This window comes from Copadichromis virginalis, linkage group LG10, assembly GCF_057382275.1.
Source record: "Copadichromis virginalis isolate Kocher_CV1m ecotype Utaka linkage group LG10, C_Virginalis_male_GT1.1, whole genome shotgun sequence".
NCBI classification, from domain to species: Eukaryota; Metazoa; Chordata; class Actinopteri; order Cichliformes; family Cichlidae; genus Copadichromis; species Copadichromis virginalis.
This window is the reverse complement of record NC_140627.1, coordinates 9,997,873-10,142,051: the sequence shown is the minus strand read 5'-3', so window position 1 is coordinate 10,142,051 and position 144,179 is coordinate 9,997,873. Positions and strand designations below refer to the sequence as shown.

General features: G+C 39.1%; 3 protein-coding genes across 7 annotated transcripts in view; 1 reads left to right on the top strand and 2 right to left on the bottom strand.

Annotated features, from left to right (window-relative positions):
• The window catches only part of LOC146699839 (LIM/homeobox protein Lhx1-like), a 5,212-nt gene extending 5,067 nt beyond the window's left edge, over nucleotides 1–145 (bottom strand). The window contains exon 1 of the mRNA XM_085469753.1: nucleotides 1–145. This exon is cut by the window's left edge and continues 502 nt beyond it. The gene's annotated coding sequence lies outside the window, so the exon portion shown is untranslated.
• Nucleotides 146–33,049: 32,904 nt separating this feature from the next.
• LOC146699837 (seizure protein 6 homolog) lies at nucleotides 33,050–142,217 on the bottom strand. 3 transcript variants are annotated; one of them, XR_014922481.1, is made up of 18 exons: nucleotides 141,878–142,217; nucleotides 89,361–90,119; nucleotides 88,830–88,951; nucleotides 70,526–70,718; nucleotides 51,557–51,742; nucleotides 50,449–50,617; nucleotides 49,806–49,972; nucleotides 49,521–49,715; nucleotides 48,588–48,726; nucleotides 40,086–40,282; nucleotides 39,094–39,288; nucleotides 38,411–38,602; nucleotides 38,029–38,223; nucleotides 37,797–37,835; nucleotides 37,584–37,692; nucleotides 37,403–37,499; nucleotides 35,523–36,264; nucleotides 33,050–35,439 (listed from the first exon to the last, which is right to left on the bottom strand). XR_014922481.1 is itself a non-coding variant. In XM_085469749.1 (17 exons), the coding sequence occupies exons 1-17, from the start codon at nucleotides 141,960–141,962 to the stop codon at nucleotides 36,238–36,240; spliced, it is 3,066 nt and encodes a 1,021-aa protein (XP_085325875.1). In that variant the 5' UTR covers nucleotides 141,963–142,217; the 3' UTR covers nucleotides 33,050–36,237. The 3 variants fall into 3 exon arrangements, 2 of the variants coding, with proteins under 2 accessions (XP_085325875.1, XP_085325873.1); XM_085469749.1 differs by having other exon boundaries at nucleotides 33,050–36,264; XM_085469747.1 differs by lacking the exons at nucleotides 33,050–35,439; nucleotides 35,523–36,264 and having other exon boundaries at nucleotides 36,273–37,499.
• Nucleotides 59,303–63,134, top strand: LOC146699838 (zinc finger CCHC domain-containing protein 18-like). Of its 3 annotated transcripts, none has more exons than XM_085469752.1 (3): nucleotides 59,303–59,651; nucleotides 59,752–59,815; nucleotides 60,623–63,134. In XM_085469752.1, exon 3 carries the CDS (start codon nucleotides 61,285–61,287, stop codon nucleotides 62,977–62,979), a length of 1,695 nt encoding a protein of 564 aa, XP_085325878.1. In that variant the 5' UTR covers nucleotides 59,303–59,651; nucleotides 59,752–59,815; nucleotides 60,623–61,284; the 3' UTR covers nucleotides 62,980–63,134. The 3 variants fall into 3 exon arrangements, with proteins under 3 accessions (XP_085325878.1, XP_085325877.1, XP_085325876.1); XM_085469751.1 differs by having other exon boundaries at nucleotides 59,747–59,815; XM_085469750.1 differs by having other exon boundaries at nucleotides 59,303–59,815.
• Nucleotides 142,218–144,179: the final 1,962 nt, after the last annotated feature.

Here is a 144,179-nt window from a genome sequence, read left to right as displayed (position 1 = left end):
GTGTGCGATTTCAGGACATAAAAAAAAAAGAAAGCTATTCATAAATATTAAAATCATTCACTGCGAAAAATCCGCAGTTGGCTAAAGTGGAGAAGAAGAACGAACAACAATAAAATGCTGTCTGTGCGCTTAGTGTGGTCATATGTGTCCCATTTTGCCTCTGACGAGCTCTCTCTGAGAGAGACGCTGTAATGAGCTCACCTAGCGGAGCTCAGCCTATTGCCTATTAACAAACCTGTGACGTCAGCTTCAGGGGTGGAGGATGAGGGGATTTCATTTCAGTCCGCCACAAATAACTATTTAAGTTACAGAGGTGAAGCATCATGGTTACAAAATAAAATAAAAGGAAATAGAAATGTGGCGGTAAAAACTACAGGAAACCTCAATATGTTTTAAAGCCTTTTTATTTCTTGGAAAATTGTTAAAAATAAATTTTCTAAAAGCAGATTTTAGTGACGGATGTCTAATGTTAACACCGCAAACTAAAAAGAAAAGCTCAAACTAATATTTAAAAGAAATTATAGTTACGAATAAATAATATAAAATAATAAGGAAAGTGGTTCACTTTACAATAACAGTCTTTTTTATGACTGATATACATTTCCTCTGTAGAATAGAGTGCTGAGAGGCCGTGATAATGTCACGTGAATAAATGATTTCCTTTGGAAAAGGCCGGAGAATAAGTCTGACTGAAGCAGTGGCAGGTGACAAATGATCAGCAGGTCTATCCCAGCAGAAGGCTGTGGGGAGAGGACGTGCTCAACACAGTCTTTTCACACAGACCGACGCTGTGGCCCTGCATTATTCTTCATTGCATTGAAATGACTGGGAACACTAATGGTTATAATCTGTGGCGATAGGCTGCCTCTTATAGATGCTATCTCACCATGTTGGTACACTGGGGACGAAGATAGCGCATTTTCTCATACAAGCTTCGGGTTCTGCTGGGCCCTGATATCCGATGTCCCGATATGTAGGTTGAGCTATATATATATATATATATATATATATATATATATATATATATATATATATATATATATATATATATTGTTTGAAGATTAAAAAAAACAACTTCTTCTTTTTAAAAAAAAACATTTCGTTTTTAAAGCCACACTTCGGATTTTCTCTTGACTTTTTTCTTCTTTTTGAGCAAGGTCACATCACGCCTGACGTTTTACAACTCGTAATTTTATCAGTCATTTTTATCAGAGTCCACTGTATTGATTTACAACGTTACCGTCTCCACAAGTCATTACTTTAAAATTCTGCTTTTAGAACAACTAATGTGGATCTCAGTTATTGACAACCAGTCAATCAAGCAGAATTGTGATGGGGAGTAGGGGGTTATTATTGATTCAGTGAACAAACTATGTACACATTTACTTAGTGTACGGAATTAAAATCAAGGGATTAAAGGGCCTATCTAATGCTAGAATTGTGTGCATAAAGCAGATTTGTAGCATATCGTGAATCGTTATCACTATTTTCAGGCTGTGGTCTTATTGATAAACTGTAAATGCTGATTAATTAAGAGGATGTGTTTTAAATTATGAATTTATCAGCTGATTCACTCATCAGGCCTTACACTTTACACAAAACCATATACGAAGATGGCCTCAAAACATTGCAAGTAAGACGTAGTCACAGTGCAGAAAGGACAGTCTCTCAGTGGCACTGTAAGTATGTGATTTATTATTATTACTTTTATTATTATTTTAAAAGCAAAAATAAGCACCCACTCAACAATAAATTAGTTTTCACAAGTTTTGAACTGTTAAACTAAATAAAGATTTCTCATAAGTTTATTCTGTTAGTAAGTTTGCTCCCAGAAGCTTTGGTGTAATAGTGGCTGACAACAAAAAGACCAGAGGGAAGCTGGAAGCTGGATACATGTTTCCTTAGTGAGTTTGGTTTCTCCAGGGAAGGTGTTGATTAGAGGCCTGGCCCATCATTTGGCCCCAGCACCACTTATACACACAAGAGGTCTCTGTGCAGTGTTGGAATCTGCCAGGGTGTGCACTGTTTGTTTTGGAATGAAAAAAGCAAGTCATTAGTGGTTGTTAATTGCAGCTAATTGGCCCTAACGAGATGAACAAGGCCACCCACTGGGACCACTCATACAAATAATTTGTAGAAAACAAAATTAATTACTAGATGCTAATTAAAGTCAATTAAAACTGACTAGGCAGTGGCAGAATGGGAAGTGACAGACATAAAGAAAATACTATGCAGCACACAATAAGGCATGACAAGCATATCTGCAGATTAGAGATTCCTAATGTGAAGCGGGATAACTTTACCATTTTGGTACCTATGCTGAATGGTGCTTAATGGTCTGCTTTGTTCAGTCAGAACAGCTCATAAGTGACATCATGATAACTGCCTGGCCTTAGCACTAGAACAGGGATTATATGTAGAGTTCAGTTAAGAAGAGATGGACTCTAGCCAACCGTCCATCTGTCAATGAATTCAATAAATCACAGCAAGAAGGTCCTGAGTTCCACTCCACCACCTTTCCAGGACCTATCTGTGTGGAGCGGGCATGTTCTCTTCGTGTCTGTGTGAGTTCTATGGGGGATATCGTCTCCTCCCACAGTCCAAAGACATGCAGTCAGTGGGATTAGGTTATTTGGTGGTTCTAAATTGCCCGTAGGTGTGAATGTGAGTGCGATTGTGCATCTGTCTATGTTAGCCATGCGTCAGGCTGGCGATCTGGACAGGCTATACCCTGCCACTTGCCCTATGGTAGCTGGGATAGGCTTCAGCCCCACCCCTGTGACCCTGACAAGGATAAGCAGAAGAGAATATGGATGGACAGGCTTAGTTTAAAAGAACAATTCCAAAGTTGTGAAACTTAGCTCAACAGCCTAACTGAACATTTACACTACTCAGCTGACATTTATTAGAACAACAAAGAGAAGCTGTCTCAGTCTACATAATTGTCAGTGTCAATGTCAGTTCTATTTTATATAGAACATTTCATTACATGTAGAGTCAATATACTTAATATAATAGATAGAAACATAAAAACCTATATAGGTCTGCAACGCTTTAAGGTAATAAAAACTACAAGCACACCACACACACACACACACACACACACACACACACACACACACACACACACACACACACACACACACACACACACACACACTAGTAGCAGATGAAATCCCTCTCCTAATGCCCTTCTTGTCTTCTGTGGACAATTTAAGTTTAATCCAATCACGATACTGCAGTCTGTTACTAAAAAGGCATCTCTATTTGTTAGTTCACCTTGATAGGTTAGGGTACTGCAGCAAAACACTTGGACTTAGAAAAAGTAAATAAGACATGTACAACACATATCAAGCACTATATAAGAACTTTTCCATCAGCCATGCGTGTATATTAGTAAACCACGTAAGAAATCCTGATCTGAGCCAACACTTCTTTGAATCATTTGCACCCAAACTGAACATTGTGTAGGAGGAGGTATTATTAGGTTTTTGTATCAGGCTCTATCCCTAACATGCCTAACAAGCCAGGTTTCATGAAGCACTGATCTTTAAACAGTTTAAAAAATGTTTATTATCAGTTTCTGTTAAAGTACCTTCTCTAGTTTTAACCAACTAACCTCAAATACTTAAAAGAAAAACAAAAACCCCCAAAACAAACCCAGAGAAGTGTGTTTTACCCTGGCACTGTCTTGATATATCATTTTCCACCATGGGGGTAATTTCGCAAGCCAAATCTTGAAGCCTTATAGAAAAAATAGTCTATATATATATTAATGTAATGTAAATATTCTCTTTTGTTTTGTTTTTTTTGGAAAAAGAGAAATTTGATAGATTTTCTTAAAGTAAAAACCAGTGAAAACTAACCAATGAAATCTCATGCTCAAGCCAGTGTCATTTGTATTTAGATTTTTTCCTCTCATGCACAACACTGGAGTATCAAAGGCTGGTCAAAATTTGAGTGATGTCGAGTGGAGCAAATGTTAGGGTTCAAACAGCATCACATTGTTTGCATGATTGTGAGGTAGTGCAAGCAATCGCACAGATTGGGAAACCTAGCCTGTATGAGGGAAGACAGAGTGATCTGCCTTGGGGGCCGTTCAGTGAGAGGGCCCAAGGGACGGAGTGCCTACGGCCCTGGTGATGATGGTGATTGATGCTGGCACAATTCAGACACCCCAGACGCTGCAGCAAATTAAAAGGCTATTTTGTAAAGTTGTAAAGGAGCACAATGGTGGAGGGGAAGCGATGAGCACGCCCTCCCCAGCTCTTCTGTCATACCATCAGCTTCTGTTTGGTTTCCTTGGTGTCATCAGTCCCCTAGGGAGGTGAGCTATTACAAGCCTTTCATGCTCACTCGTACTGGATACACTGCTGATGCTCCTTGTGCGCATATGGAAGTATGTATGAGTATATGGCAAGAAGTGTACATAACAACTCCTTGAAACTATGGTTTTATTCTTTTTTATTCAAAATCTTTGTTTATTTTCTCAATACTTCACCAGTTATGCAACTTTTGGTATTATATTTTATGTTCACCTGTGAAGCACAGTGTGACTTGGTTTTTCAAAGGCAGTAATGAAATAAAGATTGCTTGAGAATTACTTCCTTACTATGGGTCATTGGAAGAAACACCTACGGATGCTTGCTGTGAGTACTTTTTTACGTGAAAATGAAAGCAGCACTGCTGCTAACTCTATTGTCCATTAATTCCTTATCTGTACATGATTTACAAATCATTTATCCTTGGTTTGAATTTAACTGACCCAGCTAACCTCAGGATGCACCCGTTTCTGGGTGTGTGTCGTGCTTCTGTCTGTGTGAGTGTGGGTAAAGGAGATAGACAGACTGTGTCAGGCTATAGGAAGAGCATCTTTCGGGGAGGAAGACTCACATGCCAGAGGTCAAACCAGTGTCAAGTGGGGAGTGAGGCCAGCTGAGCTGCCTTGGCCCGTGCATTGTGCTCATCAATGCAGCTGCTGTCAGTTATCAAGAGCGTGCGCCGGGGGTGGGGGTGCAGCCTGCTTTGATAGAGAGAAGCATGCTTGTGTGTAAGTCTAAGGGGGAAGCGGACGGAGGATTGTTGGAGCTTGAGGGCATATGGACCTACAGGACCAAAAGCTCTCTTTTCCATGCAACACATGGCAAGTCTCTCACAAGCAGGTCACCTGCCTCACATCTCCAGGCTGCTCGGGAAAAATGGTTTGTGTGTGTGTTTTCCATTAATATTTTGCTCTTCTGTTTGTAAAGGTGGAAGGTTATCAAAAACTCTCTGTGCACTCATCATGTGAAATTGTACAATTATAAATAAAATAGTTAAATTAGCTTAAAAATAGGCCAAAGAAGCCGATTAAAGCTATGTTTAATCTAAAGTTTACAGAAACATTTCTAAATGTGACAGGAGTCTGGCTTAGCCATGAAGATGCAGGAATGTACAGTTTTAAATATAACTCATCAAAAGCACATTTTAAAGGATGAACAGAATTTTGAAAACAACGCTGTTGCCATTCCCACTGTTTGCTCACTGGCTATTATTATCTCGAACATGGCTGCTGTGATCTCAGTCTGGGGTGATATGTTTCAGGCTGTAGTGTAGGCTCGATTGCCAGACCTAGCAGCCCTGGGAAAGATATAATCAGTCCTGCTGAAGTAGGGTCACAACTCTTGCTGGAATGGTTTCACTGGCCTATAGCAGCTTATCACCTGCTCCCACCCTGCTCAGCCAAACTGCTGAATACTAACAACAAGGATGGGGGAGCCCACTGTATGAATCGATCTACTCTCACACACATACATGTCCTGCTAAGAGGTCACCAAGGCAGGGTAATATGTACACTGTCAAGTCAATAGGCAAATATTAGCTAAACAGCTTAACAGAGAGTGAGAGAACACAGACACCGCATGCATGAAAGGATGGACGCATGCATGCATCAGACATCCCAGTCTGCTTCCCATGGTGCATCTGTCAGTCTCTGATCTCTGAGTTGTATGCAAGCAGGGGACTCGTATACGCTGCATTAGAATAAGACAGAACTGCAGGAGTGCCTTAGACAGACTGTGCCCTGATGCAGCCGCCCACCCTTGTCTTTTCAGCTGGGCTTTCTCATACTCACCCCTTTCATTTCAGCAGCTCTGTGGGACTGGGCTTGTCCCAATACACTAAGCAGATGGGCATCTCACAAAGGCCCGTGCTTCTCAGCAAACTGGTGTCCTACATGGCTGATTACACCTAAATACCAAACCCAGAATTGATACAGTGGTTCATGGTCACATTATGCAATGGGTTTAGAGGGCAGCCAAAAAAAAAAAAAAAAAAAGGGTTGAAACCTGTGTCTGTTATTCAGATTTCATAAATACTGCTACTGGTACAAAAGAAGATGTAGAAGTGAAGAAATGAAAAGCTGGGGGATGCTAAGAGGCATAAAAGATGTTATGGGAAAAAATGAAAATAAAATAATAATAATGATGTTGGTTCAATTCAACAATTTAACAAACATTTTTCCTTTTATAACTGGACAGAATTTGAGAATTTGGGGATTTCACGATTCAGATTTCATCATGTTTCTATTTGGATGACAATTCTAAATCAGTATCAGTTGGACTGAGGCTCACTTGAAGTTGACAGTGAAGCTAAAACTCTACCAAGCTGCATTCTCTTGTCCCAAACTCATACAAGATGGATAGAGAAGTGATAACTGTATAAATGTAATAGTATGTATAAATAATAATATCTAAAATAAAATGATCAATACACAGCTGACAAGCATCTGTGGTAGTATGAATGGAAATGCATGACAAATTTTATCAGTAAAGGAGCCATTACTACCATTTTTCAATACATATAGATTTGAGCGATGATATCATTTTCACAGAAGACCTTACATATTTTAGCAAGACCATTATAAACCATATTCTGCACATATGAAAACAACAAGTCTTCATGAGAAATGATAGTGGCATGTTTGTTTGCATAAAAAATACAGGTTAAACAACAACAAACATGCCCCTGTTTAAAGTTTTTGAACCATGCTGCTGGCATAAACTGTAAGCTGGATTTATAAAACTATAAACCGAAGTGCAAAATAGACACACTGTAAGTGTCTGAGAGCATTTGTTTCCCAGATATCCAGCATTTCCACTTCTTTATTTTACCAGCATTCGCTATGATAGGTGCGTTGTCAGTCTGTGAGTGCTTGTGTACATCCAACTGTTCAGATTTTCATCTGATGTTGTATATGCGTATATATGATAGAGAGAAACACAAAGGGGAGAATGAGTCACTGCCTGTAGCCAGACCATCAACATAGAAAAAAGAAATCTGGGCTTCTTATCAGCAGCTGTGTCCTTTCCTTCCTCTCAGACTGCCCTCCCATCCATGTCTGGCCTCCCAGATATGCTAATCGCTACGCAAGAATATCCTGTTGGATAATTACCATACATTACCCTGTGCTCATCTCGGGATTAATTCTTCACGTGCATAATCGCATTTGGGCTTCTTTTGCAGCCCAGTGTTAAAGGTGAACTGTGGGTAAATACAATTTACACTTGTCGGACAGTATTGTTTGGAATGTGTTAGCAGTTCTTACCTTCAGGATAGTGTCTGCAGACCGAGATGGCTGAATGAAGAGGATTATCTCTTCAGTCATAAAATGTCTAGGCTGGTGCATCTTAGAGAGTCATAATACCACCACCCAAGGCTGTCTTCAGTGGTGGATTTCCCTGCATTATCTTTTGTGTTTTGATGGTTTTATATTCATTTGTATATTAATATCTTTGTATTGATCTCTTCTACCGCGACGGCACAAAATCTCCTAATTACAGCCCGACTTAAGCTTTCTTCGATAATTTCTGTTTCGGGAGTCGTCATTCAACTTCACAAGGTAGAGTTACAAAAAGCAGAAAGATCACAGACTACATGACTTACATAAAAATAGAGTTATAGGTTAAGACTAACAGATATTTCAGGAAACCTTTTAGAGATGGTATGTTATGCCAGTAAGTAAGTATTTTCATGGTATTGCCATTGAAAAGTTTTAATGACACACAAATGAAAACTTTTCAATTCTTTAAACTGTTATTGTTGAATAATATTTATATTTATATTTTAAAAAAAAAAAAGAACATGGTAATATAACAACTTACATCGCACTGATCAAGGTGAGTATCAGTGCATTCAGGGTAGAAATAAATGAGTAGCTCATAGTAAAATACTGTTTCTCGTGACTGGAATGGGATTGTGATGTTATGTACACTGTATACATACATCATGACATCAGTGTAATTGGAGAAATGCATTTGTTTATTATCATTAATGTTAAATTTTAATAATGTGTCAAGTCAATTGATTATCTCTCAGATTTGCTTTTCTCTGCTGTCTGCACTATTGGTTAACTTGTGTCAGTTTCACTCCTTTTAATCTGATAAACACCCCCATGAGGAGTCATGAGACATTAGTAAATCAAATTGGTAGGACAATGATGAAAACATTACATGTTTGACGACAAGTGTGTCTGTCATGTTGCCATAGCAATACTTTGCCTCTCCTCTACAGTGTAATAGAGGACAAAACTGAGTATTTTTACTGTTGTTACCCTATAGCTAATCCCAAAAACAAAGGAGATGAATGGAAAGTATTGGATTTAGTTCAGACATTAAATTGAAACAGACAGGGGATTTACAACTTCAATAACAAATATATTATCCATTATGTCGGTGTACATTTATGTTGTAACAGTTTACCGTTTTCTTATTAATGCATTACACTTTTATATCAAATAAAAATCCTGTTTATAGAGATATCTTAGTGTTGAGATTTTTATTTAGTAATTTCTGTTTGTTTAAAATACTTTTGATGACATCATTACAAACGTTTTTATGATATTTAAGGGCACTTATCAAATCATATAAACATTTGAATTATAGCAGTGAAAACGTGTCTGCTTGGTAGGCTAATCAATGTATTCCAGTCACCCCCTCCCCGATTTTTATATCTCATTTAAATATATTGAGTGGGCCATCTGTACGCCATTTATCTACATCAAAAAGCCGTTAGAATTGCTTTTCCCTCCTCCTGGTCCTGCCTCTAGTTGAGTTGACACTTACAAATCAATTCAGACGTACATATGTTGTAGCATGCATACATCCAAAATTAGACAGATGGATGGATGGATGGATGGATGGATAGATAGATAGATAGATAGATAGATAGATAGATAGATAGATAGATAGATAGATAGATAGATAGATAGATAGATAGATAGATAGATAGATAGATAGATAGATAGATAGATAGATAGATAGATAGATCTTTCAGTTCTGCAACAGGCTGTTTAGATGTCTGCTTTATAGTCATGGTGCTTCATACGTGGACACAGGAAGCTATTTTAATTTGAGCTTCTTGAGAAATGATGCCTTCGTCTCTGTCTGCAGACCTTACAGCAAAGCTCTGCTGAGGCGGTTGTGCACATGGCCCATGTGAACAAACCATAAAAGCACTATTACAAGAGTAATGACCAAATTTAACAGTTTGCCTGAGCACACCTGGGTTCCAGCCAAGGACTGTATATTTCCTCTGACAGACCCAACATCGGCGCAGAATGCAGCCAACCAGAACGTAACTGGCAAGGTCAATATCCCTAGAGAGAGAGAGGAGTAGTTTAAAGATTTTGTGCGTTTGTGGGTTCATGTTTGTGGCTGCATAAAGGCCACACGGCAGAGAAGGACAATTAACAGAGATTCTTACAAAATTGGAATGAGAGTACACAGCAGTGTGAGCGCATGTCTGATAAGGGACTTTTTATCAATTGATCACGCGTGGCGTGTGGTGCTTCTCTTTAGTACACTTGCACATTATCATGCAAATAAATCTGAGGAGAAAGAAGTAGAAGAGCTTACAAATCAAATCAATTGAGTGACGTATACCTTCAAGCGCTGCAATGTTAGTGTGCTGCTTTGATTTCCCCCAGCTCTTGGGTTTTCACTTAGCATCAAGGTCACAAAAAAGACCTCTCTTCATATTAGTTAACTAGTCACACATCATGAGGCGATAAGGAATATTCACTATAATACCAAACACCAGTGGTAGCACTAGTATAATATAATGGCTTAGATATATTACATATATATTATCTATATATTACGCAACTTATATCAGAGTTGTTCATGCTCTGGCCTGCCCGAGTGCCGGAGTGACAGTGGGCGGTTAGATTCGGGACAATGCATGGAGAAAAGTGTTAATGGACTGACCAAGTGGAACAGCTGATCACAGCTCAGAGTTCACAGCCCAGTGCATCATGCCGCTTGACTAATGCTGATAATAAAATACAGTACAGCTGAATGCAGGACTTGGATCTATTGCTCCCTCCCTGCCCGACCAGCCTGAAATAACACAGAGTTGGCATCTAATTTTGTCAATTCAAATTGCTGAGTGCCGGGCCTGACAGAAGACTGCCAATCCCCTTTTACACATAATTTAATCCTTTTGCAGACTGAATAATGTGTAATATGTATAATATTTGCATTATTAAAAATGTATTAATAAAACTGGAGAAGCTGTTAGCGTGTGTATTTAATAATTTCCTCACTGTTTTGGTCAATTTTTGAAACATTGTCCCAATCTACTCATTTGCTTAAGGTTCCACAGTTATTCATTAATATTTTACTACAGATTAGAGCTGAGTCTGAGACTACTTCACTTGCTTGAGTGTTATGTGACCATGCCAACTGTTTGTCCAAACAGCCTCATCAATGCAGATGTTACATATGCTGTGTCAATAAAGCTATTTGCAGGTGATTGATCAGTCAAAACCTTTCAGTTCCCGTGAGGAATGAGTGAGAATTAAAGAGAGTGACAGGAAGAAGGTGTGAGAATCACTGATTCTTCACATCTGACCTCAGTTAATAACACAGGACCTGTGGTGATCGGTGCCTTGGCGCAGTACGCCTATTGGTTCTACTCTCTGGAGAGAATGAGAGATAAAAGAAGCATGACACTGTACCCCAACCACAATCAGGAATTGTCAGAGATCACCATCAAATTCACCGCAAAGAAAAGGAAGGGGCACAGTAGGGAAACCTCTTTCTGAATTTTACAGACCTGATATGGTAGATTTAGTCTTTGGCATTTTTCCAAAGAGCAGCAGTACTTTGTGTTCCTGCTGAAACACTGAATGTAATCAAGCAGCCCACTGATTTCCTGCACCATAAAGCTTTGGGGTATCCTGACCATGAGAGAAAAGACAGATGTCAGCTAAACAAAGCGTTTTTTCTTTCTTTTTTAATTTTTTAAAAAAAAGAATAAGATCAATGACCATCTCCATGTTGTGGAGATACAATCAATTCTGTGTGGCTCTTAGCCCCTCAGTGAAGATGAAGCAACAATAACAGAACATGGTCATTTCAGGGTCAGGGGAAATTTTGAAAGAAAACCTTTAGTTAAGGTGTTAGTGTTGGATTCTGAGTGTTGTGTAGTGTATCGATTATTTTTCTTCCTTCATGTCTCCAAGAACTCTTTCACACAGAAATGAGGCATACGGACTAAGAAAGCCCCCCCTTTTTAAACATTGTTCTGATTGGTGTTCAAGAATAAACCCCATTAATTTAGGAACACTGTGTGGATGAAGCTCTACATCAAATTGATTGATGCTGCATAAAGAACTAAAGAGGAAAATACCTTAATACAAATGAGGCATAAGAAAAGAAAAGTAAGAAAAAGAAACAGTGCATTTCATGGTTATCTAAATTCGGTGGCTTTTATATGTTAGAAGATTTCCATTTTTATTAATCTCCTAAAATAATTATTAATTCTATTTCTCACCTAAAGGATTAGACTGCTTTATTCCACTACATCTGTTGTTTACCTCCTCCTTGATACACTTCTTCATGCATGCAACCAAAAACTAAGAAGCCTCTCTTTTTGAACCCTATAATCCGTGATTGGCATGAAATGATTCTCTAAAGTGTTAATGTAATCTGAACAGAGCTTCAAAAGTTTTTCTTGCAGTGTTCTTACAGATTCCAGCTTCCCCCCCATGCATACAGTAATACAAATTATGTGGCTGATTTTTGCTATACAGTCAGGTTTTGCTTTGTGATGTAAATATGACAGGCAGTGTAGATCATACAGGTTCTGTCTTTAACCTTTACCTCCAAATCAGAGCCCATGGACTTGTCCGGTCCAGTATCGGATACGACAAATGTGTGAACAGATGAAATGTTGTTGGAAGGAAAAATCAATTTTCCATCTGTGGCCAACACCCTGGAAAGTGCTAGCCGATATCATCCAGTAACTGCTTTTTTGTACCCCAGAAATAAAGATGTTTGACAGCATAGCATGCTGTGGTCAAACACGCAGACAAGCCTTTTACACCAAAGAGTGTTACAAAGTCAAACACCCTGCCTGCACCTCGTAGCCTTCACCATTACTTCCTGGAAGGTTTTTCCACCTATAATGTGCCTCTGTGCCAGCAACAGGTGGGTCAGGAAGCATTAGCATTTTCGGATGTCATTCTGTCCCATTCACAGGATACAGTATATAAAGGGTGGGGGGAGGGTATTGTTTTTTTTTCTGAAATATTCACATGGAAGTCTGCTGGATGTCTAGAGGTCACTGTGATCACATAAAACATGTCTTTGAACATAACTCAATTTTTTTAAAAATTACAGAGATATGATGGGATAAAATAAGTAAAAACCATTTTATATCAAAAAGGTTAAGTTGTTTTCTTTCCCTTCTGCCTAAGAGGAAATGTTCTGGGCACAAAATGTTCCATCTGAGGCAGAAGGCAAAGAAAAGGAACACAGACATGCAAAGAAAGCTCTTAAAACATGTGGTTATCCAAACCAGGCCTTCATGAAATCAGCAAAGATACACAGGAAAGAACGTCGGGCAACAACTAGGGAGAAACAGAATGACAAACTGAAAACCATTTCACATTTTAAGGGGAAATAAACAGGCTTTGCCATTGTGTAAGAATCTATTGCCAAGAACGATTGTTACAACAAAGAAATAATCACCTAAATACAAATTTCCCTCGTTTTTGTGCTGAGTTCATAAAATAAATCTGGACAGAGTTCGATATAAATTACAATTGGATGGTTTGCTCCAGTTCCCTTTAAATGACCCGGCGGGGCGGAAAATGAAGACTTGTGTTCTACAAATATTGATTGTTTGCATTATGTAGTATAGTGCTCTAATTCCAGTTGCATTTTAAAACCGCTCCGACACCTTTAAATGCACAGGTTGTTTTCTCAAGTGGTGGTAAGCACTGCATTCAAGTAGAGAATAAATCAACCTGTGGAGGATGTAGAACATTAATGAGCTGAGGGACTTGGAACAGAAAGATGGAAAATGAGAACTGGGACCATCTGTCAGTACTTGTGATGAATGGAAATGGACCTCTCTTCTCCATCCACAGTGCTCTAGTGTTCACCACTACCTCGGATGACATTTTTCTCATCAGTCGTGTTTTGTACATTTGTTGCAAATTACTCCATCAGACATCGCTAGCAGCTGTCTGTCAGACAAAGGCATTGCTTGATGTCTTACAGACAGGTGAGTGACAAGGAAGAGAAAACCAACTGAAGGCAGCAGAGAGAAAGAAAGGAGAAGAGAAAAAAGTAAAGGATGAGAGCATGAACTCTCTGGGGAGGAGCCATATGGGTTAGTCTGAGGCTAATTCTTGTCAGAATGTATACGCTATCTCCACGAAAGAGGCCAGCAGAAGGCTGATAAAATTCAAGTGGAACTGAAGTTGTACAAATGAACAGATATAACTCCAGGGAAGGAAGAAGGTAGGCTGATACTGTGACTTTCTTTAAAGGATGAAACAGATTCTGGCCATTTTTCACTTACACTTGTAGAAAGAAACATGTAGCAAGGCTGGATGTACACTGCGTTATTAAACAGTGGAAAAACGAAGCAGGTGTTTGCAATTTTCAAATAAGATCCCTTCTAGTTTTACCAACATATGCAATCAAAGAAAATGTATCAGTTAAGTGGATCTGTGGAGTTTTTAAATTAGCTAAGGGATAACATAGTGTCTGCGGTTTTGTAAAAGATGTTGAAGAAGCTCAGCAATATTTAATAAACAATATGTTTTTAAGTTAATCTTTTAATTTAACAGAACCGCAAGAGAAATATTCACTGAGAGTAAAAACATAAATAATGTGTTCAAGTGTTCATCAGATCAAGTGTGCCACATATTCTCATATCCTTTGAACATACTTGTAAACCTTTTTCTAAGATGGTTTAAATCCTTTGCCAGAGCCAGTGACTAAGTCATTTTCTCTTTTGATAGATAATATATCAAAAGAAATTCAACTTTTCACAAAAGTTTTTGATTAACTGGTAGGAGCAATCCGCAGAATCAAATATTTGTATAATTACGTCCTGATCATCAATCATGTCTCCACATTATCTAGTTTCCATTACTTATCAGAGTGTTACTGAAAAGAACTAAATCTAAAGGATTAAAGTCAGATGGAGGAAAAAGGCAAGAAGTTGAGTGGAGGAGCACTCGGTTGTCACTCAGTGGCAGGTGACAGAGTAGAGCAGATGGTGATACTGGGGGTCTGTGTCGAGTGAATAATGTGCTCTTGAGCCTGGGGAAGTAATGTCTAAATTAATATGATTTGTCCACCTTTGATATTTAAGAGGATTATACCTTATGTTCAAACACACAGTTGTGAAAGACCTCATATGAAAAGTGACACAGGGCAGAATAGAATTAGAGGCTCCTGAAAGACTTCTTCATTCATTGTTAACTTCTAGCCTAATCCTTATTAGGATGTACAGGTCTGAGGGAGCTGGCCGTGGCTGTGGGGGACATGTGCCCCTATTGTGTGTCTGATGGTTAATTGTGCCGTCATGGCAGGAGGAGGGGAGAGCAAATGGGAAGAGAATAAGGGATCAAGAAATGTATAAAGGCCCCCTGCCTGTTATGGGTGTTACTCAGGCTTACTGAGCTCTGATTCTCTGTGGCTTGCTGTATGAAGTGCAGAGCGCAGTCAGCGTGTCTCCCAGCAGGCTCACATATAAGGTATATCACATATGTGATCATGCAGAAAACAGCAAACGACATGAAGAAAAAGGAGAAAGTGCTGTTGGAACATTACATTCATCATCACAAAAACCTGATTTAAGTTTTATAAACTGGTATTATTTGGTTTCAGGCCTTTTCTCAATAGACCAGTTTGAACAACTGTCTTAATTTGCATAAACGAGATTCAGCTATTTTGAATATAGTAAATAAAGACTGCATTTCATGTTGTGCTTGTACAACCCTAATTACAAAAATGTAAACTGTAAATAAAAAAACGATGAAATGATTTGCAAATAGGAACAAAACAATATGTTACTCACATTACAACAGGGTAAACACATTTAATATCTAAATTGAAGAATTTGTATGATTTTAAGATTTTTTTTTAAATATTTGGGATGGGAACAAAAGGCTCAAAAAGTAAGTGGTATTTAAAAAGATACTGGTGTAGGGACATTTTGCAATTACTTTGTCACGGGCTTCTAGTACTAAGCCACAGAGACTGTGTGCTGAAAAATATGACAAGGTGTATATATATATATATATATATATATATATATATATATATATATATATATATATATATATATATATATATATATAATGGAATGCCCTTTAGGAAAATATTATATATATATATATTCCAACCAAAGTCTGAATATATAGTATGAAACTTGAATATATAGAATGAAACTTGAATATATAGAATGAAACTTGAATATATAGAATAATCTTTTGAATATATAGAATGATCTTTTGAATATATAGAATGAAACTTGAATATATAGAATGAAACTTGAACATATAGAATGATCTTTTGAATATATAGAATGATCTTTTGAATATATAGAATGAAACTTGAATATATAGAATGATCTTCTGAATATATAGAATGAAACTTGAATATATAGAATGAAACTTGAATATATAGAATAATCTTTTGAATATATAGAATGATCTTTTGAATATATAGAATGAAACTTGAATATATAGAATGATCTTTTGAATATATAGAATGAAACTTGAATATATAGAATGATCTTTTGAATATATAGAATGAAACTTGAATATATAGAATGATCTTTTGAAAATATAGAATGAAACTTGAATATATAGAATGAAACTTGAATATATAGAATGAAACTTGAATATATAGAATGATCTTTTGAAAATATAGAATGAAACTTGAATATATAGAATGAAACTTGAATATATAGAATGATCTTTTGAAAATATAGAATGAAACTTGAATATATAGAATGAAACTTGAATATATAGAATGATCTTTTGAAAATATAGAATGAAACTTGAATATATAGAATGAAACTTGAATATATAGAATGAAACTTGAATATATAGAATGATCTTTTGAATATATAGAATGAAACTTGAATATATAGAATGAAACTTGAATATATAGAATGATCTTTTGAAAATATAGAATGAAACTTGAATATATAGAATGATCTTTTGAATATATAGAATGAAACTTGAATATATAGAATGATCTTTTGAATATATAGAATGAAACTTGAATATATAGAATGATCTTTTGAAAATATAGAATGAAACTTGAATATATAGAATGATCTTTTGAATATATAGAATGATCTTTTGAATATATAGAATGAAGCTTGAATATATAGAATGAAACTTGAATATATAGAATGAAACTTGAATATATAGAATGAAACTTGAATATATAGAATGAAACTTGAATATATAGAATGAAACTTGAATATATAGAATGATCTTTTGAATATATAGAATGAAACTTGAATATATAGAATGATCTTTTGAAAATATAGAATGAAACTTGAATATATAGAATGATCTTTTGAATATATAGAATGATCTTTTGAATATATAGAATGAAGCTTGAATATATAGAATGAAACTTGAATATATAGAATGAAACTTGAACATATAGAATGATCTTCTGAATATATAGAATGAAACTTGAATATATAGAATGATCTTTTGAATATATAGAATGATCTTTTGAATATATAGAATGAAGCTTGAATATATAGAATGAAACTTGAATATATAGAATGTATGAACCTCTTTTTTAGAGATGATGTGTTTCTGAATTCTCTGCCTTTACAAAATGGCATCAGCTGAACTATTTCAGTACTTTTTAGAGCTTGACAACTGTTTTGCGACAGCTGTTCAAATTGCAAATTTCCATAGTCCACTAGTTGTATCCTGTGGTTGTACAGTGTTCCAACATTTACTGACAACATTTGAGATATGACCATCCAACTAAACCCAAAGTCTCGCATGTCAGTCAGCTGAGTAGCTGGTATGTTGTACCTAAAAGAGTTAGAAACAAAAGAAGAAATATGTTAACTTCTTTCTTATTTCTTGCATTCATTATCTTGTTTGCCATCTCTTCACTCTTTCAAGTGCCATACACATTATGAATGAATTTCTTTCCATTTTTATCACTTACCTTGACCTTCCTCTTTGAGATGTAGAATGATATAATGAGCCCATAACATGTGCTTCAGCTTCTGCTCGAAGTGTTAGCTCAGTTGACATCTCCATCAGTGATTGATAAATTCCCTCAAGAAGTGTGCATAATCTTCTCCCAGAAACATTTTGTTGAACATTATTCATGAGCACTAGAAATGTTGCAATAATGAAAACGTGTTCTTCAAGGTGACGTAGTATAAATTCAAATTATTTCTACCATTTGCAATTTGAACAGCTGTCGCAAAACAGTTGTCAAGCTCTAAAAAGTACTGAAATAGTTCAGCTGATGCCATTTTGTAAAGGCAGAGAATTCAGAAACACATCATCTCTAAAAATGAGGTTCATACATTCTATATATTCAAGTTTCATTCTATATATTCAAGTTTCATTCTATATTTTCAAAAGATCATTCTATATATTCAAGTTTCATTCTATATTTTCAAAAGATCATTCTATATATTCAAGTTTCATTCTATATATTCAAAAGATCATTCTATATATTCAAGTTTCATTCTATATATTCAAAAGATCATTCTATATATTCAAGTTTCATTCTATATTTTCAAAAGATCATTCTATATATTCAAGTTTCATTCTATATATTCAAGTTTCATTCTATATATTCAAAAGATCATTCTATATATTCAAGTTTCATTCTATATATTCAAGTTTCATTCTATATTTTCAAAAGATCATTCTATATATTCAAGTTTCATTCTATATATTCAAAAGATCATTCTATATATTCAAGTTTCATTCTATATATTCAAAAGATCATTCTATATATTCAAGTTTCATTCTATATATTCAAAAGATCATTCTATATATTCAAGTTTCATTCTATATATTCAAAAGATCATTCTATATATTCAAGCTTCATTCTATATATTCAAAAGATCATTCTATATATTCAGACTTTGGTTGGAATATATATATAATATTTTCCTAAAGGGCATTCCATAATATATATATATATATATATATATATATATATATATATATATATATATATATATATATATATATACATACAATAAACTACAAGCCCAATTTCAACATTAAAACAGACTACAATTTAAAAAAAATACTATATATATATATATGTATATATATATATAAAACTATATATACATATATAGTATTTTTTTTTAAATTGTAGTCTGTTTTAATGTTGAAATTGGGCTTGTAGTTTATTGTATGTATCCCTACATTTGCAAATGTAGTAAATTGTGTGTATGTGGGAAACTTCTTGAGAAAGTACTTTTCAGAGTTTTTGGTTATTTTATATGAACTGTTCAACAACTGGACTCATCCACAAAACTTTTTTAGCTGCTGAAAAGGTGAACCACCGTGATGAATTTCTCTCTCACTGTTCAATGCACGCATTTATCTTTTGGTCTAATATAATGCTGTCCAGACAAGAGCACTGCCTTTGTTCAGCACTCTCAGATAAAAAGTTTGGGTAACATGAATGTTTAATGTTATTTTGTATTCATCAGCTTTCCTCTACTAGCCCCACTCCCCCAAAACACCATCATCACCACCATGTCCCTCTGTCTCATGCCACAGTGTGCTGGTTTCACTTTGGTATACTCACAGAAACATTCAGACAATACTATCATGCAAATAAGGCGGGCTCATTTCAAGTGCCTTTGGGAGAGCAGTGGCTGATGAAAGATGTTCAGTAATCAGTTGTGAAGGCAATGTGGTTTCCATTCACATTAAAGCGTGTGGGAGTCATGTTTAGAACTCAAAGGTCAACATCAGCAATAATGCTACAATCACAGTGACAGTGGATGGACACTGTGGCACAAGAGAAATTATTGCAACTGTGTGCAATGAACTTGCAATCTTGTTGCCTTTGAAATGCTTCTTTGGTGTGTCAAGACAGCAATAAAATGTCAACAAGACAGAGAAAGTCAACTATCAGTCTGTAATTAGATGAGATCAAGTTGAGGTCAAATAGTGACGTGGTTGTTATAGGATCACAATTTTAGTGCAGAATGACATAGGTGCTTTTATATTGGAATATAAACAGTATACAACCAGTTGGATTAAGGAGTCCCCTACTGCAAAGAGGGCACCTGTGCTGTCTTCTTGCAATCAGAAATTGTTGCCCAGAAGTTGAGGATTTTGAGCAGTCAACCTCTGAATGACCAGTTTCATCCCGCAACTACTTCCATTTGATCCCAAATGTTTCCCTGCAAAATAAGTCCATGCATTTTACTCCTTAGACTTCCACATACACACAATATGTTTAATTTTGTTAATGTAATAGGGGGTTAAAACGGTAACAATTGTTGCCAGTGGGATTAAATGGGTTAAAATCATTCTTTAGTACCAAAAGAATTAAACACAACCACCTATTTTTCTAAGACAGAATGAGGGTGCTGTCATAGTTTTATTTATTTTTTAACAGATAGAGCCATGAGTCATCTACCAATCAAAAGGTCAGTAGTTTTCTGGTTCCCCTGCTTTACATGTCAAAGCGTCCTTTGCCAAGATGCTGAAACCTGAGTTACTACTCATGCATTCATTGGAGTGTGAATGTTAGGCAAGATGCTTCGGCATAGAAAAAGCACTAATGGGGTGACCGTGGCTCAGGGGGTTGGGAAGCGTATCTGTACCCGGAAGGTTGCCGGTTCGATCCCTGGGCTCTCTGTCCTGGTCGTTGTGTCCCTGGGCAAGACACTTTACCCTACTTGCCTACTGGTGTTGGCCAGAGGGGCCGATGGCGCGATATGGCAGCCTCGCTTCTGTCAGTCTGCCCCAGGGCAGCTGTGGCTACAACTGTAGCTTGCCTCCACCAGTGTGTGAATGAATAGTGGTATTGTAAAGCGCTTTGGGTGCCTTGAAAAGTGCTATATAAGTCCAATCCATTATTATTATTATTGGGTGAATGAGCCTTGTAGTAAGAAAGTACTTTAAGTGTTCAAATAGAGTAGAAAAGTGCTATATAAGTACCAGTCCATTTACCATTTACTCTAGTGTGTTGTGAGAACTGTGAGTTATACGCAGAGCTGTTGTAGAAGACCCACCCTGAAGGCTAATTTCATGTGTTAATGATTACCAGAGCACATCATATTTTATGAAATATTTTATATACTTTTTTCTGGTTAAAGGAACAATCATAAATTTTGTCTTAATACTCTTTTGCTCTTTTTTTTTTTGTCTTTAACAAGAGCAAAAAAATTTAGTGTTGATGGAAGACAATAGTTTATATGGGTAATGATACACAATCAGAATGATTTGGGAAAGAGTCTACAAATCCTATCCATCCATCCATCCATTCATCCATCCATCCATTTTCACTGAATACACCCTCTTGGTTATTTTTACAGTCAAACTATATTTATGAACTGATATATTTCATGCTTGTTGTCATCATGTTTATTTTTCCACTAAATGAAGCAAAGCCAGGATGGCTGACTAAGTGCTCTATAAGCCACACAAGAGGAGAAGAAATAATTTGCAAACTTGCTGTCTGAATTTTAACACCCAAATAATTGGAAAGGTGTGTAGTTTGCAGAGAGTACCTTATGTATCAGCCAGCCTGAGAATATGTGTACAAACATTAACACATCGTCCTTTAAGTGAAACAAAGGTTGATGATATAACTCTGATTTTCTTTCTTGGAAAATTAAAGAATCAAGAATATTTCCTCAAGGTAAATTAGATTAAAATAGCAACGTCTGACCTTTTTCAAAGAGCATTCAAGTGAGTCTTTAACCCTTAAATTGCTTTAAAAATGACCTTTTGTAAGACTGTAGACAACACACTTACAATGTTGCAGCTTTTGTTCCCTTGATTGTCTACAGCTTTTGTCAGAAGTGAAATATTTGTCCTTGTTTTCGTTTACACTCGCAAAATTGGAGGCATCTTATACTTTGAGGGTGAAATTTACTGTAGTTGAGCAACAATTCAAACACAGCTATTGTGCAACAACCATTACAAGTTATAATTAGAGATACTGTTGTTGTTCCCATTTAATATAGTTTATGTCTAAAAAAAAATAAATGGCATAATTATGGTGGTTAGAGCAAATTATGACACTTTTGGTTGTGGGCAAACATTCTGTAAACTGCCATTAGAGGTGAGGAGGCTTTCTGTGCACTATAAAAAAAAGCACAGAGAGCAGGTGGAGAGGCAACAAGGCTTAGGCCCCACAATCTGCCATAATAACCCTTCCATTTACTGCTCCAACACCTCCTGCCTCCAATTCCTTTGTGTGATTGAAGTACTTTGACAGTTACAGCATTTAGTTGGTCTTCTTATCTTCTTCTCAACACATTATTGTTATTTGAACTTTCCTGTATATTAATGCTTTTATAACTATTTACCCTAACTTGAGACATAAAATATAAATGCCAGCACCAGCTTTTAAAAATTTGTTCCCCTTTTATTCAGTAAAAGACAAAAAGTCCATAACATTTACAATGTAAAAGGAAGCATAAGTAAGAAAGTGAAAAAGGCAACTTGTTCAAAGTCTAAAGATGAATTGATTCTTAATTAATAAGAGCTTCAATTAAGAGCTTTTCAAAAAGTCTCATGGTTATTTTTTTGTGGTCACTCTGTTTAGGTATGTTCTAATTAAAAGACAATCAAAATGGTCGTGTTATCAGCCGATTAGCATTTTCACTAAACACTGTAGTCATTATGAGACTGCAGTACGGGGCTTGTTGAGGTTGTGAACTGTTGCTGGACCTCTGATGTAGTGCCCTTCATTACTCTGTTGATGTTTCTCTGGTTTGATAATGATCCACTTATGTCTGCCACAGAAGCCCTTCTTCTTAATCATCATATGAATAAATGAATGTACATGTAGTGCATTGACTAGTTCAAATGTAATAAAGATGTTTTAGTACTATAAGAGGAATAATCAGTCAATATATCAATCAATCATAATATATGTATACAGTATCTATCTATCTATCTATCTATCTATCTATCTATCTATCTATCTATCTATCTATCTATCTATCGATCGATCGATCGATCGATCGATAGATAGATAATTTTAGTATATGACAATTTTCATATATATTTTCATATATATTTTCATATACTAAAACATTATATACTAAAATTATATACAGTTATATATAGAAATTCTCTGTGATATCATTTGCAGTAAAATGCATCATATTTTTATTTATTTTGCTGAATGGATTGATTCAGCTATAATCCTGACTGAATAGCTTAATGTTAGTGTTCTCTGTCTAATGACTTGTGAACAGGTGAAAAACGCCCCCCCAGGTCTCAAAAACAAGACTGCACAATCAAAAAGAAAGAAAGAAAGAAAGAAAGAAAGAAAGAAAGAAAGAAAGAAAGAAAGAAAGAAAGAAAGAAAGAAAGAAAAATATCTCCCTTTTTTGTTGTTGTTTTTTGTTGCTTTTTCCACAGTAGATACAGTAGTCATGATGACTTTCTGTAGCACGGGAATAGTGCCACAGCGGGGTTTTTCAAAAGATTTGGATGCACTACCCCGTTACCATAATATTCATTGGAAGATATGTAATAACTATTAGTAGGCTAATTATCAAAAGAGTGAATTTTCTTCTTAATTAGGTTATCTTGGAAAGAGCTGTGACAGAGAAGCATGGAAATCTGGGATGCAAAAACCAAAAGCTTTGGAGCTCATGCTTTATCATTAGTTCAATACAGTCCATTACCCAAAGGCACAGAACAATGCAATTAACCCTGCAATCATTTATGTAGGCGCTATATGTATGGGCCTCATACTTAATCCCCTCTTAGACAGTTAAGCTCAGGCATCATCAAATGATCCAGCCAAGAATCTATTCTGGCTCATCTACACTCCCATTTCTCTAGTCTTTCTAGTTGAAGTTAATCACCACCTCACCAGCTACTGATATATTTTTAAACAAACTGCCTTAATAAATGCATCATTGTTAATGCTGTTTAAATTCACAATTTCAAATCATATGTTTGAGGTGTAAAATGGACACAAGACAAATCTGACTACACAAATATAAAAATTCTTTATTTTATTTTAGAATTTATAGTGCTTTATATTCCAGTATATTTTGTATATGCTGCATTTGTATATATTAGACAAAGATAACCTGAGTAAATACAAGGGTTATCAATGTTGAAGATAGTTTTTAAAGGTGGATATCATTTATTAAGAGAAAAAGTTAGCCAACCCTTTTTGGCCCTGTGTGAAACGTGTGAGAATATGATAGAAGTTATATAATTTTCTATACAGTGCAAGCTAGAGAAAAGTGTGAGACAGCTACACTCAACTGCTACTATGTCACATACACTTGTTCAAATGTTTGTTCATGTAAATATCTAATCAGCCAATCACATGACACCAATTCAGTGCATTTAGAAATGCAGACCTGGTCAGGTAACTACTTGATACAACCAAAATATGCAGAAAAGCATCTCTACATTCACAACATCAAACCTTGAAGCAGATGGGCTGTAGCAGCAGAAAACCCCACTCCTGTCAACTAAGAACGGGAAACTGGAGAGGGGAAGACCAGAAAATCATTGCCTGGTCTGATACGTCTTAGTTTCTGCAACATTTAGATGATGGAGTCAGAATTTGTTAAAAAAAAAGAAGGAAAAAAAAGATGAAAGCATGGATCTATCCTGCCTTGCGTCAATGGTTCAGGCCGCAGCTGGTGGTGTAATGCTATGGGGGATCATTTTGTGGCACACTTTGGGCTTTTTATTACCAACTGCACATCATTTTAAGGTATTGTTGCTAACCGTGTTCATTCCTTTAGAACCACAGTGTACCCATCTTCCGATCACTGCTTCCAGCAGGATAATGCAAAATTCCACAAAGTTCAGTTTCAAACTGGTTTCCTAAACATGACAACAAGTTCACTGTGTCCAAGTGCCCCTCACAGTCACCAGATCCAGCAGAGCATCTCTGGGAGGTAATGGAACTGAAAATTCACATCATGGATGTGCAGGTGACAAATTTGCAGCAACAGCATGATGCTGTCATGTCAGCATGACCAAAATGTTCTTAATAACAAAGTGGCCAATGAGTGTTTATTAAAAGGGGTAAAAAAGTGAATAGCTTGGAAATTACTTTACCTACTATGTAAGAAATAACACAGTTCATAAAGAAGTAAAGGAAAATCAATACCTAAAGTTAATTAATATTTAAACATTGCCTCCAAAATAGGCGCTTCAGCCTAACATGCTGGCACACTTTACTCTCTTACATGACTGGTCTTCAAATGACTCTGGATTGGCATACAAGGCGTGAAACTGCTGGAGGGTACGAATGAGTATTCACAAATCAAGCCTCTGTTAAGTTCTGCAGGCATTCTGAATGTTCTATTAACCAGATGTCTTGTAACACACATCAAGCATGAGATAACAACACTTGGCTGATTTGATAGCACAGAGAGTCAGTGTCTGTATAACAGAAACAAAGGAGCTCCGTCATCCTTTGTGAGTTATGTGCAGTATTTTTAATTAAAGACTTTTTGTTAATAAAATCACATTCCTTGAGTGGAAATTTCTTTCCACTCTTATTCATATATTTTCAGCCACAACTGAAACAAAATGACTAAATGATTAATTATAGTATAATTTGAAAATACATTTGCCCCTAAGTGATTAATCACCACTTGTAAAATATAGTCTTGTAGTCCCTCCTGGTTAACATATTAAAGAATGTATTAAATTTTAATGTTTAATTATAAAAACGATCTCAAATGAAATATTTATGACTTTTAATGATTTAAGTGCTGATTTTGATTCAGAGCTACCATTGAAAAACAAAGAGTATACTTCCTCCCTGCTAATATAAGCATCCCGAAATACTGAGTTAAAATGCAGCTCTGTCAAACAACTATATCTCTTAATACATGGACAGGTAATGGATATTAGCAAAGAAAAGGATAGCTGTACAAGTTTCCCAAACTAAGCACTGTTTACTCCCCTTAGTACCTCATTCATCCAAATTAGGTCATATACTGTAAAAGTAAACTTTACCTATCAAAACAAATGGCTGATAATGGATATGCATCATTATTGTGAGCTGATGTGTGGGAAGAAGGAGAAACAGAGGCTAAAATCGATGGGAACTGCACATTCTTCCCCACATGGCAGAAAGGAGACCTATTATGGAAAAATCATGATTTATGTCAACGGCAGGAGGGATATCAGGTTGGGCAAGGGATGGAGGTGTGAGCCAATAATGATAAATGCCTCAAAGCACACCCAACCCCCATACACTCTTCTCAAGTAGAAGGCTCCATACGCTATGACCAGTGGATGATGATCTTCAGCGGCTCTCGTTTTCCTCTTCTCTCCATTCCATCACTGCTCTAGCGCTTCTCAGTATTTGCAGCACAAAACTCTCCTGCAGTCTTCCATGCTTCCCCTTTATCTCCCTGTTTCTTGCCAACAAATTCTAGCCCCCCACCCCCTCCCCCCTGCCTTTTTTGTTGTTGTCTCTTTCATGTGCTCTGTCTATATAGAGACCAGAGCTGCTGCCCATGATGGATTCAAATGATCCATCGCTTTTGGGAACACAGAGCAAGGCAGTCACCTTTAAGCTGTGACTGAGTAATCTGTCTCTGTCAGACATCTCCTGTACATGCAACACGGCCAGACAGTGAGCAAGTAGAAGACAGGCAATGAATAAGAGGAATGTCCAGGATGGTGTATGGTAAGAGATCAAATATAAAGAAAGAAAGAAAGATTCAGTGGAGTTAGCTGAATTATTACTTGGTTTGGCATCAGCTACCAAAGACAGACTTGTTCATAACAGAAACACACTGAGCTGGTTATCAGTGAGAATTAGCAACAAACGAAAAAGTTGTTAACACACACCATTAATTATGATTGCGCATTGCATTGTAAATCTTTTACAGGAGTTATTTAACATTTATTAAGAAAATACTGCTCAGTTATTACCCAGCTCAGTTGACCCGTGTTTGCCTATTCTTTGTGTTTGTGCTTCCTCCAACAGTCCAAAGCTGGTCAGGAAAGCCAATAACTTGTTTGACTGACTGACTATAGTGTGAGTGAGCGATTGTCAATCTGTGTTTGCAGTGTGAGTGACCCAAACCCACACATACACATATACCATCCACCACCACCCACTAGAACCACTCCTATCAAAGTCAGCTCCACCTCCCTGCCCTTCTGCTCCCAGATCGTCATTACTAGAGGCACTCTATAGGAATAAGCAGGTAAAGTCAAATCAGCAAGAGTCTCTTGTAGCATTGTACGGCCTCTTTCACAGCACTGAAGCAGAAGAGCTTGAGGCGCCTAGTATGTAATTGATGGAGACAGATAGCAGTCAGATGTGATTAGTTCAGGGTTGGTCAGCAGTCTAAGAAGACAAGAAAACCGAGAAGTGCAAGTGCAGCAGCGAAAAGAGTCCAGCAGTTTGGACCTGAGGCACACAGTCTATTACATACAGGATAGTCTACCTACAGCACCAATCCAACTTTGCTATACACTCTACCTGACATTTATGCAATTCAGTAATTCAGACATAATGGAATATTGCTTCCAAATAGCTGTGACATTTGCTGTGCTTTACTTTACATTACTCAGCAACTGCAATGTGTTCTGAAAAAATGTCATCGCTATACTTTATATTGACTTTGGTAATATGACCTTTTGTACACTCCACTGGATACACAAAAAGCCAAATTACTATATACATGTTTTTTTCCTTTTCTCTGTGATGCAACGATATGTAAAGATGCCCCAGCTGACTGTCAAATAGATCAAATAAAATCTATTTTACATGTTGACGTACATAAATAAATGCTGCAAATTTACATGTAGGCTGGAAAAGCTATGATATGACAATGCACAGACATGCTGCTTTGAAAACATTCAAAGAAGTACATATGTGGTTAATAATTACATTTCTGATGGGTGAATGACAAGGCTAAAGAATGAAAGAAATAGAATTAAGTCTTCCTGGTTCCGTATTCAGCAACATGTTTAATACTTTTAATAGAAACTACTGAATTTATCTCTCCAAAAATCTCACTCTGAAAGCAAAAACATCCAAGACCATGTGAATAAAGAATAAAAAAAGATTTTCTTAAACAACAAACATCTATTCAAACCATGCTACATATCACTGAATCAAAAGGGATCACTAATAGTAACTACAAAACTGGAGGTACTTGTGCACAAACAGCTGACAAAATGCTTCTGCTGAACAGGAACATGATCTAAATACTAATCAAATATCATTTAGAGCTGGCTTTATTTGAGGCTCCTGAGAGACTGTCCCATCTTTTCTTCTTCTTCTTTTTTTTTTTTTGCCATGGTAACCAGGGATTCATTTCAGAGGTGTCATGCTGCATTATCATCTCACCGGCTCATCCACTCGCCTCCGCCCTCTGGCTCTCTCGCTTTTGTACCTTCTCTGTTCAGACCCCTCAATCTCAAGCCTGCCCAGCATCCTGGAAGACATGTCCTATCTTGCTCTACCTCAGATAATACATTGATGTGATTTCTCTGCCTTACACACATACACCTACACATTAACACTTTAAGGCTATCTGCTTGCACAAAAGTAACACACTTGGGAAGCTGCACACATAGTCAGCGATTGAAACTGACCAGCATGTACCATTGCTTGAATATACCGAGAAGGTGCTGACCCAATGGTTTCATAGTCTTTGGGAAATCAAATATCACTTCCTACGTTTACACCACAGTATCATTAAAAACTCTAATCATAAATTATTTTTCTCAGCTTGTATAAATACATTTTGATTTTACAAAATACGAAACATTTGCACCTCTAAAGGTAGCAGAGCTTACAAAGCTCACATTAACTAAAGTTAGCCACTCTTTGTTGTTTGCCTCAGCTTCTCAGCGTATCCCCACCATTGTTATCATCATCATCTATCCTTTTTACATAGTCTTCAAAACATCCACTCAACCATGCATCTTCTTATTCCTTTCAACATTAATTTCCATGCATAACTCTGCCTTGTCACCTTCATGGTTCGGGTACACCATATGGATTCACAAGACAACTAGTTTCAAAGGAGGCTCCCAGCATCCTTATATTCATTTTAGAAAATAATTAAAGTTCTCATTAAAACACCATATATATGTTTCATGTATATATATATATATATATATATATATATATATATATATATATATATATATATATATATATATATATATATATATATATATATATATATGTATGTATGTATGTATTTCACAAGATCATAATATGTGAAAGGTCAAGATATTTGGTTACAAGTGCTACAGAACTAGAAGTGCTAAAGGAAGAGGTGAAGACAAACTCTATAAGCAGCATGTAAGGCTACATCCTTGTACTGTACTGAAATGATGCAACAATAAAGCTGTGTGTTTTCTAATACTCAACATACAGAGTACAATCTTTTCTAAAGAGTACCGATGAATCCCACTTGCAAATAAGGTTTTAATTACTTAAAGAACCGTCCTGTTACTTGGTTGTAATCATCTGGTTCTATGATAAGAAGTATAAAAATACTGCATACTATTAAGCTCTTCCTTATAAGTCAAAATAAATCAAGATAATCACAGAAGAAGGTGTTTTTCCTGCACATTTTCACCTTTGACTTTACATTAGTTTATAGTTTCTGCTAGGAAAATCATTTGTGGCTCTGGAGATTGAAGATGATATCTAATTCAGGCAGTTCTTTGTTTACACGACTCTCAGTGATCAACGTGTGCTAGGGAAGCCCAGACCCCCTGCATATGCTGGAGAGTGAGATTTGGCATCTTGCCACATCAAGCAATACCAGAGGCTTGGAGGGTTTTACCCTTTGTTTTGCGCAAAATGGCTTCCTGAGGCTGCAGTTTGTAATAACAACCGTGAGTCCTGTCTGAGCGATATGACATGGCTGCCTGCCTCATCAGCTACTGGTCCCCAGGGACTGTAACAAATGCAGCACTGTAGCAGATTAAAGATAGTTTTACATGAAAACTAGAACTGAGGGGATAAAGAAAAAAGAGGAAGCCTCTTTGAGTATTCATTTTCATATTCCCTCCCTTTACGCTTAATGTCAGTGAAGTAAAACTGTACTTATGTTACTTAAGTCTGGTGGTTGCATTTGTTTCAAGTCGGATGCTTTCATTCAGAGAAAGAAAAAAAGATTTTAGTATTGTTACTGATAAACAAAGTGCTTCCCTACTTATTGTTTTGCTTAAAGGCTACATAAGATTAAGTAAGGTTTGTGAGGAGAAAAGCAAGAGATGTGAGACAGTGTGTAGTAGTTTTATTGCTTATTTGCTGTTTCTTCTCCACTGCAGTCACAAACATCAGATTAAAAGGGAGAGCTGCCTGTCTATCTCAGCTAAAACAGGTGGGGAAAGAAGTCTCAGAGACAAATGTCAAAGCTTTAAATACTCAATTAAATTTCAAATATTATGCAGTAGCTAATATAATTTGTTTTCCTAAGATAATATTACTGAAATACTAATCTCTTATAGTGTACATCTCCATATGATAGTGTTTGTACATCTGGAAACCTAATTATTTTAATTTGAATACATACAATTTAGGTAAAAGTGAAATTTGTCTTGAAATGCATTTCTACTGCGTAAATAACCAGCTGCAGCTTAACAAAGATGAGTGCACACTGTACCCTAGACTCTCAAACGGGTCATTACATTAAACTATCTTTTGTCATTTATACCCAGTCTGTTAGTAAGTGTACTGTATGCACTGGGACTGCTGACACAGAGAGGGAGGTCTAATGGTCTGCAGTATTAGTGGGTTAATTGCCATGTCCAGGTCTCCATTGGATTGTAGGCAGGGCATTTCAGTTTAATTGTGAGCCCACCACGAGTGCAGTGTAGAAGTAGTGAGTGTTGGTGACGGTCTTCATCATGTCGACCTTCTTTTCACAGCAGACTCAGTAGTAGATTGCCATCTGCTGGAGTTTTAGCAAAATAACTCCTCATTGATGATAACCAAGTCCAAACAAAGGACAGTCATGCTGCTGACTGATGCAAAAAAAAAAAAAGTATACAAAAGCACTTATACGTTTTACCACCACAATTGGTATTGGCTCATCGGATGCTAGAATATAAAATCCTCTGTACATTGAATGTATTCTGTGCGCAGTGAGGCTGACTGCTGTATACACTAGACGTGCCTGCAATGCTGACAACACACAGTCCCCCCCTTCCTTTATGGACTCCTCCTTTTGGATGCTAATAAGGCTTAAAGTTAGTTAGCTACTTAGACTGACAGCTGTGCTGACACAAGCAGCTGTAGCTGAAGCTGCCTTGTTGACCTCCCATGCTCTGGACCTCTCCACTGTGCAGGTTGTGGTGGCATCCCTTTGGCCATTTTAAATGGAAATATCTAATATGTTTATGTCTCTATTTTGTGTATGTGCTGCATGCAGCTTGCTAAAAGAACACCTTAGCATTAGCTAATATATTAGCATTCCTCTAAGATCTCCAAATATTGACTGCTTGTGGCGCCAAAAAATGCCAACATGGTGGCAAAAACATGCCAAGGTGGCCACCTCCATCGTATGTGCAATCTATGTGTTTTACTTCATTAGGAGAAGTTTACTATTTTGTCACTCCTTTTCTAAAATGAATACATGCAAAGCATTAAAACCCCAGCACTGCCATGTTTGCATATGTGCATTTTTATACTTTTCTCAGTACCTTCCTTCTTCTTTTTCTTCTTTTTCTTGTCCCTGACAGCAGACACTGCGTTGTTCTGTCAATGATTAACGTGTAAAGTAAAGACAACAACATAATGCATGAGTAGATCCCTGTTCTGGCCCTCTTCCTCAGACTGCACAGGCAATTTACATTTTAATGGCTCAAGCTGCTCCATGTCCCCAGCATCAGAGTGAAAGCTCAGCTGAAATCATGGGTGACTGCTTCCAAATGATTTACTGAGAACAGGAAAAAAAGAAAGAAAGAACAAAAAAACAACAGGTTCTTATGCACATAAGCACAAAAACACAAAATCTTGACATGGTTATAAATCTTCTGGATTGAAGCACATGTTTATTTTATTAGATACATTTAACCATCATTCAATCAAAATAGAGGATCATAGTCTAAGAATAATCTGACATGATAGAAAAACCACCAGGAATTGCGCAGATAAGATAAGATAAAAAAAGGTCAAACGTAGATTATATTGAGCAGAAATACTTTATGTCTTTACTGTGTGAGTGATCAAATATACACAGGGAATTGACGTTTTTAGCAGGCATTTCATTTGTTTAACTAGTATATCAAAAAGCCCCAAATATCAGGTAACCCCCTCATGTATTTTAAAAGAAATATAGTCTCATTCCCTCTGATAGTTTAGAATAAACAAAATGCTTGTATTTTAGATATAACTGCATTATATTGTTTACTCATTACTATTGTTGCTACTTATTTAAAGTGGGCTCTTCCTATTTTTTTGTTAAACAACATAACCGACTCTTCGTATTGCAGTGCAAGTCAGATCTTTTCATTTGAGGCTGTCAGATCTGCTACTACTGCTACTCTAGTTGTGGTCCTCACAAAAACCCTCTGAGTGCACAGCCATACTCAGCTATTTGAATGCTAATGAGTAAGACGTCATGATCAAAACTGTTCATCTTATTCATTGGTTCTGGGATCCTTTCTGGCATGTCCCATTTAAGAAGAAGTTCACAACCCTTACACATCCCATTGCTTTTCCAGTTAACAATAGAAATAGGATTGATGTTGAGCACGGTGGCAACAACAAAGTGCTTATGTTTATCTTATTGTGTCTATTTTATAAATCATATATATATATATAATTAGTTATTATACATATTTTTCCCTTGGTTGTCCATGCCTCACCTGTGGAGAAGGCCCATGGTCCACTGGTGTAACTGGCAATGTATATATGCATTTCTGCAGTGGTCCTGCGGCATTGGGAGCTGTAAAACCCAAACCTCAATGGAAGAGTGAAGCCCTAGGAACAGCTAATAACCTCAGGCCTCTAGTGGGGTTTGAGGAACACACACACCAGAGATGGGTTGTTTTAATATATACAAATGCTTCATAAGAAGATGTGAAGAGGAAACAAATACACTGTGAGTTATAATTCACTAATATAAGTTGGATGAGAACTACAGCATGCTCATCACAAAGGCTTGTGAGTACCTCATGTGCATGTCTTGTTATCATGCTGCCATCTAGAGGTGCACAAATGCATGGAGACATTTATATGGTGTTGCCTGCAATACAGTATTTTTGCATCGATTTCATTTGAACGCACATGCTTCAGTTGCACAGATAGCTGATAATCTCAGTTCTGGTAATTGCCGACACGTGGCAGCATAAATGCTTATGCTGCAGCTTCTAGTATATGGCCTTATCCCGCTGTAGCTGTGGTGAAAATCAGTGGTTCCACACAATATACATTTTCCATTTGGCCCTTTTTAAAGCTAACATTTTGACTTGTGACATATAATGTTACGTGTCTGCCCTGTTATTATATCAGGTAAGGACTTCTTTATGAGTTTAAAACACAAGTTTAGTCATTAATGAGTCAGTGACAATACTTATGTAACAATTTAATTTATTTTTTTGAGAGGGTTATAGATAGTTAAAGATGAAGCAGTTTCCTGTATGTGGTCACAGCAGCTGTGATACTGAAAGAAAGATTTGTTAGAACAGAAAGGATTTGCACAAAGGAGATGAGATCTATCTACAAAATTGAACACAGGCAGATGCACCACAACATGACCCCAAGTAAACAACCATCTGTTGCACAGGGATTTATTTTGCACACTGCAGGATTTCAATTGTTTTGTAAAGCAGTGACTCAGTGACATGGATCAGGATGTGAGCTGATTACTGTATGCACTCACTAGATTTTGAGGATTGTTGTCCTAGGATGCTAATGATGTGGTGCAACTACACTTTGTAACATACACAAATTAGCTAGCTGATGTTTATCCTTTAAGGCAGACTTTACAGTGTGATAGGAGAAGAGCGGTATGCATAGCTAATGGTTCCTGAATGAAAACATGTATTTGAGAAATCCTCTGAGGCCGTATGCAGTCAGAACTACACAAATGCTCATAGTAATATATCCAGGATCATTTCTTAAATCCCTTAATCATGAACATTAAGATAGAAATGAATCATAAGTGAAAGTAAATGAATCTTGAATGAATCTTTCATGTACCTGTTATTTTCACATGTGATGACTCAGGTTATAGTCAGTCGTGAGGCACTCATATTGGACAGGCAGTCTATTTACAGATAGCAGACTCATACAAAGTGAAGCAAGTAATAATGGCAATTATTTTTTTCAAAGTCTGTTGGGTGGATGGGGCCTTTGTATCCAACAGAGCTGAACAATCAAAGCCAGATTTCCTCCAATCTCTAATTGCCACTGACTCGAGGCGATAAAAAGGACTCGAAAACATTCAATCACTGACAGTCATCAACAATTTACTTTAGAAAAATATCACCATGATGTCCCACAGATTAACCGATTTGACTGTGGAGAGAAAGACATATTTACAGTAATACACAAAATAGGTAAAATGGGGAGGAAAAAAGAAAAAAAAAGAATATTGGAGTAAAAGATGACTAGTGCAGAGATGGTCCAAAGAAATTGAGTAATTCTTACTTGTGCTCTAAATGGAACACTCTTAACCTTTTTCATTCATCCTGTACAGATCAGACAAGGCAATCTGCTTAAAAATAATAATAATAATTTTAAAAAAACCCAGGAAATTATTGAGGGTGGTACAGCTTGTGAAGTGCATATATGCTCCTCCTTATAATACAGCTGTTAATTATTACAGCAAATCTCTTTTCTAATAGATGTTATTACCATTCTGATTCAATGTTGTCAAAATGAGCAGTGCGAGCTTAGATGAAAGCAAGTAGTTAGATGATGTATAAAGTGTTGGTGATCAGTCCTGGACATTTTATTAAACTGAACATAAGAAAATACAGGCTGCAATGGCAATGATACAGTAAAAAAAAAAAAAAGCCTATGAAATGTTTGTTAGGTGGGCAGCTATGGATTGCCACTACATGTTTTTTTTTTTCAAATACCACTGCTAAAGCTTTTACCAAAAAAAAAAAAAAAAGTCTATCATCAGCTTATGGTCATTTGAACTTTTCTTCTGATGAAAGTGAGTAAACAATTGTCACTTATAAACAGTAAAGCAGGGTGCTGATAAAGACAATACTAAAAAGAAGTTTGACAAGTCTGCATATGACATACATAGATGTTATAGCCACACATAAAATTGTTGTTCAATAACAGCACAACATTGTGAACTTCACTGAAATGCAGTGATAGACAAAGCATCTTCAAGGGGATATTTCTTTTTTATTAAGTAGCCTATAGGGATGGGTATTGATAAGATTTTAACGATTCCGATTCCATTTTCGATTCTGTTTAACGATTCGATTCCTTATCGATTCTCTTATCGATTCTTATTTTTAAAAAAGGAGAACACTAAGGTCGATTAGCTTAGAACTTTGTTTTATATCTTCTCTTTGAACAAGATAGAAATTTAGGAGTAACATGGCCTTACAAACCCAACAGTGGGATCTTAAGAGATCCACAGCCTACGGCTCTTCAATGGGGTGTCACAGGGTCCCCAGGAAAAAAAACGTATATGTAAAATAATAAAATAAATATTCTCCTGTAGCAATAACAAAGTTTAACATAAATTATTCTGTAGCAATTACACAAGAATATCCAGTAATGTCCCTGCCTACAATTAAACACATTCACTTACCAAAGTGAAATCGGGGGCATCTGCTGTGGCAAATGGGTGCAAGCCTTTGACCACAAACTTAGACACTGCTGGGTGACATTCGTCTATCCTGGCCTGAAAGGAGACGCTACCGGTAGACTGCAGCGAGAACTGCCAGCATCTGAGCCAGCCAGACTCTGTCTCTCTCATCATGGTTATCTAAATGCAACGCACAGTAATAGCAGGTTTTGTAATAAGGTAAATCGCGCTAACATAATATGCAATGCTAATTGATTAGTTACCTGCAGTATTAACGGGAGAGGACGTGGAAACGCTACCGCTGCTGCTGGGTTGAGCTTCGCTAGTCCGGAGCGGATCAAAAACACGACATTCGTTGAAAGCAATCGCGTGTTTTTTGAGCAAATGCTTTTGCATATTCGTAGTGTTTCCTCCCTTTGATGAAATCTCTACTTTGCAAGTATTGCACGTTGCCCTGTTGTCATCCTTTCTCATAAAGTGTAACCAAACTTTTGAGCGTTTGTGCCGCTCAGGCGCCGTGTTTCCTACTGGGTAAAAGACGCTACTCAACGTGATGACGTCATTCGGGGCGACTGGAATCGATAAGGGAATCGTTTTTAAAAGTGGCAAACGATTCCAAGGAATTGAAACAGTGGGAACCGGTTCTCAACAAGAACCGGTTTTCGATACCCATCCCTAGTAGCCTATCTGTTATCCATTATTTAGGTATAGACAAACATGATTTAGCATTTCATTCTCAATATGTTACATATTTCATGACAGACCGACAATGTCTTTCCAAATTCTCACCAACCAGTGGTTCTTAAGAGAAAAAAAAATCTTCAGACAAAAAGTGAGTAAGTGGCAGGATCGAGATAAAGTCAAAAACAGATCGTTGAACGGTCGGGGTACTGGAGTAAGATGAGATCTCAGAATCAGAAGGAGACCTCACCTCATAGTTGTTCTGCAGTACAGCCAAACTGGACATAATGACAGGATTTAGTATCTAGAATGAGTCTGCCAGTGCTGAAGGAGCAAAGAAGAGAGAATAGAGTCATAGAATTACTATTGTCACAACAGCCTATGCATATATTATGTACTTTGTGTACCTTTTGACTTATGAATCAGCTGGTAACTATACCCTCAAGAAGACTGAGAATATGTATAAAAACTAAATATCTATTTTAAATAAAAATAGCCATTTATGTAATTCTAGGTTCTTCTCACTACAAAGGTTAAAGTACACTTTATAGGTATATGCTAGTTTAAGGCTAATTAACGTCACAGCACAAGTTCATTTGCTAGATTTCATTTGCTAGATTTTACAGCAAACTGTACCTTTATACACACACGGGGACTGCAGCATATAGCATGATAAACATACAACTATATCATTTCCAAAAGAAATTGTGATGCTGTGTAAAATGTAAATCAAAACAAAACAGAGTGATTTCCAAATAATTTTAAAAGCCATATTTAAATGAAACCTGTACAGAGGCAACATGTAAAGTGTTGAAAATTAAAGGCCTCCTTTGTACTGTGGTGTTAGATTTGTAGATGCAGTAACAATAATGGCTTTTGAAAGTGTTCCTGAACGTGTGAATGGATTTCTGCTACAGAACCATTTTAAAGCAATGCTTTCTGGGTGGTTGACAATAGCATGATGTTATTATGCAGTATTGGAAATACATGTTGGTAAATTACATTTAAATGTTCTTTATCTATACTGTCTCTCACATTGAAGCATTTCTTAATCTCGCTAAAACACTCTTTTAAAAAAAAGAATTTAATTTGTTTTTGTATTTAGTCTACTGTTGCCCCCAAATCAGCGTTACACAGCACCACAACTTTTAGGGAAAAGTTGGGTAAAAGTTACCACTATGAGCTCTAACATAGCACTCTCACTTCTCTGAGAGGATAGAATGGAAATCCAGGATGCAAATGAGATGTGACATCAGAGTAAAGTGAGGAAAAATGTTCCTATCTCACAGCTCAGACCACTAGCTCTCAGTGATGAGTGACATGATGACGAAAGGTGTGAGGGCGCCCTCTGCTGGTGAGACATGAGATGACGATGGGATGACATCCGGATGGGAAAAGATCAGGACAGCACGCTGGTGTTCTGTGAATCCACGTCTTGCATGCTCATGACATCTGTACTTACTCCACTCTCATATATGGGGTTGTCGAAAGCAGACTCTTCTGTCATGTTGTCATACGGTGGCGAGGACATTGGCATTCTGATAGACTTTCCCTGGAGTCTGAGCAAAGAGTACAGAAACAGGAAACATCATGTAAAGCCTTTATTACAAGGGAAACGCATAAAATTTTGAGTCATTACTTACTTTGCAAAGTAGATGTAAATCCCAAGGACAATCACCAAGATGACTGCAGTTGGAATAAATACTGCAAGGGCAATGTTGGTTCCTTCTGTGCCATAATTTGTATTAACAACTTGAAGAAGAAAAAAAAAAGGACATAACATGTAATTACCCCTGTGAATGATTGTCAACAAATAAATATCAATCAATTCTGCAAGGTACTGAAATATGACTTACCATCTAGTCTGCGTTCATTTACATAATGTGTCGAGGACGCTACCAAGAAATAATTGCAGTTTAATGAGTATGTAGACCATATTTATGCAATGTGAATCACAGTGCATGCTTTATTTTTATGGCCAAAAGAATCAAAAGAACCTGCATTTGTAAACAGCACTTAAAACTGTTGAGATTCTGCTTTACTTTTTGTATATTTTGACTGTATTTAAAAGCTTGTTACGTGGTTTACCTCTGCAGGCAGGAGGAGTGCTATTCCACTGTGACGGGTGTCCAGGAACACAGTATATGGTGGCATAACCCTGCAGCTCATAGCCGGGGTGGCAGGAGAAAGTCAGCATCTCTCCTGCTTGATAAAAAGCCTTTTCAGAGCTCTGCATGCTGGTGGAAGCTGCACCGGGGTTCCTGCATGGCTCATACTTTTCAGCTGAGGAGCAGTACAATATATTTGATTAGGACTATTATTATTTTCATGCACCTTTGTACAGTAAAAACAGTGACACATTGTAATTTTTGCCTTTTACTCATAATTGCTTAGCTGCACATCGCTGACAGTGTGGGCGTGCATAATTGCATGTCTGCGAATCTATGCTATTCTGACTGAGGGAACTTACGGACACATTTGGGCAGTCTCTCGTTCCACTTGGGCATAGCTGAATCACGGTTGTAGCAGGTTAGAAGGCTGGAGCCTGACAGGATGTAGCCTTTGTTACAGATGAACTGTACAGTCGATCCAACAGCAAAGCGACTGCCTGTGATCACTTTACGACTGTGCTGCACATTCCCGGGGTCCTGGCATGTCATCACTGGTGCAACACCAAAAACAAGTGATGATAATTAGTTATTACTGCCACCAGTGCTGGTACAGGAGTGATAAAAAGTATAATTAACAAGGAAAAATATTCAATTTGATATTGTTTTGATTTTTTTTTTCTTGGGTAACTGGAAAAACCTTAAAAAAATTATGAGGGGCAATTACATATATGCACATTACATTGAATTTGTTGTGCAAAGGAAGTGCACCGGCTGCACTAAATATTGTTCCCTAAATGTCATATTGTTAACTATTTGCCACATGACAATGCATCCTCATGTTATGTATTAAAGTTGAAGTCACAGAATAACACAGTTACATCAAACTAACTAATTAACCAGGTATTATGGTAACAAGACTATAATTAGCCATGTTATCATAATATTTAAGCAAAAAGGTCTGAGACTTGGACCAATGATGGTGTATTCTAACTCCCAACGTGGACTAAAGAGAAACTACAAAGTTTTATATGCTTCCTCTCACCTTCCTCGCATTTTGGCACATCACCGCTCCAACTGAGATCCCACTGACACATGAGGATCTCAGAGCCAACCAGTGTGTATCCTGGGTAGCACTGGTAGGTGACCACAGTGCCGTGTATGAGATCAGGATGCGACATGCTCTTCCAGCCGTTGGTGATCTCCGGCAGCTCTGAGCAGGTGTCATTCCTTGGCACCTCTGTTGGCGTTGGCGCCATTGGTGTCATGCAGCGCAGATATGGGAGGGAAGAGACAGGTTGTTAAAAAAGGATTTGCAAAGATTGTGAGGACAATGTGTTACTGAGGATATATAAATATTCTCCTAATAATCCATTTTCTTGTATAACAAACATTTTTTTTATTGTTTAGAGCAGATCTAGATCTAAAAGGAATAATGAGGATCCTCAAGGAAAACGCCGAGCATTAATATGCAACCCCCACTGCAGGGAATAAATACGACTGCAGATTTTTTGCTTTCTTTGTGCTCTAAACAGAAACTGTTTGAGAAGAAAATTGTGATGTTTCCTAGGAGGAGCGCAGCATGTGGTTTGGCACCAGTCAATCTGTGCCTCCCTAACTGCAGCATACATGGCGGGGAACACAAAGAGTTAGGTAAAACCAGCTGATGTTGAAGTGAACACTTTTATTATGTTTCGTGTTTGTTGTTATTTAATCCTGTGCACCTGGGATAAGCCAGAAGACAGATAGACAAAGGCACAGCAAGAGTGGGGAACAAAGAGACAGGGGAACAAATACACCTTTCTTTTTTTTCCTGTTCCCTAAATGATGATGTGTTAGGTTCCAGATATGAGTAACATTTTACATTCCACATTTGTTTCCATTTGTGGTCCCTTGCTTGTGGTACTTTTACAGTAAAAAGTATACAATATATGTAATCCCAAGAAAATTAGAAGAATGTATGCCTTATATTAAAAGCATGTAATATTAGTGTTTTGGTTTTTTTTAAGAGGGAATGAAACTAAACCACCGTCTTACCAAAGAAGTGAACTACAAAGCCATTGTTGTAGCCGTAGATGTTAGTGGCAGGATCAGACTGAAACTGAATAGTGACATCAGCCATGGAGGTATAGAGCTTGAAATGTGGTCGCGTGCCACTGTATTGGCCCAGGATGTTGGCAGTCAGGTCATCACCATCATAGAAGGTCAGCAGGTCATTCTTCCCCAAATGGAGACTAGGATTGACATCACAAAAAAAAGGAGTTACTTTTTGTTTGTTTTCCCCTTAGTAACTTTGCAGATTCAGACAGAGTTCCCTGGCTCTGAGGTGTATTTGCTGAGTGATAGGTTTGTAGCATAAACCTATTCGCTGGAACGTTCAAGACAATTTACTACACAGCAAAAGCAAGACACAAGTAGGCAAAGTTCTTTGTGTTACTCATGCATGCGTGAGGCCTGCCTGGAGCCAAGTGTCGTTCCACCCACTTGACCTCTGTCAGACTCTCAGCCAGGTTCCCTGTAACACTCCTTTTATTGTGGTTATATGAATATGCATAGGTTCATACACACAAAGAGTACCTTGCCTGTGCGTTGTGTAAGTATGTGTGTGTGTGTGTGTGTGTGTGTGGGGGGGGGTCAGAGTGTGACCCCATAGACAACTTCCCTAAACCTGCTGGCCTGGAAGTCCAGCAGTTCATCTAAACAAAAGGCACTTAGACTAAAACTGACATAGCTATGTTTATCCTACCATAAAACAATAAAACAAGGTACGACCTCTCCCATGCTCCCAGGGTGTGGGTGTGAATGCCAGAGCACTCTGGAATGCACAGGAAGTCTTTGCAGACTCCTAAGGATCACACATCCTATCACTACACAATCGATTATACACCTCTAAGCATATATGGTTAAATATTTCTAAGCATAAATGACAATCAACAATATAAACCTGACACTGAGTGTTGTGCACAGAGCTTCAGTTGGTAAATGTGTTCTGTCTCCCTTTACGCTGATGAAAGCACAAGCTGATGATACTAGACAGTGTCAGCAGTACTTGGAAAATTGCAATTTTGTTTATATTAGATGCATCTGAAGCAATGTAAACATTAAATTATTCATGATTCATGTCTGTCTGACGCCCCCCAACACCCCACCCCGCATCCCATGAATATATACTGATGTGCATATATGGGTATTTGAGCATATCATCAAAATAATCCAAAGGAATTACTTTTTGAATAGTCCTACCGGCCTTTTACAAAAAGCTGCCATACTAGCAAAAACTGAATTATAGAAGAACTACAGAAACAGGTGTGTTTGTGATGTTAATGTGTGATTGAGTATACGGTAGTCAAGTCACAGTTTGGCGGATTTTTCGCTGTTACTGATTAACATAAAAATGCATTAACCTTTTTCCATTTGGAAAAATCATATGTCTTTGTAATCACATCAGCATCAATCAGACACAGAGTATGAAGAATACTGGGGGGAAGAAATGTAGTCATATAAGCTGTAGAGGACAAGAAAATGGTTGCTCTTACCCGTGACTAAATTTGGTGTCGAAATAGCAGTGCAGCTAGTTTTTACGACTTAACTTGTGTTATGATTGTGTTAATAATCACTGAACTGTACCATTTAAAAATTAAGAATAAAAATAGCACAATGCCTTCAATCACATGCTTCATGGGAGCCCAGCAGTGGTGTCTTTACAGCCGTCTCCAATGCAAACTGCACATCACTGTTTACTGTGCCAGATCAAGTGACAAAACAAGGGCACAAAGTGTGGTGAGAAAACAGTGCTCAGAGTACAAGTTTCAAATTACTATGCCTCAAAAATGTGCAGTTTCTGTAGCTGCTGTATGTAATTTCGACTTGTTCTTAAATGGTGTGTCTTTGTCTTTTCTACATGTATTTGTCTGAGCAATAGATTTACAGTAACACTGTAGAGATATCCATATTGTTAAGATATCCAATTCTGAGTCAAGCTCATCTATAAGAAAAGCGACTGTTGTGTAACAACTGTCCGAACACAAATGAGTAAGAATATGTTACAAATAAATAATAATAATAAGCTCTGAGATAATATGCTATTCTCAAATGTTTTAAAAAAATCTCATTAATGAGCTGATTATTAATGCTGACAAAAAAACTTTCAAGCAAACATATGCCAACACTCTAAAAAAATAAATAAAAAATATCTCAGCAGCACAATGCTGCGTATAAAGAGCACAGATGTGTAATAAATATTTAATGTTAAAAGATGAATGAAAACTAAAGTAATAAATTACAGCTTTTATAGCATTTTTGTGCTACTTTATGTTTGTGAATGTTTCAAGTATCTCATGCTCAACCAGATTTGATATATGTGACTGACGCACACATGAGCCATTGAAACGACATGACAGGATTTTTTTAAATCGCATGCTGAGGACAGACAAAATGCAACTACCAGCTGACTTGCTGTTATGATCCCCAAATTTGCTTACTGTATCTTTTAGCTTCTGGATTATGTTCTTGATTGAGTTTTTGGCTCCAGTTTTGCATTATTTTATATGATGACCTCAGTTTTATGATATTACTGAGTCATAGTTTTGTGGTCACTATAGTGGTCCTTAAGATTTGAAGCAAAAACATATACTGTGATTGTGCTCACCTTTGTTCAAATTCAAATTATATCACCCAAATTAAATACTGTTTTATCCAATAAATTACTTGAAATTGTCAAACATGCCAACACTGTCACTAAAACCTGCTGTAAATATTGCCACTGCCTGCTATTAGCCTGATATCAGTCTGTAACTGAATGCTATCTGTTTCTGATAATAAAGCAATTAAATGATGAATTGTCAAAAATCGCATACCTGTTGCTGTTTACATAAACAGAAATCCACATTTGCACCTATTCAACCATGTGTTGTTCTATAGGAATATAAACCAAATGTAACCGGCTGGCAGGCAGTTGAGTCGAGTCCTATCTTGTTGGTAACCAGTTTGCATTTATAAATTAGTTGCGAACTAATTTATAGTTGCAAACTGTTGACAATCTCTCTGAGAGTGATTGAAGTTAGTCCAAGTCAGACTATGATGTTTGCAGAAAGGTTGCCTCCTATCTGTGCAACTGCCTTGTGATCTTAAGTTGTCATGATGTGCAACACTCAAGTTCTGGGCAGACATTCAGTCACCACAAGCTGCAGTAGGTTGGAGAATGTTTAAAAAATTCAATGCAATCACCAAGGAGCCGAGGATTTTATGTAGATGGAATAAGGTTGGTGTTTAATTTTCATTCGTCTGACTGAGCTATTAGCTTTCTTACCTTGCTCTGTATTAGGAGCAAACTTTGTCAAGTATGTCCAGTGTTTGATGGTAATTTGGCTGAGCCGATTTAATGTAAGTTTGCTCAGCTAATGTTATCTCAAGATGGTGGTGCATTTGATGAGCCATGTTATCTGTGATTGACGGCGTTTCATAATAAAGGGAAACAAATGACCTCTCTTCTACTCTGTCTTTTACCCAGAACCTCCCCACAGAATTCCTCTGAGAGCAAACAAACTGCTGTTAAAATCAGACTAGGAATAAATCTTGAATATTTTATGTTGACTAACAGTATAAACAAAAAGCAGATCTAATTAGCCCCACAAGGTTTGCTTCTGTGAAAAATAATGCAAAATAAAATTTTAACACAATATGGCCAGAATGATGGGTAGATCTTTTTTTTTTTTTTTGAAGAAATCTGGACAGGGTTTTCCTCCTGGACACAAATAATGAATGTGGGCTGCATGAATTTGGGTGGCAATGTACTCCCTCTGGTTAGCTGGAACACTATGAGGGCAATTTACACCTCCGTGTTCTCTGACAATCGACCACTGTGGATTGAAGTGACAGGAATGACAAAGCCAATTTTCACTTCCAAATCTCCATGATAATACTCTATGGAAATACAGACCTGGTGCCTTCTATGAGGGCATCTACAGGATAGGCAAATAACTTTTTTGACCTTAAACTTTCTTCTTTCTCATAAATCTATTTGAGGAATACCATGAATTCTGCATACACTGCATGGAATCTTCATTTCTGTTTGAGCTCTTCTTCACCTTTGGGTCATAAAAGCTATCAGTCTTCTCTGCTCTCATGGATTTCCTCCCAGAGTGATGTAGATCTGTCATTTGGTATTAATACTGTGTGATTACATCCGGTTTCTGCATTCTCATCACAAATATATACCAACACCCACTGATCCCTTTTGCCACATACTATAAAATGTTGCCAATGTACTGGCTGTTCTTTGTCTCTTGTTTTTTTTTTAATGAAGCTAGTTTCTAATTTTACTACTTTCACTGTGATTGATTTTCCTGTTTTTTCCTACTACGGTGGTTTATCAGCACCACAGCCCATATTCTTTGACACTAATGATGTATAGTGAGCTCCATCTCAGCCGTGTTGATCTTTGCCCCCTTTGTGCAAACCAGTGCATCTGAGAAATCTTTCCTCACAGTTTTGGCAGTGATTTGGTCTTTAAAGTGTTTTAATCAAAATATATTTATCAGTGCCATAGCTGACGTTCTGATAAACAATTAGGTGCACAACTTTGCCTTTCAGCGTCATTAGGTCCCCTCGAGATCTTAGATATCATGTTCAACACTGTTGTAATATCCAAAAACAATCAGTATTGTAGTGGGCACCATCAGCGGATAACTTTTCCACTTGATGCACTGAAACCACTCACGTCTGGCTTCCTAAATAGCCCCCTCAGTCACGCTAGCTCGTCAAGAACCTTGCGGTCAACCTTGGTTTTAAATTGCCCTACTGACCTCATCTGTTCTCTAACCTTTCTACCTGAAGTTTATTAAAAAATCCCAGTGACACCACAGAAGACTGCCAAACGCAAGATGCCTCCAGTCCAAACATCCACAGCACAGTAAGTCACTGCAGGCTACTCGGCCACACACCGCACCAATCTGGCAGTCACTGCACCCAAATGTCATCCCACATGGCTCCTTTCTTAAAAGATGGCCCCCAAGTCATGAAAAGCCAGTCCTGTCCTGGTTTGAAAACTGGTAACTAATCTTAGAAATATGTTGTCCCTGAGTCATTTGCTCTGTATCCATGATTTCATAATTCTTTTCAATTTTCGAAAGATATTGTGTTTCTGGGAATACAGCAACAACATCTGAGATCTTTGTTGGTAAACAACAGTCACGAACTACTACTGGCCACAAACAAAGACGGGTGAGAATGCAAGACAGACTTAAAAAAAGATTATTTATTTGACTAAATTTAGTCAGATCTTACTTGACTGAACATTTCCCTCACCAACTTGGCACAGGCATTTGCAAAGTTCCAAGGTCTGCTTGAAAAACAATTTCTGAAAACTCCTCTGCATACCAATGCCACCGGCTCAGTTCTGCAGATGAGGGAATGACAGTTGTTTTCTACAAGCCTGTAGGCATTCTGTCACCTTCACTGACCAGTCAAGTTTAAAGAACACAGCAAATCTCTATTAACTCTAACAGAATGGAAATAGCTCACGGTACCATACTTTCAAAAGCAACCTTCTAACATCTTTTTCATACATATTTGACATTTAAATTGTTCTGCTCAGTTCAAATAACATAAAAAATAGGCACCTACATAATCACAGCATAAGCTGACGTCCAGGTTGCATGTCATGTATAGAGTCACCACAAGAGGACTCTAAAAACCAGTAAGTTCAAGCTGCAAAGTCTCCAGTCCTGCTCACTAAACTGAAACATTAGCACTGTTAAAGAGACTTTGTGATCATTTTGTCTGGTGAAACACACTTCCAGATACAATACGCTCAATGCTAAAGCACACGCGGACCACTTACCTAGCTATATTCCACAGGTGGGGATATCAGCTGTAACCCCTTGTGTCTGGCTCTTGCTGGAGCCATGCTCCATGCTAATTAGCAAGGAGTCGGCCCTCCTGTTTGGCCTAAATTAATTAATCAGTCCTCATTATGCACATTGCTCCTCTGTAATTGCCAGCACTGGCACAGTGATGAATGATAACACAGAAAACATTCTCATTACTGCAGAAAAGTGTGTGCCCACCCTTATAATGAGACGACTCTTATCCACAAGAGCCTTTTGTCACTTTAACATGCTAAACGCATGCACACAAACACACGTTGATGCAAATTACATGTTGGCCGAGCCTAAAGGAATGCTTTTTCTCAAGCAGAGTGGACCAGACTTGAAGGTAATGGTGGGGTCCGCAGGGATCAGACAAGCTGTGGGTTTCAAGTGCCAGGAAAGCTACACATGACCAACCCTGAGATAAACTAAAGCCGGCCACACCACCATTAATTTACAGTGAACAGTCTCATGTGGCCAGGATTAAAAGAAATTTGAGCATGGTGCAATTTAAAAAGAGGGCACTGAATGAAAATCTGTTTACCTCTAATCAAACTTGTTTACTTCTGCGTGATAAAAAAAATAAAAAATCCTCTCTGATCTTTATTTTATTACCCTAGGTGCACTGGTTGACTTTTAATAACAGAGATTAATCACTGGGTCTTAATCTCTATCTAAAGATCACAGTGGCATGCAGGGTCACATAAAGCTCAGTGCTGTGTTCAGACATTGTTTTGTATTGGTCTCCTCTAATGCTTTTATTCCCTTTTGATCTGCGGCTCATATTTGAGTGACGGCTCATATCTCAGTGCCGGACAGATATAGTTTGGGAAATGATGCGTATTTAGACCACGCAGCAGCATACAAAACTGGGCATGAGCAGAAATAATCCCCGCCCACACAAATGTTCAGTACGACACAGCTGGGCGATATTAATCTGTATCTTTATGCTTAGTTCAGCAACTTTTAAAAGATGAATGAGCATTGCAGTGGAACACAGTATTTGTTACTATATCTACTGTTGTTCTAGTGTACATTAAATATGAACAGGTTAGTTTATTTTTATCAGTATATTTTACACTCTCTAGTTTAGTCAAGTCCCAGTTTATAGCAACAGAACCACTCCTGAGTACAGTACTGGTTGTAGATTGTGACCACCTCACTCTGATAACAAAGTAGCACAATTCAGATACACAGATATAAGAATGCCATATGATGACTATGCCTAGACTTAATCATTTTCAGTGGTGGAGCTTTCTTCACCAGGAACTCAGAGCCACATTCTTGGCTTTATTATGTTTCACATTGTGTTACTGCCTGATTAAAAACATATGTAAAACAAATTCCACATAAGAAAAAATCTAAATTTAAATAGCTCAAATAATAAAATGCTGAGCAACTGACCAAACGTCAGTTATACCGCTACCGACTTAATGCACGGGATGTACAATAATGAATTGAAGATGGTGCATTAGTGCTGAATGTTAAACTAGCGAGCACTGTTCCCTATGCATCCACAAAAGTGACCATGAATGTCTTAACTGAAATGATGGAGTGATTTAAATCAGTGAAAAAGCTTCATGATTGCCGCCTCTGGCTGCTGTTCACTATGGTAGATTTGTAGTAATGATGGTGATTTGATTTGTTCTGGAGGTTGTCTATTAAGGACAGCTTGCAATCTGTCTGTACAGCCTCAGACTTCATTTCATAATTATGTCCTAATTTTATTACACTGTTCAGAAAGAATTATGAATATGGGAAATATGAAAAGTGAAGGGAACAAATTCATGCACGCATGCACAATTGACCACTCTGACCAACAGCTAGCAATTGCCACTGGTTGAGATTTGTCAGCGACTTTTTTTTTTTTTACAACCTCAGGCAGTATTCCCATTGGTTTATTTTTAACCTCTCTGTGCCCTCTTGTTTGCAAGTGCTTCAGGCAACAACAGGAATCACTTATGATGTAGTTTTGGTGCTTACGATAGGCTGCATGTGCAAGGCAATATTGTGGAAATCATTCAACCAAAGCAAAGGGATAAATCCATAAAAGATAACAAGACAGTGGCACAAGATATATAATTTTGCGGAGTTTTTTGTTTTTGAGAAAGGCTCCACGTACCATAAAGAAAAGGTTGTGCGATTATTTTCACTTCAGTTAAGATCAATTACTAGTGTAGACTGAAACAAAATGTGTGTGCATTCAGGGGACATTTGTGCATGAGTGACTGGTGAAGGTGAAACAGTGTGCCTGGATTTTGTGTGCGCATCTGTCTGTTTTGACATCTCTGTGCATTTGTGCTGAATTACAGTTGGGTAGGCTGAATAAGTGGCTCAGAGTAGTTGACTGCCAGAGCAGATTCATTTCAAAGCCAACTCTGAGGCAGACACCAGGGAAGTGAGAACAGGAAGGCTTACTGGCTAATCTGGTCAGAGAGCGAGCTGGAAGCAACACAGAATTCTTAATGTAGGGGATGTTGAAAAAAAAATCTAATTAGTGACTGCAACCACAGAAACACTTTCCTGTTCGCATTTTGTAGTGTGTCTGCGTAGATGAGACAAAGGATGGGAAAATAACCAAGAGGGGTGTGTGTGTTTATATCTGGAGCCTGACATCCTCTCTGACCTCCCTGAGTGATTTCTAGTCTTACACCTGGGTGCAGTCTCTTACACTTGGATGTCAAGCATGATCCGCTTGTCCTCTTCCACATGGATACCCCAGATGCAGTCCTGCCCCTTGTCGTAAGCCTCGGGCCAATTAGGAGACAACACAACACCAGCAGAGTCTGTGATCTCCCCGCTGCACACAGCTGCAACACACAAACAGTACAGGCTGAAAAAACCAATTGTAAAAGATTTGAAGATACAGGAAAGTAAGATGCAAATTAGAAATCAATTCACTCAAAATATATGTTGGTACATAGATAATTTTGTCTAGCTAGATTATGCCCGTGATCTTAGTGCTTAATAAAATACAGCTGAAATCAGGTGCTGTGCAAGCATCTTGGTGTGATCCTCGCAAAACTGCAAACTGACACTGAACCACTTGGTGACCATGACCCATACGAGCAGAAATTAAATTTTCTTATAGCTAGCTTTACTGGAGAGCTTTTCAATTTCACTCCGTTGCAGAATAACCATGAAGGCTTTAAAGACCAAGACTAAGGTCAGCATGTCATGTTTGTGTGTATGTGCATGTGGGAGGAGTGAAACAGAGAGGGGAAGGGAAGGGCTCGGGGTTGGGCCGCTATTAAATGTGATGCGTCGCCTGTGAACTGTGGCAGTTCTCATCTTAGGCCAGCTATTGTGCGCCTTTAATCTCGAGCACTTCGAAAATCTGCCCTGCGAGCGCACATTTCAAAGTAAATCGTTGTTACAGTTTTGAGAGAAAATTTATCACGGATCAGAGGAAAGCAGCTTAGGAAGATATAGTTAACTGTCACTGGTATTTAATATTAGAAAAACTAACTCCTGCAGTGATCAAGCAGACAATGAAAGCTTCGGGTCCTCGGGTCAATCTGATATTGCTCCAAGTTCTTCTCCAGTGGAAGCACTTTTATTTTATTTTTTTTATGCCCTGCAATCATGACATCTGTTAACTCACCCCTACAAGCTGGCTCGGTCTCATTCCACTGAGGGTTTTGTGCATCCACACACTCAATCACCACAGAGCCTTGCTCCAGTGTGTAGCCAGGGTCACATGAGAATTCGACCACTGCGCCCACACTGTAGGTGGAATCGCTGCTGCTGAAGTTCCCGTACTTCACAAAGGGCTCGTAGCACATCCCTTTCGCAAAAGCTGCAGACAGAGTGTATGACATTGAACATAAGTGACAAGGATGGTGCAAGATATTATTAGCAAACTCTGCATTCTGCCTCATCAGCTTGCCTTCGTATCTTATGGCTGCGCCGGTGGAGGTCATCGTCCCGTCTGTGGTGAACTCCACAAACAGATAACGTCCGGTACTGAGCACTCCCTCATTTGGCAAGTATTCAACTTCATAGGAGTCATACACAGGGGGAGAGTCTATGTTGTTGCCATTTTTTATTAGCAACCTAAAAAAAGAAAACAGGGAGAGAGCGCTGATGGGATTAAAATAGATGTTAAAGAAAGAAATTACAAGGTACCCGAGCCCTGCTCATTGTTCCAGCTGCAGCTGTAATAACTTTGTGATAACATTCTACACCTTGTAATGAGGTGAATGGGCATGCATGACAATTGCCATATGGATCAGTGGTTACAGAAGGATACATAATGCAATTGCAGTCTCCTACCTCTCACTACCTTCTGGTCCCCTCAATTCATTTGCCTGACAGAGCACACTTAAAGGATTATCATGATAAAAGGTCCTTTCAAATTCATCTGTCACTCCCTAAAGATTTTGGTCATTTATAGCCCTCGAGAATTTTAATCCTCCATCTGCAGGAATACTGTTATTCAGAGTTCAAAGCTCGACGCAACTCACATTTCCACACTATGCTCACATTTATTCTCAATGTGTGTTTTGATTTTAACAGCATACATAAACTACCTGTCATCATCTTCTGCCAAAGCCACCTTTTCAAAGTGAACGTGAAGCCGGTGGGCTTCAGGTGCCTCCAGAACCCAGTGGCAGGTCAGATTGTTGCTGTAGTTGCCAGGAAAACCAGGAGAGACGATGCGGCCATATGTGGCATTTTTTATCATTCCCCCACAGGATGCTGTATGAAAAGAAAAAGAAAAGAAAAGAAAAGAAAAAAGGACAAAGAGTAGGAAGTAAAAACTTGATGAAAAAAAAGTAATGATTCGAACTGTGGTAGGGGGATTTTGGAGAAAAGTCCCTGTCTGAGCACAGATTGCATCGATATGCAGTGGACTGTGGCTGAGCTACACCAGGCGGCTCTCCTGGGTCTAAGAGTGCCTGATTGTTTGTGAAGGTAAAAGCAAAACAGCGGCAGTAACACTATCAGTTTAGAACAGCTGCAGGCAGGCGCGGTGAAAGGCTGGAACTAGCAGATGAGTTTTTACCAGCAGGAGAAGGAGAGTCATGTGGCCCAGTTCTAATTAAGGCAGCCAGGTCCAATGGCCTTATTTTGCCCCGTCTCCAAAGAACAGCTCCCTGTGTTGCTAATCACATGCAAACACGCTCATTTGCCCTCCGAGTGTGACTCAGTAGGAGACAACACGGTGAAAGGCTCTGTTAATCAAAATTACCTGTTCTCTCAGAGAAAGCTGAAGAGAAACAGGCTTGTGTCTTTAAAATTGCGAGTTTCACTTTGCAAATTATTTTCCTTAACTCTTTTTTCTTTTAACTCTCAAATATAAGAATAATTAAATAATTATTAAAATTAATAGCAATACTTAGATGTTTGCTTTGAAAGCCTGGCAGTCAATGTTAACTACTTGAACATATTCACACTCACTGTCAGGCAACGAGCCTGAAGGTAATTTAGTTTACAAAGCAAAATTAAATATCAAACCAAATCACCCAACATTCCAATTAAGCTGAAGGGATAAGCCCATAACCCACTGTTATAGCGTTTAGATTTCATTTAGTTTAATTACATTCTTTGCAGTTTTATTGTTAGAGTATCAGTTGGGTGGGTGGGGGGATCTTGTTGCCCTGAAACTTGCCTATCCAGAAAACAAATTTGCCTTACCGACACATCGGGGTTCTTTTCCACTCCAGTAAGGCGTGGTTGCATTACGACAGGTGAGCATTTTTGGACCCTGCAACTTGTATCCAGTGAAACAATTGAAATAGGCTTCTCCGCCGGGATGCAGGTGCGTCACTGAAACCTCTCCACCAGCAGGCTCTTTGGGGAATGCACAACTCAGCACAAAGGCTGCAGAGGAAGGAGTCAAAAATAGAGGGAAAGGGAAATGAAAGTGCTCTTATGAATACATTATAATTTGATCATTTTTGTTGCAATGTATCGATTTATAAAGTTCAGTATGTTATACAGTAGTGATAGGAAAGAGAGACAGAGAGACAAAGCATGTTTATACTATAACACCAGTAATTGCATTTTAATGTAACTGATTTCACCATTAGCAGCTGTGAAATCACAGCACAAATAACTAAATGCATCATTTTGGGAAAGGACATGCTTGGTCTAAGTTATTTTTATTTATTTATTTTAATTCAGCATTTAGAAAAATCATTTTCCAGGGTTTTTCAGCCTTTTATTTGTCTGAGCACAATCCAGTCCTGGACCAAACTGCCAACAATGTTAACTGGCTGCACAACATAATCCTCTATGTTCTGCATTGTGTATTCATTGTTGACCAAGTTGTCTCTCCTCCAAACCACTGCTGAAGACCCATAAATATTTAAATCCAAAATGATTGTGAATTTGTGCAAATGAATCTGTCTCTGTCTTCCTGTTTCTCTTCAACATGCAATTAAAGAAGTTATTAGAACCAGCCTTCAGATTTGTTTATATACACTACATCTTTTAATTGTAGTTTACCAGTACAAACAGTATGCAAATGTACAGAGACATGTTCTTGGCACTAGAGTAATTATCATCACTGTGTGGTTTGGTGTATAGTTGCTGCAGATACTTTGACAAATGGATGCATGGTTGGTCGGATGAACATCATAGTGGGTCTGTAACGTTAGGCTGAGGAATAGCCTCTATAGTGGTTGTCAAAGAGTTGCGATTGCAGCGGGGTAAGATCAATGTTCCCAGACTTGCTATGCATTGTTGTCCTGTTCCCTTTTTAAATAAATGGTGTAGGACGGCATGGAGTTCACTTTGATAATGAAGTAAGCTAACCAAGTCTTTAATGGAAGCTATTAAACAACCTTCTCTTCCTGTCTAATAACCACACTGTTCTACCTCATTAGTGTAGGCACTTAATGGCCAGACTAAAACTTTTAAACTTCTGGAAATGTGTGAACAACAGAATATAATTGGACGCACTATGGCTTGTGCTACAATAACAGTGTGATTGTGAGACTGCAGAAGTACAGAAAGCTAGAAGCCTTGTATAACATGCTTTAGCTTAATGGAGCGGATGCAAAAGCTAAACAAATGCTAACAGGCAACGATAACAAAGTAAAGGGCAGCTGGTAGTCATGTGTTTGTTAAAACTGTCTTGCTGAAATCATATTTGCAGCCTTAAAGTCTTAAATTACAGCACAATGGCCAAAATTAATAATAATGATATATGGTAAAGGTAGCTTGCTCACAGTTAAGTGAATTGTATAACACTCATAATTTTAATATATATTTGCATGATTTCACAAATGGCTACGTAACATCAAAAAAGTACGTTTACATCAAGAAATGGGTTTATCTTCAATATATCGAGTCTAATTTGGTTCAAATACAAAAAAGCACAGATACAGGATCCTCAATAAAAGAGCTACAAGACTGGCATCTTAACATGGTGTGTTTAGTACTAGAGCAGTAGCCACATGTATAAAGCAATAGCACACACTTCATAGACAGGGTTGTTGGCCCACCTCCACAAAAGCAGGGCAAGTGGAGGTTAAACAGTGCAAACAGATTAGACAATATGCAGCAGGTTGGATTTGAAGCGCTTTCATTTCAACCAAGTCATTTGGACATGAAAAAACATCACTTTAGTGATGTTTTCTACCATTACCTTGAAGCTAAATTGTCTATTCAAAAAAAAAAAGTCATTCTATCAATCTTTGAACTTGAACTCGAGGGAAAACAGCCCTAAATGCATAACGGCCATAAAGGTTTGTGAAACTACTGACTTATGTGTTTCTTTTACACAAGCCACTGGTTTCTACCATAATGAAACCGGCCTTTGCGTTGCAGTAAATCAGTGAGCCACAGGGACGAGGTACACTGCCCCTGGGTCATCCATTCCATTCATAGTTTATCACTAGCTCCAATGAACCTAGTTATTGCCATTATCATAGCAGCATTTACATCCCTATTGAGCATGCAGTGGGAGAGCCAGAGGCAAAAATTGTGGAGCCAATTCCTGAAGTATTAAATTACGTGCTGCCTCCATTCCAGTAGATGTGGTGCTGGGCCATAAAGTCTGATTGTTTCACCATTAGAAATAATAGATCCACAGTGCAGACAGCCAGGAAGATTAGCTGATGGTGCTGTAGAGCCACAGGAAACAGATGTGAAGCGTATGTCTTTAGTTATTGTTTTCTTGTAGTGGGGAGGAAATAGTCATAGTAATACTCATGTAAACCCACAGTAGTACAGTACATGCATAAGCTAGTTGCAAAAGTATCATTAGAATATTCAAATTCTCTCATTAAAATATTGTTTATTACCTTTTAAATACCACAGATTTACTGTACGATTGTGGTAAAAAATAATGCAGACTCTCACCCAGGGAAAACTCAAACTCTGATGAACAAAAAGACATAAATATTACACTGGCTCAGTATTTTTTTTTTAACAAAAGTGATGCCAAAATGCAGAGGCAGTGTAGGTGACAAACTGAGTACACCCAACAACTGAATAGCTTGTAAAGTCATCTTTATCACCAACTACTTGATGTAACCATTTTCTGAATGACTTTATCAGTCTCTCACTTTGTTGTGGAGGAATTGGCCCACTGTCTTTTACAACATTGCTTCAGTACATCGAGGTTTGTGGGCATTTGTTGCGTTGCGTAGGATCATTGTCCTGTTACGTCACAGGATTTAAGCCAAGTTTTAAATGCTAGATAGATGACTCTAGAATATGTTGGTTTATAGCCAAACATCTCCACTTTGGTCTCGTTTGCCTGAAGGACATTATTCCAGAAATTTTGTGATTGTTCAGATGCAGCTTTGCAGTCCTATGCCATGTTACCATGGTCTTTTAGAGAAAAGAGGCTTTCTGCTGGCAAGCCTTCCAAACAAGTCATGTTCAGTCTTTTGTAATTATGCTTTCATGACCTTTGGCATTTAACTCCTGCTAACAGAGGCCTATTGAGTCTGAGATGTAGCTGAGCAGATCCTTAAAGTTGCGAGGTGGACCCTCTTGTTTGTCCAGCAAATCCCACAGGTGCGTAACTTGATTGAGAACTAGGGAATTTGGCGGTCAAAATCTCAGACTCATTGCTGTGCTGAACCATTTTTTGTTCTTGGCAGGGCACAATATCCTGCTGAAAGAGGCCACACCCATCAAGGAGTACCTTTTCCATGATAGGGTGTACATGGTCTACAACAGTGGGTAGGCAGGTGGCACGTGTTAAAGTAACATCCATGTGGATGACCTAAGGTTTACTAGGTTTACTAGCAGAACGTTACTCAGAGCATCACACTGCCTCCACTGACTTCTTCCCATAGTGCATCCAGGTGTCAGGGGTTCCCAAGGTAATGTGATTCATCAGACTAGGCCACCTTCTTCCATTGCTCCATAGTCAAGCTCTGATGGTAAATGGTAAATGGCCTGTATTTGTATAGTGCTTTACTAGTCCCTAAGGACCCCAAAGCGCTTTACATATCCAGTCACCCACCCATTCACACACTGGTGATGGCAAGCTACTAAGCTTGTAGCCACAACCACCCTGGGGCGCACTGACAGAGGCGAGGCTGCCGGACACTGGCGCCACCGGGCCCTCTGACCACCACCAGTAGGCAACGGGTCAAGTGTCTTGCCCAAGGGCACAACGGTCGAGACTGTCGGAGCCGGGGCTCGAACCGGCAACCTTCCGATTACAAGGCGAACTCCCAACTCTCGAGCCACGATCGCCCCATGATGATCAAGTTCCCATTTGTTGACACTGTCAACAGCGGACTGGGATCAGCGTTGACTGGTTTGCAGCTATTCAGCCCCGTACACAACAAATTGGGATGCACTTCTGTCAGTATTCTGACACCTTTCTATCAGAACTAGCATTAAGTTTTTCAGCAGTTTCAACTACTACTTATGTTAGATCGGATCATGTTGTATTCCATGACCCTATCAGTACCCAGGACCTGGTTCACCACTGTTCCTTCTTTGGACCACTTTTGAGTTCGTCTAGCCCTCACAATTTAGCCCTTTTCAGACTTAAATACTTACACTCACCCATTTTTCCTGTTCCTAACACATCAACCTTGAGGACAAAATATTCACTTGCTCCCTAATATATCCCACTCACTAACAGGTGACATGATGAAGCGATAATCAGTGTTACTATTGTCAGTGCTCATAATGCTATGCCTGATCGGCAGATATTACAATGGATGATGTCAAAATGAAGCGTTCCTGACAAAAATGCCACACTATATGGAATAAAATGTCACTTTAGTAAATATTAAAAATAGAAGAGGAAAAGTAGCTCAAAACACTTCTGGATTTTTACACTGTACCTTGTCGCAAGCAATATATAACCATAAGGAACATGGGCACATGCTAATTGTCTTTTTTTATTTTTATTTGTCTTTTATTTTATTTTTATTTTTGTCAGTATTACAAAAAAACATTCTTGCCATTCTTTCCTCACTCACTCTCTCTTTTATTCTCTTTCTCTGTGCACAAGCTGTGGATTTGTACTGTCTTTATTGAATATAAAGTATGCTTTTTATTTTGCTTCCTGCCCTTTCACACCTACATGTTGGCACAAAAAACAAAAAACAAACTTGAATTTCAAATGTGGAACTCTAAATGTGTATTTGGGATCCAATAATGAGTTCCCCGTTCTGCCGTCCTCTATCGACATTTACTTAAGATCAACCTTCGAAAACATTTAAAGAAAGTAAACATTTCCCAAAAGAACGCCTGATGCGACACCTGCATGCACTCACACATTCCTTCCATTAATGAGCCTCATTCAGCTGTATGCACATTTTTCATCTGCCTGAGTACTTCAAATTGAGAATGCTGCTCTTCAACCAATGATGGACAAATGTTGTTGACTAGGGCACAATAGATGAGCTGAGGAAGCTAGTAATAGTCAGTTACCCACAGTGTATTTGGCCAAACAAATAAAATGCATTTCAATTTAGCTCTAATAAACGCTTACACTCCTGTATGCGTTGCCTGAATCCCTTCAGGTGGAGAGCTGGAATAGGATCAAAAATGGCAGCAGATAATGAAATGAGGTGACAGAAAACACAACACAGATAATGAATGTAGTGTAGATTGTTATTATATATAATGGCACGATATTTGGAAAATATTATCCATTGTGTGTTACACTGACATTTAGAGTAAAATGTGCAAGAAGCGAAGATTCCATGGCAATGATTAGTCATCTTTATAGTCAGTTATTGGTTTAATATACAGATATAACATCAGTCGCTCGGCTTGTAGGCGACATGTGGGAGAGTGTGGCTGTCAATATATATCTAAGCCACATGACCTGGCTGTGCATCAAAGCATTACCTTTTATAGAAACATCAATAGTGTTGTCTCTGGTAAAGTGCCTCACTTGTACAAAGCCAGACGATAGTTCCGCAGTGATATAGCCTATTGATATTTATGTGGTTTGGTTAAAGCCTCAATCGAAATGGCCATTTACTCAATAAAGGCTATTAAAAAGCAATAACTTTGAACTAGAGACAAGAATCTTATCAATGCTACTTAGAACAGGTGGCATGTGCTGGATTGCTACCAGCGGCAGGGGTCCTCTGACCACATCTCTTGTCGTTGCAGGTTTTAAGTTAAAAACAATGAATAATTACTGTGAAACACCGCTGCCATCAGCAGCATGGATTACTTCATACAGCTAAAAACTCCTAGCTCACCATACAATTATTATATCATCATCTCAATGCTAAGAGGTTGTAAATAATTTCAATCAAACATTTTGGAATCAAATAAGGCTTTGACAGTATTACATTTAATATTACAGACATTACATCGGTATTATATTTAATTCAGACAAAATTCTTTATGTATGTTATAGATATAAAATAGCCGAAAGGTGGGCTTTACTTTTACTCATCAGCAGGTTTGGGATAAAATAAGTCATAATCCTTACTTGCACTGTAGTATGCAATTTCATTTTTAAAACTTAAATTTAAACCGATTCTTCTCATTGAAAGAGCAAGATCATAAATTTTTCACATTGTTATTTTATATTAAACAGCAATGCCTTACTGAAAAATTAAATTGTTTTCAGTTTAATCCTACAGAGACTAGATGCCTGAATTTGAAAAAAAAATTGTATTGGTGGGTGCTTATTTCGTTGTGTGCATTTTTTTTTTTAATTGACCCAACTCCTTTATTATTAATACCAAAACTGTACACTAATCAGCCCCAGCATTAAAACCTCTAACGTCATATAGCGTTCCCTGTTGTGCCTCCAAAGCAGCTCTAACTCACTGCAGCATGGCAATGAAACCTACGCCGGCATCATGCAGAGTCTGGCACACAGCACTGGCAGAAGCTCTTTTGCGTTCTGTGGGTTTGTGGGCCGGAATCTCCATGGATTTGGGCTTGATCCACAGCATGTCGTTGATGCTCATTCAGATTGCTCAATCACATCAGATCATATTCACTTCATCTGTCACCGGGTTTCATGTAATGGCTAATCTGTGCATTAGAAAAAGTAAAAGAAAAATCCCTAACTGTAAGTATTTTTTCGGATTTTTCCTTTTTTAACAAAATCAGTTTTTAAGGAGAATATTTGAACAATCGAGACATACATTCTCTTAAGATGATATTATTAACTATACTTTCAATTCTAGATAAGATCACAAACATATGTGGGGGTATTGAGAAAAAGACGCTGATAAGAACATATGAGGAGAGTGGTAAGCCCCTCTTCATTCCCACACTTTATGTTCTCTTAACATAAACAGTAAAAAACACTAAGTTATTTTCCAAGTGTCAAACTGCTCTTGTTATAGACAGATACATCAGTCTGCCATCACAAGCTCGTGCTGTAGCAAATATTAATTACAGACGAGCTGAGATGCGTCTCTCCACAGTTCTATCTGCTTCTCCACGCTTGTCCAATTACATTTCTCACAGTCCATTGTAAAGGACAAGAAGATACCCCGCTTGCAAAGCAGAAGAACACAAATTGAAATATCTTCCGTGACTCCGATATGTCTAATCTTCATGAAATCTGCTCCTGCTATTTTTCTCATTAATGTAGCTGAATTTGTTCCATCAACTTTCAAACCAAACAGGTTTTTAGACGGACAAGGCTGCATGTGTGATCATTTTTTTGATACATTGTTGGCAAAGAAGTATAACACGGAAGCCTATTATGTTAAATTGTTTTCATAGTGGGCAGGAATTTTGGGAAAAAATGCCCTGCTAATGTTAAAACTGAGAAGCACAGCAAAATGTTGACTTATTTTGGTGCAATATAGGATAATATAGAAATTAATTGTTTGTTTTTTACAGCAAATACAGCATGCATAATTTCAATGCCAAGGTGGAGGTATGCTATTCACTTAAGGATGTCCTGTATATTATAGAGTACATTATGTATTCAATGTTATTTTTTGTACTTTTGCATTTGCATTTGTAACCCAGTTCCTAAAATCATCTCAAACAGAAAGAGAAGAAAAATTAAAACATTTAATGTTCATTGTTCTGTTCTTACTGTCCCGGTTAATGAAAGTGAAATGAGATCAAAATAATTATTTAAACATAGAAGGGATGCAGATTATATATGATATGCTCTGGTCAAACAAGGGTTAAGTTTCTCAGAGGGTTGATGAGCTCTGATGAGAGCCTATTGTTTTACTCCACTCCTCACATGTCAGCCAATCGGTGAAGCTCTAGGCAGCTCTTGTCCCTCCTTAGTACCAGCTCCCAAGTTTTCAGTCTCTTGCTTCTACAGCCGAACAGAGCAGACGGACTAAAACTTTTGTTATCGGTAAGCTGGAGAAATTAACCTCTAACGAGTTAAAAGAAATACCATCTAAACTGATATTTTTCACAAATTATGTATTTGCACTTGTTGTTGTCAAGGGCAGAGCGAAACCGGAGGGTTTACTGAGCTGTGGCTCCATGTAAATGCTGAGCATCCACTCGACGGCGGTAAGCTAAATGTGGCTAATCAGACACGTGATGTGCGGAGTGTGGGTACAGTTGTTCGATGTCTCTGAAACGCACTGTTGTTATGCTAGTTAGAGCATTAACTAAGTCATTAACATGTGAAAAGCTGTAAATGGTTAAAGCAGCTAAAAATAACTTTATGAGAGATAATTGTAAGCAGACTTTATCCTGCTTCCTGTTTAAATTTTGATGTCAATCGGTTGTTTTACAATACTCAGTATTGAACACTTGGAGGTAATTTTTAGTGTATTTCCACTTGTACTAGTAGGCCTATGGTACAAGTGGGATTAAGCACGTCTATTTTAATACTCCTATTTGTGGACTGAGTCCTTGTGTTTACGTGTTATTGAAATTGATTATTTGCACTTTGTTCAATTTCTGATAAGCATTTGCATATTATTCCATTTCTTAAAAGGGGTAATATACTTATTTATTTGTGATTAGATATATATGTACAGTGAGTTTATTTTGATCGATGTACTTAATGTTTACAATGAAAGTGAATTATATGGTGACTATAATTCCTGAATGTTTAAAACCTTGTAGATAATCTTTAATGTTACTGCAGGTTACAAATAATTGAACCTTGATACTGTGAAATTTTGGATATTGATACTTTGACCTTTGAAACTTGATATTTTAATGTTGTATAACATGACTGAACTGATGATGATTGAATTGATGATAGCTGATCTGAATAGTAGTTACTGCACTGTGACACTACTTTAGTTTAATTTGTGAGAGTTATCCTTAAAGGGCACGTGACATATATTTGGCCATTGTTTATAGGTCAGGTTTTTATATGGGACGAATCCAAAGACCAGGTCAGCGATTCCAGAACCCAGAGTGTTCCAGTGTTCACTGGATGGCGAGCCAACCCAAGATCCTAGGAGACGATATACATCTACACGCACACTCATTTGCACATTGATGGACTACAATCCTCTACTGTACAAGTAGTACGGTAGGACAGACAATCACACACACACTCCTTGTCAGACGAATTCTATGGGCCCCACCGGTACCATTTGGACTTAAAAAAGACTAATTCTTTTACTTGTGCACAATTTTATTTAATTCTATTTTTTTTTGCTACTTTGGGGGAAATTTTTATACTTGACATTCTGTTAAAACCTGTTGTAATACTGTGTTGTTTACAAATTTCTTTTACAAGGCTTAACATCACTAAAGTACTTTTAAAGCCACATAACTGTGTTTGTCTGGTTTCTCTGCCATTTGTGTACCAGAGCTCTAAGAGTCGTTCTCAGTCTTCTGACACTAGCCCAAATTGCTTATTACTTTGGTAATTATCCATCGGTACTTTATGTAACTCCACGTAAGTGCTACAAAAGTGGCGAGCCAGCCAGGAGCTCTTTGGTGCATGAATATCAGCAGTGAAACCTCCTTAAAGTGTGTATTGTCATTGAAACATCTTTTGCTATTGCCACAAGATGGATTTTGTATTGAGCTCAGGTATCAAAGTCCCCAATGCAGTAATTGTTAGTGGTACACTCAATTCATCGGATGATGAAGGGGTTCTTGACTTTTTGAAGCAGTATGGTACCTTTAGAGCCGTCCCAGTTGTAGATCCAAACTCAGAATTTTTCAAAAACCTGATCGTCGAGTACCGAAGTGGTAACGCCATTGATGCCTTAACTGATCTTTTGCCATACACATATGAAGTTGAAGGGAAGCCCGGTGTAAAATACCATGTAAGAGCTCTCTCCAGCGTTTACACTGCCAAGGTGGGTGGCAGTGCTACTAAGTCCTACTTAGATGAAATAAAGCAGGTGGCAAAACTGAGTGGCAAAAGTTTTGAAGAGGTACTGAAGTCGATGATGACAGAGATCAGTGAAATCATTGGGAGTTCAGAGACCGATGATGAATGTATGCTCTCCTCCATGCAAGTTGATGATCCAGACAGGGAGAACCAGCTTCACCCCTCTCTTGAAACTTCTGAGATTGCACGCCAGCAGTTTTCTGAAGATCCACCCCAGGTAGGATTGATTCAAGGTGGTGCGGAGCCACACCTACCTGTTGATTTCAAAAAGAGCCCATTTAGTGCGGCAAACAGTTTCAACCCACCTGAAATTCAGAAAGTCATTGTGGAACACATCGTGAAGAAAGATGACTTGATTGCACATTCATATTCTCCAATGAGACTCCGGTCATTCTCTGGCAGGATCCCCAGACCCAGCGGTGAGACAGATTATGACACATGGCGTTCACATGTCGAACTTCTCAGGAAAGACCCTGCCATGTCTGAACTTCAAAAATCTAGAAAGATCTTTGAGAGTTTGTTGTCCCCTGCAGCTGACATTGTCAACAGACTGAGCCCAGAAGCTACACCTGAGACTTACCTTCAGTTGTTGGATGCAGCTTTTGGAACAGTGGAAGATGGAGAGGAGCTTTTCGCCCAATTCATGAACACTCTTCAGGATCCTGGTGAAAAGGCCTCTGCGTACCTCTGCCGTCTTCAGGGCGCATTGAACCTTACTCTGAAGAGGGGAGGAGTCTCTGCTGGGGATGCCGATAAACACATTCTCAAGCAGTTTTGTCGTGGATGTTGGGACCACACCTTGCTCTCAGATCTTAATCTTGAAAACAAGAAAAGCCAACCCCCAACATTCTCAGAACTTCTATTAATGCTCCGGACAGAAGAAGATAGACTGGCAGCTAAAGCTACACGGATGAAGAAACACCTTGGCTCAACCCGGCAGCGGGTTGTGGCGCACTGTCAAAAGACTTGCACCTGTAGTGAGCTACAGGCAGTGACTCAATCTGATTCTGACCCGTTGACAGATCTGAGGAAGCAAGTTGCATCCCTACAGAGTCAGCTTACTAATTTGATGGCAAAGAAACAGAAGAAAAGCTCGAAGCCTAAGGACAAGGCCGAGTGTGATTTACGTGAGATGGCTATGGCAACACCTAGCATCAAGGTCACAAGTGCGAAGCCTGCCAACTTGCGGCAGAGCACCCAGCCAAAACCATGGTACTGCTTCAAGTGTGGTCAGGATGGCCACATCTCAGCAAGTTGCAGTAATGACCCAGACCCCACTCTTGTCGCTGATAAGAGGAAGCAATTGAGAGAGAAGCGTCGCATTTGGGAGATGCAAAACACTCCATCTGCTGACCAGGATTTTTAGACGCAGTCTCAGTTGTGGGGCAAACTGGGACTGAAGCAGGTCAACATCGTCCCGCTAAATCTGGAAGTCAAGCTAAACCAAGAGCACAGGCCACTTTGAGGCAATCCCATGTTGGAGAACAACCTTTCAGACTACCTAAGAGGCTCATAGGCACAAAGAGTACAGGTCAAATCACGATCAAAGGTAAGGTGTGCAGTTGTCTCCTTGACACAGGTTCTCAAGTGACCACTGTCACCAAGTCCTACTATGACCAGTATTTGTCTGAGCAACAGATAGAGCCACTACATGACCTTCTGGAGGTTGAAGGGGCCAATGGGCAGCTTGTACCTTACCTGGGTTATGTTGAGATTGGAATCACCTTTCCTAAAGACTTTCTTGGTGCTGAACTAGAAGTCAAAACGCTAGCTCTAGTAGTCCCAGACACCGGGACATTAACGAAGTCTTGTGTATTGATAGGAACAAACACTCTTGATGTAGTGTATGAAATGTACAGAGAGGCAAACCCAGAGGGCTACCATCCCATTCCTCATGGGTACAGAACCGTACTCAAAGTACTGGAGTTGCGGCAAAAGCAAGGTTCAGATGAAAACGTTGGATTAGTGAGGATGCGTGGCAAGGATGAAGTGAACGTCCCAGCTGGGAAAACAGTCGTTCTTGAGGGGACAGTATCAATCAAGGAATTTTACACTGAGAGATCTGCCCTGTTGGAATATCCTTCAGTATCTTCCCTGCCTGGGGGGCTTTTGGTGCAAACCTGTCTCCTTGACTTGCCAAATAACCAGTTGTGCAAGCTACCTGTAGTAGTTTCCAATGAGTCAGAGCATGACATTACCATCCCAGCAAAGAGTGTGATTGCAGAACTCAGTGCAATACAGACTGTCCTATCTCACAAACAAATTGTGAGTGAGCCATCAGAGTGTGAACCATCCAGGACCTCTAGTGTGACATTTGACTTTGCCGACTCTCCCATCCCTTCTGACTGGAAAGACCGCATTACTCAAAAGCTGAGCAGTATGCCAGAGGTCTTCGCCCAGACTGATCTGGATTTTGGAAGGACGGACAAGGTCAAACACCACATTAAGCTATCAGATGAGACACCATTCAAACACAGAGCCCGACCGATTCACCCGCACGACATAGAGGCTGTTCGAAAGCATTTGCAAGAGCTTCTCGCAACTGGAGTAATCCGCGAGAGCGAGTCCCCATTCTCTTCGCCAATTGTTGTGGTCAGGAAGAAGAACGGTCAGGTACGTCTGTGTGTTGACTACCGTAAGTTAAACTTACAAACAGTGAAAGATGCATACGCCCTCCCAAGACTGGATGACACCTTCACCGCACTCTCAGGTTCCAAGTGGTTCAGTACACTCGATCTTAAATCCGGCTATTATCAGATCGAAGTTGCAGAGAGTGACAAGCCCAAGACTGCCTTTGTCTGTCCACTAGGTTTCTGGGAGTTCAACCGTATGCCACAGGGAGTGACAAACGCGCCAAGTACTTTTCAGAGGCTTATGGAGAGATGCATGGGAGACATAAATCTGAAGGAAGTTGTTGTTTTCCTGGATGATCTCATAGTTTTCTCGAAAACCCTTGAGGAGCATGAAGCCAGACTCATGAAAGTCCTGGAACGCTTAAAGGAGTATGGCTTAAAGCTGTCCCCCGAGAAGTGCAAGTTCTTCCAGTCCTCAGTTCGGTACTTGGGGCATGTTGTTTCTCAACACGGAGTAGAAACTGACCCAGAAAAGACAGCCACACTTAAAACTTGGCCAGTCCCTCAGAACCTTAAGGAGCTGAGATCCTTCCTTGGGTTCTGTGGATATTACAGACGGTTTGTTAAAGGCTACTCAAGTATTGTGAAACCGCTGAACGATCTAACGTCCGGTTATCCACCACTGAGGAAGCATTGTAAATCAAAAGGGAGGAGTAATCAGTATCATGATCCAAAGGAGCCGTTTTATGGACGGTGGACCCCTGCATGCCAGAAAGCATTTGAGACTATCATTGACAAGCTAACGTCGCCTCCAGTCCTGGCCTTTGCTGACCCAAAGCTGCCTTACATCCTTCATACGGATGCGAGCACTACGGGCCTTGGAGCAGCCTTATACCAGGAGCAGGAGGGACAGCTGCGGGTTATCGCCTATGCGAGTAGAGGTTTGTCAAGTAGTGAGTCCCGCTATCCAGCACATAAGCTCGAGTTTTTGGCTTTAAAGTGGGCTGTAACAGAGAAGCTGAGTGACTACCTCTATGGCAATCAGTTCACCGTTGTCACAGACTCAAACCCTCTGACCTACATCCTCACCTCAGCAAAACTCGATGCAACCAGTTACAGGTGGTTGGCGTCCCTCTCTACCTTCAATTTCAGACTCCAGTATCGTTCTGGAAAACAAAATGGAGATGCCGATGGACTCTCGCGTCGTCCTCATGGCAGGCTACCTGATGACCTTACATCTCAAAAAGAGAGAGACCGGATATGCCAGTTCGCAAAACAACATCTGTCAGATCCAGACAATATTGACTCAGTCGATCAGGACGTTGTTCATGCTATCTGTGAGAGACAGTTTGTTTATCATTCAACCACCTCTGAAGCTTTGGGTGATGATGCAGGTATAACCCTTGTCGAAAGTCTTGCCATTTCTGGAGATGCTATACCTGACAGCTTTGAGCAGGAAGAAACATTGGGAGGCTTACACATCATTCCCCACCTGTCACCGGCAGATCTCAGAGACAGCCAGAGATCTGATCGGTGCATCAGACATGTTATTACCCAGATGGAGAGTGGGGAGAAACCCCCTCCCACATTGAGGAAAGAACTTCCAGACGTAGTCCTGTTGCTGAGAGAGTTGAACAGGTTCGAGCTGTGCAATGACATTCTCTACAGAACACGAAGAGAAGGCGGTAATAAACATTACCAGTTGGTCTTACCTGAAGACCTGCGAGAGTCTGTGTTGACAAGCCTACATGACAATATGGGTCATATGGGAATAGAGCGCACACTCGATCTGGTCAGAGCCAGGTTCTATTGGCCAAGAATGTCCTCAGATGTGGAGAAAAGGATAAAGACCTGCCACAGGTGTGTGCGCAGGAAAACGTTACCTGAGAAGGCTGCACCTTTGGTGAATATCATGACGACAAGACCCCTCGAGCTAGTCTGCATGGATTTCCTATCCATTGAACCAGACAGCAGTAATGTGAAAGATGTTCTTGTCATCACAGATCATTTTACTAAATATGCAGTCGCTATCCCAACATTGAACCAAAAAGCTCGGACCGTCGCAAAGTGTCTGTGGGACCATTTCATAGTACACTATGGCATTCCTGAAAAATTACACAGCGATCAAGGGCCTGATTTTGAGTCTCAGTTGATCAAGGGGCTGTGTGAAGTAGCAGGCATACAGAAGATTCGGACTACGCCGTACCACCCCAGGGGCAACCCGGTGGAGCGTTTTAACCGAACACTCTTAAGTATGCTTGGAACTCTGGAGAACAAAGACAAGTCACATTGGAAGGATTTTGTAAAGCCTTTAGTTCATGCGTACAACTGTACCAAGAACGAGGTAACTGGATTCACACCGTATGAGCTGATGTTTGGGCGTCAGCCACGGTTGCCTGTCGATTTGGCTTTCGGTTTACCTGTGAGAGAACAACAAAACAAGTCACACTCCCAATATGTTAAGGACCTCAAATCCCATCTTGAGGAGAGCTATAGAATAGCTACACGGAGTGCTGCAAAGGTAGCCGAAAGGAACAAAACCAGATTTGACAAACATGTGACCACATCTACCTTGGAAATCGGGGACCGAGTGCTGGTCAGGAACATACGCATTCGAGGAAAACACAAACTCGCCGATAAATGGGAGCAGACCGTCAATGTGGTGGTGAAACGAGCTGGAGACCTCCCTGTCTACACCGTTAAACCAGAGGGCGGGGATGGCCCCATACGCACCCTACACAGAGACCTCTTACTCCCTTGTGGGTTCCTCTCTGCAGCCAAGGAAGTGAAACCTGAACAACCAGAACCCAAGAAAAGGCCCAGAACGCGACGGACCACTCAGAAAGACAATGAAAGAGCAGATCACCCCTCGGACGAGGATGATATTGTTTCAGTCCACTGGTTTGCAGATAGATCAGTGCCAAATGACTCGGCGTACATTGTCAAGCGAGATCTTCTGCTGACCCATAAATCAAGTCTTGGTCAAGATGATGTGACTGCAGATCAAGACAAGTTGGCTGGTAATGCTCCAGCTTGTGCAGACACCATCTCCGATGTTGTTCCAGCCAGTCATGCTGACCATAACCAACCTTATGACAATCAGATTGCGAGTTATGGAGAAGCCTTGTATGGGGAAGACTTAGCCGGAAATGACGAACCTGAAAAGGAAAGAGACTTACCCGGAAATGACGAACCTGAAAAGGAAAGAGACTTACCCGGAAATGACGAACCTGAAAAGGAAAGAGACTTACCTTCTACGGATCGCCCTGACATGAGGGATGAACAAGTCCTACTTCTTTCGGACATGTTAGGGAGTGATGAGGAAGGAGAGGACTTGATATTTGACAGGGAAACAGTAAACAAAGAGAGAGATGAACAAACAAGCAAAGAAATTCCTGTTCGAAGATCAGAAAGAAGTCGCCAGCCACCAAAAAGGCTAGACTATGCTGAATTGGGAAATCCCCTTGTCACTGTGGTCAAATCATTATTTCAGGGTTTAACCACAGCTTTCATTGACTCTTTAAATTCTAAAGCTGAATTATTGTTCTTAGATGATGCAGTTCACAGTAGACATGCAAAGGGACTTGCATGAATTCAAGAGGGGAGGGTGTAACCCAGTTCCTAAAATCATCTCAAACAGAAAGAGAAGAAAAATTAAAACATTTAATGTTCATTGTTCTGTTCTTACTGTCCCGGTTAATGAAAGTGAAATGAGATCAAAATAATTATTTAAACATAGAAGGGATGCAGATTATATATGATATGCTCTGGTCAAACAAGGGTTAAGTTTCTCAGAGGGTTGATGAGCTCTGATGAGAGCCTATTGTTTTACTCCACTCCTCACATGTCAGCCAATCGGTGAAGCTCTAGGCAGCTCTTGTCCCTCCTTAGTACCAGCTCCCAAGTTTTCAGTCTCTTGCTTCTACAGCCGAACAGAGCAGACGGACTAAAACTTTTGTTATCGGTAAGCTGGAGAAATTAACCTCTAACGAGTTAAAAGAAATACCATCTAAACTGATATTTTTCACAAATTATGTATTTGCACTTGTTGTTGTCAAGGGCAGAGCGAAACCGGAGGGTTTACTGAGCTGTGGCTCCATGTAAATGCTGAGCATCCACTCGACGGCGGTAAGCTAAATGTGGCTAATCAGACACGTGATGTGCGGAGTGTGGGTACAGTTGTTCGATGTCTCTGAAACGCACTGTTGTTATGCTAGTTAGAGCATTAACTAAGTCATTAACATGTGAAAAGCTGTAAATGGTTAAAGCAGCTAAAAATAACTTTATGAGAGATAATTGTAAGCAGACTTTATCCTGCTTCCTGTTTAAATTTTGATGTCAATCGGTTGTTTTACAATACTCAGTATTGAACACTTGGAGGTAATTTTTAGTGTATTTCCACTTGTACTAGTAGGCCTATGGTACAAGTGGGATTAAGCACGTCTATTTTAATACTCCTATTTGTGGACTGAGTCCTTGTGTTTATGTGTTATTGAAATTGATTATTTGCACTTTGTTCAATTTCTGATAAGCATTTGCATATTATTCCATTTCTTAAAAGGGGTAATATACTTATTTATTTGTGATTAGATATATATGTACAGTGAGTTTATTTTGATCGATGTAATTAATGTTTACAATGAAAGTGAATTATATGGTGACTATAATTCCTGAATGTTTAAAACCTTGTAGATAATCTTTAATGTTACTGCAGGTTACAAATAATTGAACCTTGATACTGTGAAATTTTGGATATTGATACTTTGACCTTTGAAACTTGATATTTTAATGTTGTATAACATGACTGAACTGATGATGATTGAATTGATGATAGCTGATCTGAATAGTAGTTACTGCACTGTGACACTACTTTAGTTTAATTTGTGAGAGTTATCCTTAAAGGGCACGTGACATATATTTGGCCATTGTTTATAGGTCAGGTTTTTATATGGGACGAATCCAAAGACCAGGTCAGCGATTCCAGAACCCAGAGTGTTCCAGTGTTCACTGGATGGCGAGCCAACCCAAGATCCTAGGAGACGATATACATCTACACGCACACTCATTTGCACATTGATGGACTACAATCCTCTACTGTACAAGTAGTACGGTAGGACAGACAATCACACACACACTCCTTGTCAGACGAATTCTATGGGCCCCACCGGTACCATTTGGACTTAAAAGACTAATTCTTTTACTTGTGCACAATTTTATTTAATTCTATTTTTTTTTGCTACTTTGGGGGAAATTTTTATACTTGACATTCTGTTAAAACCTGTTGTAATACTGTGTTGTTTACAAATTTCTTTTACAAGGCTTAACATCACTAAAGTACTTTTAAAGCCACATAACTGTGTTTGTCTGGTTTCTCTGCCATTTGTGTACCAGAGCTCTAAGAGTCGTTCTCAGTCTTCTGACACTAGCCCAAATTGCTTATTACTTTGGTAATTATCCATCGGTACTTTATGTAACTCCACGTAAGTGCTACACATTGCATTACTTCAATTGAGTTTGAGGTGTTTAAACAATGCAAAATCCAAATGGGACAGGTAAAGGTGAAAAGTGTACCAACTGATATAAAATAATACTCATATATATTTCAACTGTTTATCACCATGTGTTCCCAGCTATACATCACCCTGTATGTTCTGTGGTGACCCTTCACTGTCATCATTCGGCCTGACCTCACAGTGATATTCAAACATCCAACAGCGATGGGCTGATTTATCTCACATCAGCCGCACAGTTCTGATGGCCCCTTTCATTTTTCTAGCTGATGAAAGTACCACAGTAATGTGGTAGAATGAATTGTCCACCAGCGACCACCGTCAGCTCAAATCGATGGGGCATGTAATTGGCGGCCACTTTGTGTGATTGCTAAGATAAACAGACATTGTTACAGACATAGAAGATCAATGTCACACACAAAATAAGCGAGGGAGAGGTTGGAAATTATAGGCCATTATATTCACCAACAACACAGTAACTATTTCTACTGACAGGATTTGCGGCTGACACACCAGATACTACTTTATTACACTTAATGATTCTTTACAAATATGATCCGTGAAATGGCAAATGAAAAAATTTAAATGGAAAAGGCACATACACATCATTGCCCAGCTGAAGGTCAACAGATAGTGTTTTGAAATAGAGCAATTTTAAATGCAATTAGTCAACCATTTTGCAGCCTCTCACCAGCTCTGCACCATCTTTGCTTGAGGATAAGCATTACCTGATAGAAAGCTGCTGCTTAACAATAAGCTGTTGTCATGTTTAATGTAACGTGTTTGAATGATGTGGCACCAAAGCTAGTAATGTATAGCTTCTGCTCACCTTGGTAATGGAGTAGGAGATATGCTGAATTGCGGCGTTTCTCACTACGGAGACTGATAGAGATCTGGTTGCTCCAGCTGCGTAGCACTAAGCCAGTCATCAAGACCGACTCATTGGCAAGGATGAAGGGTTCTTGACCTCCTGTATCCTCCACGGTCACCTGCTCTCCTTCCAACACGCTCACATTTAGCACCTAAAAAAACACACCCATGCAATAAGATTAAACAACAGCTCTCACTGGTGCAATTTCACAAAACAAAAAAAACAATTTTCCAACAGAACTGCAAAGGCTCTTATTAGACCAACACATTATCAAATGTTACATTGCATACATATTATTTTCAGTACTAGTTTGAGCATATGTATTCACCCTTAATATTTCCCCTCAGAAAACATGTTTGCTTTCATTTCTTTGATAACCTGCAGCTGGGATGAAAACATATTTTTGACTAATAGTAGAATCTATCTGAGTCATTCCACTAATGGTTTGTTGCACAATTCCTCTTCTTCTATGTTTTCTGCCTGCCTGCAGAATAGTCTGTTAGCAACGCCTTATGTCTTGGGTTCAGAATCTGCAGCTAAATTTGGCAAAGGAATCAGGACTACTGTATGTAGTAAAACGGTCTGTGTAAAGACATTTGGAGCATCATTTATTTAATTATTGGCAGAAGTCAAAAAGGAAAATAAAAATCCAACAACAGATCCTAATCATCATTCTATATGATAATAAAAGATGGTACATTCATCACTGGGTTTTGCTAGAACATTCTGATTATGTCATTGTAGGTTGATGGGATTTTATAATTCATTGTTCTTCTCATCTGACACACATATTGTTTAGTCTGTCATGGTCCCTGGGTCTTGATGCCAGGGTTTGAGTTTTGCATAGTTTATGGTTCTTTGAGTTTTGCATTATTCATGCTGAAGTTTGGTTCTTGCTAGCTTACCTTAGAGTCCTAGTAATTATTTGGTTCCTTGCTTGTTATTTTCTTCCCCTCCCCTGTGTCCTGTATATATATATTCTTCTATCATCATTTGACTTTTTTCTACTTTTTTAAATTGGCTTTTTATTTTTAGTCAGCTCTTGGTTTTCCAGATAAGAGTTGTTGCCTTTTGCTTTCTCTCGTGTTGTATTTAGTTTTACTTTCTCGCCTATCTCGTTGCGTTGATTGTCATCCCCTGTTCTTGTTCCAGAGCTGTTTCCACTCCCATTATTAGTTCTCAGTTTGCCCTTGTATAAATTCCTGCGTCTTCTATTTGTTGTTTATCATGTTGTGCACATCAGTTATAGCCGGGTTTCTTTTTCTGACCACTTGGAAAATGCAAGTCTAATCTTGCCTTTCAGCACTATTTTTGGTCTCGACCAGTCTCTCTGTGAATGTCTGATAAATGGTTCACTATGTTCTAAAGCTAATTGCTGTTTTCTTTAGGTTGTAGAGTACGCTGAGACATTGCTCTGAAAACCGCTGCCATAGAAAACTGAAGCGCAACAGGATGTTGGTGGCCAAGCAGCTAAATAATCTTAAGTAATTCTATACAGTAATCTGTAAAATTAAACCACTCCTCGTGTCTTTCTTGTTTTTGAAGTGGTCTTGAACAATAGTTCTTCAGGCTTTCTAAAGACCTTTTAAAGTTATTCTTCGAACATTGGCTGCTTTTTCCTTCATATTCAGTCAAGTCTTTGCACCCAACCATTTTCAGAGGAAATGTGTTTGTTTGTTTGTGTCATGATCCTGGGTCCTTTTGACCCAGCGTTTTGTGTTTTCTCTTCGCGATTTTGGTTCTGTTCTCTAATTGGTGTTTACCCTGTTCCCCCCGTGTGTTCCTGTTTTATTGTGAAGGTCTGCGTCTTATGTGAGTGTTTTCAGTTTGCCTCCCTGGTCTCGTCATGTTAATCACTCCCAGCTGTGTCTCCCACCTGTGTGTAATCTCCCTGTGTTCTGAGTGTATTTAAGTTGTATTTTCTGTCTTAGTAATCGCTGGTTCGTCTGTGTTGTTTCCCCTCGGTCTCCCTGTATGTATTTCCCCGGACCTCCCTGCACCGTCATTCCTGGTTTGTGTTGTTAGTTTACCCAGTTTAGGTTTCGGTTTCATGTTCACACCCCGTTGCTGTTTGTACCCACTGCTGTAAATAAACACTCACCTGCACCAGAGCTGCCGCCTTTTGGGTCCTTACTACAAATCCACACGGCTTGCCCCACAAACCGTGACAGAACGAACCAGCCACCATGGACCCAGCGGCAGTCAATCCGTCCGAGGAGCTCCAGGATGACATCGGCTACAATGTGGAGATCCTCCTCGGGCTGTGGCTGGAGAATCCTCCGTACGAGCTTCGCCGCGCCGTGGAAGGTCGGCTACAACGTCTCTTTTCCGGCCTGCCATGGCTACTGAATTCACTTCCTCCGACCATACAGGCTTTTCTCCGGCACACACCTCACCTTCTCTCAGCCACTCCTGCCTCGCTGCCCGACTCGCCGGATGTGATCTTGCCCGGCCCGTCGGAGCCGTCTGCGGGGAGGAAACGCCGATCGCGCCGCAAGCGCGCCACCCCACAGCCGGACGTTCGGGCTTCTAAATCGCCGGCTGTGGTGAGTGAGGACTCTTTTTCATTTTCAGACTGCATGACTGTTCATTCAGGGGCTGCGTTTTGTGTGGCGGATGTCAACGCGAGCTGCTTATCGCCTGTGCAGCTACCGGCAGCTCAGTTAGCTCCCCCGCAGCCACTCTCAGCTCGGTTAGCTCCCCCGCAGCCACTCTCAGCTCGGTTAGCGCCCCCCTCAGTTCAGTCTCCAGTGCCCCCCTCAGTTCAGTCTCCAGTGCCCCCCTCAGCGCAGGCCCCAGTAGCTCCAGTGCCGCCCGTAGCGCAGGCCCCACTCATTCACTCCATGCAGGGAGAAAATTTAAGGTCCAGTCAGGGAGTTTCTCGCGCTTTAGCTGCTTCAGGCACCGTTCTGCACTCCAGGGCTTCCCCAGAGGCTAGGTCTCAGTCCCCAGCTGATTCTGGACCCCTGAAGATTAAGCAGCCCTCAGAGAACAACTCCGTGTCAGTGCTGTCTGAGCAGGGCCAGTGCTCAGCACAGCACCCATTGCCTTCATGTCTGCCAGAGGACTCCATGCCTGCTGGCTTTGTGATGGCTTCTGCTGGAGGGTCCAAGGGGCCCGTCCAGCCTTCGTCTCGTGTCTCCGCTGGAGGGTCCGAGGGACCGCTCCGGCCTTTGTTTCCTGTTTCCGCTGGAGGGTCCGAGGGACCGCTCCGGCCGTCGTCTCCAGTCTCCGCTGGGGGGCCCGAGGAGCCCGTTCAGCCACCTGTCTCAGCTGGAGGGCCCGAGGAGCCCGTCCAGCCACCTGCTGCAGCCTCATCATCAGCCTCGCCGGCTGCAGCCTCATCATCAGCCTCGCCGGCTGCAGCCTCATCATCAGCCTCGTCTGGTCCAGCCTCCCGAACTGTGTCCACGTCGCCGCCGTTGCCGCCCGCACGGCCGGCCCCCCGAACTGTGTCCACGTCGCCGCCGTTGCCGTCCGCACGGCCGGCCCCCTGAACTGTGTCCACGTCGCCGCCGTTGCCGTCCGCACGGCCGGCCCCCCGAACTGTTTTGGACTCCTGTGCTGTCGGCCCCCTGGACTCTTCTGTTTTGGGCTCTGTTTTTTCCTGTGTTCTGGTGTGCTTCGTTTCTTTTGGTTTTGGGCTCGTTTTTTGTTTTAGTCTTTTGGCCTTCTGGTGCTCCGGTTTTGTTTTGCTTCGAGCCCTCCTTCCTGGGCCCCCGCCGCCCGCCCTGGTCGGGTTGTTTTCTGTTTTTTCTGGCTGTTTTTGTTTCTTGTTGGGCTGTCTGGAGCCAGCCTTTGAGGGGGGGGTACTGTCATGATCCTGGGTCCTTTTGACCCAGCGTTTTGTGTTTTCTCTTCGCGATTTTGGTTCTGTTCTCTAATTGGTGTTTACCCTGTTCCCCCCGTGTGTTCCTGTTTTATTGTGAAGGTCTGCATCTTATGTGAGTGTTTTCAGTTTGCCTCCCTGGTCTCGTCATGTTAATCACTCCCAGCTGTGTCTCCCACCTGTGTGTAATCTCCCTCTGTTCTGAGTGTATTTAAGTTGTATTTTCTGTCTTAGTAATCGCTGGTTCGTCTGTGTTTCCCCGGACCTCCCTGCACCGTCATTCCTGGTTTGTGTTGTTAGTTTACCCAGTTTAGGTTTCGGTTTCATGTTCACACCCCGTTGCTGTTTGTACCCACTGCTGTAAATAAACACTCACCTGCACCAGAGCTGCCGCCTTTTGGGTCCTTACTACAAATCCACACGGCTTGCCCCGCAAACCGTGACAGTTTGTTTGATTGTTAAGCCATTTAATACTGAACTATGAATTATTCAAGCATGAAGGAGGCACCTAAAATCAGTAGATGAACCTGTTTTGTGTCTACACATAATAGACAACCTAGCAAAGCGACACTCACAGGTTATATCTTTTGGACCTTTGTTATTAGTAGCATGTCGCAAAAACATATTTTTTTTTTTTTTCCATGTCTTTAGTTGAATCTACAAAAAATAAAGATGACACAGTTTGTGTCATTGTATTTTTGCACCAACAAGGTGATTGCCAAAAGATATGGCATTGGTGTCCAGTGTATCCTTAAAAATTCGAAGGAAACTGTACAAGTGGAGGATAAAAGGAGTGTCAGGCTGAAAAACTATTGGGAGCGCATGAACTGTATCTGAAAGTCACATCTTTAAGCAACAAACAATTAAGCAATGATCTGACACTAGTTCTTTGGTTTATCAGTCTACTGTTCGTCAAAGCATCATTAGAAATAGTCTTACTGGAAAGGTGGCTGTCAAGAAACTATGAAAAACTATGAGAAAAGACTAAGTTCTGCCAAGAACACAAGAAGAAGAACAACACAAGAGATGTTCACAAACTTAAGCTTGGTAAAACTTTGTGAACTGTTGCTGTAACTCTAAACTTTTGCCTTATATACTTTCATTTATGTTTGCATATGTTTAAATAAATGTCTTCTGAAATATCTTCCCATTTTCCGAGCCATGTATAAAACTCAAGAGGTCGGCACAGTATGTGAAACTGAATGCTGTCACAGGTAGTGGGCTTAGGTTTCAGGTATGTCACGAGGCAAAAAAAAGGTTGCCCTAGGCTATGTTGCAGGATTGTTAGTGCAGCAGCTTGGAAAAGCTGAGACAGTGGGCAAGATGAGTACTAGTCACACGATGGTAGCAAAATGAATTTGGTCACGTAGACAAACTGTCACTCAGTCGAGGAGGTGCTGACAATGACTGCAGAGAGGCTGATGGACGCTGCAAGCCTGAGCTTAGAGGTGACTTCTTCCGGAATTATCCATGAGATCAGCCACTTTGATTTGATTTTTTTTAATCAATGCCAGATTTAAACCCAATCTCTGAAGGTTTTCTGGGATACAAGGTGCACAACAAGCAGTCAGTCATCAGGTCAAAGATGCCAAGATGCTTTTTTTTTTTGGAGTTGCATAGTTGCATGTGCCTTAAATAGGAGTGTCACAGTGAGTAATAAAAGAATGAAACGTGACTTTAGAATCAGATTCTCAATTCCTCAAGGGTAATGAGAATGACAAGGCTGTGGGCACAGTGTTTTTGGAAATCAGATTATTTAGGTTATTTGACTGTTTTATAACCTAATAATTCTCCCTACAGGCTCACAGGAGAGCACAGTAATTCTCCTTGATTTTAACAGTCACACTGATATATTCAAAGAATGAGACTGAAACGTAGTCAATGTGGAATTGCAATTTAGCCTGTCAAATTTAGCAAATGAGAGCCGTAGAAAACAGATGTGAATGATGTCATCTTAACTGCATTGTGTTATTATGTACATTTAATTGTGCAGTTACAGTTATTGAGGAAACTATAATTAATTTGTAGTTACTAATCAGATAGTGGCGATTCCCAGATGCACAGTTGTTCCAGGTAAAAGCACATGCAAAATGTAAAGTTCACTCTGTGAGATAAGAAGTCTTTCTGTGCTATAAATACAATAATTTCCTTCTGAAATGAGAAAAAAAAACCCTCTAGTATATACTGTACAGTGTAAAACATTACACAATCCCACTGGTTTACTTTAGTGCATCATTTTTTTGTCACCAATGTGTTTTGTCCTGGCTTTCAGACGTTTGATGTTGATGCCTTAAAAAAAGATTAACACTTGCTGTGACACCTTTATTGCAACTCACAATAAAAGTGTCTTAACAGAGGAGACATCCATATAGTGGCTTCCAGAGCACAATGAAACAAACACTTTCGTAGCATACTTACTCTCACTATCATGGGCTTGTGGTGGACCTGCTAGAAAAGCTCTGATTTATAAATGTTGCTTTGTCTATGGTGCAGAACATTAAATATTAAAATTTTTTATTTTTGTCATTTTTAATATTCACTTAAGAGCTTTTTGTGGCTTTGTTTAAAAACAGCATTTGAATTCACTGAAACACAGAAGATAATTTGATTGTAAATTGGATTCTTAATTATTTGATGTCCACCTTGGATACGGTATCGACAGTAGTCTTTGATACTGCAACAACTTATCATATTCAGTGAGCAGAACAAGATTGCGGATCTGTGACTACTTGGTTTACATATATCAGGGAGGCTTATGAAGGATAGGTGAGCAGATAGTGGACAGAGAACATTTGGACTGATAGATAGCTCAGCCCCAGAGGGCCCTATCATCTGTCATCCACCCTGGGACCTGTCAGTGCACCCAGCAACAGCTGTCCTGCCTCAATTATGAATCATTGACCATGTCAGGAGACATCAGACTACCTTATCTTCTCCAGTGCTACAGCCAAATGCCCACAGGGACTCACTGTCTCACTCACACTCACACTCACACACACATACACCACACACACACATACACTTGTATGTGTGTGTGTGGAAGAGCACACACACATGCGTGTTCCTCTGGACTGTAATGAGAGCAGTATTATGGTAAGTCCTAGCTGGAATCCCTGCCTCAGCAGACACATTTGTGTGGCCAGGGATTTGGCTGACCAAGCACACTTCTGCACCAACCACATCATTATCACAGGATGCCATCTATACAGTATGGTGTTCCATTTTCAGAATTATGTTGAGAGAGGACAGAATATCTTTCTTTTTCTTTTTTTCTTTCTTTTTTTCATGAAATAAGCTCAGGGCAATAAAAGAAATGCAACACCGACCTTGGATAAGGTGCACTTTCTCTAGTAGCATTATCTTTCTCCCAACCCTTGGTCCAATATTTTTCCAGAGACAAATCAAAATGAGAGGACTAGAGAAGAGAAGGTCACCCCTCTCCTCTACCCTGTGTCTTTTCAAACCACTGTAATGAACACACTATCCTGCAAGGCTACAGTACAATTGTGAGGCCTAGAATTGCACTTGGAATACTAACTATGAAAGAAAATGTCCATTATAACGTTCAAAAAGACAATGATATTTGTAGGACTGAACACCTTGATCTTGCTGTGTAGCCCTGTAGGACAAGGAGCTTTCTTTGAACTGTACTATTGTGTGCGTCAACAGTGTGTAGGGGTGTTATCACATTTGAACAGAAAACAGCCAAACACAGAGTTCATGCAGTGATTGCGTCATACTGTACAGTTAATCTAATACTAAATATAAACTAAATAATCCATATTATAAAGCCAGGAGTTATTTCAAACTTTGATATTTATGTTTAAAAATGTAAAGTACAAATGCAGTTTGGACAAAACCCAAATGTTTCTCCTGGTGTCCTAAAATAGACACTATATCAAACCAATCTGACTTCATACACGTGAGATATGGGCATTGTTCACTAATTTATTCATTTATCTGCAAAATGAGTTAACTGTCCACAGAGGCTTGCTCTCACTGATATTTTATTGTTGAAAACATCTGGTGGCAAAAAGTAATGAACATTTACACTGACTCACAGGAGCTATTGCTTATGCAGAAATGAGCTGTATGTAATCAAAATGATACCGCCATACATGGAAATTAAATGACCCTGCCGCTGGGGGCAATAAATCAACAGCCACTGGACTCACCAGCTGCAGTATCATAATTACTATGATAAAATCCCCTGGCTTATAAACTGGAACATACCAGAAATGTGTCTACCTTGCTTCCTTGCTTGTGCCTCCCCCACCACAACCACCATCACAACCACTGCCATTTGAATAATTTTTGGCTCATCCAGTTGGCAGTTTTCGTGTATCTCTGGATAGATTTGTGCAAGCAAAAAAAAAAAAAAAAAAAAAGGAGTTGTAGTGCTCATTATATAAAAACGTTATCTTAATTGAACATTCACCTCTACATAAAACAGTCAAGGCCATGTCCTGTTTGCCCTGCTGTCTAAAACAATGGATTCTTACCAATAAGCAAATGCTGAATGTTAATGAGAATGTGCAGGAGCCAGAAGCTGCATACAATAACTCACTCATTGTCCCTTGTGTTTAATTTGAGCTGGCTCTTGAGTTTACCAAATGCAACCACCTTAGTGATAAGTTAAACAGTGGATGCTGGGGTTTTGTTTTTTGTTCTATTTGCTCAGTTACTCAGACATTAGAAGCCATTTCATTAGATGAGATTCTTTCTTTTTGATAAATCAGCTTCATTTTCTCTCAGGCCTTGACACCTCGGTTTATTTGCTACACTGCATTTTTTGCATCGATTTAAATTCATGCATTACTGATTACTCTTCATATTTTCAAGCATGCATCTCTACCCTCCCACTCTCATCATGGCACTAAAAGAGTTGTGTGGGGGGGGGAGACGACTTCACCTTCTGCCAGACAGACTTCTTCTTCTTCCTTTATGACAGCTAGCTGGGTGGAGGAGCAATTAGTGTCACCTGAAAGCATTCCTCTCAGGATTGCAAGGCGCCATGAAAACTCATCTCGCCAAAGCCCTGAAAAGCTCATCAAGATCAAACTGGCCTTCTTTATGACCTGACTTACTCACCCACAGCAAAGGCTGATGAAGGTTTCCTTTTGCCTCATCTCAAGTTGATTAAAGGCAGCAAGCCTCCGCTGGCTTCCATTCCTCAGTCAGACTCGTTTCCCTGTGACACATCTGCGGTGTCCTTTGTCGTTTGTGCTGCCTGGGACCCGATCCAAAGAATGGCCTAAACATTACCTTGTTAAAACACCGCGTGATTACGTTCTTCAAAGAATTTTACGAGTGGAACTTTTGTTTTTACAAAAGTGCCGAGACTCGCTTTTGTTGAAAATCTTTCCATCTTTGTTGTGGCACTTCCATCTGAAACGAGCACCAGCGGTCACTGAACGCCAACAAAACAAATTTAATTCCCTCCCTCATCAGCCACCCTCATCCAGGGTCAATGCCTTGTGCAGTTTGCTTCTTTTGTAAGAAATGCTAGAATTAAAATCGGAGTGCAAGGATCAATACAGCAATTCAACCAGCACTGAGAGGGGCCTGTGTGTCAAGTATTTGTGCCGCTTATTAACATGACTATTGATTGGAGTCAGAGGAGCATGGTCACAGAAGCAGCATCAAATACCAATCATTAACCCTCAAGTCAGTTTTAGCTATAAACTCTTGGCATGCTCTGTAACATCTTAATCCTTAAAGGGGCATTTCATTGATGGTCATCCTTGGCGACCCTACCTTCAGTGTCATTCATTAGCATATACAGCCATGAGCTAATTAGGTTTGTTATTTTTTGTCTTGTTGTTTTTTGTTTTGTTTTTTTTTTGGGTTTTTTTTTTTTGGGGGGGGGGGGGGGGTGCTGTTGTTGTTTTACTTTGGAAGTGTCTGAAGCAATATTTACTCCTCTCAGGATTAAAAATAAAAACTTGGAAGTTTTAAATTTCTCCACTAAGACTGAAAGCCTTTGATATTCATAAGGTTTAATTAAGGAAACAAGCAAAGGGCAAGTTTTCTTTTCTTTTACTGTAAGATGTGTTTTTTTTGTTTTTTTTTTAAGTATCTCAGGTTCTTGTACATGAGTTAGGGAGAAAGGAGCCAGAGGTGAATGGACAGATTCAGTTGCATTGATGCAAACGCTGTACCAGTACGTTGTGGTGAAGAGAGAGCTAAAAAGCGTAAAAGCAAAGCTTTCAATTTACCGGTTGATCTAAGTCCCTACCCTCACCTATTGTCATGAGCTCTGGGTAGTGACCAAAAGAACGAGATCGTGGATACAAGCGGCAGAAATAAGCTTTCTCCGAAGGGTGGCTGGTGTCCCTTACAGATAGGTATAGGAGTTTGGCCATCATTTAGGAGCTCAGAGGAGAGCCGCTGTTCCTCCACATCAAAAAAGGAGCCAGCTGAGGTGGTTTGGGCATCTTACAAGGATGCATCCTGGGCGCCTCCTGTGTGAGGTGTTCCAGGTATTTCTGACCCGGAGGAGATAGACCCAGGACACATTGGAGAGATTATATCTCTTGGCTGGCCTGAGAATACTTGGGTGTTCCCCTGGACAAGCTGGAGGAGTTGGCCAGGGAGAGGGAGGTCTGGGCCTCTTCTGGTTAGGCTGCTGCCCCCATGATCAGTCATGATTAGCGGAAGAAAATGAATGGAACATCAAATCAACTGGAGTCATGCTAATTGGTTGCCATATTCTATTAATTTACTCCCCTTTGCTCAAATACTATGAAGTGGATTAGACAAACCAGAAGAGAGAAGGAATTGGAAAAAAAATAGATGAGAGCAAGGTGGAAAAATAACTGGGTAAAGTAAATAAAAGTTGATGGTGAAAGACTAAAAAAAATATAGAGTACTGACTGCATAGTAACTCCTGAACATTACCGTGAATTATAGTAGTATAAGCTTGTCAGTAAATGGGAAATGGTAAATGGTAAATGGCCTGTATTTGTATAGCGCTTTTCTAGTCCCTAAGGACCCCAAAGCGCTTTACACAACCTGTCATCCACCCATTCACACACACATTCACACACTGGTGATGGCAAGCTACAATGTAGCCACAGCCACCCTGGGGCGCACTGACAGAGGGAACACTAATATAATCAGACTTCAACACAGTTGGAGAGATTTGCAATTGGTTTATAATTCTAGTAATGCATTAACCAATGGTACTCACACATTACAACTGCTTTGAGCCAGAATGTAGAATCGGGTATGAAACAGAACTGAGACAACCAGTGCATCGCCTCAAATGGTTTCTGCTTGAGACCCAGGCAGGTAGTTCAGCAAGCAGAGGAAACAGAGAAATCAGAGCAGGACAGATGGCCTGGAAAGCATTGATATCTAGCTAACCCACTGGATTTATTTGATCAAATAAATAAAAAAAAGCACCATAACAGATTCTAAGCACTTTAATGCCACAGTCCAGTTCTGGAAAACCTCCATCTGTCCTCCCCTAAAACCTTATTGCAAAAGTGTCAGGGGAGATTGATATAGAGATAAGATCTGCTTTAGATATCACTAATTCACAGCTGAAAAAAAATCACCTCCATGTGTATTTAAACAGTGGGAAAAGGGACAAACATGTTCCTTCCTGTTGATTTGGTAGCATTTGTACTCCATAGGACTGTCTAATGGCATCTGTAAGCCCATGAGTCTTTATCTTTATTCAATATTAAATTAAGTTTGATTCTAATTCTTCCTATTTTCACAATTTGAATCTACAATCAGTTTCAGAGCCGAGGTTGGAATTAAACCCATAAAAAAAACTTCTCCCTAGTCCCTAGTGTTGTGGCTTTAAAGGAATTCATCACAGCTAACCTCATAAAATAGGAGTGAGTGTCAGATGGAAATCAGTATTTTACATCTCATATCCAGCTCATAGTTTGCACAGGCTATCATCCTGTACATATTTTCTGTATTTAACTATTGAATACAAGGCCAGGAGATAACAATTAAAACCTGCACCTAATGTCAAAGTAGCCTGCCCTTTTCAAAACTACTTTTAGGTTTGGTTTTTTGGTTTTTTGGTTTTTGGTCTTTTTTGTTTATTTTTTGTTTTGTTTTGGGGGGGTTTTGGGCGGGGGTAGTGACTAATAGTTTAGGTTAGTGCTAAAAGGCATGTTAGAGCAGCTTCTTAATATTTGCAGTTATTTTGCAGGAAAAAAATCATTATATGTTCAGAATCACCAGATGGGGCAATGCATTCTGTTAGCCGTGGCAGAGGGGTTGAACAGTCAGGCTGGGGGCAGTAAACTCTCGTGATGCATTGTTCATCCTCCCTCTCTCACAAGAAGCCAGACTGCTGAAAGGAATATTGACTAAATACAGAAAAGGTTTGATTCTGCTTATTTATTCCCCACCAATTTCTGTGGGATTTTTTTTTTCAATGCAGGTAGAATTCAGTGGGGGTTTCTGAATGCTGTTTAGATTTATATTTTTTCTCTGAGCCATAGGTACATAACAGCAACATATAAATATTTATCACAGTCTCTATATTTGCCCTTCAGATTATTTCCTTCATCTAATTTTCCTCCCCTGCCTTCTGTACTGATGGCTACCTTCCAGAATAGAGGCCCCTTCATGATAATGTCTCTACTACAGCTCCTCTGGTACAAAGTGCGGTGCATTCAATCTGTGTTAATGGTTGGTAATGTAAATTGTATCAGTACACAGCTTGAAAAGTGGGCACTAAGAGCTTTTAACCCAGGTTGGAGTTATTTTGTATGTTTCTAGCAAACCAACAAATCCATAACCTAACTGGAGAAATTGAAGGGAAGGTGTGATCCCTTCACAGATCAATATGTAATTATTGCAAATAGGCTCATCAGACAAGTGAAAGCAATCAATTGTTTTTTTTACAACAACTGGTAATTTAATCTAATTCATCCCTGCCAACATTGGTATGTTTTTGTCTGTTTATCTCAAAATTACTAAAAAAAAAAGGAAGAATTTTAAACTTTAGTAGAGACCAACTTTATACCTTTCCACTTAAACAAGCAACTGTTGATTTACAATGATATCTTAGTGAAAAATCTCCCAAAAACCTCCACACAAAGGGCTGCCTACAAAGAAGACACCTGCTGTTACAGAACGTGAAAGTGCTTGAAAATCTTAATAGGCATTTTATTTGATTATACTCCTGTTTTTAATGTTGGGCCAAATGGTGGCTTTTGTGAAACCCTTTGATTTCCAAGTGTTTTTCCAGTTTATTATTATAAATGGTTAATCTTGTGTCAAAAATAAGAATGTAGGATTTGAAGAGGAGAGTGATTAGATGAAGTAACTTTATCTTGAGCAGTTTCACTTCAGTTTTATTTATATAACCCCAAATCACAACAACAGTCATCTCAATGCATTTTAATATTGTTACGTAAATATCATACAATAATAAGTGAGGTGGGAAATGGTCTAATGGTCCACAGTAGTCCACAGAAAATTTCTGAGGAATTTTAGATCTTTTACCTTTATTGCACAAAAGGACGAGAGCCGAGTGCTAAAGTGCAAACTGCAATCAGGAAAGAAACAACTGAAGTATACTACCAACACAACATCAGCTTTTTGTATCTCCACAGACAGCATGCTAACACAAAGCTAGAAAAGCAGCCAGAGTGATGTTAAAGCTCAATGTATACTGATACCAGCCCAGTAGCCAGAGCCTGATCTTCAAGTCAGGCTTGTACCATTTTAGCCTCCATTTCTACCAGTACTTTTTGGGCTTCAACTCTGCTTTGCATTCAGCTTAGGGTTCAGCACTTCAGCTTTGGCTTAACCACTTAAAGAAAGGCTGTATTTGTGTTCCAACTAGGATTGGGAACTGTTTTGGGAAGCCGGACTGTAACGTGTTATTTATACCTTCAGCAGGTTTAATACTCACCAGAGAAAAGTAATTTGTGACTTACTTGTTACATTACTTTCTTGTTACTCTGTAAAATGACCTGAAATGCAATGTCTCACAATTACCAGTTAACAACACAAACCTTATGGTACAGTTCCACACACCAACACAAATCACTATCCTAATGTGGATCTTTTTTTAGTAGTTGTACGCAAACACAAAGCTGACACCATAAAGCAAAGCTCAAAGAGACTTTAAAGTATCATCATGATGATCCTATTTTAGAAACATGAACAGGTAGAAAGGGAGGCTGTAACTTGATTGCTCATCACTGCCTTTTTTTCCCACATGATTCAACAGTTTTTATTCATTATCAGCACAAACACAAAAACAAAACAGAACAAACCACAAAAACAAAGGGAATCATATACATTTAAAGTCATTACATACATTAACAATTATACATGTGGAAAAGAGAAAAAAGACAGAAAAAAAAGAGGGGGAAAAGGGTATTTACCATCTATTTACCCACAGATTTAAAAAAAAGAAACAACAAGAGTGAATTCCCATCCTTTGTGCTCACTTCCTAATACCCTAAAAACAACTGGGCCCTCTCAACAGTTGGGACAGAAGCAAAGGAGACCAAACATTGAGGAACACTACTGTGTTCATCACTGCCTTTGTTACCTGATAAAGTTCAGCGTCAGGCTGTTAGACTGGGGTTGGGATGCGCTGAGCTTTAGTGCCGCTCTGACTTCTAGGCTAGCTTTGTGTTAGCATACTATAGACTATGTGCACGTTAGCATATGCTACTTCCGGTGCGGAAACTCTTGTGGGGAGCATTGTTTCCGGTGTCCTATTCGCGCCCTGTTTACGGTCCAAAACAAGTTAAGCAAATGAATGAATCAAGCAGCGATTTACATTTCTATAGATGTCTTGGGCATTTACCCAATATATCTGTAAATGCTGTTCATCGACTTGTCGATGTTACCCCCCCGCCTCACAGCAAAAGAGAAAAGGGATTCAAATGTTATATTTCTCAGTATCTGTAAACAGCTGCCCCTCGTTTATCACAGGTGTTATATTCTAAAAATAAGAGTCACACTGCTAGCGATCGATGCAGCGATTCTGTACTGTACAGGAGAGACGTCACGGAGGAGATCGTCTGCAGCGATCAGGACGCAGGACACAATGTGACATAAAATAAAACATGCAAACTTGCACTAAAAATCTGCGAAACAGCGAGGTGAAAGGTGAACCGTGTTATAGCGAGGGACCACTGTAATTTTGAAGGTAAGTCACAACATACCCTTCGTAAATACTAATGTATAGAAACCCTTACCAGCAATCATTCATTTTTTGTGTGGCTTTTTTTTTCACGGTTTGTTAACATGCTGTGTAGGTGTGTACTTGACTAGCTGATATCGACATAACGGGGGAAACATCTGGTTTGACTATTCTTCACCTATAGTTTGAATGCTGAACATTTTCCTGTTTAAATCATAATAACTGTCACTATACAGAGATGTGCTTCTGAATGTGGACGATGTGTCTTCTGATTCTGTAATGCAGTTCTGCTTGTGTTGAGTGATGTAAACAACTGATCGATCTAAACTCTTTAAACGTCAAAACTAATCATTAGATTTTTTATGACACAACAGTGGTGAGTGTTCCCACCTTCTCCTCTTTGTAACTTAACGCGATCTTTCCGTTTTCGAGTTTCGCTACCTGATCCGCAGTAGCGATTGACCGCAAAGTAAAGCTACCGGAAATATACAACCCCACATCCGGTCTCAAACCAGGAAGTTAGCATTTTCTCGTGCACAGGGTCTATTTAGCAGTTATTTAGTTAGTTAGCAGTATAATACACTTGTCTCTCGTCTTTTTGGTTAATAAAGATAAATGTAATGACCACGCCACTATTTTCCTCTTCCACAGATGAGCTGAAATTAGATGACTGTAGTGTAAGAGCACAGGTAGACAAAAAGCATGTTTGTTTGATGTTTTTCTCCTCTATCCTTCCAACATGCAGATAATTGAAGAACCTTTGTGTAATGTATTAGCTGAATTTAATAGTGAAAAGTGTAATCTGGTTACTGGTCACATGTTATGGAGTAGTGCAAAAGAATGTAACAAATTAATATTAATGTTAAATATTCATATTTAATTTTAAATTACTATTAAGTAGGAATAAATACATTCAAGTTTTTCTGCTTGCTTGCACAAATTACTCACAAGTGAAAAAACAAAATAGTTCCAATTTAAGGTTATATTTTATGGTTTAAGGTTGTTCTCCTTGCATATGGTTGTATGAGGACATTGCTACGCCACATTGCTACTCTGTGATAATCTTTTTTTCCTTTTATAACCTTCCAAATCTTGGATAGGCTCCCTGAAGAAGAGCTTCACACAGTGCTGATGAAAAGGCATGGCATGACACATGCTTGATTTCAATCTCTATCTCTTCACCTTCAGTCACTTCATGCATTCCCAAGGAACAGGGGCCTTGTTTCCTCAATCTCTTCAGTCGTGCCAAGCAATTGTCTGTAAGTTTGCCATCAGATCACTATCAGCTTGTCTGCAGGAGGGAGGGGAAAAGTGGCCCCCGTCTGCTTGCATGGTGGTTTGAAATGCATGGCTTCATCTTATTTCTTTACCAAGCCCAACTGATGTGTGAATATAAAATGTCTATATATTTTCGCTTTATAGCCCTTCAGTTCAAGAAATCTTCTGCCAAAAGCACTGGAGAAGCTGTGAAAGCAAAAAGCTGATACATCAAATGCCTACGTGGGTATGCATGCACATGTGCGGGTGAGTGTGCATGTGCTTATAAGTGCTTCAAGATTTACTTAAGTTACCCAGAGGAAGCTTTCAGAAAAAAAAGGCACACTCTCAAACATATACTCTGTCAAGACTTATCTTCGCCCCCCAGAGGCAGCAAGACAAAGCTCACACATTTTATAAAGTCTCCAATGGTAAATGAGGCGTTTGAAGAATTGCAAATGCCAGGGAGCGCATACACTGACAGTTAATTTTTATAACCTTTTGTGAAAAGACTTACCAGGCAAACATTCAACCTGAGACAGACCCCATCACTTGTGTCCCCATCCACCCACTCAACCCAGTAATTCATTGCATTTCTATCTCTATCAACCCACACAAGACCAGAAATTACTGTTACTGCTTAAACTAAACCAAAATATGTCACTGCTCTTTACTGGTTTAATAAGCATTTTATAAATCATCAGAAAGCACAGTTCAGGTTGAAATGGCTATAATCAGTATTTTTAGATTAACAATGGAACATGTTTTTTGGGTCGCTCTGACAAACCCACAAACAATTATGCATTTCCTCCCAGCTCCCATGAGCTTTATAGCCTTTTTAGGCTAATTGTTTTGTCAGACTGCAGAGTTAGTATTTTGGTTCACTGTCTCCATACACTGACAGCTGTTTTCACTATTTAAAAAAGTTTAGTGTGTTTTGGTTTGTTTGTTTGTTTTTTTAAGATTTATGACATTTTGATCTCTGTGTGTATATGTTAAAAACTGGGATTTCCTTTTTACATGATTCTATTGGTATCCCATTCTGAACCTTGGTTCTTGTGATTTTCAGTCTACAGTTTCTGATATTACTTTATTTTTGACCTTGTAATGAAGTTCAGCTTTGGTAATCCAGTGTTTTGGTTCACATCTTAATTATTATTACATTTTTTGTCTTCCTTCTCTTATCCCTCCCTAAGCCTTATTCTGCCAGAGGTTTCTTCCTGTTGAAAGGGAGTTTTTCCTTCTCACTGTCGCCAAAGTACTTGCTGATAGGGGGTCATATGATTGTTGGTTTTTTCTCTGCATGCATCATTGTAGGGTCTACCTTACAATATAAAGCATTTTGAGGCGACTGTTGTTGTGATTTGGCGTACAAATAGAATTGAAATGAAATTGAATTATTCTTCATTGTAGTTTATTTCCTTTGTCTCTTTCTTCATGTGTAGTGTGAGTCTCCTTATGTCCACATTCAGTATCTTTCTCTTAGGTTGGCATCTTGTTAAGTGTTAGCATTCATTATATTAGTCTCCTTTGGCTATTTCCTGCTTTACTTTGAAAGTTTATTTTCTTAGTTTTACTTCCTATCTGTCTCTACCTGATTGTCCTGATTGCCTTCACCACTCTCCTATCTGTCATTCCCCAATCAGCCCTCTGTTATAAATAGTCCTGTCTTCCCTTTAGCAGACTGCAGAGTTAGCATTTGTCATAGCATTTGTTATTTTTCCCTTGTCTATTCCTCACGCACTGTCTTGTCTTGTCTTGTCTTTTTTCCATCACTTTTTGTGGTTTTTCAACCTTCAGCTTCCTGCAGTTGGGCCCTAACCTTTACGCTCCACACAACCTGACAATATCATTAGATTCCACCTTTTCAGACCTCAAATTTTATCCCAAAGTTCTTGCAGTGCTTTGGCTAGAGCTGGTTTTAGCCTGTTCTCAGGTGGCTACTTAATGGAGTTTTGAAACTTACCAAACAGCCACTTCATCAAACGTTCATCAAATTACTAACATTATAATTATTGTGAGCTTTTAGCACTGACCTGAACTTCGATGCCATATCCCAGGTAGACAGTAATCAAGTAGTTACACTCCACTCCCGAGTCAAGTTGCTGCAGGATTTCAATGTTACCCTCAGGGTCAGTGAAATTCAGACTACACGGCTCTGTGGAAGAAAGTAAAATGACAAGTGATTCCCTTTTTCCCGGATCACTGATCTTTCTGACAGCCCACCTGTGTCTCCCTGGCCCTGTAACCCTCTAACTATCTCTGCAGAGATCCTCTCTGACACTACTCATCTGGGCCTTCAGCCCTCTGTGGCCAGTGGGAAGGGCGGGCAGGACACATCAGGAAAAATCAGATTGTTTTTGACATATGAGCAACTCCGTTATCCCTGACGGAAAGATGAATAGCTGTGTGCAGAATGCAAAATGAACAGGAGTAATGCTGAGGATTTGATGCTTAATTTTCTTTTCCTCTGGGATACATGTGTTATATTTAAGGGTAAATGTCCAGCTCAGTACAGTACATCCTTGAAAGTCAGAGAAAAAGAAAAAGAATATTACTCTGCCTACCTGATGTTTGCATGGTGGTGATGGTGGTAGTTGTGGTAACAGTCGTGGACATTGTTGTGGTGTCTTTCTCTGAAGAAGCCGGAGTGAGCTTGTGGAGCTGATGACCAGGGCTGGTTTTGTTTTTTAGTGCCATTTCACTAGCTTCCCCCTTTTCCATCTTCCCCGAGGTGGCCTCTTCCGGAGAAGCACCCAAACTCTGAGGCTGACTTCCTAGTGAAGATGAGGGAGGTACTCCGCTGTTTTCACCACCTGAACCTCTGTTATTTGGTGTCACCTGGGTGGTAAGTGAGTGTGTTGTTGGATCGACCTTGTCTGTCCCCCTGGTCCTCTCCTTTGATTTCTTTTGAGGCATAGACATGGGCAGTGCTGGTGTTGTGGGGGAAAATGTAGTCAGCGGTGATGTGGCAGCCACAGTAGCAGTAGAGGCAACATCTGAAAAAGCTGGAGCATCCTCATGGGGCACAAGTTGAGTGACAAGGTCTGCTGCATTTGGAGCAGACACAGAGCCTGGCATGGTGGGATATGCAGCCACATAGCCATCCTTCCGAAAAAAATGCTGGTCCCCCCGGAAGTCCCTTGTAAGTAAATGCTCATGAAGCAGCAGGCCCTTGAAGACTGGCTGGTGGTTGGGGATGTTCATTGGTGAGACGGTAGTGATGGAATGGACTTCACTTTCTGTGTCCTGCGTTGATGAGTGTGTGAAGAGGTCCCTGTCTAGGTCCAGTGTCCTCTTACTGATGCTGTTACTATCTTTTGCAACTGAAAATTAAAAGAAAAAAGGAGAAAAAAAGTAATATAGTTATATTAAGCAAAATATTACAGTCCAGTGATCTATAGAAGCAACATGCAGTATACGAGAGTAGTATGTCTTTTTGACAGTTTCATTATAGAATCATCAACTCTGCCAGCCTATAATCTTGCAAAATTATGCCTAATGAGGTGAGAGGCTCTCCTCTTGTATAATTCTTCCACACTTTCTTTTTTGAGTTTTGCTATTTTTAATCAGTTCATTATGCATGTGTGTGTATATGTGTGTGTGCGTGCGTCTGCGTGCAGTGAGGCTGGAGAAACTATGACCATAATAAAGTCCTTTATAAATTTATTCACTAGCAAGTCAGTCTAATAGGTTAACATAAATATAATATATAGTATGAATATTACTGTACAGAGGGAGTATTTAAACACATGGAGTGTATCCATCTTCTATGTTAATGTAAAAAACTTTTAGTACTTAACATATTGGGGTATTTTTAAGACCATGAACACAATTAATAAGGTAGTATCAAAAACAGATTCCATAATTACACTCTGCATTCAATGAAAGCTTGGCGTGAGACTGAGAGGATGTAGTCTAGCTTTTAACAAGAAAAAAAAGTAAAAACACCACCAAATGAAAACAAGCTCTCTATTAGTCAATCATGGGTAAAATCAGTTATCATTAACCATCTAAATCATAGGTGTCAAACTCTGGCCCGCGAAGCCATACCAAATTACTATTAGAGCTGGCCTACTGGTATTATACAGTTAATATATATATTGTTTAGTATTAAGCTTTGCTTGTTCCATATTCAGTTTTTCAGCAAAACTTGTTTGAGTCCATAAGAAAAGATTCATTCTTATATCTAGAGGAAGATTTTTTTTTTTCAATAAATATTAGCGTTAGCCCGCGACTTTGTTCCAGTTTTCGAATTTTGGCCCACTGTGTATTTGAGTTTGACACCCCTGATCTAAATCATCCCAAACTAAGCAGTCATTTTGCCATTCTGATACTGGCACTTCTAACATTTTAAAAAATATATCTAACTTTCAGTATTTGACACATCAGCCTGGTACTATTTCAGTAATATGTAGGGTTTGTTAAGGTTTGCAAGTTCATATTATCTTCTTTTATACACATATGTCAACAAGAAACAGTGCTGTCAGCTTTGGCACTTTAATTAGCTTGCATTTGGGGTGACAGTTTGCCTTAATGAGGCAAAATAGCTGCCGGCACACTTTTCACACTTAAAGATGAAAGGATGTTGTTGACACCGTGGCAGCAAATCAATGAGATATCCCTATGTGAGTGCTTCTATTACAGCACTCCAAGAGCATGACAGAATCTAAGTTTGAAATCAAAACCAATGGAAGACTCCGTTATATATTTAGGGCTTCAGTCAGAGAAGCCTAAAGGCTTGTCAGCAACCATCTGGCAACCACCGGAATTGAGAAAAAAAAGTGTATTCCCCAACTAGTTGTGAGTGGCTGCTGGAGGTAGCTCATATTTGCTGTGAAATCAATTGCTAAAGCCTCCTTCACACAGGTCAAAAGACTGGTCAGTGACTCTAGGTAGTCATGAGACGCTAGGAAGAATATGTATTCTGTGAGAGGCTGATAGATGGCAATCATTAGTGTGAAACTGGTTATAAAGAACTATACAGTGATGCACCTTGAAACTGCTTTGATTGCTAGCAGGTTGAAAGTCACTATTGGTATGCATGGAAGACACTGCCTTTTTCACAAACATAAAAAAGTTTACCAGCTTTACTTCAGTTTATGTGCACTGCTACAGCATTAAACCGCATGCTCATTGACTAACAACTTGTGATTAACAAGCTTGTGGTTGAGCATGAGCATGTGGTGTCATATAGATAATTCTTCGTTTCTGGAAGATGGTATAACAACGATTTACAAAATGGACTTATTTTTTTAAAATATATGACCAAAAGTGAATGACCGAGCCCATAAACTTAGCAGGAAAGTGTTTACAGAGCTCAAGTCTTCTTCTATTGGGAGCCTTTGTGCAACCACAGCTCTTGCCATCTGGTCACTTTCAGTTACAGTGCATGTTGAAGCTACTTCTGTGATGGCTTCATTTTTCCAACCTGGAAGCTGCATCTGTGTTTTATATTGTCGGGAGAATATTTAACTATAGGGACCAGAGGGTGCTAGGTGATCATCCACTGGTCTCTAGGCCTTTGTGATTCCCTTAGAGGTCATTTGAACAAAAAATGTTGAGTACATAGATACACAGCACACGCACTGTTTGTGCCTTGAAATTCTAGATAAGCCTGTTTCTTTAATCGTACATGAATTTATACCATGATCCTCAGCGTGAACTCTTACAGAACTCTGTTTCATCCTCTTTCCTCACATCTGATTCAATTATAAAGCTTGCATATTCTTCAATCGACCGACACTTTTCAATGTGTTGATTATAAGAACCCGTCACTTTCTTGCCTATGAAATATAGCATATATTTCAGGCTCAAATCAGCCTGCCAGTTGGTAAACATTCACCCTGCAAAGTCAAATTTGAAGTTATTGATTTCCTAAGGATTCCACAACAGGAAACATACATTTGGGTTTTTAAAAAAGAAATAGTATCTGAATAAATCTGAAAAATTGCTGTGCCGAAGGAGACGCTCTGCTTTGCTCATAAACTTGGAAAGAAGTTGTAAGGTTCTGTAACATTTTGCTGACGCAGAGTACTTTTTACCACCACCGGGCACATTGATAAAACTTTGATTGGGCTATTCAAGAGGAAGAGTAAACAGCTTTATTACAAAGCCTCTCCTAGGCGGACAGAATTGACACATGGTTTTACATTTTACTGACAAACACGACAACACCACATTCATCTTTTGTGGTGACAGAAGCAATTCAAAGACCTTTTGATGTTCTAAGATGGAGGAGAAACATTTCCTTGTAGCCTTATTCTGTCACAACAAGGGGAGCAAGAATGGTGCTATAAAGACAAACTAAGCATATTTGACATGTCATTCTAGCAGAGAGAATAAAGAGACTAAAGGGGGGGTCTTCATAAATGATTGAAGTATATAAGACTGGCCTTCAACAATCTCAAAGACACACATACACACATATTGCATAATAAATTGAGAGTTTTTATTTATTCATTTATTTATTTTTATCATAATTACTGTAATTGCTCCTTGTGGCTGTTAAGCCCTGCCTCCTACTGTCTTATCTTCCTCTCCCTCTGTCTCTGTCTTTGTAGCACAGATTTCGACCATCTATTTTCTGCCCTCCAGTCAGAATATTGAGTGAATGTGGAGAGTGAGGATGGAAGGCTGGGTTGAACCAGAGTTTCTCATACACAGATCAATAGAGGATCAATGTGTACAGGTTGAAGACCTCACTGTGGTGATTACAGAGAGGCACTGCTACCATATTGTTCTAATCTCCAAACTTTAATTGGCTGTTTACAGCTGAGGTTTGGAGCAACAGGGAGAAACTGAATTTTAAGTACCATTTCTATTAGTATTTATGCATTTTAACATGTATTTTTATTATCTCAACAAATTGGACAGTTAATCAATAAAATAATTTTGAAGAAATCTAATCAGGAAAGTAATTTATTTATTAGTTTCAACCTGAAAAAAAAAACATGTTAAAATTAGTTATGCTTCATCCAGGTACATCACTAAAATACTGACTGCATATAATTAATTGTCTAATGCTATAATTCAAGCCAAAAAATTGGCTTGAAGTTCCCTTTTTAAATTTAAATTCCTTTATTTCAAACTGGTTCAGCCGTCGTGATGTCAAGGATCATCACTTTTAATGAGCACTGGTTTTCTTGGAAGAACCATCTTGTTCAAGTCCTAAGTGGTCAGGTTGAGAGCATGGCCAGGCTCATCATCATTTTGGGGTTTTTTGTTTGTTTGTTTTTACTTCACCATTTGTGGGGTTCATTTGCCAGGAATTTTTCAACAGTAGTCTAAACGAAAATAATATTCTGCTTAAGTAGCCTGAACTGTAATTTTAGTCCTCTCTCATACACGTTCTCAAATAATGCAAAAAAAAAAAAAAAAGCAAGACCAGAAGCAAAGCTTTCAAAATGTCATGCAAATGTTTAAATTGTGATGCTATTCATGGTAATGTTACATTATGAAAAATAACTGGCGTTTTTCTCAGGCGGCATTCCTCATAATACAGACACACCTTGTTGCTGAAGTTGTGAAAAAAAGAAAGTAAGACTATGTAGTTGGGAAAAACTAAGTATGCCTTGTGATTTAGTAGCTTCCCATATGGAAAAGAAATAGTAAAAACTTATATGATTTACTCATTAAAGTGGCCACTTTCTCATTACTTTCATATATTCTTTTAGGAAGTATCCAAAACATACAAGTTTCATTATATAATTTTTCAAGGGATCTTATATCTGTTTTCACTTTTGTATGCTTTTCATACAAGTTTCACACAAGACAGATACAAACTTTATAAGATTTATATATATCTTTTCCATATGGGTTGAACCACTTCTAGAAGCAATAACGGGAAGTGATGTGACCTTTATCAGTCTCTCAAATCATTGCAGAAGGATTTTGGTCCATTCTGCAGCGTTGCTTCAGTTCCTTTAGGTTTACAGGAATTCTTTTATGCACAGCTCTCGTAATGTCCCACCTCAACATTTCAAGGGTTATGGGTTGAGGTTTGACTGGGCCATTGCATCATGTCTCTTAATTCTCAGCCAATCTGCTTTAGATTTGCTGGCATTCAACAGTGTCCTGTTGCATGACATAATTTTGACCGAGCTTTAGCTGTCGGACAGATGGCTTCACATTTAACTCTAGAATACTTTTGTATACAGAGAAGTTCATGGTCAATTCAGTGACTGCAAGGCTCCAAAAAAGGCCCAAATTATCGTCTCCAATCATCATGATCAAATGTGGTGCTGTGCATTTGGTCTTGTCTGCCCAAAAGAAATTGTACCAGAAGTCTTGTGGTTTGTCCTGATACAACATTGTAAACATTGTAGAAAAAAGAGGCTTTCTCCTGGTAATGTGCTTGGATTTCTACTGCTGGGGAGATGGAGTGTACATCCCAGTTTAAAACTTTACTTTTTGATAAGCCTTATAGTTAGAGCAGCATCAGGTTATTGTTGCGTCATCTTAGTCATGCTACAATAGGTCTAGGCTGCTGAGGGCTTCCCGTGATGCATGAATCTTTCTTCTTCACTCTTCCCGCTGTCACCAAGTGCTTGATCACGATGTGTGTTCTGATTATATATATGATACAGTTTTCTCTGTATTAATGTCGGTTCTTTACCTTACAATATAAAGCAATATAAAGCACCATGAAGTGAATGTTATTGTGACTTAATGCTACATAAAAATGCCAAAACATCTGCTGTTATAGAGGCGCTCGAACTTTTTGATGATCAGTTCATCAAGTGCATTTGATGAGCAGCACCTGGCTGCTGCTTACCCTCTTAATTCCTATGGAACCACTAAGGGTTTACTTAGTTTCTATTTCACATGACTGTGAAGTATATAGTTATAATATCTCCCAACACTGCCCACCAGTTAAACATTATTGTCTAACCATGTGTCTATGTACTCTAATATACTGCCGTACACAGTGTACTTTAAAAAAAAATGTGACCTTTATGTGCTTTGGTAGGTTTGTGTCATACTGTTGCAAACAGTGACAGGCAAGTTCTTTCAAGTCACAAGACTTGTGACAAGATTAGTTTTAAATCACAAAGCCATAGCAGCTGTTATCATTCATGGAAGCTGTTGCTTCTCTGCACCCCAGGTAAACATCATTTATTGACGTGCAACAGCTAAAAGTAGCAACCATGCTGCACGCTAAAGAGGTTACGTGTATAAATGAATCACATCACACTACACTGCAGCTGGTTAATTAGAGCTAATTCATAAATTAAAGGTGGTAATTGCAGTGACAGAATGACGTTACTGTGATATTATTCAGTGCATTAGAACAAGTACAATAAAATACCATTTATTGTCCCAGGGGAAATTTAGTTAGTGACATGTTTCCTTTGTGAGCACATTCAGTACATGTTTATGAGACCACTTATCTGAGAGGAAGGAAACCATTTAAAGAGTGCGGAATATATTCATTTGCCCCTAAAGAAATCTGCTATGCTCTCTTGCCCCGCTACATCAAAAAGTACCAGCTCTGCTGTCAAAACTGAGAAACAGGAATATTAGACTTAGTGATATAAAATAACCTTAACAAACCGAGACAACCCTGATACCATAACAAATGTTAAATGGTGCGAAATGTTATAAATTTCAACTAGGCTGTGATTTGGTTTTTATCTAGTGAAATCCTTAGAGAAGTCTAACATTAGAATGTAGAAAACCAAGAATATATTTACAATCCTATGGCCTGCAGGGCCAATTATAATAAAGATTTTCCAGCAATCCTGATTATGTGCATCATTTACATTGGGAGGCACACGATCATGCTTTGTCCATGGATCCATGACAATCTCTCAGTCTACACTGACTAAGATGACAGAGTGAGCAATCATTGGGGAATGCTCCTCAAGATGGCAACAGACAGCCTCATCTCTTCAGTTGCATACAAATGGAGTCATCAGTGAACACTCAGTGCATGGAGAGAGCACTAATAAGATGGGGCAAGCCACACTTGAGGCAGGCTTCTGATTGACATCAATCTCGTAATATCCAGGGGCTTTATTTCCTTATTATTACAGAGAGCCACTAGACAAGCAAATCAATAAGCCACTTCCGCTGGGCTCAGATACAAGGGCTTCAGGTCTCTCTACGTAACTCCTTCTAGGATTCTCTGTGGAGGTTTGCACTCATGAATTCATTGTAAAGCTAAGGCAAAAATTTCCTGTTGCTGACTTTGACTCCATTTCCCCGAGTATGTACAGATTCTACACTTGTTTGCATAAAACGACTAGGAGAGACCAGAGGAAATAATGGGATGAAACTGATAAATGATTCCATTAGTCAACTTAATGAATTGATCTTTTAATTTTCCTTGTGGGTGTGACAGGTGCACGGAAGGGGAAATAAATAAACAAACAAAAGGTAGAAGGAAGGAAATGAGGAAAATTAAATTGATTACTGGATAAAACCGGCAAGAAAAAAGGGGGGTGAAAAAAGTCACGATTTATTTCTCAGGCAGTAATTATGTCTAAAAACAGAAGTGACATTCCTATTTCATAGCATCACATTTTCCTTGTACTGTCTGTCTGGCTTTTGAGTCATGGGGATAACAGCATATGGAGATGAGACACGCTCTTATCCTTCATGTGACCTTTGACTTCATTGAGCGGAACCATAACTTTTCCCTTTCATTTATTCTAGCCTCTCTGAGTTCCGGTTCATTGAACATCGTCCTTCAGACAGCCTTTAAACAAACTGTGTCTTAATGGTGCCATGAAGCTCGTAAGGCCTGACCTTTAAGCTGGAGTAGAACAAAAACAGAGTTACACGTCACCACTATTTGCATTAAAACCTACTGTAAAGTATTTAAGTTGCAGGTGGTAGCAGGTCGTTCTTAACCAAATCGGAACTTTAAAAGTGTTTTAATTGGTAATAAACTGTTGCCAGCTGAATGTTATTTGAAAAACAAAATCTGCTATTTTTTTATTTACAGTTTTTTTTCCAGCTTTTCTTTGGCCCAAGAACAAATAATAAATGAATACGTGTCTTGTTTTACAAATGCCTGGCATTAAAATTACATCTTCTTCCGTAATCGTGATAGAATCTGTCTTATGTAGAAGCCAAAGCCTTGTTGCATTTCAATTTACTATTGCTCTGCATCCTAGAAAAATACTGGGAGGAATGTCTATTTTCACACTTCATTTCCTTCCATTAGTGTAATTTATCTTTTCATTTTCTTCTCATTTACTCCATGGTGGAGTCAATTAAGAAGAGAGCTGTTGGTGAAACAAGAACTACAACTTTAAAATCCTTAGCCAGTTACAGTACAGTGAGAAAATTACTCCACCGTGTGTTAACAACAGTTGTAAAGGAAAAAAGGGGGGAAAAAGTTGGAAGACTGAGTAAAAAAAAAACCTTTTAATTCATTTGCTCGTGTCTGTCAAATGCATCCAGGTATTCAGCATGAAGACGCAAACACATGATGAAATGCATAAATAGGCAGCATCATTATCTTGTAAATATAGTTATCTGAGAGAGAGCGCGGTGTACATCTGTGGCTCTTCTGGTGACAGCGCAGACATTACTTTGAATTTAAAAGCTACTTGATTGATGTCACACCCTTTGCCCACGTTCAAATGATTTCCCAAACCTACAGGAAATCCATCAGCTCAAGGAAAACACTACTAAAGAGCCACCCCAGCAATTTTCAATCTCATCCGTGTACTTGTTATAGATCGACGTGCCAATGTGGACCATTACACCTGTCAATACTCTCTATTTCATGGGGAGGCTTATGTTATAACTCTGAATTAGACCAGACACAAAAACAAGATTCATTTTAGCCTCAAGAACTTCTTCTTCAACAGATAGTAGAGACCATCTGAAAATTGAAGCCAGGCAAAAGAGAAGGAAAAAAATCACTTTCTTATTTATTTATTTTTTTTGGTTTGTGTTGTGAGATATGTGAGAGCTCATATATAGAGAGAACAAGTATTCTTAGGAACCACAAAGACAAAAGACTGAGAGGAAACTGAGAGGAAAGCACGTGCACGCTGACCTGTGTAATATTTATCAGGGTGAAATCGGTGTCCTCTCCAAACAGACTGATGCCATTCAGCTTGAGAGTCAGGAGCTGAAATTGTATTACAGTGCTTTAATCTCGGCTGAGTGGCCAAGAGGTCATGCTCCTGGAAATTGAAGACCTGAAAAATGAGCTGCAGAGTCAAGAAGGCTTGAAAAATCATGAGATGAGTGAGGAGAGGGTAGCCTGCTCCTTCACAGTGGAGGAATTTCTCCAGGAACTTGAGGAGGTAAAAAGGAAGCATCTAGCTGAAAAGCAGATCCTTTCTCATGAGCTCACCACTCTCAGAGTCCAGAAAGAAAAATGATCGAGGGTCCAGACTGAGTTCGAAAAATTGGAAACTGCGGATATCGCAGTCAAATTGGAGGACATGCAGGTCTCAGATCAGCATTTGGCTCAATGCATAATGAAAAAACTAAACAAATTTATTAAGAGGATCCAGGCAGAGACTAACTATCTAAACACTTTAAAGCAGAAGAGCTATACCAAAATGAAAGAAGCCACTTAGATGAGTGACGAAACATTTAAGTAATTTGATTAGATGTAATTTCGTTACTTAAGTACATGATATATAATAAGAGTTCATATCTAACACATTTTTCTTAATGATTAGTTATTTCAATAAATAAACCTGTGCTCTTAAATATTTCAGTTGCATTTTACTCAAAATGACGGTTATTCTTGAACAAAAGGTGCACGTTTACGAGGGCAAAGAATCATTTTTAGTGTTTTCTACATGTAGGCAAAGCTCAGACTGAAAGATTGTTCTTTCTTTTTACAGTAGGTGTTTTCATTGCTGCAGAAATTATGGGAAAAAGAAGAGCAAACATCAAAATGAACCTCTATTTTTTTGAAAAGTCCTTTAACAATAGTCTATATTGACATATTTTGTTTTGTGTAGAACAGATCCAGCACTTCTTGCTTCAAAAGTACCCAATTTTTTTAAATGCACTTGCTTGAATGCATTGAAAACTAAAAATGTTTTCCCCGAGTGTTACACTCTGTAGAAACCTCCTCCTGCAGAATCAGCTTCCAGTTAAATAAGCTTCCTGGTATTTAGAGAAAGTGAGATACAGGCTCCATTTAGTCCCGTCTTAAATTCCAACACAGTTCACCTTGTTTCCAACACAGAAAAAGCACTGTGTGAAATATTCAAGAAATGATTATTATTATTAACCTTTTATAAATTGTATTTATTAGTTATTGTTCACAGACATTAAGAAACTCATTAGTCAAAAAAAGTACTTTTATTTGCTTTCTGTTCCCTTCCTGTTTTCTTTGGATTGAGCATCAGTCTACTTCAAGTTTAGAAAAAGATCAAGGTTTGGGTTAAAATAGTTATAAAATAATAAGAAATATTAAATAATATTATATGTTGCAAAGTTTACCACTTGTTCCAAAGCTCCATTTTCCATGTTGCCCCCATGACAAGTACTGCGAGAGATGTCTTTAAAAACAGGTGCAGAAACAACACTTACTTTCAACACATTCAAACAGATGTATATTAAACCCACACCCAACACTGTTTTGACACTGAGCTTCGTCACAATGCTTATGTTATGATACATAAGTGCACAAGTAGTTTGCTTTAACTGCAAAAGTAGTTAAGGCAAATGATTAAAAAACGTTGTACTAGATCATGTTTCAGGACGGTATTAATGAAAGTGCTTTGTGGGTGCTTGTTTTTGAAAATCCATTTGGTGTTATAGCTCAAATTGTGGTCTTGGTACTCTGATCTCTTGCTTCAGGCTAGTGCTGCTCATTTCCACATGCTGCTGTGAGTAGCTTGTTAGGTGACTTGAATGCTATATTTCGTTGGTGATCTTAGATGTGACTACTAGGTGAATATATTTGGATTACCTGAATTTTAATACGCAAAAGAAATATTTGTTTTTATATACTTTGTTACCGGTTTTTATTAATAAAAACACATACACACACACACAGTTTGAATCATTGTATTGTTAGCACCGCCAAATCTCTCCGGCTTGCTCTAACAGTCCAAAGATTGTTTCATTTTTAAATCTAAATTGGCCATAGGTGTGAACGTGAGTGTGTGGTTCCCTATTTGTTAGCCCTGTGATGGAGTGGTGACTGTACCCCGAGTCTCACTGTGCAATAACTAATGTCTCAGCACCCCCTCCCCAAAGAAGTGGAGAATTGTAGAAATGGATGCATGGGTGGAATGACCATGGATAAGGAGGAAAAATTACAGTATATTTTATGATCCCATGGAGTACTAACTGATCAAAGGATTAAACATGTTTGTGAATCTTAACCTTTTGCATATTGACTGGATTAGGTGGATACAGGTAGAGAGCAGACCTTTGGACAAAAACAGTTTTGTTTTTTGTTTCTCTTTTTACTCTTAGATCTGACAAAATCAGAGCATTTTGGATACTTTCTATGTGCACTCTGACTTAGCAAGCAAGTAAAATAACTGATCAGGGGAATTTTTTGAACAGAAGAGAAAAGAATACAAGCAGCATACACACAATGTGGCAAAACCGATATATGTTTTTAGATGCGAAGGATGAATCTCTTTCAAGGAAGCGCAGAGACTAAGAAATATCCACAATTAGGTAACTATTCTTCAAGCGGGGTGACAAGCTTACTGGAAAACTGCATCCAAGAGTAGAGACAGTATTGATACAAACAAAGAAGAGGCTAGACAGCATTGTTATTGTTTTGGCTTTAAATAATTTTTTGCCCCGAAGCTTTCTATTTTAGTGTGTTCAGCATGCTTTGTGATAGTTTAGTCAGCGTAGACATTGGGCCATTACATTCGGACAGCTCTAACTGTTGTAGCATCTTATCAACCCTCTTAAAAATGAAAGGCATTTTCAAATGTTTGAAAAAAATGAGCAATTAAAATATGCATTTATCCACTAACTGGATTAAGTCTGAGTGACTGCGATATTTTAAAACTATCTCGAAACGAGATAAGAACGAGTATTTAAAAAACAATAAGATAAGATAAGATAAGATAAGATAAGATAAGATAACCTTTATTAGTCCCACACGTGGGAAATTTGTTTTGTCACAGCAGGAAGTGGACAGTGCAAAAGCTATGAGGCAAAAATTAGAATACAATAAGAATAAATACAGTACAATAATCAGTAAAGGAGAGGATAAGAGAGTTCAAAAGAGAGAGACAAACATATTTTTGACCAGAAGCGTTTTAATATCCCAGCTGCATGTAAAGTTTAAATAATTTTTATTCATTTTGGCAGGTGGATGCCAAAGAGCAAAGTCAGGTGAGGGCCTGTGAGTACACAAGTCTCAAAACATAAGCGCTGTAAACCAAAACACAAGCTGCCTATTGGGAGGTGAGGGGAAACAATATTAACACCGACAGTGATGGATGGTGTTGCTTCCTGTAGAGGTCTGATGGATGGAGGACTCTTTACAGGTACGAAGCACTGTTTTCTAGACTAAAAGGGGCCTTTTGTGTGTTGTGCATACACGAGTAAAATGTGCGTTATAAAAAATAGGTGTGCAACATTAATGTATTTCTTTTGCATAGATATAGACAGTGTTTTCTGCCATCCGTGGGTCCATTATTACATATATGCTTGAATATTACCAACAAATAAAGGTGAGATATTCCTAAAAGCTCTTTCCTAATGTGCAGCAGTGCTTGCTTTGTCTCTAAAAGCAAATCTTTGCCTGCTCATCTTCGCTTTTTGAAATTGCACCACTCTTTAGGTAAAGTAAATAGCTAGATTACTCAAAGTTAGTGATCTGCAATGTTTCTAAAAACAGTCAAATTTATGAAAAAAAATATAGCAACAACAAAATGCACCAAACACTAAAGACCAGTATGTATTATGGCACAGTCATAATAAGCTGCTGTGTCAGGTTTATGTGCATTAGTATTAACTTCCCTTTCCTCAATAGTGTCACACCTAAAAACAGATCAGTTTACTGGCCTCAGACAAGAAAAAGAGCAGCTAAAGGTCAAAAACCTCCTCTCCAAAAACAATGTTATATTATCTGCGTCTGCTGCACTCAGCAGATAAAATTGATGTTGTTCTTCCCACTGCGATGGTTATATTTGAAATCAACAGCGAGACACTTGCTGTAGTTTATGTTTGGACTTTTCATATTCTCTCTCTACATATGGCACTGCCGGGCTTTTTACAGCTCGGAAGGCAAAAGGGTCCTGAAAGGTAAAGGAAACAAAATGAAAATTACATTAATTAAAAAGAACAAAGCACTTATTCATCATATCACGTTAACAGTCACCCACTTTACAGTAGCAGGTTGTTTAAGCTAAGAATAGCTCTTTTGAGCGGCTCCGCTGCCAATCACAGCTGCTTGTAGCTTATTGCTTTCATAAACTGTTGCTGCACAGTGCACTCGCTCATGACTGAGAGACACCTGATATTCAGCTTTTATTTTATTTAACACAAGAGGATGTGCAAGAGCCTGCTAGGTTACCATCCCAGGTAACCAGAGAACATCGACAGACCAGATAGTTGGAGAGGTATCCTGGCAAACTTCACATTAGCACTGGTGACAAAAACCAACAACCTATCCCTGCACTGAATTTGAAAAGTTGCTCTCTTTAGGCTTCTGAGTAATGAAAGGAATCATTAGAGTTCGTAAACTTTTTATTTAATTTATTTTCTTTTCTGTGCTTTATAGCTTTACTAAAATTGGATTTCAGGCCTGGCTACCCTAAGAGGATCTACAAACACACGTGGTGCAAGAGCAAATGTGTGTGAAAAAGCACAGAGTGGAAAAAAATAAGGGTTGAAATTAAAGTTGTTTAGCTTGAATGGATTTAAGGGCATGAAAAGTAAATTTTAGTGCTGGTAATTAATCTTTTTTCTCACTGTTGAAATACATTTTTAATGGTTTGTATCTGTTTCAACAAAACAAAGCAGGAGGGTCAGTGTGTGCTCCTCTCTCACACTCTGTTTTATGCAGCTAAACTGGTGTGTGAGTCATTGCATCATTAATCCAGTCTTTAAACTATAGGTCCAAACAACCAACAGACGTCATGAGTTTCTACTATATACTGTAAGCAAATTACCAAAACATTGGTGAGCACTGATGCTTTAACTTAACCACCATGACTCAACACAGTGCAACATTCTCAGTATTTGATGTTTAAATAATTTATTTGTAATCCCATGGATTATGTTTCTTATAACAAAAATTGTTTTGTATTGAGTTAAGCAACAATATAGGACTCTATGGTCGTCTACTTTTTTTCTATATAATAACTAACTAATAATTAATAATAATATGATGAGGCTTTTAGGCTTACGTTACTAGATCAATTGCAGATACTTTCTCAGAGGAGAAGCAACCTGAGCAGTCTTTTATACAACAACACTGGGACACTAAAAACACTAAGAATGCATGAAGTTGTAAATTCCCAGCCCTTACCAGTGTGCACTATTACATTCTGCGATCCTTGTGATGTACATGGTACACATTTTAAGATTTCCCATAAAAAGCCGCAAAACTCAGTGGCAGGTAACAGCTGAAATAGTTGCAGTAATGCTAATATATAATATGTACACCATTCAGGCATAACTTTATGAGCAGTGACAGGTGAAGTGAATAACACTGATTATCTCTTCACCGTGACGCCTGTTAGTAGGTGGGATATATTCGGGAGCAAGTGAACATTTTGTCCTCAGAGTTGGAAGCAGGAAAAACTTGGTGAGGATTTCAGCGAGTCTGAAAAGGACTAAATTGTGAAGGCTAGACAAATGGGTCAAAACTGCAGCTCTTGTGGGGTGTTCCCAGTTTACAATCAAAAGTGGTCCGAGGTAGTAACAGTGGTAATCCAGCGACAGGGTCATGGGCCATGGATGCCCCACCTCCTCACAGGATTTAAAAGAAAGATGTGTTGCTAGGACCTATGTTGTGTTTACACCCTTTTTGTGAATTGGAGCTGATTGTTTTTCATAGTTCTTACCGCTGTGTTGATGATACAGGATATGTAAGCAGTTTTATCACCAAATTAAACATCCATCTTTTTTCTGCTTATCCAAATCACAATACTAAACTGAACCTTTTGCAGAAAGGCTACCTGCAAACCAAACTGGACAATATGAACAATTATCCTGTCTCGTTCTGGAAGAGAAAAAAAAGGGAAAGCATCAAGTTCATATCGAAATAGGGCTTTCAGTGCAAATCTGTTTCTTTTGTTAGCATAATGAGCTCTGTGTCTGGATCCCATCTAGATTAAACTGAACTAAAGGACGCTAGAGGAGCATTAATTGGTAGGTGACTGGCAACACAACTGACAATGTTCGATCAATGATGGAACTCTTCTTCTCTCATCTGCCTCTTTCATGTCTCTGTTGTATGCTCCTCTTTGAACCCTCTTGAGAATCTAGCACAGCTCCTCAAGGTCTTAAAAGACAGCAGGTGTTCACCACACCCACGCCAGCACTAACCCTTGTGCTATCACACTTGCAAGAGACATACATCAAAGCTAATGCTCACATCTGCAGCTTTTTTGTTTATTCTGTAGCTCTGCAGCAAGGAGATGAAGAGCTCTTGATTTTAGCATCCTATTTAGCATAAATACACACACATACAAGTCCTGCACCATGATCATCCATGTTGTGCTAGCACTGTGCTGCGACATCAAACTTGCCAGCTGCAAAAAAAAAAAAAAAGTACATAACAATGGGATCTTTGTTGCCCCCTGAAAAGGAAACATAGTTCATTGCCATGTAATCTGTTTTTGTCAGCTGGCTGGTTTTTCATGAATTTCTAAAATCCCAGCGTACACAGCTCACATATTCTTTTGAGATCTTGATTCTGTCCACCAGGAGCAGAGACGGATAACAGCATTCAACCTAGTGTTTATGATGTTAGCTGCTCAAGATGTAGGCTACACACATTTGACCTGTTTTGATATATTCTTTCCTCTTTTTTACTGTGGCGTCACCAGGCTGAAGCACTCCTTTAAAACTGTAAACTCTACTCAGTTTAAACTGTGATACGTTTGAGTTGAGGCCAGTATCTCCTAGAATTTTAAACAGTTATGCTCATATTTTAAAGAAATATTCAGACTCTAGCAGGAACTAAAATCTTGATATGACTTCACACAACCATATTCGCATGACGAAAAAAAAAAAGTCCACCATAAGCCATCATCACTAATCAATATCCTCTGGAAGCTCTCACAAACATGATCCAACAGCATTTCTCTTCAAAGTGAAGTAGACTGACAGCAGCAATATCATGCATGATCAGGGTGAATAATTCAATGTATTTTTTTAACGGGACAAAAGACAATTGGAGGATGACAACTTGTCAGCAGAAGATAAACTGGGCAAATGAATAAGACATGAAGAAAATAAAAGGGAGCTAAGAGATGTAAGTAACTCACTGCCATCCAGTTTTCTGCAGTGTTCTTTAATATATGTTTACACTTCTTTTTTTGTTGTTGTTGTTTGTGTATGTTGTGAAAAGATTTCCAAATTTATTCCTCTGAATTTTTTAGTGGAGACCAAGGCATTGTTCTACAGTTTAAAAGCAGACTTGTCAAAAGAGGTGAAGAGATGTTTAATGGTGACTAACGTTAGCTGCCAAATGCCTTTGGCGACTCTGTGACTCACCATCAAAGTGAACTCTGACCAAGTGTTTCCAACGTGGCAGCCATGCAGGGCTGAAGGGGAGAAACACGGACAAGACAGGAGGGGAAGGGTACAGAGTGTAACTAAGGGAGCGGCCGGGAGGCAGGTTCTGCTATGATTTGTCAGTTTATGGTCAGTGCATTTATCACAAATGTCATCCTTCATCACAGCTGAGATCTACCACGTAGCCTGCATTTACTAAATAAATGGTAAAGGTCTAGATAAAGCCACGAGTGTAATGGAAAACGCTGGCAGTAAAGGTATCTCTTAAGATTTTTGATGCATACACAGTCACAAACTTCAGTCTGAAAGCAGTTTGAATTGCCAGGGATACCAGAAACCCAGAGTATTATATGACAATCGGTGAGGGCTGCGGAAGAAGAATGCTGCATAGGCTCTACTTGTTTGGAATTTTATTGATTTGACTTTTAAATAGATGTGTATGTGAGGCTGTATTTCTATAGCAATCAAAACCTATCAAACCCGAAACGGCAGATTCTTTTTGTCTTTTACCATGCAGTACAATAAAGCTGCATCATTTCGATCTAAAGGCTTCAATTTAAAACTTGAGTCTATCTAAACAAGAATAGTCAACAAAGCCCATAGTACTGGTTCGGCGTGATACCATATGTGATCCTCTACTGTTGAGATAGAGCTCAGAGAAAGTATCTCGTCACAGTAATTTTTTTAATCATCAATACATAGGCTCTGCATTCAGCAGCACAAAGGATTTTCAATGCATGCCCATGTACTGCATGTCCAGCCATATGTTAGTACTTGACCTTTAGGGCAAAATAAATCATGCATTTCCATATTCAGTTTTCCTGTTCCTGTATTCATGCTTAAGCAGATAAAATCAGATATTCAATGTCACCGCCTTGATGTAGTGAGTTGCAAGCTGATTTAAAGCTCTGCCTCAGCTACTCAGCAGTGCTTTCACAAAGAGAAACATTGCACCGCAACCCAGCAAGCAACAATTCATTATATGTTATTAACAGCTAAATGCCAGGAGTAGAAATGAAACATTAGAAATGAAAAGCACCTACTGTTACAAAATGATCTCTGGCATGAAATGAAGCACATTAGTTCATGAAGTAGTAATTAGGGAGCCATCTCAAGAGCTAGCATTATGAAACAGCTATTATCTTGAGGAAAAAATTTTTTCAAAACCCTTCAATTAGCCGTGATACCACTTGTTTCATCTTTTGTAAGTACAAGGCAATTAGACCTAGGTTTGTCCTGCACTTCCCGTGCTTATTTTCAATTACTCATACGTATGTAAAGAATTTGCTTAACTCAACGCACTTAATCACACCTTATTTTTGGAATATATAAAGTGCATATTTACACTGTATGGGTATACATTTACTAAGGAAAGCAGTACTAAGCTTGCTGTCCCACAGTAAGATGGTTAATCTGAGTGGAAAGCTGTTGTCACAGCAGTGCAGGGTTAAGTGGTCTGTAGCACCATGGAAAATGCAACCCTTCTCTAATCCCTTAAATTTTGGCAGAACTACCAGCTTATGGGAAGCCAGCATTTTTGGAAACACATACTACGTGTTAGACATTGTCACATTGTTAAATGTTTGATTAGCTGGGTCTCGTGTGAAAAGAGCTTTGGTTACCTGCTGTTTGTTGACATATTTAAATAAATGAAATGGACAGATTTCCAATTGTGCAGCAGACATAATAGCATAAATAATACTTTTTAATAAATTATGTATTTTTATATTTATTGTAGTGCTATTTTCAAAATTTGGTGTTCAAAGTTGACATTTGTTGACTTTGCAGTAAAATGTCATGCTGGTGTTAAAAAAAAAAAAAAAATCCACCTGAAATCTTAGTGGAATCGTCAGCCGAGTGTTATTATGTTTATATAATATAAAGTGTTGTTTAAGGCTTTTTACAGAATCAAATGGCATCGCTACAATGTCAGCCAGCCACCCTCACACAGTTTAAGCTACCTGTCTGCTCTGTCCTGTGGGAAGGTGAATAAGCAAGCAGTCCAGCACATCAGAGTGTCAGTGCTGCGAGCTGTGCCTGCCACAAGGTTAAAAGGACAGCAACCTATATGTATGACTGTCCACAGAGAGGTTAGGTAATTCTGATCTTAACTGAGATCGTGAGACTTGTTTTCTTTGCTTTTTTTCCCCATCTCCCAGCGATATCTCGTATATTTGCATGCTTCTCCCGAGAAAACAAAATAAAAGTAAAAGCAAATCAGATATTTCATCTGATTCGGAGCCTGAGAGCATCAGGCATTGTTACCCTCATTTTAATATTCTAGACCCAAAACACAAATACAAATTCCTCAACCCTTTTGGCCGTGCTTTGAGATGTTATAAAAAAATAAAAAATAAAACAAAGGAAAATAATAAAAATTAGCATGCAAATAACTGAAAGAATGATGAATGTAAATTAAATATTTACAAGCAAAGGTCTATAAGTTAAATGACCCTGAGGTCTTCTATGCTCATTTATTTGTTAATCAGCATGCTGCATTGTTTAGCTCTTATTATGAAATAAAACCTTAAATGGTTCATTAACAATTTTCCCCACCCTTCCATATTTTTAAAATAAACTCTCTCCTGTCTTACTCATATTGGTATGCACTTGCTTTAGAATGTAGCATATTTTCTGTGGTAAAATCCTTAATCCAGACAACCCAGCTGCTCACTCCACTCCACTGTAGGTTCTTCATTTGATCTACCATGCCTTATCTATCAAGCTCAGCATCAATAGCACTGACGGCTGATTCGCTGGGGTCTTAGGTCTGAGAATGAGAGACGTGCCGCACAGTGCCAGAGGGATAATCAACTCACTTAATACTTGTGAGAAGGTTTATCCAGAGAGCAGAAACAATAATTATTATTTTTTTGGCAGGTATTGTTGTTGTTACTGCTGCATTGCTCTTCACCACATATAACTGTTCAAAAGTACTTTATAATTACAGCAAAAATTAAAAAGTTATAATAGCAGATTTCTGTTAAATACATGCTTCAGCAGGTTAAAAACAGCTGATTTGCTACCAAATACAATCTTAATGCAATTGTATTTACAAAACTAGGCGCCCCATGTGTTCTTTTCCTTTTCCTTTTCGCTTCATGGTAGGATGCAACCACGACCAGCCATCTGGCCAGTAAAGTGCTGCTCTTATCATCTGGGAATTTATGTCAGCACGTGTAGTGCAATAGCTACATTTACAGATAAAAAGCCATCTATCTCTCACTGTCTGATGGCTGAGGACAGGGGGGAGTCTAGGTCATGTTCCCACTATAGCAGAAAGATAACTGATGAAGCGATGACCCTATGATATTACAAAGAGTGGCACAGGCAGATTTTAATGGAACAGAAAAGGTCACCAAAGCTGTAAACAAAATCAGGTTCCCAATAAGCGGGCAAGGTTGTTGATTAAAACTTAGAAATCTTGCACATAATTTTTGGAGAACTTACAAATGGGACACAGACTCATCAATCAAGTGTAAAAGGCAGAGACAAAGGGTAGTTCGATAAGGTGATAGAGCCGATAAACAGATGACATTTGAGGCAATAAGAGGCAAAGATGGGGCACGAATAAATTTAAACTGACAGGAACGATGGCGCCATATCATATAGTCTGAAAAATGGTCTGTCGCACAGCTTACGAAACAGGGCAGATTACTGTCATCAAAGATCTTTCAAAGAGCATACTGCTGAGCTTCACTGAGTTGGCACCATTGCCTTGTGACAGATTTAGATAAGAAGCTGATTGCTTTACAGTATTTTTATATCTGTCACTTCTTTGACTGCTGTCATTCTAACAAGACACGAAGAAACAGGTCTTTAGCAAAACACTGTCACTTAGTTAAGTGTGTAACTAAAAGGAATGAAACCTGTTTTTCTGTCTGCATAGCTCCTGTTCTTCACCCAGAGATTTTAGGCAGGAAATTAGTTTGATATAGCAAACAGAGAGGTGTGAATAGTGGAAGAAACACTTTTATCTCCCAGAGCTCTCTCCTTCAGCTGTTTACACAAGATTTATGTTTCTAATATGGCTGTATATGGTCTGTATATATTATATAATACATACAGAGTGTATCAAACAGAATCATCTGATTTCAATGTGCTTTTATTCCACAGCCATTCACCCGTAACGATCGAAACATGTACTGTTTGAAAAAGTGGATTCGTAAATTTCATACGATAGCTAGCAGGTAGCACAGCAACAGCAGTGGCTAGAGTAACTCCAGACATGCTGGGCAAAGTACGGGACCAGTTTGATATATGCTGTAAGTTTTGTATGTAAAACTTTATCTTCAGCCATCTATTATATGACAAATAAAATAGCTTTTCATGGTTTTGTCCTTTTTACGCTCCTTAATCCTTAATGACCAAAAATATTTATCACGATATACAAATTTGCGATAACGATATAACTGACGATATAATTGACACTAGACAAAATACTTTACAACTCCACAACTTTATTAGTGCAAAAAAAAACATCAATGTATTTTCACTTAAACAAGCAGCTGTTTTTTGCATTAAAGTTGTATAAAAACGTAACAGTGCAAATGCAAATTCCTTGCTGACAGTTTCATCAAAAGGCATTTCCAGTGGAAACTGGCCGACATATCCTCAGCATAACCATGTATAATATCCACAAAACTTAAAAAGAGGTTATACACACACAATACGGTAATATTATGTTGAAGCACAGTACGTATCACTCTGCGAGGCGCCTACATACGATAGCCGTAATGCTCCGACAATTAGGGTTGCCAACTCCCTGAAAAATAAATAAGGGACACCTCGTGGCCAGGGCCGGGCGACCCAATTGTCTTCACCCTTCCCAGTGTGGTGAATTTTCTAGCTCTTTTTTTGTGTGTGAAATTATTTTTTTAACCATTTGACTTGAATTTGATTTAAGTAGATGTGTATTCTTTGTGATATGAACACATGTGAAACAAATGATCATTTAGCCATTTATTTTTAGCTCAAAATGACAACATTAACACGATAAAACAGGTCTCCTTCTTAAACAGAAGCCTGTCATGCTTAACTTTTGAGAATATAAGTAAATCTTTCTTTAAAAGAACTCTGTCCTGCTTAACTTAAAATAATAGAAAACAATAGAAAGAAAAACATTCTTGTAACAGTGCACATTTAGTGCATTTAGTACAATTGGCTTCAGTTGAGGTATTATTTCAGCTTTTCTAATGCTAATCAGCTGCTCCTGTTTGAAAACCCGCTTGCTCCCATGATTACGCATCTTAACTCATCATCATTATTCATCTATGTATTACTTTTATGTATTAGTCATCTATTTGTTGTAATCATCTATTCTTGCAGTTGTTTATTACACAAAATAAATTATATTATCACACTTCTGGCCACATAGCGCTGATATTCACTGCACATGCCCATATTAACTTTTTCCAGCCAGGTGTTTTCCTTTTCCCATTTTTCCCTTTCTCTGAACAAACATTGCTGCTCTAATGCTGGGCTCACACTGTGCGGTTTTAGGCCCATTTTGAGCCGATTTTTGAGTGATCGGACCGATTTTGGCCTTCATCGTGCATCGTGTAGTATACGTGGGGTAACGAGAAGTGATTAACACCTCACGACCAGCTCCCGATCATCAATCGCTCGTGAGCCGCTCACACTGCTCGCGCGCAAACACGTAAACGCCGTGAAAAAGACGGAGCAGCACGGCTGTGCAGCGTGTGATCTGGACACAAGCGACGGAGGCACAACTTGGAGAACTTTGGAAAGCTCATCCGAGCCTTTTCGATGTGGCATCACACAATTATCATGACCACAACAACCGTGAAAACAGTTGGATTTACATCGCTGCTCAATCACAGCTGCCCGATCAATGTTTTTCATTAGCAATTTAGCAAAGTTGATGGTGGTGGTGTGTGTGTCTGTGTGAGTGTAAGACGGAGAGAGAGAGAGCGCGACAGATTTTCTGTTATAACCTTCATTTTATGAAGGCACAGTGTGAGCACTCAGGTCGCATCAGAGCATCGGGCGGTATAGTGTGAGACCCTGCATCGTGACCTACCAACTTCTAACCCCTGCGAGTCAATCGTGCAGTTTGAGCAGGAGCTGAATAACGTGACTGAAAAAAATTGCACAGTGTCTGCCCAGCTTTAGGTTTACTGTCGTCCGAGACTTGCACCGCAGTGTCTGCGTTTGTTTCCCTGTTGGCCATGCTTCTTGTTGTGGTCATTTGTTGTCTTCCGGTATTTTCTCCGTAAGCGACCTTTCCTCGACCAATGAGATGAGTGGTAATCTGAATTGTCATACTCGTAAGTGTGCTGTCAGCTCATTGGTCACAAAGCAGGAGAGGGGCTGGGAATTATGTTTTCAAACAAAGCGTTAATTCCATTAACATTTATAGACTACTTTTGATTCTCACTGTATTACGGGACAAAGTGCGTCCCTTATTAGCTCAATACGGGACGTGTACTTTTGTTTCGAAATACGGGACGATTCCGTATTTTAAGGGACGGTTGGCAACCCTACCGACAATCCATCAAGCAGTGCGGCTTCGTAGCTTAGTAAAGTCATACTGAAACATTGACAGATTTTCGAGCGCCGTGTACGACATAACATTGTTTCGAGGTCAGTAAACGCAACCAGAATTCATACATAAGGCACACAGGATTATAAAGGGGCACTGTCGATTTTCAGAAAAATCAAAGGATTGATTTTAAGTGTGCCGTGTTTTTGGGAAAATACAGTAATAACGACAGCCAGCTAGCATGCTCTACCAAAAATAGTGCTTTGTTGTGTATCTGACAGACGAAAGCTAAACCAGTTCCACACCACTGAAGTTGCAGCATTTTTACAAACAAATTCTGGTTCATCCGTTTCATTCAACTATACGCTTTCGCCCTTCTCATTCTCTGTCGCCGCCATGTGCGTATGTAAACAAAGGCACTGCGCATGCACATTTTACCCATATTCTATCGCGATATTTCATTTTCTTATTGTTGCCCAACATTATACCGGTAATACCGTGAACGATATGATATGGCCCAGCCCTAGTGTGCAGCTAATAGTGATTTAGTGTGTGACACCACAGATACCAAAAAGGCTAGAAACTAAAGTTTTACTATATATGCTTTCTTGTATCGTAGACTGTCAGAGAACTGCTGTAGTATCAGCTTCTGAAGATTATTCATACCATTTCATTAGGTTAGCTTAACAGCTAATAAGCTTAATCAAACAGCTAACTAGCTACTTTGTGCTATTACTAACAAGCTTCTTCTTCTAAGTAAAAAAAAATCTGATTTAACCTGGAAAGAAGATTTATAGGGAACCAAGTTAAACACTACTCGTGCCATTTTCAAGGGCTATTAAGAAGAAAAAACACCATAGATTTCATGATAAATATGTCAAAAGGGGGGGAGGGACCACACTGTGGCTGTAAACATCGTTTATATACAGTATGTGTCTTTAACACTGTAAGGATAGAGAGGGACATAGCCCATGCAAAGGTGTCTGTTACTTCATTTGAGTGAACTACAAATGGAAGGCATGAAGTTTGGCTGTGAAAATTATAAATTACTGGGCTGTTAGACATTGTCAACAGAATTTACTGATTTTGCATAATGCTGATGCTGCAGAGAGATGCACAATGCCTTTCCCTTCTGTCTGTGAGTGAATATATGTGTGAAGCTGTGAGCCGTAGTGTCATAAAGAAAATACATCTTTATTGAGCAAGACAGGCAGTCTTGGATAACAGAAGTTTCTTCAGCAGTAGTTCATTTCTGGACAGCATCACTATAAGGCCGCAAAACTCTTTAAGGAAAAATAAAATAAATTTAAAAATGCTGGGTTTATTGGGAAATTAGCAAATCCAGATGCTGCACCCCACACGCAACACATGCTATCAAACTTGGCGAACTCTAATTCATTAGAATTGCTAAAGAAACTAAATCTTTCATTTCTAGATAATACTGTATATAACCATGATCCCAGTGATAAGAACTAAAGCCGTTAAAGTCGATGGCTGGCATTGGCAATCTCTGGCTTTATTTCTTGAAAATGCCCTTTGTTCTTTCTGCTTATCATCTCCTTAAAGACAAAGAATGACGGCATTAGGCCTGAAATGTATTGTAAGAGACTAAAACTGCTGTGAGGGACAAAAGGACAAAGACAGTAAGAAAGACAGTGAATGATGCTTGGAAGCAATGATGGCAGGAGAAACCCTGGCCATCCAGCAGAATTTTAATTAGTGCAGGCAGCAGCACTGCTCATAGATTAATCTTTTCTGCGGTAGGATTTACTATAGGAATTACTGATGCTGACAATGTGATCGCTCAGGTAAAAATATAACACTGTAAAAAGAAAAGCAGGAAAATGGTGATAAAGAACACTGCCTCCACGAGGCAAGGTTGCTTTAATGTTTGTTTCTCTAAACGGAACCGCATATTAACAGAATGTTATGAATTGTTATTATTTTGCAAAGACAAATATATGCTTCGTTTTGTGTGCCTGTGTGCGAGCGTAATGAAGAACAATTGATTACATTTTCATTGAGGGGAAACTATTGCACTGACCTCTCATTATCAAGCAGTTTTGTTCCAAATCATTTGAATAAAAAAGTCTCACCTAGATAACAAGTGTGAACTTTCTCAGCAGCAAAGGTTAATGCCATTTTAAAGTCATTGTGAGTGGGTAGTGATAATGATGAATTCTACACTGGCTGTGATTTCTAAGACATTCCCCTCAAACCCTTCTCCCCTCTTCCCCGTTCCCGTTCCTGACATTTGTATTATTGAGAAACAGCAACTCCAGGATAGCTGCTGCACTATATCCACTTCGACTTAATCCTCCTGGCATTTCACTAGCCTCCTCTCCTTCCTCACACATGCCAAACTAAGCAATATAAAATCCACTTTGGAAGGGATTGCCAAGCTGTGGGTTAGTTGAAAATTTTGGCAGGGTGCAACCTTATCGATGATTATGATGCATGGCAATTTTTCTCGTATTTCCCTTTGGCTATGAAAGGAGATGTCAGTTGATTGTTCTTGTCGAGTGTGAACAGGGATTGATGAGAGGTATGTGTCTGCAGAGAGAGCTCCTAATGAATAAATAAATCAAGCATCTCTCTCTGTAATTGAGTCGGCTTCTCTGTGCCTGGATCTCAAAGTCACACCACATCAGACTTGCTAAAGAAGACGATCAAGGACACTAATTGAATTGCAGTATATGTGGACATACAGTGCAGTATGACTCCCCTCTGAACAACTAGAGCTATCACCTCGGTGGGTTTTTTTCTGTTTTTCTTTAATTTCACAGCCTGAAGTCAATTTCACAGCCCACAATCTCCATATGTTTATCTACAAAAATGTAATTTCTGTTATTAGTGACAGTCCCTCGGCCACATGTTCGACTGTTCACGCATGATTCAAACACGGCACACGCACACACACATTTTCCAGATACAGACATGGTGAGAATGAACACACAAACGCCCACGAGGTTTAAATGCGGGAGCTAAACATCTTGCAGATATTCAGAAAATCTCTGTTTTGTTTTCAATGTTTTCATTAAAGCTGATGAAGGACATTGTCTCCAAAAAGACACAGACAACTTTGAGTTAACTAATAACTAATGGTTGTCTGTCTCTCTGTGTTAGCACTATGACAGACTGACTACCTGTCCAGGGTGTACCCCACCTATCGCTCCAGCCCTCTTGCAACCCTGAATTGAATAATCAAAAGATAACGGATGGATGGATCAGTGTTGTGGAGGTATTTCCCTTCATTTTTGTAGGTAGATGTTTGTCTATAGGAAGGCCTGCTGTTAGTCCGACAGATGGTGAGGAAGCGCATGATCACTGGAAAAATCAGGATATAGTCTTGTGTGATCCAAGTAAAAGCAAAGGCCCCTCTGGGGACTGCCTAAGAATAGAAGCAAAGCATAAGCTTACAAATCATGTGAGCTAAATGCACTGATAGAAACTGAAACTGAAGAGAACTGGTTTCAAAGCATTCTACAGTTAAATATCTCAGTGTGATAAAACTTAAAACTTTCCAGTAATAGAGGTAATACTGTCTTAACAAAAGCGCACTACATTTGGCTTTTTGAAATATGTATTTCATTGACATCACGGGTCTGTGCAGATTTGCTTCTGTCAAAGCACATCTCGCAAAACCAAGTGGAATGAAAAAAAGAAACAAAATACAAAAATTCACACTAATAACTAGAGGTACAATGGAAGTATGGTCCTGTTGAGGTTTATGTTCTGTGCTTCATATTCCCAAAAATGGTTAATTTAAGCTGAAGCTGAAGCTATTCTCCTGCATGCTTTAGCATTTTTTTTGTTAAGATACCAGACTTCACTCCATCCTGTAATCTTACATCTTACAGTGTAAGTTGAGTCAGTGGGAGCTGACTAGTGGCTGCAGTAATGTGCAACATCAGGCGTTGCACATGGAATTGGGAACCTGTAGGAGAGGGATTTAGATTTGTTGCCAACCAGCCTATGCGATTATTGAGAAACTGTATGAAAGCTCAGCAAGCCACCATGAAGAATGAGATTTGTAATGTAGAGATGCGGACTCAGTACAACAACACAAAGTGGGAAAACCCACTGGCCTGAGCTTACTTGTGATAAGCTGCAGCTATCTTGTCTCGAGCTGCCAAGTTGGTGTGTAACTCAGCGTCATCTGGCCCGAGCAGTGGGCTATGACATTTCACCCCTCCTGCCAGGAGGATCCTCCTATCTTTTTTTGTTTTTTGGCTGAAACCCCCGTGGTCTCTGAGAGTACCATCAGCGCTCAGTAGTCAGCTGATGGTGATCGAATTAACTGACACGAAGTAGACTCTGCTTGTTCAACCTGCTGCACAGATAAATGCATCAGTGACAGACTTTGAATTCAGGCAGTTAAAGTGTGTCTGATACAAGCTTTCACCAGGATATAGTGGCTTAGACAGACATTAATTGTGTAATAATCATAATCTTTATTTATGGAGCACTTTTCAAAATCCACTTTACTAAGTGCTTTACAAGGGCAGCAAAATAAAACAGACGAGCAATAAAATAGTCAGTTTTTGGAAAAAGAAAAAAAAAAAGCTACTTTCAACTGTTTCCTTATTCATATGGGGTCACCACAGCATATTTGATTTGGCAGATTTTTATGCCAGATGTCCTTCCTGACCCAACCCCAAAGAGATTTGTGTCTCTTCCCAGGATCCAACCAGGGACCTTTCGCTTGTTAGGCAAAAGTGTAAACCACTACAATGATTACAAGAAAATGTGCATAAAAATATCAGTATGGGAAAATAAAGGGAGATTTCTTAAATAAATAAATAGCATTCAAGCTAAATTAAAAAAAAAACTTGAGTAAAACTCACAGACTCTCTCCCAAGTATTTTTAAAGAAGAGCCCAAAGGAGGTCACTGACTCAGCTGATGTGATTTCCTTGGGCAGATCGGGGCCCTGACTGCAATGTCCCCTTTAGTTTTCAGCTGGGCCCCTAGATCAGGCCAAAGACCTCTGCTCTCTCTGTTCTCAAAGAATATCTGGTGCTAAGAGGTCAGAATATAACTAGAGATTCAACACCACGCTTCACTAATATAAGCAGTAAAATCTGAAAATCTTTTTTAAAACATACTGAAAGCCAGGGGAAAGGGACTATCAGACTGTCAGACAACAAGATTGTCCCATGGAGTCCTGTGCTCTAGCAAGCCGAAAGCCATGTACCCTGTACAGTGACAGACCACATGCTATCATCAGCAGCCATTAAGAGATTGTTGCTGCTTCTTGAACCCTTATGGCACTTCTCAGAAATGTTGCTTCTCTTGGCTGTGAGGTTTTCCTTGGCCGCTATTTTATCTCTAATATTTTTTTAGTAAATTAGAAATGGGTTTAGAAATGTGTGAGGCAGACAGGAATCTCATCCTGTTTCTTTCATGTTCAAGAAAGCAGTTTTTAAATAACCAAAGACAGAAACATTTGACAAGCAAATTGAATTGCCTACAACTTACAGAAATTTAAAGTCAATAGTAGAAACTGAAAATGCTGCATTCAGGGGGATGGAAGATGTTTTCTAAAAAGTTTCTTATTAAAAGTTCAAATTGTAATGCTGGTTCAAATTATCTTGATGTGGACAGAGGACATCAGAGAGGATCTTATTAATTCACTCTATCAATAAAATAGGATAAACAAGGCAAAAGTAGAGCATGGATTTACCACTGGATGGGCGATCAGAAATAAAAATACGGGACTATGCTGATGAGTAAAAGCTATGAAAAAGAAAAAAAAACAGTGTGTTCTTGTATTCTTGATATATATGGAAAGAATGCTACAATAATGGCTCTTTTGTAGTTTTTTGTACTTGTAGACATTTTCCATTTGTTTTCTACCTTCCATCGTTCTCTTGTACAGCTGCAAATGTTGTTGTTTACCCAAGGCTACATTCTTTCCAAGGGTTAACCTCAAAATATTTGGTGAGGAAAAGCAAGCAGAATTTAAATGGTTTTGGAACATTTCGTGCACGTGGGCTTTGGCTTAAAAAGTAAAACTGCACAGCTTTTGACAGATCTTGCTCTTTTAAGATGCAGCTGTATGAAAAGCGGGGTGCTACACTATTAATGCGAGGTGATTTACAGTTCACAAAAGCTATGCATTTGAAATCTGATCTACTGTTGCATCCCGTAATTCAAAAGGGGTTATTCTTTTTTTACGCCCAGTGAAAAGACACGGCCATTATGTGTCAGACTGCACGTATACCAATTACACCACAACAGCTTACCCTGGGTTGCATGAAGGAATTATAGCGTGGTGGACGGACTTTTATTAATAGTTTGTAACCAAGATTCAGTCAAATATAAATAAATGCATCATAAATAAATCATTACAACTGAAAGCCTTCCTGGATTGAGATCACACACTGTAGAGCCATTTTAAGTGCATTGGTGCTGGGAGCTGAAATTGATTCGTCCAGATCTTTAATAGATTATTAATAATTCTCTGTGGGGTGTGTATCATGCTATAAAACTGGAATGACTGTAAAAGAAATCAGCTCTTACCTCTGGCATGATCTTCAGGGGCTCTGAGTAAAGTTTCTTGGTTCTGCACCGCATCAAAGGCAGAGCTGATTGTTTGACGTATATGTGTATTTGTTTCCTAGCAATGGCCAGTGGTATCCTAAGTTTAAACAAGCAAGCTTGTTGTCTGGAGGTTACCTGAGGAGTCTAGGTTATAGAAATTAATGAGAAGAATTTTTCTGTGGTTGCAGCAGGCAGCCCTCAAGCATGAGTTAATGCAATTCTAAGAACTGCATATAATCCTCCCTTCCCCACATAGCTTTTTGCCCCTGGGATGCAAATGAATGGGAGCTATAAGTCTGCATTACTGCTAAAATAAATGCAAACATTGTGTAAATTCCACAAGAACAACAGAAAAGAAATATGGTGCTGGGGTGCCACAAGGAAACCATTGCTCTGATCAAAATATTAAAGAGCATGAATAGATTATTAGAGCAACCGGGAAATCAAGTCAGAGGAGTTGTAAAAATGGACTGATAAAGTGTTTCAGGGTTGCTTTCAGCAGTTTCCTGGGTGTATTGTGGTATTCTAAGTGTTTTTGTTTTAGATGCCATGTATCCCAATCCACAGTTGCAGTGACAGATTCAATTTTCTGTGAAATCTTCACACAAGACTCAAATACCACAGCTTATTTGAGATTTACTGACCCAGATGCCATGGCTGTATGATACTGTACGATACTAAACACACTAATCTGCCTCCTCTCTTAATTAATGTTGCTGCGCAGTGTACTGCAGAAACCCATATTTGGAACAACACTGTAAGATGAAACATAGGTGTGGTTTGAGCCTCGGGGACTGACTCATTGATTCCCTTTAGCCCTTGAGGCTGGCTTTGAGAGCAGGTTTCAAGGGCTCTCATTACCGACACGTACATGTAAAGCTGTTCAATGCCGCTCGGAGCTGTCTGCACAGAACCCCTAAATTGAGCACCGCAGTGAGGATGATGGATAGTCTTGTCCAGGATACAGATGGCTCCTGCAGGGGGTTTGCTTCCCCTTTGGGACAAGTCAGCTGAGCTGAAGACCACATGTTGACAGGCAGACCCTCTTTGCAGTGCAAAATGCAGCACCACAGAGTCATCCATAACAGCTGTGAGACCATGCATGTCCCTCTGATGTTCCGCTACTACCACACAATCAATAAAGCAGCCAAGTGTAACACTAACAACTCCCACATGCATCCATTCTTGACTGTACATGGTGTGTGATGTTTCCCTTCTGAAAACTAATACCCCCGTAAATCATCGCAACGTAGCGTCATACTTATACTATTGTCATATAAGGATCAAACAGGTTTTTGTTTTTTAAAACAAGATTTCAGATCTAAATATAAATAGCAGCATATCTAAAATCGCCTGCAAAGGCAATTGTTACCAGTGACTAATTAACTAGGATTATCATTATTATTTTTATTATTAACAGTAGTAGTAGCAGTAGTGATATTAAGAATTTCAAAGGCTTTTTTATAAATGCAACAATTTGGGATCCACACAGCAAAGTCACACAGCTTGTGGGAATAGGTTAATTGGAAAGTCCAAATTGCCATTAGGTGTGAATGTGCGAGTGAATGTGAGCGCGAATGTTTGTCTGTCCCTGTGTGTTGGCCCTGCGACAGACTGGCGACCTGTCCAGGGTGTACCCCGCCTCTCACCCTATGACAGCTGGGATAGGCTCCAGCGACCCTGAAAAGGAGAAGCGGAAGCGAATGGATGGATGGATGGACAGCAAAGTCATTGTCACCAAAAACCCAAAGAAAAAGAGTCACGCAAATAATGTAAACACTCACTATTAATTGATCCCGGTAGACAAACTGTTTTCCGCTGCTTCCTAAGAGCTAATTTATTCTTATGAGTGTTCAACTTCACAGTGCATAGCAGCAGCCACATAAATAAAACTAAGCGAGCGCAGGTTCTAAAGAACAGGAGGACTGTACTGTATGTCACTTTGACTGAGAGCAGGAAGGTAGTGGGTGATGAAGTGCATCTGTGTGAGAGCGGGCTCCAGGGTCACATGTCTTTGTGTCCTGCTCTTTGAATGGGTTTTGCCCTCCTGGTCCTTCTGGCCCCAGCTTTCCTGTTGGTACAGGTAGAGCTAATCACAGACCGCAGTACTGGGTGCATGCAGTCGGCGCTGAATAAAACATGGAGTGAAAAATTTAATCAAGAGAGGGCATCTGTGGCTGTCTCTGTCTGCTGGTACCAACACTCGAGCCATTCACCACATGTGTCCTCATACTAATGACAAGCCTAAAAGGAGGCAGAGGGCAACCTCTTTTCATAATCAAAGTGTTTTTATTCATGACATGTCTATTAATTAGTTTGGAATAGTCTGTACCGTGTGCTCAGGAGAATTTAAATTGGCTGAAGAGGATTTGCCCTTTCTCTGTTGAGCCAATGATTTCTTGGCATGTCTTTATAACTAGGGAGGGATAAAGAGGGGGAGAAAAGGAGACAAAGAGATAGAATGGGTGTGTGTCTATATCCTTCTGTTCCTCTATCTTTTTTTCCTCTCTCTCTCTAACTCATGGAGCCTATAAATCACTGGGGGCACCAAAATTGAAACTGTCAGCTGTGTTTGCCTTGTTTCACTGTATCTAAGCTAGGTGTGTGTATTATAAAGAAGGATACCTTAACACATTCCAATTTCTCCTTCTGCTTGATTTGATATGTTATCAAAAAATGAGCTGTGAAAGTTAGAAATGTGTTACAAAAGTATTAAACAACCTCAAGAAGGCTGCTTTCAGCTGACAGATTGTGTTATATTTTTGCAAGAGAAAGGTGGAAGAAAATGTGTGTAAAAAGTCAGTAAAATCCAAAAACAATGTCATGAAATTTTCTCTCATAAATGTATTATGTGGAACAACACTAGGGTCTTGAGAGAAAAACTCATTATAAACCTTACTGCCTTGTAGGATTGTGTGCTATCTTAGAACCCTTCACCCATGTTTTATTCAGCTGTAACAATTGGCACGACTTAGATAATTAAATGCCTTCTCTGTTGGCTTAATCTCTATCATCATCTGTGTCTTCCCTCAACAGAAAAGATGCTATTAACGACCATTTATGTCTGCTGCCATTAAAACATTGCCTCAACTTATGCGACTGTACAATCTGGCTCGGTGGTATTTGTCTGCCTTCATTCCAACTGTGAATCAGCGGCAGGATCCGATTGAGACGCACAACAATGGAGCCGTGTAAACAACCTGTGTCTGGTACAGTTAACAAACAGGCGTGCCGTATTGACACTTGTCAAGACATAATCAGCAGTGATGTTTTAGTCATGGTGAAGGATGAAACAGGAGGCAAATTGTTTGCTAATTCTCATTTCACACTCCCAATGTGAAATCAGCCCGGCACACAGAGCACCGGTTCCTCTACACGCACAATGGCCTGGCTCACTGCATAACACCAAATTATCTTTCCCCCGGCTTAATTATTCATTAGGCAAACATAATTAATTTAAGAAGCTTCTCTCACAGGAAGTGTTTCAAATAAAGGCCAGAAGGACAGCTTTCTGCTTAATCATTAACTGAATGCCAAGCATAGCCAAGAACCTGCGAGGGTCTAAACGCTTTATAAAATATAAACTTAATGTGAGATAATATTTTCTTTTCTTCAACGCTCTCCAAAATGTGCTGCAGCTATTGATTTGGCTGATGAAGCCAGAAAAACCTCCAAAGTTGAAATTCTCAAACTTTAATGTAAGTGAGTCAAATGTGGCTGTCGTACTCATATTAGCAACGGGTGAAATCGTTACACAATTTTTATTTTTTTCTTTCTTGACTTAAGAAGCAGATGCATCATTTTCAAGTTCTAATTTGCGCACATCATTTAGCAGACCTCATGTTGTCTCGCAGCGTCTGACAGGGGGCCGTGAAGCCTGTGTGACTGAGGGGATGCGAGACCCACATAGGGGGATTTACTTCTGCTGCTTTTCTGAGCAGATCTATCTCCAACCCTACGCATTTACCAGAAAAAAAACACCCTAATTACACACACTGCATACACAGGCGCGCGCGCACACACACACACACACACACACACACAAACTTTGCCCTCTGTTCTCCTCCTCCTTTATCTCTCCTTCCTTCCCTCAATCTTCCTGACTCTAACGGAAGCGTCTCAGAGAGAAGGAGCGGGCTTTGATGTATCTTCTCCATGATTCTGAGCTTTCAGATCAAGGGGCTGTTTGTCTTCAAGCTCACCAAATCCTCAGACGGCCTGAGACAAAGAGCAAACATACTGAAGTGCCTTTCCAGATCCATTTGCGTAATGGCAGAGCTGTCTGCTGTGTGCACGCACTGACCCTTTTTTCTGTTTTGTTACAACCTTTTATGCCACTCTGCTCCAGCAATCGTTCCATACTTTTTGTATGCCGTGTTATTATGTTTTTTACTCTGCCTACTTCTTTTTCGGCTTTGATGAGATGTTTTAATTAAAGGATGAGGGCTCCTTAATGTTTTTACTATTGTTTGCATCCGCTTTATTTCAACTAAAGTTTCTTCCAGCAATTACTTTCTGCAAGCTAACAATCCACACTCATATCACCATGGAAACAGCCAGATTGGTGTTTTGGGTTAGGTTTTTTTTTTTCTCCCCCCACCCCCGAGGATCTATTAAAACACTTCTTTTCTGAGAATCCATTCATGAGTCAATGAAAGGGTTGAATATGACACCTGCTTTGTCTGCCAGTGTGTGGCTTGGTCAATAAGTTTTGTTTTAGCTTCTTCAAAGCAAACCGTAAAGACACACAGATCGTTTTGCTCATAATAGATTTTTGCGAGGGAAAGGAAAATTGACTATTTCAAAATGTGTTTGTTTATTTAGAAGGTAAAAGGGTGTTTTCTCTTTTTTTGTCCACAGAAACATTTCGTGTTTTGAAATAGTTTGTCTATGCGTTGCCGTTTTAGCTGTTAAACACACAGTGTTACGTTACGCGTAACGTAATGGTGTTTCTTTTTCCTTGTTGTTGTGTTTGAAAGAAAAAAGACAAATTATGACACTGAAACAGTAAGCGTGTGAAAGCTGCACTCACCAGTGAGTTAACAGTGTTTTGTTTTATTTGTTGTTTTGTTTCCTGTAGTATTTTGAAAGCTCAAATGTCAGTACTTCCTGTCTTCCCTCCTTTGTTTGGTGTATTTATAGTCCATGCGGCGCCCTCGGTTCGTCTGTGTTTATCTCAGCGTGTGATGTGTTAACCACAGGATTTGTTGTTGCCTTTTGTTGTACTTGTTCATTTGGACTCTGCTCCCACCACTTCCCTACTTTTATCGGGCTTATTTTTGTAACCTTTATTGAAAAACTTGTAAAGGGTGCCTTTGGTTTTGTGCACACTGCCTGCAGTGTCCTGCGTCTGGTTCCTCACTCCTCACTGAACCGTGTATGCAGCATGTTTTAAAAGGAGTGAAATGTCAACCAAAGATAAATTTAACACATCTTAACCTCAACATTCCAACAAGCCATTATAGAACATTTATTTAAGTCAGTGAAACATCTGAAACACTCTGTTAAACAACATCCAATATGTGTTAACTACCCAAAGTACCCAATAAATAATATTTGGTACCATTTGTCTTTCTTTCCTTTTTGATAAAGGAAAGAAAATCAGCATTACATTTAATTATTAGTTAATTATTGGTTATTATTCATCTCTGGCTCTGTTCCACAGTGAGTCTTTATTCTGTCTCCCTCCCCTCAACCCCACCCACAAACTGGTCACGGTAGATGACTGCCCTTCCCTGTTTCTGGTTCTGCTGGAGGTTTAAAAGGGAGTTTTCCTTCCCACCATTGCCAAATTCTTGCTCAGAGCAGGTTGTCTGATTGTTGGGGTTCTCTCTAAAGTCTTTACTTTACAATATAAAGTGACATTAATTTTGTGTCTATTAACCATCTAATCCCTGAAACCCCTATGTTTTAACTCGAATTTGACTCTCAATTAGTCTGTATATTTCTTTTTATTAGAATTTGAACTGACTGTAGTAGGAAATGCTCATTCATCAGTCCCAGTGGTTTAAGGGGTAACCTTTCTCTTTCTTTTACAGTTGAGTGCATTCAAGTCAAGCCTGTGGTTAACTTTGTTAAGAGTTTCGAAGGTTAAAACAACAGAGTGGTAGGTTGCACAGAGCACACTCAGAAATGGCAAGGGATGCTGAGACATAGCTCACATACAGACAATGAAAGGAAAAGAAGCAGAATAAAATGACTCCAAAATCACAGCAGACGTTTAATCCAATTTTTCTGGCAGTCAAAGCTGTGCAGAAACCACTGTGGTTTGTCCCCTATAAAGGCCACAGGGATGGCTATATGCCATCCAAATACCATCAGGCAATCCCAAATCACCAAAAGCAGAATAAATCAATAATCTAACAAGAAAGACCGATTTAAAAGGAATCCGCTGCACACGAAAAGAAGTAAAAATCGATGTGACCAAGTAAAAACAGGCATGGACTGAAAGGAATGAAGCAATCTCGCTTTTGTTCCAGGGTTGATATTCCAGTTACATTGTGGATTATTATTCAAAAGCAGACCTTTCTAGAGTTGTTCCCAAAACCTAAAAATACAAACACACACAAAGAAAACCCAGATCTCAAACCATTAGATCATTATTCCACATTGGTCGTGCTAGTAAGGCATCACATCGTCTCTAGACTAACGTGTAATACTTAAAGAGAGAGAGAGCTCCTGAGGCTGTGTGTATGAACATCCTGCACAGAAACTGTGGCAGATATAAACTGATATTTGTGAAGGGAGAAAGCTCAGTACAAATGTACATATCTCACACAAAATTCAGACCATTCTTACACAAATATTTTTAAGCAAGGCAAGCCTGTTAAAGTGGAATTGGAAAAGCAAAGCAAGACAGAATTTAACTTGAAACAGGCAATTTCACAGATCTTGCATTTAATATATATTTTGTTTGCTTGTTTTCACACATATAGTCACACGCACTCACAATCCCATATTAATATCTGCAATTTTTCATTCAGAATCTGTATTTTAAATAATTGGGCTGAACTTTTTTTATTTCAAAGCTTTGCCCTTAACTTCCAAAGCTAAAGCCTTTTATTTCCTGTCCTGAGTTTTTGTTCTGCTTGTGATTTCAAAACCACCAGATAAAACACCACCACCACTTCACAAGTGTTTCCAATTTGCTGAAATCACACTTCTTTTTTGCTGTTGTCTTCAGCACCATGTCTAATAGCATGTGGTGCAAATGGCATTTATTACATACAAATGACTAATTCAAGGAGCATCCACATCTATCTATTGTGGGAATGGAAACCAGGCTAGTGCACGTGCGTACTATTTCCAGATTACTGAGATTTATAAGAGGACCAAACACACGCACGGCTTAATAAATCACACGAATAGAATACTTTTGCCCATTTCTGCCTCTATGCGTACACACGGTTTTCATCTGGAATCTACACAGAGTTTTAGGTATCAGGTCCCTGGACCAGAGCCAGGGAGCGTCCCTACAGCCTCTCAGCAGAAACAGCTTTGTCAAACTCAGTTAGCCGCCTCTGAGGGGAAACACCTCTTTCCACAGTAATATACCAACTATTCACATCATGTCCCTGCCTCTGCCTGAGCTACCTCATCAATCCACACAGCAACAAAGGTAAACAGCCTCACACCTTCCAAACAGAGGCCTGTGCTACTTTGTTGACACAATGTATGTGCAAACCGCCTGCACAGAGGGTAAGCTTCTCACAGGACAGACTGAGCTTCATTTACAGAGGGTAATTGCACTGGAGCCAAGTGGTGCACTTTTGTGATGAGATTTTTTTTTTTTTCCAGCTTTACTAAAACCTTCTAGAACCTCTGGGTTTGTCTACTCGCCAAGCGAAACTATGACAGGGGTAAACAACAAATTCAGCTCAATGCAAACATGTCACCTACGAGCTGGAATGGCCGCTGACATTGAAAGGCTATTTACCAACTGCCCTGCTGCTGTGTACATGCACGAAATGACATTTTCAGCTTTTAGTTATGTTGCCCGTTGCTAATTCAACACGGTCTTTGTTATTGCTTACCCCAACCCTATTGCCAAATAATAGCTGGGATATCCGAAATTTGATATAAGAAAATAGATGTTGGGGATCTCCCATTACTCTGCCTTATTTTTCCTCCATGTCTTTGTAACTCTGCTCCCAGTTTTGCGCCCTCCTTGTCAAATTGTTTATTACCAGCTATACCTCAGGGGAGCTAAGGCCCGATCCTTAGTGTGAAAGCAAAGGATACGCTGTAACAGCTTTGTTCTTTGAAGATGTTCTAGTCTTCACATTGAAATATATGACTTTTATGCTACACTATATATGAGTTCAATGTCAGCAAAAAAAAAAAAAGCAGAGCTACCTATGCAAAAAGAGAAAAAAGAAAAGAACAAAAACAGAGAATGAGAAAGACAGTATGCACTGGAGAGTCTAAACCAGTGATTACTTCAAGACTTGCACTCGCGTGTTGCAAATTCCCTTTTTGCTCCTTTTGTCATGGTGAAAAATATGTGGCTATGGAAGCACATTCCATGTAAAATAGAGCTATAGAAACGGCGAGCTATGCGAGAGTGGCTGGTAGCAGCGTGGATAGTTACTCAAAAAAATACCCCGTGTGAGGATTTTCTTTCCCTTCTTCGAGGCTGCTTGCAGATAAGCATCTTGGTATTTTTGTTTCTGCAAAACAGGCTTCACTGAATTCTATGCTGCTGATGTTGATATTCAAGAGAGAAGGTCAGCCAAGAGCTCGTCTACTTAAATGGGGGCAGGCACAATGTATGTGTATTAATCATTTTGGAAGGTTGTTTGACAGCTATGGAAGTGTTGTCAGTGGTGGAGTGGCTAATACAGAACTTTGACAAGTGAAAGGTTGCTGGTTCAATTCCAGTCAGGCATGGTAATTTTTTTTCAAACATGTGGAGCTACTTGCTGTGGCATCCCCTTGTAGCAAGGGAAAAACCCAAAGTAGCTTCATATCAGAGATTTGGACTAGATCTTTGAGAGTGACCACAAACATTCCTCTAGGTACTAATCTGGAGCATTTCATTTACTTGCTATTATTTCATATTTAGAGAACATTCATCCTTTGTCTTTCTGGCATTTTCTCCATTGCATTAAAAGCTGTTAAGTGTCTCCTAAGGCTTCCTGCCAACTCCTAATTCCAATAGTCTCACCTTTGGAGTTCTCTACAGGACTAAGATGCTTTGTGATTAACTTTTATCTTTAAGACGACCTCAACCTTAAGGGGAATTCTTCGAAAAGGTCAAAATTCTAAGAATATTCTCACCAGAGGCAACTCTTTGTACTAGAAAGTTTTTTTAAAATATGAACCCTGCTTTGTTTCCCTTTCCAGATTCTGCCCAAGAGTATTTATTCAGAGAATCTGAGATATGTAACAGCTCATTATGTGCTTGCCCCGGTGCAGCAAAAAGATTCACCCATAGGGTGCTTTTCATTATGCAAACTTATGCTTCCTCTCTCCTCCCATGATTCCCTGTATGCCATCATGGAGGATCTTTCAATCCTTTAATTGCACTTTGGGAAGATGCTGAGCAAGAAGGAAGTCAAGAAGTTCAAAGTCGTTCTCCCCTGTAGAGAAATGTTGTATGTAGTCATATAGACACGTAGACATATAAATGTCGACCCTCCACATATTCATAATTAACTGGTATGACTTTAGACTGATGCAGTGGAACTAACATTTGACTCATTCAGCAGGCATTTCAGCTAAAGTTTTCAACCATGTTACATTTTCTTCATTGTATCAACCATGATGAATGATCAGAGGTTTGACATGTTGCAAACTGCTTTAGCTAGCACAACTGCAGTCAAAGGCTAACCTGTCAGCATAGTAGACAAATAAGTGCATCGTGTGGCACATGAAAGAGTATTCAGCGCATCAAAACATCAGAAAAGATCTCACTATTCAGAATTATATTCCTTTTCTAGTCTTTTCAACTGCCCGAGTGAGTCAGAGTGCACAAAAGGAATCTGCACATCAATAACTATTTTTACACATGTCAAAATGTCTTCAGTTAATAAACCTGTCCACAATGTACTCAGTGTACAAAAACTGTGTGCATTCACAAGGGCAAATAAAAAAATGTGCATACAGATTCTTTTTGTCAGCTTTATAAAGCGCTCAGCGTTCAGCCCCTGGTGTCCACACTGTTCCACTAACCTGAGCACCTGTGACTCATCCCCTAACTGGCTTTTTTGACCTGCTGCTTGTGTCTCCAGCTGCATCTTCTTATTTTTCCTGCTTCCCTTATCTGTTTTTCAGCTGTGTGTCTGCCTGTTTGATTCCCGTTGTTACATGTTTACTGCCCGTGCTTTCTCTGTTTTCTAGAATTTTTTTTTGTTTAAAATTTTTCTGCGAAGTTCCTGGCATATGAAGTTCTCTTCCTCAGTCTCTGCCTTGCTGTCTGCATGTTGCAAGTTTGATTCAACAAAGCAGTCAGCATCTAGGCCTGATGCAGAATCATGTATGAACAGGATTGCAATAAAGCAATGTTAAGTCACTGAAAGTATTTGCATTTGCAGAAATTCTACTTGTTAAACTCATACACATTATATTAATTTTATTTATTTTTTTCATTTTCCTGTAGCCAAAAGGCTGGCAAGCACACTAAGCTCCCAGAGGAGCTAAGAAATCGAGATAGTAAGTAAAAAGACATAACAATCTGATTGTAGCAATATTCAAACTATAGTTATACATATGACATTTACATTACAAGCATGGTTGGGCTGATAATACTGTTTTGCAGTATATTTCAATAGCTCACTTCCACAATGGGATCTTTTGAAGCAGGTGATTTTTCTTTTATGTTTTTATTATATGAGAGCATGACAGAAAATGTGATGTTATCTGGATTACAGTTAATTTACAGCTGTTCTCATAAAAGGAATGCTGTTAACACTGTATCACAAGGGAGCGCACTGCAAAAACTGATATAAAAATATTTGGCTTATTCCCACCCAGCCAGACCTTGAGCACTTTGGGTTTTATGTGTATACACTATGTGTGAGGTCTTGTCTGGTCATTGCAATGCTGATCGCCTACTGTTAGATTTCCCTTTCTGTCTCTCTTTGCCTTAATAATTCAGATTTAATCTTTCAAAATACACGACAAGGCCTCATGGACTGAATACACACTCCACTCCAAGATACTAGGTTATGTTAAAAACGTCTAGGTCAAATGACAAGTCAAAAGGGAATTTTTCATCTTAATGCAAAATGAAAAATTAAATAAAGATAAATTCACAGAAGAAAAACTACAAAAGAGAAAAAGAAAACTACTAAACAAATATACTAAGAAAGCATAAAAAAAGGCACAGAGGTAATTTTTTTCAATCAGCGTCATTTAAAATTGGATAAAAGGAGTCATCATTTGTTTAAAAACTGATTACAGGTATTAGTTTTATGCCTGAGTTAGATTTTATTAGGGTATAAATTATGTTTAAGGGATTTAAATAATTTAAGATTCACATCGCATGAAAGCACAGGCCTTATAGGGCATCAGGGAATCCACATTTAGAAGGCAAACGGCTTAACTTAACAATGACAATATGTACATAGACATATCCCTCTAAATACACTTCTATTTCAATGCAAACACAATGGATTCACTAAATCAACATGCCAAAAAAACGAAAACAGAACCGCGAGCAGTTGAATGGAGGGAAATGACATCTTAATGCCATTTGAGCCGAGAAATCTCCAACAAATCAAATGCGGTGAATTCTACTTCCCATTCTTTTACAAAAACAAATGTAACAGGTACTTCAGAGAAATCATGTAGCCTGGACATTATCTGAGGCTTAATACTTAATGAGTGTCCCATGTTATGTCTTTATTTCATGTCTTTGGAGAAAAAATCTGATTAACAAAAAAGAAATGAGATGTGAAAATAGTCACTCAGTGTGCATTTAGCATGGTAACATTGCCACTGTGGTAATTCTAACATGCAGGTACAATTTGTTTTTATTGTATTTATCTATTTATTTAATGCTAACATGTTAAATGTAATGGACACTATTGCTCCCATTAAGGTGAAGGTTATCTCTGGAAGGAAAAGTCTCCATGGAGAAACTCCACACTGGTGAAAAATGAAAAAAGAGAGTGTAGGAAAGCTGAGCGCAGATGGAGAAAAACAAACCTCCAGGTTCATTATGACATTTATAAAGAGAAACTTCACAATTATAATTTACAACTGAGGAGTGCAAGGAGGTCCTACTTCTCTGACATCATCACTAAAAACAGCCATAATGCTCGGGTCTTATTTTCTACAGTTGACAGGCTAACAAACCCCCCTGTGTCAGTGGCAGCTGAACTTCATTCGACCATGGCCTGCAATGACTTTGCCAAATTCTTCACTGAAAAAATCCAAAAAATTAGACAAGCAATTGGTACATCAACAGCAGATCCAGGATATGTACTGTGTCCACCAAAAAACTGTTTAAACACCATGAAACAGTTTCAACCTATTAACAGCAAAGACCTGGAGGACATCTTAGGTCAACTGAACTCCTCCTCCTGCTGTTTAGATGTCCTGCCAACAAGTTTTTTCAAAAAGGTCTCAAAGACTTTAGAGTCAGACCTGTTACAGATCGTCAACTTTTCTTTATTATCAGGTGTGTTTCCAGAATCACTAAAAACTGCTGTAATCAAACCTATACTGAAAAAGGACAATCTTGACAAGACACAAATGAACAACTACAGGCCGATCTCAAATCTCCCGTTTTTAAGTAAGATCATTGAAAAAGCAGTTTCTCAACAGCTCAGTTACTTCTTAAAACAGAATAATTGCTACGATGCCTTCCAGTCAGGTTTTAGACAGAACCACAGCACTGAAACCGCTCTGACCAAAGTATTTAATGACATATGTCTGAATACAGACAGTGGAAAAATGTCAGTCCTAGTTTTACTGGATCTCAGTGCAGCATTTGATACAGTTGACCACAACATATTACTCAAACGACTGGAGAACTGGACAGGTCTTTCAGGAACTGTACTAAACTGGTTCAAAACATACGTAGAAAACAGGAAATACTTTGTATCAATAGGTAACTTCACATCTGAGCAGACAAGTATCACATGTGGAGTTCCCAAAGGTTCCATCTTGGGACCCCTTCTGTTTAACATCTACATGCTCCCACTGGCACAGATTATAAACAACAACAAAATAAACTACCACAGCTATGCAGATGACACACAAATATATATCACAATGTCACCAGGAGACCGAGGCCCTGTACAGGCTCTTGGTAAATGCATTGAGGAAATCAATGACTGGTTGTGCCACAATTTTCTCCAGCTAAACAAAAACAAAACTGAGGTAATAGTCTTTGGCGCCAAAGAAAAACGATTACAGGTCACCAGAGAACTTCAATCTATACATCTAAAAACCACAAACCAGGCGAGAAATTTGGGTGTAGTGATGGATGCAGACCTAAACTTAGAAAAACACATTAAGACAATAACAAAGTCAGCTTACTATCACCTCAAGAATATATCAAGGATAAAAGATCTGATGTCTCAACAGGACCTGGAAAAACTAGTCCATGCATTCATCTTTAGTAGGCTTCTTTACAGGTCTACCTAAAAAATCAGTCAGACAACTACAGCTCATTCAGAACTCTGCTGCTCGAGTCCTCACTAAGACCAAAAAAGTGGACCACATCAGTCCAGCTCTGAGGTCCTTACACTGGCTGCCTGTCCGTCAGAGGATAGACTTTAAAGTTCTGATGCTGGCCTATAAAGCTCTGAATGGTTTAGGACCAAAATACATCAATGACCTCCTGACCCAGTATGAACCATCCAGATCCCTCAGGTCATCTGGATCCGGTCTTTTATCAGTTCCCAGAGTCAGAACCAGACACGGAGAAGCTGCATTCAGCTTTTATGCTCCTTATATCTGGAACAAACTCCCAGAAAGCCTCAGATCAGCTGAAACACTCAGTTTATTTAAATCCAGGTTGAAGTCTCACCTGTTCTCAGCTGCATTTGAATAAAGCACCAAATCCACACTTTAAGCTTAAATTTCAAAACTTACATTTAACTACTGATTTTATCTACTGTTCTGATTTTATCTGTTTTGATTTTATATACTGTTGTTTGTTTGTTTGTTTGTTTGTTAATTAGTTAGTTAGTTTATTTGCTTGTTTTAATCAATTTTAAATCATGCTTTTTATTTGTTCTTGTTTCTAATGTCTCTGTAAAGCACTTTGAATCACCTTGTTGTTGAATTGTGCTATACAAATAAACTTGCCTTGCCTTGCCTTGCCTTTATTTTGTTTTTGGATCCCTGAACTAAACAAGCTGAAGGATTTACTGTTTCATGAGCTTGCAAATTTAATTTGTAGGTCACAATTTCTAAAAATAAAACATGTATCTTCTATTGTTGTGTTGACTATAAGTTGAAGTTTATACAGAAACACTGATGTATATGATTGGTAAATGACTAGCCAGTGCAGTGCCATGTAGAACTGGGCTCCTGTGGTAAGTGAAGCAGTAGTATGAAAGTCTCCATTCCCATGTTCAACAAATTTCTGAACTAACAACCTGCCCTACAGTCCATGCTAATACAAACAGAGGCGTTAGCAGGATTGCACTGTGCACACACCTCTGTAAATACATCAGCAATCAACAGTTACACAATGGCTGTTGGAAAATTTTACTATATTGCCCAAAGCTATTATTCTGGGATTCACTAAGCATTTGTCCCAAATTCCATGCCAATGCAGCTGAAGCACAAATATGCATGATAAGCAACAGAATGCAGAATGCACTGTAAAGGGGATTGTTGAGTCTGCAAAGCTTTTCTTTTTCCACTAGGAAGCTACTAACCTTCTATTTCACACACCATCTAATGTCAGAAATGCACAAACCTGCTTTTGCAGCTAAGGGCTACAGTATAGTCCAGCAATCAATGACATGGTCTAACAGAGCACCGGCTGTTCCCTGCTAAGTAATCCATTTTTAAGGGTGAGTATTCTTTTTAAAGACTGCCTTACTGCTCTGACAGATGAGAGCGACCACAATCACCAAGAGAGAACCAGAGGCAGATGACTGCCTTATAACTGACAGCCAATTGCCTGACCACCAAGCAGCAGCTTGGACCGAAAATGTTCGATATCTTGAAGATGCCGGTCGATGTTAGAACCTGTAAATTATGCACAAGGTCCTCTGGGACACGACTTCAATATATCTCAAAAGGCTTACAGTCAAAACGTGGCCCTTTCCTCCGTGTTGTCTGTATTGGAGATGTCACCACGCATATAACATTTTTAAAATGTATGCATGGCTGCGATACTTTATAGCACTCAGCGATTCAAACTGACGGATTTAATTTCCACTGGAAAACTGCTTGGGTGAGCTTATAATGGCAGTTGAGAGTATTTGTGCTTAAAATGACAGAGAGGTAAAAATGCAATCAAAATCATTCCCTACCGTAAATGCAGTAACTTTTCCCAACGTCCTGCACACTTTCTTTGCTTGTGTTTGTCTTTGACTATTTTCAATTACTTGGTGAGCAACTATCCTCTTCCTGGATCTATCCACAACATTGTTATCTTTCTCCGCTCCTTCTAATATGTTTACTCATCCTGATGAATTCAATTACATCTTTTCATAGGAAATTACTGTGGGGGTGGCTCAGCCTGCCAGAGGTCAGCACTAACTGTGAATACTAAAACTACTCCCCCAAACACATTACACAGCCTATTAGCTGCTGCTTTCCACACAGCACTCTCCGACCCTACATAAGCCTTTCCACTGCCACAGATGAAATGCTTTCTAGATGGGATCTGGCGTGGAGAAGAGGGGAAGAGAGCTGGAGCTGTCCCCAGGCCTAATCGTTTCGGAGAGCCATCCCCACTGCAGCCGCAAAACACGCCAGTCCTGATTAGGGAGGTGTGTACACAGCCAGGCAGAGCGTAAAAAGGTGCAGAAAGGAGGCTTGGCCTGGTGGTTGCTATTGCTATTGCGCCCACCGATCCACCCCACCCCCCAACCCCACCCCCCAGTGTACAACTGGCGAAATCGATAAGGCACAAGGCCAAAGGCAAAACAGGTACAAAGTAAGCCTTCGATGTAGTGCCTTGACAAAGTGGTCGACATCTCTTCATTTAGAGTTTTGCTACAGGGGCACTATTATTCACTTGATATAAATTAGACATGGATCCCCCTTCCCCAAATTAGCTCCGTACGGTTTCCTGCAGGGTCCTGCCCAAATCATCTACTACTTTGCTGAGGGTACGTGTTGACAATTTCACTGTAAAAATGTTACCTGAAATCTCTTAAGAGGTGATTGTGTTAAGAAAAATAAAACCTCTCACATAATTATCTAGATGCAGGAACCCATTTCAAGTCTATCCAAACTGTCAGGCTGATTAAACAAACAGACTGTGAAACGCTATCAGCAAAAAAGCCAGTCTTCTCTCTAAAATATAGACATATAGATAGATTGCATCTGATTGGGGCTGAAATGAAATCAGCTGCTGTTAGCTGTAATGCTGTATGCGTGAAAAATAGTGGGTTAGTAATGTACAATTAGTAGATAAATAACTAGATAGATAGATAGATAGATAGATAGATAGATAGATAGATAGATAGATAGATAGATAGATAGATAGATAGATAGATAGATAGATAGATAGATAGATAGATAGATAGATAGATAGATAGATAGATAGATAGATAGATAGATAGATAGAATGGAAACTGTAATATAATGTGTTTGGTATTAACTGAATTTATACCAATCCTGTGCATTTCATTTGACCAGATGCAATTAAATTAATCATTTTAATATATTCATTGTACTTATATAACAAAATCACATGGAACATTTACATGTAACTAAATTTGGGCTAATTCTTTTGTGTAATGTAGATAGATAAATCAAATTGCATTGCATAAATAATAATTGGTAAATACTGTGCCTGTATTCTTTTAGCATGCTAGTGTGTAAATGCTAATTTCCTTGTACAGGACTAAAGAGCGGCTTTGCTCAGTGCTTAAACTGCACTGGTTCTGTTGCTAAATTGTTTAATGGCCAAGTGACAACTGGTGTATGTGAGTGCTGATGAATATTAAAGCAAAACACACACACACACACACACACGTGAGTGTGAATGTATGGCAGACAACATTTGTTTTCTTAGCTAACACATTAGTGCCACCGTATTGCTTTACACAGGTTAAGATTTAGAACAGATTAGTCCAATCCAATCTTTTTAGTATTAATAGAACCTGGCCTAAGGTGTGTTAACCACACAGTAACAAGAAGCTGGGCCGTTAAAAACACGTCCAGTCATTTACACAGTTTTCATCTAGATTTGAAGTGTTAGTCATGGTATATGAAAGGCCTCATTTATTAAACAATCTAACAATCAGTTTTGATCTTAAGGACAAATTAAACAGATGAACTTCTCTCTCATCCCTTTCATTGAAGTCAAGACTTCATGTAAGCGATTGTGTATCTGTCCTTCATTCTCATACAGACATCAGTCACGGTTTTGTGTTTCTACCCATTCACTACACCAAAGACAGACTCTCAAGCCGCGTGTTATGCTTTGTTTGTCACCCCACGACTTAATCCACTGAATAATATGTGTTACCTAGCGTTACCTCTGCCATTGCTGTAATCTCATCTTCCGTGAAGTTCGCTTTTCTGTTTTGGTTTATGGCTGTTTCACACTAAACCCTTATTCGTGCAGGTATTACATCAGGAAAAATCGCAAGACAGCTGTTGTCACTTTAAGTTGATTGAGATTTATCGATTCATAAACCTGCTTAACCAATGTTTTTTGGTTTGGTGTTTTTTTATGCTCAGCATCTTTCATGAATCAAACATGAGCACGCTACCAGGAATGATCTTAAGACAAGTATAAATCTGAGTGCATTTTTATAAATGAGTCTCCAGCTGTTGGAGAAGAAGCCCAGCAATACGGTGATGAAATCCCCAAAAAAAATAAAAATCCTTCCAAAAATAGCCATTTGCCTTTCACAAATAAAGCTCCACACTTTTTGAGGAAGAAAATATATGAGGCAATGAGTCAAATTAGGATGCATAGAACATTCTCACAGAGCGAGAAAGGCATTTGCACATGAAGAGTTGAAAATGAGTCGCATTCAGCCAAGCTGTGAGCTCCACCTAGGAGGCAGTGAAAGAGACTGAGACAGGCACAGAGAGGGACTGAGGCAGGCAAGCAGGCGCCAAGCCTTGAAGAGGGGCATTCTGGCATAATGACTCTCATTTACCATTGACAGGCCTTGGGAAAGTTAAACTAATTATGACAGCACACAGATGCTGAATAGCCCTTGATGAAGTTAATAACTGGCAATCCAACAAACAGGTGTTGAATGATTTCTGTTACCTCCCCTGGAATTATAGGATGTTCTGATTTTTTCCCGCTCGTAGCAGCAATCTACCCAAAGGCAGAATTATGCCTCCTTATAACCGTGATCTTGGCAAACTGTGTGAATATGTGAATGAGAACAACACATACAACAATGGAAGACAGAAAGCTTGTTCTGTAACCTGTACCATTAGTATGACAAACAGGAAGAATTGCCACCGAGTTGAATGTGCATACAAAAAAAAACTGCTTGAAATGAAAGGCGCTTCATTGTGCTGTAGTGGTAACAGGTGTCAGCACAAAAGCATAAGCACGGAAACGTGTTTCATCCTTCCTGTGAGTCCAACATTTTGGTATCTGGCAGTGGTTTTAATATGCATCTCATCCATTATTAAGACCAAATAAAGACATTTTCATTTATAACACACATCAGTTTTAGGGACTACAGCAGGGTAAATGTTAGTGGTGTTGCTTTACATTATCTAATCTCCCATAAAGTGAATAATATTATTATCAGCCTACAACTGTTTTACCAACAGGATTCGTGACACTTAATATTACGTTTTCAAACAACAAAGATTTACAGAATTCAACACACATTCTTAAAATCAACAGCGGTGTGTCAATGAGAGTTCTGTCTGCCAGGAGGAGATCGCCACTGATTTAATGAACTTCAGAATACATAAAACACATCTCCTGCAACTCCCAGATCACTACAGATCATTATTAACAGGCGGGGATAATGTGCATGCATAAAGATAATAGGCTCAGCTGAATGTCATTAAATTGTGTAACACTTTAAGTTTCACACCAGGGCCAACAGAAACTTTGCACACTAAATGACTGCACAATGAGCTATTTAACATCTGCTGGCATCTTATTAGGCATACTTGTTTGAATACTCCCGGAAAAAAATTCAGTTATTGCTTTGTTTTTGTTGGTAATGACTTTGTAACAAGTCGAAATATAATATGCTTTTTTAGTATATTTTGATTTAGCAGACCGGCTTTTTTTAATGTAGATAAAGGAGGTTGTCACATGTGGGCTTCTTTCTCTGGCTGCTTAGACTTTGTATGCAGTGCACTCCTCTAGCATTTCTTGCATGGCCTACAATGAGATTTGACCCAGCGCTAGAACGCGTTGTCGATCGGAGGGTAAATTTGATTTGTCACTGAATAAAAGTTCAAGCTGTTACCTTCTTGTTGTCTATCCAAGTCAGACCAGCAGACTTGTGTATTAAGGCAATCAAAATCCTGCAGAGAGTGTAAGTGAGCACTGCATAGGGCTTGTTACCCTTTGACAACAAATATGATGAAAAATGCTGCTTCTTGTATTGTTCTCACGGCACATATGCAGTAGTTTATAAAGTATGTTTAAATTGCAACCCATAAATGGCATTTTAATTATATTCAATATGATTCACACATTTTTTTCTGCTTGTCTATTTATGAAGTGAGACTTTTTCGTAACACAGTGTCGGCTTGTCTGTGTTTAAGATGAAGAAAATGTAAGCATGGGTTTCTAAGTGTATATGTAAGTGTAAGGAAACCATGCAGAGTACACACAGAACTCCTGCAGATGTTTGAGGACAAACTAAAAGTAAGTGCCTAATTAACAGCATAAGATATACAGGGGCTGTACGGGAAGTCTTTCCTCGTTGTTTTTGCAGGTAATGGTGCTTTTATTAGCTGGGAGGTTCTGAATTTTAGCCTTCCTCCCTCTGTCTCTCTCTGCAAATCACCCCTTATTAATGTGACGAAATAAAGGGCTGAGTAATTCTTTTGCAAAGTAACATATGTAGGTGGATGATTTGAGTGCTGTTCGAAGGCCAGCACAAATATCTTTGGACTGATACTGTAATTATTATTAAGACTTTTTTATACATCTTTACAATCTTTACGTCTACTGACTGAAACATTAGAGTCAAGCAAAAATCATAAATTAAATGAAAGTGTTTCATTAATAAATACCTGAGACTGATTTTTCTCTTGGAAAAAAAAAGAAATCCAGTTCAGGTGAGAAAATAATGGCACGGTTCCAAAAAACTTGACAACAAAATGAATGGTTGTTTTTGTGTTCCCCCTGCAAGGTAAATTAATCAAGTTCACAATAACAAGTCATAGCACAAATGAGAGATTGGGACCTCTTCAAAACTACAAGTTAATCATTCCTGTAACTGAGTACGCATTCAAAACTCCTGATAATGGCGACTTTCAAGAATTAAAAATTGATATGCCCCACCTTGGAGAGTTTACTACAGTGTGAACATTTGCTGGGTAAGCAACAGCAGCTAATGGAAGCTGTTAAATTTTATTTTGCTCTAAAAATAATGCACCCTGCATTTCTCACTCTCCCTAGAGTTTCGAGCAGCGGGCGAATAGAGCAGGTGTGTGCCTGGGATCTGTGCGATCGTGAATCCGAAAACAGTCAAAAATTCACACATCTTTCAAAGCGGCATTGTTCTGTGCGCCACCACTGAGTGTGTATTTATTCACATGCTAATCAAGATTTAAACGCTCTAAATGTATTTCAGGTGTATCGAAAAGATCCGGATTTGAACTCTTATTATATAAAAATCAAAAAAGGTCTGTGCTGTCCCGTACAGCACACCTTTCTCCCACTAGATATTCAATCAGTTGATGTTTTGTTGATGGTGTAAAATATTGCTTCAGGCACTGGTGTGGAATTGCAGCTCAGTTTTCAAAGGGCTGAGATGTAATGACTGAACCAGCCCAGGCAGTATGAATTCACTCTCGCAGTTATTGCATTGTTTAGTAATCACTATTTGCTCGTGAATGTGTTCATTTTCAGCACCAAACAGGCACCTTTCATAAAAGGCTTCGTCACAAGAGGATGGACAGGGGCATTTGATTTGCCGGCATCTGTTTGAACTTTAGATGTTGCTCGCATTAGATAAAAATGGCAAAATAACATCCAGAAATCCTACTTTTATAATAAACTCATATGCATTTGTTTTCGTCTTGTGTTTTTTGTGAGTTGCAAACTTAACATTCACTATTTCTGTGGTGGCTCTTGTCCATATCCAGTTACTTGAACAATAATAGATATACATCATTTCCACAAAAGAGGGGTGTGTGAGAGAGAGGGGGGGGGGGGGGTGACAGTAAAGCTGTGCAGACAAGCAGAAACACAGATAGTGTCCAGCAGAAAGCATAGATGATGAGAGGGCAGGCCCACACTAGAGAAATAATTAGGACAAGGCCACTGTGCATGAATCCGTTGCAGCTTCCCACAAGCACTCATCTGTGTCAAACAGCTTGGTCAATAATCTTCAGCAATTCCCAAGGATTAGAGTCTTATTACCGAGCACCGTCTGTCACACAGACCTCAGCGCCCAAACAAGTCGCTTCCTGACTGCTTACTCCCACCGAATAAACATCCGGCTGGAAAATTGATCAATTGGTTCAGGTTCATATTTATTGGTGTTTAGTTTCTGATTGTCTTATTTAGTTTTCCTCTTGCCTGGTGGTGGTAGTGGTGGTTGGTTGAGCTGGGGAGAGAGGCTGTTTCCATGCTATTTATGTGGCCACGTGGATGTGTGTGTCTCTCTTTAGAACAAATTAAAGCCATTTTGTGTAAGTTGTGCTGGACAGCCTATTGTTATGTAACTGACTGTTAAACGCATTTCTCCAGTGATGCGCCATAACTTCTAATTCACCACGCTTTGTTTGCAACTGTTGGGTTTCATTAATTTGCCTCTCGCTTTAAATTCAGATTCCATTTCCTTCTTTCGGTAGTTTACAGTGTATAATAGAGAAAACAAACAGGACTATCCTCTCGCAACTTTTAGCCCCAGCAGTGCTGTAGTACAGTACGTCATAAACTTAACAATGATAACGAGTCACTGGAAACATTAACACTTGTATCACACTTGTAGATCTGAGAATCGTGAGCCCGGTGTCATTAAACTCTGCCTTCGCTTTTTAGCCGACAGAGGAAAGGAGGGGTGAAAAAAACTAAAATTCCAGAAAAGTACAAAAGCACCAAGACGCAAGTTCTTACCTTGCCCGTGGATTTCGGCCACGGCGGCGGCGAGAAGCAAAACCGTGCAGAGGGTCTGAAATTGGCAGCCTTGTTTCACGCACATGTCTACTAAAGTCGAGGTCGCTCTTCGCGTATCTACGGAGCACGTCCTTGTGTTAAGAAGAAGAATACTTCCAGGGGAGGAAAAACAAAAAAAGAATAAAAACAAGCAAGGCGAGGACTTTAAACAAAGGCTCGCGGGATGCTCTCGCACTTCCTCAATAATTCGCCGACTGAAGACCGTCGAGAATAATCAAGTGAAATGCGGAGGTCCCTCTTTAATTTGGACGCTCAGTAAGCGGATTGCTGGCTGTGTGAGCTATCGGCACATGGAGAGGAGGGGGGGGGGGGGGGGGGGAGAAAAAGGAAGCCGAGGATTCAGCACCGCGGACAGCTCCTAGCGTCTGCTGATGGAACAGCCTCAAAGTTAGCTGGAGGAAGAGGAATAACTGAGCTCTGTGCGTTCTTTCGGTCTTTGGAGCTTCTTGTGATGATGTTTTTCTTTTTAACAGCCTTCCTTTTAATCATCACAATAGCCACGTTCAGGTTCAACAAGAATATATAAAGATGGCATTTTTAGGATAGCCTATACCAGACATAATACTTGACTTATTCTCAGACTTCTGCTGTTGTTTTTGTTGTTTTTTTCCTTCTATAAATTCACTAACTTGTGTATAAAAAGCAGATAACGTGCACGTCTAAACTCATATTTTAAAGCTATTTGCAACTCATTCTATTTGGTTTTGGACACCCAGAACCTCTGTAAATGTTCTGCCTCCAAAGACACTGTGGTGAGTCAAGAATGAAGATAGAGTGCAGATTACTGCAGGCTTTAAGGGCGAGTGAGAGGTACATGTACACTATCTTTAAAAAAAAAAAGAAGAAGAAGCTTTCTGTGTGAATCTTGAGCTTCAATTCGCTGGTCAGTTTACACTTGTATTCCACCCTGCACTTGCTGAAATACATTGCTTTTCTTTTTCTTACCCTAATTTCAGCATACGCTTCCCTGGCTAGTTTTTGTGCCCACAGGAGTCAAGACTGGAGCTGAGTGGATTTTTTTTTTCCAGTCCAATTCCCTGTAAAGCTTAGACCCTGCTGTGCATGACAAGCCCTGAGGTGAGACGTTCCTCAGGTGCTGGAAATAACTATGCCATGCTCTGAGTCCCTTAGGTCACTTTTTTTTTCCCCTCTCTTATCCAGCTATAGTTTATGTCTCGGGGCTGTAAGTATTTGCCAATGATGTCAGCCTACCTACTTCTGGCAAGAGACTTTAACTTTTTAATGGATAAAGTGGGGTGCTAAATTGGTTATCGGGGTTACTTAACTTGTCATTGTGTTGGGAAAAACCCAGAGCAAGAATGTAATGAACAATTCTTTGGGAAAACTTAACTTTAGTCTGTGTGCAGGTAAGAAGATGCTAAACTGGAGCAAGATGCCAAAGTCATAGGAGCATTAAGAGCTGCTTTTATGTGACTTCTGACCTCTGATTCTGAACATGGGACAAGACCACATGACTTTGAATGAGTGCAGAGTAAGGCCAGCCATCACAGATTCTTATTTAGCAAAGTAATTACCATAAACTATGGTTTCATTCATCAGTAATCTAATTTACAGTCCAAGTGTGACAAAGAGGATTATTCTAAAATGACTAGTTAGATAAGCTTGTTGAAATATGCTTTCTTCTTATGACAGCTAACCTTTCAAAAAGCATTTGTAGATAGTATCTACTATGCTTATCATTACACCCCCTTTAGTTATCTAGGCCATTTTATTATTATAATTTACGCCTGCTATATCAAAGGGCTTAATTTAGCCAGTAAAATAATTGCTGTGTGCCCACATTCTGTTCATCCAGTCAGTAACTTCTGACTTGACGAACAGAACGTGGGCATGTGAGTCATGCATGAACAGGAATGGCTAAAATTCACGAATGGTTCAGAAGTCTACGCAGTCAAAATAAACAACATGCACATGCTCGTCCTCAGGACGGTTTTCTGCGTAGTTCTATTGTCACCTCAACGGAGGAAGGCACGGGAGGGTGACATGCATTCACGGCTGTCTGCTGTGCAAGAACGCAGTAAAACGGCATCAAAATAAATGCAGTTTTAAGGCATGAATAGAGATGGGGTTGAGGGTGGGATCATAAAGGTACTGGGGGAGAACCAAGGTCAGTTTTATTGGAGATGCTAAAATAATATAAATAATGGGCAGTTGTTTGTTTGTTTTTAAAAACAAGACCATTTCTTCTAAAAATAAATTTTGTTTTCTTTTTTCTTTTTTT

Excerpts from the sequence above, each read along its gene's own strand:
- LOC146699837 (XM_085469747.1), bottom strand. The coding sequence starts at position 141,962 with ATGTGCGTGAAACAAGGCTGCCAATTTCAGACCCTCTGCACGGTTTTG. Across the intron at positions 50,618-51,556 it reads AAAAGAACCCCGATGTGTCG|CATCCTGTGGGGGAATGATA; the intron begins GTAAGGCAAATT and ends CTTTTCATACAG. Across the intron at positions 37,500-37,583 it reads ATTTACATCTACTTTGCAAA|ACTCCAGGGAAAGTCTATCA; the intron begins GTAAGTAATGAC and ends CTCTTTGCTCAG.
- LOC146699838 (XM_085469752.1), top strand. The coding sequence starts at position 61,285 with ATGGATTTTGTATTGAGCTCAGGTATCAAAGTCCCCAATGCAGTAATT.